At 36.6% G+C, this 144179-nt stretch overlaps 1 long non-coding RNA gene across 1 annotated transcript; it reads left to right on the top strand.

Annotated features, from left to right (window-relative positions):
* Positions 1 to 43969: 43969 nt before the first annotated feature.
* On the top strand, positions 43970 to 138267 carry LOC119088490. The gene is made up of 6 exons (XR_005092116.1): positions 43970 to 44092; positions 54793 to 54935; positions 85886 to 86023; positions 107213 to 107395; positions 107566 to 107699; positions 137257 to 138267. It is a non-coding gene; the product is annotated as an uncharacterized LOC119088490 (long non-coding RNA).
* Positions 138268 to 144179: the final 5912 nt, after the last annotated feature.

Raw genomic sequence — 144179 nt, 5'->3', positions numbered from 1 at the left:
AAACAAAAGATGGGGAATTGATAGAGCCTTATCTCCAATTTCTTGTAAATCCCACCTCAAACAGTATTTTATCTTATGTGTTTGGTTGTTTTGTCTTCATATACATACACACACATATGCTGCATGGATGCACATATATATGCATGTATATAATATATGCATATACATACACACATATGCTACATGGATGCAGTGCCCTTGGAGGTCAGAAGAGAGAATTAGAACCACTGGTATTGGAGTGTACAGATGACTGTAAACTGCCATATGGGGCATGGAAATGAATCAGTGTTCTCAGGAAGGAGAAAGGTACTCTTAACTATGGAATCACCTCTCCAGTCCTATAAACTCTCCTTTTAAAAATAATCTCTCATATCTCCTCTGAGTATGCCTGAAGATATCACTAAATTCCATTGAAATCTCTTATTTTTTCTTCAATGAATTTTACCTGAATTTAACATTTTTCCTTTTAAATTGAGTGTACACATAACTCAAAAGGCCATGCTGTGCATGATAGGATCCACTGTTCTAACATATGATATCACTTTATGTAATAGCATATTACTGTGGTACCTTCTGTGCATTTCTTCAACTTTAGCTTAAATAGATGCCAAACAAAATAGTCATATATTGTTAGATCTTAACATTATTAGTAGTCGACACTGTAACCTTTTCAGTTGGAAGTCTCTCTTTTACCAAAAACAAAATAAAACAAAACAAACAAAAAAAAACCATGATTGTTAAAAATGGCAGCATTATTTTTAATTTACTTCCTTAATTGATTTTCCTTATTATTTTGCTCAATTACTACCTACTTAATAAAAAATATATGGAAATATACTTGTCCTTCAATTTTCATTTGGAAATATAAAGTTCCAATAATGTTTATTTTATAAACATTCATAGAAAATAAGTACAATTTTCTAAAACTTTGCTTATGAGACACACATTTTCATTTGAGTCTTCATACTCAAGCTAAATAGTGGGCCCCAAGCATATCACTTCCCTCTTTAATCATAAAGAATGTAAATTTACAGAAGGCAATGTTCAACTCAGTACTTCTGGCTCATGGAGGTATTTTGTGTCTCCAAAATAAATATGAACTTCAAGCTTCATACAAGTATTGATTTTGCTCATAGACACATAGCAAAACAGATATGATTCAACTATTGGCCTGTGCATCCCATCTTCTCATCTGGCCTGGAGTGTTTTGGCTTAGGTCAACATTTTTGCAGAATTGTGGTCAGGCAAAGGGAAAAAAAAATTCTTTCTTTATTGAAGTGAAAAAGCAATAAATTAGTTTTTTTTTTAAAGGAAATGCTGTCCCATTCAGTCAATGCTCAAGTTTAAAAAGAAGGACCAGCTCTTCATTTCCTTGGTTATAATTTAAACCAGAGCCTGGAGGTTGCTGGTCCATGCTGACACGATCAAGACCACTGAGGATACAGGGAACTCACACTGCCACTAGGAGCTTTTGTTGGTGATTTTTAGTGTTTTATTTTAATGAGAAGATGCATGCAGGGCACTTTGCTTCTACAGAAGCACATTGTAGATAAGCATTTATTCTTGCTCAGACATTATCAGCTTTCAGCAGAACTAAATTTCCTACACAGTGCTTAGTAGCTAATTAGACAATTCATCAATCTATAGAATCAGAGAATAAATCAAGAACCTAAGGGTGAATGACCAGTATGCAAGACATTAAGTATTTGATATCATTTGAGATAACACTCTGTATTTGATATATAGTAATTGAAAATAATTATTCTCAAGACAGGAAATATCAATAGAGGAACATAGCAGCAAAGTATAGTAACTCATTAAAAATAAGAGAAGTATAATCTTCATAAAAAGGTTCGTGGTCAGAATCTTCCAAATATAGTCTTAAAGTCATCAAATGAGAATAATAATAGGAAATGTTTCTTAGTACTAAAAGAAAAAAATTACTACAGTTGCTATTGAATCATTTTTACCATTTATGCTGTATATAAAGAAAAAAATGCAGTGTTTCTTCAGCCTTTACGCTCACTGATTCTTTCAAGTATTAGGAAGAAGAGAACATAGGCATCAACAAAAGGGCCTAAAAAAAAGCTAACACACACATTGTTTCAGAGTAAGTATCCTAAACAATGTTTCCCTGCAAGAGCCACACAACTTCTGCACCATAAGAAGAAGAATGTGGCCAATAAAGAACATTTTACAAGGGAGACATGTCCTTATCAAATGGAGTGAACAAACCAATAAAGCAAACATATCTTTGAATATTAAAATGAATGTCAAGGGAATTTGAATTCTAGAAAATTTCTACATCCTTCAATAGTTGTGGTGTAATCAAAGAGGTAGAACCATATTTAGAGTGGATTAAGGTAAATTATAATCTTTACTGAAGATGGGTTTGTGTGGGAGGCCAGCTCCCACAATTTACAGGGTTCCTATGAGGAGAAGAGAGGAATAAGGAATTTGTAGATAGAAAGATAGCAGAGATGAGATAGACAGAAACAAAATAGCTTCAGGAGGACCTGGATCAAAATCCACTGGCAACTTCTGTCTCTTCAAAATGGCTTTTTATAACAATGCTAAAGCAAAATGCAGAGCAAAAGACCTCTCCCTTGCTAGATCAAATAATACTGGACAGCCAAGTGCAAACACCCGGTAATCATGCATGTGGTCAAGTTATTCACTTATGCAGCCCTCTTAGGTAAAGCAAGCTCAGATCTCACTAGGAAACCTCTGTGGGCTCCCACAGGCCCCCTTCTTAATATAATAAAGGACCCTTCAGGCCTTCCAGAGAGACTGTTTCTGCCTTAGGCCATCTTCTCCAGCTAGATAAACCTTTCCCATCTTCAAGATACATTTCCATGAAGAGTTCTCTGTCTTAGTATGGAAGCTAGCAAGAAGAACTTTGCCTGTTTCTGACTACCAGCCTCTGGTAGGAGAGGGTAGAGAGCTTAATTCATATCTGACTCAGGTCCTTACTATGAGCTTCCAAGTAGTTGGAACAACCATGGCGATCCCTAGGGCTGCCACACCTCCAAGTAAAGGAGTAGAGGATAATAAAGATAAAATGTTCTCTTTCAAATGGGTCTATAATGTCTTTAACAGCCTTAGCTGTCCCAAGCCCCTTTTTAAATAAAAAAACTCTTAATGCAAATGGATCAAATAAACTGCATCAAACTTAAAGATTCTCTTAGCTTCACCCAACCATGGTTCATTAATATAAACTAATTAACATAATTATAGTATTAATATTATTATACATATTTACAACTAGCATGAATATTACTATGCATATTTACAGTTCTTTCAAACTTCCATTCAAGAGCAAATTCTCTATAGGACTACTTTGCACACTTCAGTAAACATCTAAAAGATCTCTTAACAGAACTATTAACATTTTTTTCCAACAAGACAGAGAGTACATGAATCATGAGTCACCAAAGTTAAAACTTCAGGTGAACTCAAAACTGTTTCATTTCTGAAGCATATAGTTCACAGTTTTGATAACATCCTTAAAGTTCCACTAACAGTTTGAAATCAGAGCCTACTTCATCAGTGGCTTGAGAGTGTTTATATCCAACTTTCAGAATTTGGTGAGTGCCACTGCTAGGGGACTGTAACACCTAGGACAATGCCACCTTTCCTGCTGGGCCCTCACAGTCATTCCAGAACTGGCAGAAGTGCACCCAGCAGCAGATGGTAGCCAGCTGGGGGGCCATTCCTTTACTTAAACTCATTGCAGCTCCCCTGAGTGCCACAATTCAAACAGATGTTGCTGAAAACTTAACTCCCTGTTACTGCAGTACTTTATGACAGTCTTTTCTGAGAGCCTTGCTTCAGGGTGAAGATGGTCACCTGTAGATGTAACCAACTGTCTTATTAAATAAGAAACACAGAACCAATGTGTAGATGTATCCAACTGTCTTATTAAAATAAGAAACATAGAACCAATGTAAAAGAGAAAGCCAAGAGGTCAGAGCTCAGAGCTAAAACCTTACCTCCTGCAGTGCTCCTAGCTTTCCCGAGAGAGAGCTACTTACTGTTTGTCTGTCTTTAAATAGTCTTTCTGTTCTGCCTTCTCATTGGTTGTAAACCCAACCACATGACTGCCTCATCACTGCCTGTAAGTACCACCCTCCAGGTCTTAAAGGCGTATGTCTCCAATGCTGGCTGTATCCCTGAACACACAGAAATCTACCTAGCTCTTCTAACCACTACACTCTTGCTATGGCTCTAATAGCTCTGACCCCAGAGCAACTTTATTTATTAACATACAATTAAAGTCAAATTTCAGTACAAATAAAATACCACCATACCAATGCAAAGAAGAAAGCCAAGAGATCAGAGCTAAGAGTCTTACTGCCTGCTGCAGCTATCCTCTTAAGCCAAGAGACCTCTCCAAAAGGGGGCTACTTCCTGTCTGTTTGTCTTTATATAGACTTTCTGTTCTGCCTTCTCATTGGTTGTAAAACCAACCACATGACTGCCTTGTCACTGTCTGTTGTACAGCCCTCCAGGTCTTCTATGGTATTGAGATTAAAGGTGTATGTCTCCAATGCTGGCTGTATCCTTGAACACATAGAGATCTACCTAGCTCTGTCTACCAAGTGCTGGGATTGCTATGGCTCTAATAGCTCTGACCCCCAGGCAACTTTATTTATTAACATACAAATAAAATCACATTTCAGTACAAATAAAATACTACCATATTCACCATAGTAACTGAGCTGCCTCTCTGCTCAGCTAGTAGGACTCAAGAACTGCCTCTTAAGGGGCCACACATTAATTTGTTACTAGTAAACACAAGTGGTGTGACTCTGGGTTCCATTTCATTACTAAATGGCAACAACATCTCTGTCCCAAATTCTTTTTCAGCAATCTAGGGGCCTCCCTAGTCTCCTACTTTCCACTATCTTCAGGATCGGGCATCAATGTCAGGAACATTGTATCCATCAGCACCTACAGCTGACATTCCTCTGTTCCACACACTGCACCAAGTGCTCAGGCAACCATTGAGCTTCATTTGATGACCATGGGTACAATTCCTCCTCCTTAATTATTAAAGGGTGCATCTTAAGACTGCCATGAGCTCTTTCAAGAATGCTTTGTCTTTGATAAATTCCTATTAGCCCAATACATTCTTCTTTTGCATCTTTGGCACAACCCTGGTTCTTTATTTGCCCTTAAGTTTTTTCCATACCCAAAGCAACTTCTCAGTGTTCAGACTACTCTCCCTTACTTTCTAAAGGTTCTCAAAGAAGCTTGACAAGTGACATTAGAATTTTAATTGCCTTCTGACAGGCAAGCTTTGTTCATCTGTTTCTAGTTCCCAGGATGTAAGGCTAAGAAAGCTTGCAAAAAATGGAGATTTAGGGCTGAAAAAAGTGGCATTTTAGCTCCTTAAGTTGTTTAAAAGGAATTGGAACATGCATTCTCATGATATTTCCCTGCTGCTTTATTATGGGGAACATTTGAAAGCTTTGTCTAGACTCACCCTGGCCTAAAAGGGCTCCTTTTTCATGGTCTATATTGATACTGAAATCAAGATCGAGCTTTTGCTCTTTTGCCACAGGGGTTTCTGTCCTTCCTGAATTTGTCTTAGGATACCTGCGTTACTGTGTGACAGGTGTACCTGCCTAATCAAACTCCCCACCTGGCACTGTCCCCCGAGTGGGTCCTGCCCACCTGCACGCATGCACAGACTGGTACTTGACATCAGAAGCGAGAACCCCTCGGGCTCACCCCCCCTCCCCTGCCCACCTAACTGAGTCAGTGAAGAAACAAGAGTATTTGGAACAAGAGACTTTTCAGAGATTTCCTCCCAGATAGATCTCCTTTTCCATGCTTGATCCTCCCCCTCCCCCCCAGATGCAGAGTCCCTGATGCCACTACTGCTGCTCAGGTTCTCTGCTAGTCACTTTCTGTTCTGAGGGTAGGGAATTGAGTCTGCCGTGTTTGTACAGCCAAATATATCCCCAGCCTTTCCCATGCTGCCACTGCAGCTACTGCTATGGACTTAGACCCTGCTCTTTTCATTGAAGGGAGATATTTCAAGCCTCTGCTGCTCTCTCCATGCCAGGGTTCGCCTCACCACGAGTTTTGTCAGCTAGCAGCTTTCCCCAGTCCTGCACCACCTCTGCCATGGTTTTGCCTGTGAGGATGCTGCCTGGTGACCACAGGGAACCCAGTGTCCCCAAGCGCACTCAAACATGGAGGTACCTGCTCCCTGGCCCTCTATGAGTTGATTCCTGAATGCTGGCTTGAAGAGGAGACACAGCACTAACAGTGAGGGTTTGCCATATTCCAGAGGATTTTTGTGCTAGGGCAATTATGGGTAGCTTTTTCATTCTGATAGACTTTCCCTCAAGAGAGTCTAATTCTGCCCCTACAGAAGGAATATGAGACCCGAAGAGCTACCTGTTTTTGAGAAAAAGAAATTACTAAATTTTTTCAAGCCTTTCAGTTCTTCCCATGTCTCATCTCAGGACTTCTGTTCCCTAAACTCAGCTTCATGGCCAAGAGGAACTGACCCTGATTATACAGTGCTGTAAAAGTGTGGAGTGGAGGATTTTGTCTTGCCCTCCGTCTGCCTCAGGGAAAATCACTGCACACACACACACACACACACACACACACACACACACACACACACACACAGTGCTGCATGTCAGGGCTTGGATCTAAGCTGTCCACAAGCCAAAAGCTTCCAAAGAACATTTTTTCCAACCCATTTTCCTTAGTATTTTTGCATTTCAACTCGGATTCTCCCCCAGAAGTCTTTGTCCAGAGTCCCATAGCTGGAGAACCAAGGACACAGCCTCTCTGTACTTCTTGCTTTTCTACCTTACCCTAAGTTTTTCCTACACTATGTTTATATACATAGGCCCTATATTTTTACCTAATTTTAATGGATAGAAATTAAGAGAGTGATACATGCTCAACTATGTTCATAGCAGCACTATTCATAATAGCCAGGACTTGGAAACAACCTAGATGCACATCAACTGAAGAATGGATTAAGAAAATGTGGTACATGTACACAATGGAATACTACTCAGCAGAGAAAAACAATAACAGCATGAAATTTGCAGGCAAATGGATGGAATTAGAAAATATCATCCTGAGTGAGGTAGCCCAAACCCAGAAGGACAAACATAGTATATATACTCACTCATAAGTGAATACTAGATATAAAGCAAAGGATAACCAGACTGCAACCCACAGCTCCAGGGAGGCTATATAGCAGGGGGGACCCTAGGATGACTGTGGCTTATAATAAGTTTTGGTTTTACTCAATCATTGGAATTTGTACTGTATCAAGCTGATAATATAAAAAGAAAGAGAGAGAGAAAGAAAAAAAGAAAGAACGAAAGAAAGAAAGAAGTTAAGAAAGGGAGAAAGAAAAAATCTAGACAGAGAGAGATAGATACTCACTGCAGCCTAATCCTTTCTATATGCAATTTTTGCTCCTGAAGAATAAGTTCCACCACCTTTACTTTTACTATGAAACTGGACATGCCTAACCAGTTCTGTGAGATTCCCTACTCTCACTTATCTATCCTCTGCACTCAAGTAAATCCTTGTTTGGGTGCCATCTGTGGGAGGCAAACTTCCACCTTTTACAGGGTTCTGATGAGGAGGAGAGAGAAATAAGGAATTTGTAGATAGAAAGATAGTGGAGTTGAGACAGAAAGAAACACAGGATATCTTTGGGAGGACCTGGATCAAAATCCACTGGCCCCTGTGTCTCTTCAAAGGGGCTTTATATAACAATCCCAAGGGGTGGAGCAAAAAAACCTCTCCCTTGCTAGATCAAAGCACACTGCACAGCAAGTGCAGACCATTCCAAACACCTGGTAACCATGCACATGGTCAAGCCATCCCCTTAGGCAGCCCTGCTGGGTAAAGCAAGCTCAGATCTCACTAGGAAACCGCTGTGGGCTCCAAAGTATTTGTTGTTACAGATGAAAGAAGATGGACAAAGACCTGTATGTTCATTATGTCCATAACACCAGTGTACATTAGGTAGTGTTTATATTCTGATAGGAATAGACAACTGAGGAGATTTGAAGTGTTCCAGTGGAAGAAGGGTACAGCTGTGTTTTTAATTCTTAGAAGATTATAAAAGAATTTTATTTGTGTGTCACTGTTAGTTGAGAGAAAAGCAACTTAAGAAGATGTAATTAATCTTAGACAAAATTATAAAAAATTGTGGAATTGCAAATTTGACAACATATAAGTGACAGCATACCCTTGTTCCAGAATAGGTCTTCTGGCATGGAGTAATGACTGAGTTTGGCAAAGGACTTTCCTTACAAATGATAGTACTAGAATTTGACTCCAAGAACCCTTTTGAAATTTCTGGGGACTCCCTTTCCTTGCTATTATGAATAAAGAATCACTAAACATGGATGCGCAAGTATCTCTGTGATAGAACATCTGGAGTCCTGATGACCAACCTTGGTACAATTGGGTCTTGGGGAAGTTTTTAAGTTTTGAGATCCCCCAAACTGATTCCCATGACAGCTGCACTAATTTAAACTCCCATCAGCTGTGGGTACAGGTTAAAGGTTACTCTTTCTCTATATTCCTGCAAGCATTACTTGTTAGACTTCTTAACTACAGCCATTCTTACTAGGATGAAGTATTTTCAAAGATGTTTTAATTTGCATTTGCACAATTGGGATATTGGGCATTTTGAAATACTTATTGACCATTTTTTTTTTAATTTTTATTTTAAGAGTGGTGATTGTTAGCCAATTTATTGATTGGCAGGGTTGTCTGTGTGGAGAGGTCTTACCCTAATTCTGAGTGCTAGTCTCCTTTCTGCAGCACAGCTGGGGTTTTCCCCTCATTCTGTAGGTTTCCTCTTTGCTCTATTGAGATGGATAATGAAAATGTGAAACTAGATTTAATTGGATTGTATCCCACTATAATGAAAAATGAAAGTTTCAGAAAAATGACTGAATACAGAAAAAAATAAACAAATGACTCACACTCAGAAAGATAAAACAAAAGTTGTTATTTCTTAAAAGTGTATCTTACTTTCCTTGCAATGTATAAACATATTTATATAAAGGAGACCTAAAATAAAACTAGATGCACAGGGAAAAGGTAGAGCAGCAAAAAGATACATGTTACATGAAAGTCGGAAAAAAAAAAAAGCAGATCATGGTTATAAGAGGCAGGGATGACAGGTTGGGGAGCGAAATGTGAGATGAAGAGAATATTATAAAGCATGCTATGTTTAAAAATGTTATAATAGCATCTAATATTTTATGTACTCATTTCAAAAATAAAATAAAAAATACCTAATAATAATGATGATAAACAGTTTTAATAACTCATGGAGATCCAGGAAGTTCACTGACCAGGCATCCAAGTAAGTGTATTTGGAGAATTAGAGGCAAGTGAAAGACTCTGATTCAAAATTTTTAAAAATGTCCTTGAGGCCATTGCTTTCACATGAATGAATAAAAAGTTTATGCATGCCTGCATACAGACAGACATAGATACACACACACACACACACACACACACACACACACACAAATACAACCAGGCCTTCTATTCCGGTATCATTAAGGAAGAGAAATACACGGCAAATCGAGGTGGTGGCCTTGTAAATTATACCTTCTTGTTTGTTTTTATATAAGTAAATTATAAGTTTGCTTTTGAAGGGAAACTTGCCACAGTAGATAAAACTTCAATAACTGTTTGAGATAAGATTTTATTAGGTTACACCTTTGTTTCCCCCAAGGACCCATCTAAATCTGTTCAAGTATTTAGTGGCTAGCATAACTCCCATTTGGACTGAAGTTGAAAAATCAATTCTTGAAAGCATTCTGACTTCTTCATTTTATGCTCAGGTTTTGAAAAAAAGCTTAGAATCCATGTTCTAAGTGCTTGTGCACACTTTCAAGGACATTCGGTAAATGAGATATGTGGTGATAAACTGTCTTTAGGTTAAGAGGTGCTGCATCAAAGCCTTAGTAGTACCCTGCAAATAAGATGGTGTTTCAGAAAGGGGAATGTGGCACTTAGAGTGGATGAAAAAATTAGCCTGGTATATTAATACGTTTTGAAGGCTATGTAACATTCTTACATTAGTTTTAACTTCTACATTTAAATTATTTTCTGGTTAGACATGAGAAAAGTGAAAAAAATTACTGATACTGTGGTACTGAGGACAGACGGAGGTGCTGCAAGCAAGATGATCATAACCCACTTGTACCTGTAATAAGCCATCAAACGTCTGGACCCCATTAGTGTGGTTACCTGTGTTCCCTTAGAGCTATAATATTTCATATACCATTTTGGACTACATCATCAGGCTGTGCACTTGCAGAAATGCATCCATCCAGATTATGCTTTGTTTTTTTTTTCCTAGTGTGCAAAGGAATGCCTTAATGTGTAGAAACTCCCTGAGCAGAAACAATCCCTGCCTCACCAAGGGAACAACAGCTTCTTACATCACAGCTTATTTCTTTAAATTTGAGAGATTGTCACTTGTGGTGATATTGTGTTCCCCAAAATATTGTTCCCCAAAGATATGTGTTCCCCAAACCACAGAGGAGGCAAAAAAAAAAAAAAAAAAGTAAAAGAAAAATCTTCGTGGAACCATGACTACACCTAACAACGAGTTTGAAATATTCAAAAAGATGACAGGATCTCACAATGATGATTCGACATGGACTATGGTAAAGCCATTAAGCTGATTAGCACCACAGAAAGATCGGCTCTGGACTACGAACTGCTCAGGACAATTTCAAGATGGCTAGCTGAGATGATCCAGCCTGACAGACTACTCGAACAAGGACTTGAGACAAGCCCTGCACTTTTCTATTATGCAGAGACTGGACAAATGTTACAGGACTTGACAATTAACCCCCAAAATTTTTCTCTTCAGGATCCCCTAAAGATGTCTTTGCCCCCAGAAAGCAGGAAGCAATTTAAAGAAAACGATGCCCACATTCCCAAGAGGTGGGATGGGAGATTGTTTTTGTTGTTTTAGTGAGTTATAGATATTATCATTGTTTATTTTTTTATTTTATTTTATTTTTTTGTTTTTCGAGACAGGTTTTCTTTATGTAGCTTTTCGCCTTTCCTGGGACTCACTTGGTAGCCCAGGCTGGTCTCGAACTCACAGAGACCCACCTGGCTCTGCCTCCCGAGTGCTGAGATTAAAAGCGTGCACCACCACCACCCAGCATCATTGTTTATGATGATTGGTTACAAGTTGTTAATTGTTAATGGTCAGGAAAAAAGCCGAACAAGGAGATTAGATTCAGAGGTTTTTTTGAAAAAAAAATGAAAAAGAAAAAAGAGAATATAGATTTGAGGAAGATCATTGAATGTACACAGAGAAAAAAGATAAATAATAGGATAAATGGATAGATCATTGAATCTATTCTAAAACGAAAAAGGGGAAGATATAAAAATGACAAAAGGTAGATTATTGAATCTATTATGAAAAGAAAAAAGAGAGAACATGGATATGATAAGATCAAAAGGTCAGTTATTGAATCTACTTTTAAAAAGGAACTACTTGTTTTAAACACAATAAATAATGAAAAATTTTGTCTGAGTTTATCAAATGTTACATTGTTAATATATATATCCATACATATATATATAATGGAGATTTTTGTCTGAATCTGTCAAATGTTAATGGACAAGACATCATTAATGTAATTCTTGACTGTATATATTGTTTATACTTATTGGATATAGTTTTTCTTGTATTAGTTATAAGCTTTTTTAATTTTAGACAAAAAGGGGGAAATGTGGTGATATTGTGTTCCTCAAAATATTGTGCACCCTAATAAACTTACTTGGGGTCAGAGAACAGAACAGCCACTAGACAAAGAGGCCAGAAAATGGTGGCACACACGCCTTTAATCCTATCACTTGGGAGATAGAGATCCATCTGGATCTCTATGAGTTTAAAGCCACACTGAAAACAGCAAGGCATGGTGACACATGCCTCTAATCCCAGGAAGTGATGGCAGAAAGCAGAAAGTTATATAAGGCGTGAGGGCCAGGAACTGGAGCTGCTTAAGCTTTTTGGCTTTTAGCAGCAGTTCAGCTGAGATCCATTTTGATGAGAACTCAGAGGCTTCCAGTCTGAGGAAACAATCAGCTGAGGAATTGGCAAGGTGAGGAAGCTGTGGCTTGTTCTGCTTCTCTGATCTTCCAGTGTTGACCCCAGTACCTGGCTCCAGGTTTGTTTTTATTAATAAGAACTTTTAAGATTTCTGCTACAGTCACTCTGTTTGGTTATTGTATAGCTTTGCTATGATGAACTTAAATATATAACATACATATAAAATAAAAATATAGCTACATTAAAAACAGATAAAATACAATACAAATTAAAAATTAAATTTTATAGAGGTGAATGGATGTGATGGCTAGTTCTTTGTCAATTTGACACAAGCTAGACTCATTTTAAAGGAAGGAAACTCAATTAAGAAAATGTCTTCATCATACCTGGTTGTAGGCAAGCCTGTGGGGAATTTTTTAATTAGTGATTGATGGAGAAGAATCCAGCCCATTGTGGGTGGTGCCATTCATGAACTGGTGGTCCTGAGTTCTCTATGAAATCAGGATGAACAATCCACGAAGAGACAAAACAACATTCCTCTATGGCCTCTGTATTGGCTTCTGCCTCCAGATTCCTGTCCTGTTTGAGTTCCTATCCTGGCTTCCTTCAGTAATGGACTACTCTGTGGAAGAGTAAGCCAAATAAACACCTTCCTCTCCAATTTGCTTTTGTTCATGGTGTTTCATCACAGCAGTAGTAACCCTAACTAGGGCAGTGGATAATTTTAATGTATTTTAATTTGTAAGAAAAAAAGGGATTATGTTTCATAAATTACCTACTCGAATAAGGACACGAAAATGTACTCCATTTCATATAGAGATTAATACTCAAGCTACTTGAATGGAATACTGAAGTGAGTGGATGATACAGAATAAAAGGTGAAGCCTGTAACACCTTTGAGCAATGGTACGTGAGCAAGGTGTGAGTGCTAATGAAATAGACTCTCACTCATATATTTTCTTCAGAAATTATTTAACCAGGTCCTTAGCACCCAATGCCTCAGGTTGGAAGTACCCAGGGAAGTGATCTTCATGCTCCATCTTCTACTGCATTTTTTTTTTCATTACATCTGTGCATGGATGGTTATTTGAAATTACTCTCTAGAGTGCATTGAGGAGGAATTAATTATTTTTTCCTAGGATATGTGAGCTGATCTGCTAATCTTCCCAAGAAATTCCTGCATCAAATATGCTGAAATAAAGTACAGACACCAGGTTATTCCATATAACAATGGGTTCTTTAAATCTTTAAAGATCGAAGTGCTAGTTTAAGATCTCCTAAATATTCTAATTTTAAAATTGACTAATTTTAGCCTTTAGATATGTGTCTACATATCAAAAATGTATTTATTAAAAGTCAAAACAACAAATATACCTACAAGCAAGATATTAAAAAAAACCTGGTAGAAAAAACTGTATTATAAGTTTGAAGGTCCAAGAGGAGATTAGATATCAGATATTTTGAAATATCACATTCCTATGTCTTTCTATAACTGGCAAAATAATTATTCATGGTTATTCAATGCTGTATATTATTTATAATTCCATGAACAATATTTTTGGAAGAGTTAAATGTTATATGTGCAAAAATGTATGTAATAAGTTATAAGTTTATAAAGTAAAATACTCAGTATAGGATTGTACTAGTTTATTGATATTCAGTAAAAAAATACAACCATGAAATAAAGCTTTATCAATATGAGTTTTCACCTAAATGCCTTAGTAAAGCTTAGGATTTACTGGACTATTTTTAATTATAATGTTCATATGAATCACCCAGTGGCCATTTAGTGACTAATTAGATTGATTTGAAAAAATCTAATTTCATGCTGATAGTTTACATTCACTTACCCAAAGACAGATATTCTGCCAGTAAATATAGAATAAAACCCCAAATGAAGAATTTAAGAATCCATTTGTTTTTTAGCATGCTTCTATATTTGTGCATTATTTTCTAATTTAAAACCTGTAAAAATAATTTGTGAATATTGTTGGTGCTTTGTAAAAAATGTAACAAGTATTCATATTAAGCACTCATGCATATTCTGTGCAGTTTCTGGCTATATTAATTTTGTTGTGTTGAGAGATTAAAGCAATAAGAAATTATTATTGCTATACAGATAATAAAAAAGACATCAGGCCTCATCATAGTTTCCTTGAACAATTGCATATTTAGTCTCCATAAATACATACTGCCCTGCTGATATTCCATAAGCCAAATTATATAGCTCTATAAACTATGATCACTGACAGAAGTTTGTACTTATAACCCTGCCAACATAGGAAAAAATTCAGCTTATAAAACAAACATAAAAAACAATAATAATCAACAGTAAGAAAAAAAACCTCAGAAAATTAGGTGTTCACTGATCTGAAACTTAAAGATGGAAATTCTAAATCTAATGCAGTATTGTCTTTATGAATTTCTTAATTAAGTTTGCTAACGTTCAGGATGAGGACAGCAAAAAAAAATTCTACTTGCACAAAGCATATAAAGTGCTGTATATTTATTTTATTCAAATAGCATTATCAAATAAAACACAGACATGAACAAAGCTTTCAAGATTACTGTCCCCTCCCCCCATTTAACCCCTGCAATTCTAAGAATGAAAGTCAGACTGACTTTCTCCTGCATGATACAGGGCTTCATTAGCTGACATGCTGCAAACTCTGAAGAAGTCTCAGCACTGCAAACATGAAAAACATTTGCTACTTGCAAATACAGATGCTGCACCTATTTGCATATAAATATGCCATAATAATTAGTGCAAGGGTGGAAATGAATTTGCTCGAGAGGAGGTACAGGTATATGGGAGGGTAGGGAGTGAAAAAAGGGAAGGGAGAAGCTTTGCAATTCTATGATCAAGGCAAAAACAAATGGAAAAAGTTAGGAATAATTAGTGAACTAAATCTAAGATAAATGAGATTAGCATTAGTATGTTGTGGTTCCCTCTGGCAATCCCAGTACACAGGATTGTCATGAATTCAAGTTTAGTCTGAAGTACATGTTTTGTTCAAGGTCAGAATAATGCAGGTGGTGAGACTGTCTAGGATTCATGTCCAATGTCATGTTTTGTGGTTACTTCATCTCTTTCAAGTTAAAGAACCTAAGTCACTTGTACACACAAGCCAGTTGTTCTGTATACATGGTACAGTTGTAGACCAAATGGATTTACTCCTCCTGGTTCTTCTTTAACATTCAACAAATGTTATTTCATTTAATATTTAGCAAGCTCCACTCAGCAAGTAGAAATTGGGATATATTATTTTCTTGGTGATGCACAGTTTTCATGCATGTTAGCAGAAAAGAAAACACCAACCCAGCTAGCTACAAGCCTATACTCTGCAGTGGTGACCTCCCTGCAAGATACGTTGGTACCTAGAAGTACCAAACTTGTGGGGGTAGCTAACCAATATCTGATTGAGTTTAAGGCTCACTCTATGAGATGGAATCCATCCCTGATGCTGCACAAATGATTAAAAACCAGAGACTAGGCGTGGATCTAGAAAAAATCAAATGCTACTCTTCTGGTAAAGGAACATAGCAATGAAATGACTCCTAACAGTATTCTGTTACACTCTAAGACCAATGCTTTATTCAGTCATCATCTGAGAAGCTTCCTCCTGCAGTAGAGGGGAGCAAATACAGAGAGAGATCCACAAATGGGCAATGTGCAGAGAGTGAAAGATCTTTGAAGACTCAGTTTTAATTGGGATGTCTCCCTCCTGTTAGAACTCAGAAAACTCCAAGGAATAGGAAGCAGAAAAATTATATGAGCCATAGGGGATGGAAGACATAAAAGGTCAAGATCTTCTCGACACAATAGGAATTGTGCACATATGAACTTACAGAGCCTGTTGCATCATGTACAAGGCCTGAGTAGGTCAAAGCCAAGATCTGGGTCCCAGTGCTTAAGAGGGAAAGTGGAAACAAACTCCCACCCCTAACCCAGAAGCTTTCTCCAATTGAGAACTGCTCACAAAAGAAACATTAGTTATCTTGAACAGAGTCTCAGTGGAGATACAAACCACTCCTAAGAACTGGCCCCATGCCTCGCTGTAGATTATCAACCCAAATGAACTCATTGGTATTACTGGAGTTTCTGTCTCAGAGTGCTTTTTCTGGTCATTTGTTGTTTCACCTTAGATTGTTTGCTTGTGTATTGTGGTTTCCGATTTTGTTTGTTTGGGTTTTCTGTGTGTGAACACGCATGTCTCGGTGGCTTTATATATTTCTTTTGCTTCTGGGCTTTGTTTTTCTGTTTGATTGTTTCTTCCTATTCCATTTTTCATTTTATACTTGTTATTATTATTAATGCTTATTTGTATTCCAATGGAAGAGAGAAAGAAAGGGTGTGGATGAGGAAGAGAGGAGGATCTGATAGCAGTTGGGGGAAGGGAATCTATAATCAGAATATATAGTATAAAAATATATTTTCAAGGGGTTGGAGAGATGGCTCAGAGGTTAAGAGCACTGACTGCTCTTCCAGAGGTCCTGAGTTCAATTCCCAGCAACCACATGGTGGCTCACAACCATCTGTAATGAGATGTGGTGCCCTCTTCTGGCCTGCAGTCATACATGCTATATACATAAAAAAATAAATAAATCTTTAAAAAAAATATTTTTTTCAATAAAAATGGTAGTATCAATGTACACATGATTTGCAATTATATTTCCCATTGTTTTTGTTTATGTTAATATACAAAACTTACATTAACTACTTTAACTCTTCAGGTAGAGCCCCTGCTGAAGTGGAAATCACCATCTAGGCCCAATTAGCCAGAAACACCTGGAGATTTGTCTGTCCTATCTGTGCCTTCCAAGAACAGGGTACAGGTCTGTGCAGCTGCTACTGTGTTGTTGTGACCATCACTGTCATTATATCTTCCACTGTCTCCCTGCCCCCTCCTTCCTCTCAGCTGTGTTCTGGTAGATCAAGTTCCTGTCCTTACATTTGTTGAGCAAGCACTTTACCCACAGTGGCATTTCATCAAACCATAGTTGTGTCGGGGCTGCAGTAGTGCATGCCTTTAATCCCCACACTCATGAAGTAGAGCCAGGCATATGAACTCTGTGAGTTCGAGGCCAGCCTGATCTACAGACTGAGATCCAGGATAGGCACCAAAGCTACACAGAAAAACCCTGTCTTGAACAAAACAAAACAAAACAAAAAAAAAACAAACAACAACAAAAAACTACAGTTGCATATAATGATGGAACACAGAATGACTCTATTAAAAGCTGTGTATAAATGGAACAATTGGGTGATGGAAAATCTCTTTCATATCAAATGCTATCACATGTTTTACCTACCTAACTGCAACAAGCATACTGATAAATGGGCATTGTGGGCATTATTATGTAAGGATTTTTATAAGAGCTCACTTTATGCTTTCAGCAAAAAAATGAAACTGCAATTAATCTGACCATTCAGTATGTTATTTGAAAGACCAAAGTCCATTAGGAGACATAATTATGAGTATTATATAAATTACATCCTAATTATTTATAGTCTATTAGGAGATATGAAATAAATGCTTAAGACTTTTGCAGGCCTTTATAGTTGTTTCTGGTCATAAAGATTTGTGATTTTCTGCCCAGTTATAGAATTATTTTATGAATGTGACCTTCTTCCAACAAAATTAAGATATTAGAGAATAATTTCAGCATAGTGCAAAAATATGATATTCTGGTGGAAGCTTTTATTAGTGGAAAACACTAGCTGAATGTAGAAAACATCTTCTATGGAAAGGGTTTTCAATATGACACAAAGAGTACTGGTAGACATACCACACTAGTACAGCACACTCCTGTTCATGTGCTTGTCCACCTGTATATTGTCATACAGAAGCTACAATTGTGCCATTACCAAGCAATCAAAACTTCGGGTCTTTTCAAAGATTTGCCCTTAAGATTTACCTCATGGCTAGCCAAAAATGTTTATGAAATCACGTTCTTCATTGTTATTAAACTCTTATATTTTAATGGTTTGATTCCATTTAGGACATTTTTGGATGACTTGTTTCAACCTACTTCTCCAACAATCCCTAGGGATTTACTTGCTGTGGGTTTTCTTTCTGTGTGCTGTGAATGTGTGTGGCTCCCATTGGATAACAAATAAAGCTGTTTTGGCCTATGCAAGAAGGCTTACAGCCAGGTTGGAAATCCAACAGAGATACAGAGAGATGGGCAGAGTTAAGAGTGATGCCAGCTGCTGCCCAAGGAGCAACAAGATGCCAGCAGACCAGTATCACCACAGCCACAAGGCAACACAGATTAAGATGAATGGATTAAATCAAGATGAAAGAGCTAGCTACACAGTGTGTAATTAATATAATCCTCTGAGTGATTATTTTCTAAGCGACTGTGGGACCCAGGGGCCAGGTGGGATGAAGAAACATCCAGTTACATTTACTCTACTATTTTGCATAATGTAATGATGTCTAAGAATCCAGACATTACCTTAAACATTCATAATGTAAGTTTACAAAACAATAAGAGTTTAGAATAGCTGGAATGGGGAAATTCCAACAGGGTTAATGATAGTAATAGTATAGGAGAGAGTCAGAGAGAGAGAGAGAGAGAGAAACAGAGAGAGACAGAGACAGAGAGAGACAGAGAACAAGCTCTAGGAAGCACATATTTTGTATTTTGATTTTCAAGTAATTATTCTGGCATGTGCAAATGGTTATACCAATCAAAATACAGTACTTATCCTTAACAAAACATATTGACACAAAGAAATTTGGGTGCTGGATGACCTCAGTGAAATGCATTATTTTCTTAAAACATGTAAATAAAGCAAGGACAAGGAAACCATATCCTTTCAGTGTTATGATTAGCACATCAACCAACAAGCTCTAAGGCTTCAGACATTGTAATGCTTGATGTTTGGTTGTTTAAACTTGTTTGATAAATGTTAATTGCATGGCAGAAAAGATAATCTGTGGTTTCCTTGATCTGGAGCCCATGTCACTGTTTGTTTTGGCACAACAATCTTATTTTCTCTTTTAAATAAATGTTTTTTCTTTTTAAAACACAGTTATAGAAATGGTGCTATAATTAATTTCCCTTTGTATCAATAGGACCAATAAAATTTTCAAATGTTTAATTTATGTTTTCATGTGCTATATAAACTTTAGATAATCTGTGTTCATGTATATTATGATTTTTTTTCTATAAACAAAATCTAGAAGCATAGCTAAGATTAAGGACATTTATATAGATAGAATCCTTTATATTCCCAATGTTATGTTAATTGGGCATAAGCATAGTATTTATGAAGGCCATAGAACCGGTTAGACCATAATCCTGGAAATAAACAATACAGGAAGAAGAAAAATGACATTTGTGTAGGTTACTGCGAGTGGGCTTAGGGGTGGGCTTTCCAACAGAGTTCACTGGGGTCACTGTCTCCAGCTGTGGAGAACGTAGCTTAATTTCAGAGATTTGCAGCTAGCAAATCTGCTTTGCCTTAGAAAACATGCTACATTTTCTTGTCTGGCCTCTAACAATGCAGTCTCAGAAACGTTTCAGCTCCCGTATGTAGTGTTTTATTCTAATCACAGTGACAAAGCACCTGACAGCAGGAGCCTGAGGGAGCACAGATTTATTTTGGTGCAATGGTTAAGAGTACAGCCCACCATATCCGGAGGGCATGGCGGGGTTCATAGCAACCGTTCCACCCGACTGCTACTTTCCCAACTTTGCCGAGCAGGAAGGCATGCAGGAAGTGCTGGCTCTCACATGACATTTGTTCTCTTTTTCCATCCAGTCTGAGTTCTTAGTCTGTGGCATGCTGCTACTCACATTGAGGTGGCTCTTCCCTTCTTTTTTTTATCTTTTCTAGGAAAGCCCTCATAGGAACTCTTTTGGAAATTCTAAATACAATCAAATTGACAATGGTGATGTACTACCGTGTGTTATTATTTCCGACCCTGTCCTAGCCACTTCTGGAGTCACATGACTGCTCATATGCTGTCAGCAGTCAAGCAAAATGTTTAGTTACTTCAGGGCCTTATGTCCTATGTAATCCAGGTGCAGCTTGGTCATATAATCTATGCCCATGCATGGCATAGTTACATAAGCCCATATATACATGCTTGAGGTGACCCATAAATGCAGACTTCACCCGTTTCCCCTTTCTCCACATGTTTCTTTCCCATAGGCCTACTCACATCCATCTTCCTCCCTTTCTTAATAAAACTCTTATAGTGGGTTCTGTTGTTCCTTGTGTCTTCTTGTGCTTGGTAAATAATGTTGGTAAATGAATAACATCTGTGCTTTGCCAAAACACAGCTTCCGGAGCAGGTTGGTTGATCTAAATCTGCCCACTTTCCATCTGCCTGGCCACCAGATCACTTCTCACAACACCAGCTACTTCAGTTGATGAGTTTTCTCTTTATCAATCAGTGTAAACACTTTCCTGGACCCGTGGGAATGATCACTGATCATCCAGCATCCCACTGGTGTTCTTGGAAGTAGGAGTACCCCTGTCCACAGTCTTGAGTGGCTATGGTCAGCCCCCATCACTATCACTCCCCGGCCGTTCCCCACATCTGCCTGGTTTCATTCATTTCTCGTCTCTCCTACTCTCGTCCTTCAGGCTACCACCCCAGCCCTTGCTCTTTGCTCCACTGAACACTAGGCAACTTGTGCCATTCTTAATCAATCCTTGCTTAATCTCTAGGATGCCTGAGATATTAAAGCTATTGGATCTCGTTTATTTATTTATTTTTCTCTCTGTCACAGTCGTGGAAAACAGGCCCTCCAATCCCATAAGCCCTAGATCTCTTCTGGGAGGCCTTTTAGAAATCCTCAGTCTTCTCAGCTTAATGCCTTATTTACAGACATCTGAGCTTATCTACCTCTGGACTAAAAAAGGGCCTAAATATCCCTTAGATAGTAATAAAAAATGGCCACATAATGATTTGTTGGACCCCAATATTTTATGGGAGTTATCTGACTCTGTCAGAGAATGGGCAGATAGAAAGAGTTACATTATATCCAAGCCTTTTTCTATCTTAGCTCCAAAGCCTCTCTCCTTGATTCCTATCCATCTGCCCATGTGATCCTAGCCATGCAACGAGAGGAACCTCTCACTGCCACTGTAGACCCTGCTAATGAACCCCACCTTTCTGACTTCCCGCTCCTTCCTCTCTTGCAGAGACTTTGGTGCCTCTGGATCCTTCCTCCTCTCCAGTACCAGGACGTTCCAACTGCTGGACTCTGGCTCCTGCTTTTACTACCCTGTCATGCATTCTCCAGCTGCTAAGGAACCCCACCCCTGTCAAACCAACCCTTTGCGAGGGGTAGCCAGGGTGGATGGACTGGTAAATGTCCCTTTCTCACTGGTGGAACTCTCTCAGATAGAAAAGAAACTGGGTACTTACATGTCCAACCCTACCTCTTTTACTAAGGAATTCCAATATATCATCCAATCCTATAATCTCACCTTTTATGATATAAACAACCTACTCCCTGAGGAGTACAGATGAGTTTAGAAACAGGCTAGAATCCATGCAGATGAGATCCACCAGACTAACTCAGCATATCCTCCTGAAGCTGAGGCAATCCCTGATTGGTACCCACAATGGGATTATAACGCCACAGATGGCTCTCTAGCTAGGAATCATATTTGACCTGCTTTCTAACAGGTCTTTGTAAGGCTACCCTCAAACCAATAAACTATGAAAAGCTTCAAGACATAGTTCAGGACAGACAGGAAAATTCATCTCAATTCCTAGAACAACTTCCAAAAGGCCCTCTTATGATTTACTAATCCATATCCTGAGAGCCCAGAGGCCAAACAGCTCAATATGACCCATTTCTTTTCCCAGAGATTCCCTGACATTAGGAGCAAGCTTAAGTGTCTGGAGAGATGGCTTCTGTCCCCACAGGCATAAGCCTTAATGCTGGCCTTTAAGGTCATGGGAGAGATGAGAAAGCCTGTAAACAAAACTACCATATGCTGGCCAAGGCCACTTGACTGGCCATGGCAACTGACCAAGAGACCCCAGGTCCTTGTTTTAAATATGGTTGAGAAAGTCATTGGGCTTGTACTTGCTGTGCCCTGTGTGGGCCGCCTGGTCTGTGTCCCAAGGGGGACATTGGCCAGTTGACTGCCCCCATGCAACTCATGACATGGGAACATCAAATGCAGACACACCCTCCAGCCAACCTTCTAGACTGACTGGTTGTCAGTGCCATCCTGACAACTGTCCTTTCCCACAGGGAGCCTTGGGTAGCCATTACAGTGTCAGGGCTATCCATTTCCATCCTCATGAACACTGAGGCCACTTACTTAGTCCTGAGGGAGTTTGGGGGACCCACCTCTCCTTCTTGTCTCCCTAATGTTGGGGTAGGGAGACAGAAATACCTACCTCATCAGACCCATCACTCAACTGTATTTTCAGAGGTATCACTCTTATTCACACATTTTTGGTCATGCAAAATTGCCAACTTGCCCTGTGTCCCTAATGGGAAGAGATTTTTTTAGCCAAGGTAGGAACTTCCATTTAATTTGCTCCACCCATTTGCCTGACCTCAGACTCACCAGCAGCTCCTCTCCTCCTCTTCCTAGCCACCCACCGCACTACCTCTAACATATCATTTCTTTTGCCAGCCTCTCAGGTGGACACCCAAGTCAGAGACACCCAAAACTCTTCTGTTGCTAGGCACCAATCCCCCACTGTTAGCCAGTTACAGGACCCTACCCAGTACATTATGTGGTAATATTATGTTCCCCAAAATATTGTGCACCCTAATAAACCTATCTGGGGTCAGAGAACAGAACAGCCACTAGATATAGAGGTCAGAAAATGGTGGCACACACCTCTTTAATCCTAGTATTCCAAAGGCCCAGATCTATCTGGATCTTTGTGAGTTAAAAGTCACACTGGAAACAGCCAGGCGTAATAACAAGAGCCTTTAATCCCAGGAAGTGATGGCAGGAAGCAGAAAGGTATAAAAGGCATGAAAACCAGGAACTAGCTGGTTACATTTTTATGATTTTGAGCAGCAGTTCGGTGGAGATTCATTTGGATGAGGACTCAGAGGCTTCCAGTCTGAGGAAACAGGATCAGCTGAGAAATGGGCAAGGTGAGAAAGTTGTGGCTTGTTCTGCTGTTCTGATCTTCCAGCGTTCACTCCAATACCTGGCTCCAGGTTTGATTTTATTAATAAGACCTTTTAAGATTCGTGCTACAGCATTACCCAAGCTCAATACCCTCTCTCATTCCAGAGCCTTAGGGGACGTAAACCTATCATCTCTGATCTTCTAAGCAAAAAGCTACTTTGCCCCACCTCTTCTCCTTTTAACACCCCTATACTTGTAGCTAATACAACTTGAAGTCTAATGGAACCTGCCACCTAGTTCAAGACCTCCAACTCATTAATTCTGCAGTGGTTCCCCCTCTATCCTGTGGTCTCCTATCATTATACACTCCTCTCAAATATCCCCACAGCAATCTCTCATTTCTCAGTTTTGGATCTCAAGGATGCTTTCTTCTCTAGTCCTCTCAGTCCTCAGTCTCAAAATATCTTCTCTTTCACCTGGACTGACCCTGACAGTCACTTGTCCATGCAGCTGACCTTGACTGTCTTGCCACAGGGATTCAGAGACAGCCCACATCTATTTGATCAGACCCTAGCCTCTGACTTACTTTCTTTGTCTCCCCTGACCCTAAATGCATACAGTACGGAGATGACATTCTACTCTGCAGCCCACCATTGCAAGTTAGTCAAACTAACACCTCTGCTCTCCTAAATTTCTTGTCCAGCCAGGGTTATAGAGTCTTGTCTTCCAAGGTCCAGCTGTCCACTCTTGAGGTCATCTATTTGGGTCTAACCATTACCTCAACCCACATGACTATTACTTTAGTTAGAAAGCACCTAATCCAGTCTCTTGCAGTCCCCTCTACTAAGCAAGAGATTCTATTGTTTCTGAAAATAGCTGGCTCCTTATGGTCCTGGTCCTGAGTCCCACCTTTTTTTCCTCTTGCTTACCCCTTATATGAGGCAGCTCTTGGCTCCCCGTATGAACCCCTCCTTCACCCCATTACTAAACTCTTCCAGAAGCTCCAACAGGTTCTCCTCCAGGCCTCACTGCTCCATCTCCCAGACCTAACTCACTCCTTCTCCCTTTATGTAACAGAAAGAGGGATATATTCCTGGGTCCCTAGGGCACCAGCTAGGACCCTCCTTTGCACATGTAACATACCTGTCCAAAAAAAAAAAAAACAACCAAAAACTAGACCTCACCACTCAAGGATGGACACCTTGCATATGTGCTTTAGTGAACTCCCTTATTCATGAATCAAAGAAACTTAACTTTGGATCACCTGCCACTACCTTCTCCCACCACAACCTGTCCCATCTCTTAACTTATAAAGGCCTATGAACTTTACCTCCTTCTTGAGTTCTTTCTCTCCAAGTGGCACAAATGGAAGATGCCACACTTACTTTCCAATCTTGCCCAATGCTTAATATTTCAAACCTTCAACCTAATACTGACTATTCCCCATCTCATTTCTACATTGAAACCCTAGAGGAACTACTGCCCTATTCTTCACACACACATGAGGGCACATTGCCTCAGGCCACTTAAACATGGTACACAGACAGCAGTTCCTTTTTACATGAGGGCACCCGTAAAGTGGGCTCTGCCATAGTGTCAGCTACTGGGGTGGCTGAAGCACGGGCCCTACCTGCCCACAGCACTAACCAACAGGCTGAACTAATAGCTCTCACCCGTGCCTTCCAATTGGCCCAGGGACAATCCCTAAATGTTTTATACAGACTCCAAATATGCTTTCCATATCCTCCTGTCCCAAGCTGCCATCTGGAAAGAATGTGGGCTTCTTACAGCAAAGGGAGGATCCATATCTAACTCAGGCCCAATAACAGCCATGCTAAAAGCCTCCCATCTCCCCAAAGCTATAGGAATTACTCACTGCCAGTCTCTCCAGACTGATAGCTCCACCACCTTTAAGGGAAATAACTGAGCCAAGCTAGGACAGGCAACTAGGACAGCAACCCTCCAGCCATCCCACCCACCACAGGGAATCCATACACTGCAACCCACATCCTCACAGCCACCCCCTGACACTCGGTAAATTCTGTCCTATCTACACCAGCTCTTTCATCCTAGGAGCCAGGCTCTGTCTCATTTTGTCAAGGCTCACCACTCCTGAGGGCTTATAGTTCTTCAAAACTATTGCTGTCTCTTGTAAAACTTGTTAAAAGTCAGATCCTAATTCCAAATATCAGAGCCAAACTTTTCCCACACACCAGTCTGGGGGCTCCCTTCTAGGGACTGACTGGCAACTTGATTTTACCCATATGCCTACCATCAGACGGGTTCAATATCTCCTGGTCCTAGTGAATTCTTTCTTGAGCTGGGTAGAGGCTTTCTCAATTAGTAATAAATGGGCTCAGACAATCTCTTACCTTCTCCTCTTTGAGATTATCCCCCAATTTTGGATCCTTGCCTCTCCCCAGTCTAATAATGGCCTGAAGTTTACCTCCAAGATTTCCCAAAGCATGTCTAAAGCTCTTAATATTGCTTGGCATTTCCATATCCTGTACCATCCTCACTTCTCAGGAAAGGTATAACTGACTAACTGCTCCTTAAAAAATATTTTTATTAAGATGTCACAGGAACTTCACCTTCACTGGGTAAAATTATTGCCTTTGGTTCTTTTCAGACTAAGGGCTCTTCCTAAGCAACCTCTTTCAATCATGTCATTTGAACTCATGTATGCGAGGCCAGTTCTAACCCCCAGCCTTCCGTCCAAACCTTCACTCCTCCCGTGACCACCTGCTCACTCCTTTACTCTATCACTTCCATTCCCACCTATGGAATTTTGCTGACTGTTTCCTACCTCGGCCATGTGACAACCCCTGCCCATCTCCAATCAGTATTGGGGGTCAGGTCCTTCTTTCTATCCCAGGCCAGTGCCTGTCATCCCTTTTCCCTAAATGATAGGGACCCTTCAAGGTAATTCTTGTAACCTCCTCAGCTCCTAAGCTCGAGGGCTTCCCTCATTGGATTAATATATCTCACCAAAAACCTTTTACCCTACACCCACCCCAGGGTAATTCCCCCTCATATACAATGATACAAACAGGGACCTGCTCTCTTAAGTTCCAGAGAACATGGAGATCAACTACCTTGTCTCAATTCCAGAAGAATAAGGCTTCATTCAACAACTGTACTCAACCCCACTGGATTGGGAACCCCATGTTTTTTCCTCAGGATCCCCCTTCCACATTCTCCTGTCTCTACTGATCACATTCTGCTTCATCAGTTTCCTTCCTGTCTCTAATAACATATTCAAATTCATAATTTACTCAGCTGACTGTTACAGGACCACCATCAACCATAGAGCTGGAGGGGCAAGGACCATCAAATACATCCAGGCTGTAAGAAACAGTAACACTCCATAGGTATTCACACCCCCAGACTCAAAAGGGACTTGACTTTGCAAAACAGACTTTAACATAACAGCTTGTTATTGTTAAATGCCCTCAGCAATCAATCACTTGTGTCTCCTGGATGCTGAAGTGATACCACAATAATGAAAGGAAACAGGTGCTTTAAGATTTGTCTCAGGTGAAGATAGGAAGCCTAATTGGTAATCATAGAAGTTCCACATCTCTCTCTCTCTCTCTCTCTCTCTCTCTCTCTTTCTCTCTCACTCCATAACTTTAACACTAACCAATAAAATTCTGATAGCAGACTACTAAACACTATCATAGCTACAAGCTCAGGATTTTAAATAATTCCCCTTGGTTACTTCTTATCATGTCTAAAATTTGCCTTCTTCATAAACTTAAAATTTATTCTGAGCTCCAGGGAGTTGGTTTGAACCCACCCAGAAAGGTCAGAGCCACTTTAGATAAGTGTCATTCAATCTTTCTTGGTCCTAGGACCCACCTCCTGGGACCCCCCCGACCCCCGCCGTTCCCAAGTACAAGATCTAAGAAAATATGTTTTCTAAACTTCATCTTTTGCATTGCCAATATTCTGTCAGGTCCAAGCTGTCAGATCCAAGCTATCAGATCCAAGAGGTGCTGGATGACTTCACAGGGCTCAAAACTGCAATGAAGACAATCGGCTACCTCAGGATGACCAGCCACCTTGGAAAAAGCTCCCCTACCCTCCCCAAATTAACCAATACCCACCAAATCAGCTGGAAGCAGTTCTGAGAGACCCAGCACCCCCACTCCTGTTCATCTGCCACCCCTAACCCTTTACTTTTTATAATAACGCAAAGGGTGGGATGTTATTATTTTGGAATCCTCCTAGCTGCTTCTGGAGTCACATGACTGTGCAAGCACTGTCAGTAGTCAAGCAAAATACTTAGTTGCTCCAGGGCCTTATGTCCTGTGTAATCTGTGTGAAGTGTAGCCGTGTAATCTGCATGCAGCATGGTCACATAATCTATATGCATGCGTGGCATAACTATGTAAGCCCACATATGCATGCACCAGGTAACCTATAAAGTCAGACTCCACCTGCTTCCCCTCTCTCTCCACGTTTCTCTCCGGTAGGCCTACTCATGTCCATCTCTCTCCTTTTCCTAATAAAACTCTTACAGTGGGTTCTGTTGTACCTAGTGCTTTCTCACACCCGGTAAATAACGTCAGTAAATAAATAACATTGTGTAGTTATAAAGATTAAAATATTTGAGGATATGATATACTAAAATAAAACCAGCAAGTCACAGTGTACACAATTCCTGCAAGTTAAATCACGTAAAGATTCCAGGTTAGTCAATTATTTGTGTTGATATATCTAGAATATGCTCAAGTGTACACTGCTATACTTTTGTGCACAAGTCTAACCAAATTACCTTAAACAGATGTTATAGTTGGGAACTATTCCCTAGGACCTCATGTTTCTGAACACTCTATCCTGAGCTGATGCTTCTGTTTGGGAAGGTTGTGAGTCTTTTAGGAGGTGGGGCTTTGCTTCAGGTAGTGGGTATTTCAAGGCAAGCCCTGAAGTTCTGTAAGCCCTGCCTCACTTCCTGTTTGCACGCTGTATTTCTTCCTGTGTGCACCATGCCTCACTTCATGCTTCCGGACTGTATTTGTAGTATGTTCAGCATCTTTCAGTTCCTTCCACCACACCCTTCCTACTGTGATGGACCGCAGACCCTTAATCTCAGAGCCAAAAGTAAGAAATAAAAAACCCATCCACCCACCCCACTTGATTGTGGACAGTATTTTGACATGACCACAAGAAAAGTAACTTACAGTTACTATTACAACATTTTTTACATAAAGTTATCTCTGCAGTTTGAATTTATGCTTTTGCTGAAAGAGTAAAATTCTACCTGTGATCTTGAATAGTGCATTGATAGTCCCAGTGTTATCACAGAATCTCAGAGATACAGCAGCTCTGTTTGGTTAGCTTACACAGTTTTAGTCAATAATACTGGTTTTAAATATGTTATAAAGATTTCATTGTATTTCTGTTTTTCTTCATGTATTAAAAAGGTTCTTAATTCAGTTACTAAAGGTAGATAGTTGGGAAAAGATTAGACTGAGAATCAAAAAGAAGTTACACATATATTCTATAAGTTTTTAAGAAAACCAACAATTTTTAATTTTTATACATCATTTATATCTTGCTTGAGTTGGAATAGGTTAACCTACATTACTAACTTGTTATCTTACTAATCACTTGTCACAAGTTTTAAGTTTATAAACCTATAAGCATAGATCATGCATATGACTATTTCAATTGTTTAAATACCTAGAATAGCTGTTATTTTAAAATGAGTTATCATATAATATGATAAAATACATACTAAATCAAGGATGAAGCAGGCTCTAATTATAGTTATATAAAATAAATATGAGTCATTTTGGAGAAATATTTATGAGTTATGTTCTGTTTTAAATTTATTCTTTGAAAATTTCATACCTAAATACCTACAATGTGTTTTTATCACATCTACACCCTCCTTCCATTTCCTCTAGGAAGCTGCCCAATAAATTTCCTTCCCAATATCATATCCTCTTTAATCTTTCCTTTAAAACAATCCACTGAATTCTATATACGCTTCCCACATGTCATTCCACTACAGCCTGAGTCACCAACCATGGTCACATGTGAAAGAAAGAAAAGAGATTCACCCTCCCCACAGCAGCCATCATTTCAGCTAGCTATGGGTCCTCAGCCTCCTGCTTTCCTTATAGCTATTTTTTAAATAGTTTTGTCTTGTGCAGGTCTTATGCACATGACCACAGCTACTGTAAGTCTTCTGTCATGTCCAGAAGGTGACACTTTACAGCACCATCATCTGCCATGAACCTTGTGGGCAGGGATGATAAATAGGCTCCACCCATGGCTGAGTACTCACATGGCTTCTATCAGCACTGTGAAGAGTCACGAGTCTCTGTATTAAGCACTACCAACACCTATAAAAATCTTCTCTGACCAAGGTTATGAGTAGTACAGATCTCTATAAGTGATCAAAAGTATTTAGAAGGAAGTTGACAGTATGATAGCCAATCAAGAGTTTCTTCCAGCCAGGCAGTGGTGGCGCACGCCTTTTAATCCCAGCAATCGGGAGGCAGAGGCAGGTGGATCTCTGTGAGTATGAGGCCAGCCTGGGCTACCAAGTGAGTTTCAGGAAAGGCACAAAGCTACACAAAGAAACCCTGTCTCGAAAAACAAAAAAAACAAAAAAACAAAAAAAAAAAGAGTTTCTTCCCTTGGTTCTATGACTTCTCTAGCTACAACCACAAACAATTTAAAACACTTTATTGGGGAAATAGAAAAGTTAATTTTAAATATATTTCTCTTCAATTTATTCTTTAAAACAACTCTACAACCCACTTTGATTTCAACATCACCATAAATCACTTTGCTTGATGTATGATGACAGACATAATATTTTATCATCAGGCACATGCAAGTCTAAAGAATATTTTATTTTTATAAAAATAGCTGTAATATGTTAAATATTTCTTTCAACATTAGAGACAATTGTAGCAAATATTTAACCACATGTAAAAACTTACTGGTTCAATCAAATAAACCAGTGCAAATTTCAGTCTCCTGACTTCCTTGACACATGCTGGCACAGAGACTCCTGAAGAATATAAACAGTGATACTTCTTAGCTGGCTCCACAGATGATATTCTAAGATGTAGTAGAAGAAAAGTCTTTCTCATCTGTGACCTTAAACCTAAGCAAAGAAAAATGAAACTTTGCCAGATACATAAAAGCACAAACACCCAGGTGAAAGAGAAAGATATTGTACAGTTTTTGAAATGGCAAGGAAGTTATTTATTCATTTAAATTTGTACTTTAAAATTTATTGTTTGAGAAGATATGAATATTTTCTGATTAAATCAAATTAAATTTTATTTCTCAATGTATGTTGAGTTTGAAATGTGTAATGTCACCAGAAGGACATAATACCACTGTGACAATATTTTCCATTCATAATTAAATCTCTAATACATTAGTAATTTATTTACTAAAATATTTTATTCAATATTTGGGTTAAAAATCAATAAAAGGTAATAAAATTAAATTGGATACAGTTCTAGACTTTTATATGGATTTTTCTATGTCAGACAGGGATGTACTAAAACTTTCCCATTTTATATCCCCATAAGTATTAAAATTGGTTATTCATTACAACAAATAGTTGTGTGATTTCTTAAGGCATTTAGAGTTCCATGTTTACACAGAATGCACCGATTTTCAAAAAATATTCTATTATATTTTGTTGCATTTCATAAAATAGATTCTCTAGTTATTTTCCATGTTTTTGTCTATGGAACAAGCATAGGTAGATGCCCAAGTTTGAACAGTATCTTTTGAATAATGGAATTTATATAAATGTTTAAGCTATATGAAACTAATTTGAGCTATATGTGGCAGGTGATACAGGGAGGCTGATATTATCTTGAATCTATATCAGCAATATACAAGGAATATATCAAGCAGGAGGTTTGATTAGCAGTTTATAGATGGAAAAATCATTATTAGGGTCTAGAGAAATGACTCAGTGGTTATTAGCGCTTGTTGATTTTTCAGAGGATGTGGATTTAATTCACAGAACTCATTTAGTGCCCCACAATAGTCTTTAATTCCAGTTCCAAGGAATCTGTTGCCATTTTCTGGTTTTTTTGAGGCACCATACACACAGGGTTCACAAGACATACATGAAGGCAAAACATTCATATACATTATAAAATAAAATTATACATATATACATGTCCACATTATTTTTATTGTATGATTTATAAACTTAAAAAGTTGGAAGAGTAGATTCTTCCGGGCTTCAGATATTAACTGATGTCTATAGTTGCTTCTTGGATCTTTATGGTGTTGTTTGATATTGACAGGAATGCAATCTTTTTAAAATTTATTGTGGTTAATTATCCTCAGAATCTCATTTAAATTACATGGATGTGTCAATAACTGATTTTTTAAAAAACAATTATAACTATAATGATTTTAGTTCAGTTGAAACTAATGTATAAGTTGTGGTGAAACAGTCTTAAATTTACTTTCAAATAAAGCATGTATCTACTTTCTATTACATATTAATTGTCAGTAGTATGAATGTTGTTTATTTTGTAATTGAGATATATTTCAATAATAATACCACTTAGAAAAAATCTACAATTTGACAAGCTCTTAGTACACACACACTTATCAAACAGAATGCAAGCATGCATAAACACAACTTGCTGGTGTAAACTGCTGGATAGTGATCTTTTCTGGCAGGACAATTTCTACATCAGATGGGAGCTTTCTCCTTTCCTTATTACATGTCATCTGATCTATGACAGAATTTGCTGTCAACTCATATTATGAAGACCTAGATTCCAGAGAGCATGCTGCAGTTGAACAATTAGGACATGCATTAGATAAATCATATCACTTTTTGGTTTCTGTATTTACTAGTGATGCTGAAAGCTTGCTAAACTAATTCAATTAAAGGACTGTAGAATGGTGGAGATGGAGTAGACAATGGCTGCAACCATTTTCTTAAATTCCCCTTCTCTCACCCATGTTCCCTGGCCAAACGATACGCAGCAGTACCTTGGAACACATTTGAATGGTCATGTCACCAAAACACACACACACACACACACACACACACACACACACACACACACACACACACAAAAGACAAGGATTCGAATAAGAACATCATTGGCAATTCATTAGGGAAATGTACACTAAATAACATCAAGAAAGCAGATCTCACTACACACAGGAAACATCATAGCCTCTATCCAAAACCTGGTGAAGTATACAGAGATATAGGCCCTTTGCTCTATTGCTGATGCTACAAAGTAGAAAAGACAGTCTGGAAAATAATTTGGCAAATTTTGTAAGTCTCTACTCCTATTATACAATCTTAACTGCTGTATATTTGCCTAAATAACTTGAATAGTAATTTCCACACAAAAATCTACAGATGGATGTTGAAATTAAACTCATCTGTAATTCAAAAAACCTGAAAACCACTAAGTGAGTAGATAGTAGGTAATGAATGAACATTTTGATGCAAAGGAGTATTACTCAGCATTAATAACAAATAAGCAATTAAATCATAAATGGTGAGTAAGAATATTAAATACATATTACTACCACAAAGAATCCAGTGTTTATAGGCTATACCACATATTATTCAAACAGAACATTTGGCAAAAGGCAAAGCTGTGAAGACCTGTGGGAAAAAACATTAGGGGCTACAGTAAAGATGAAATGCAAGGGATTCTTAGATAATTGAAACTGCCCACTATAATTTTGTAAGTGTGGAAGTGTGTCATATATTTGTCCAAATAACTAGATAATCTAGTTTAATACCTAGATAATCTAGATAATCTAGTAAATACATTCAAATGTAAGCTACTTACTTGTGTGTAACAGTGACATTAATAATTAGTTAATTCTGTATAGTATATTTCCTGGGAGCAAGAATGCTGATAGCAAGAGTGAGCTGTGCAATGAGGGAGACCGGAAGTGTATAGGGAATTGGCTATTCCTACGCTTTTTTTTTCTGTGAACTGAAAACATAGCTAAAATTTGATATTTTAAAAATCCTTTGAATCATCTATGCCAGACATGTCAGAGAGAGAAAAATACTGACTGAGCAATGCTTTTCTTCCTGGTTCAACTTCTCTCAGAAACTGTTTTATTTCTTTTAAACCCCAAGACCTCAGAGAATCAGCTCTGCTTACTTCAAATGCATATTCAGGCTGGACTGAAGAACCCTTGAATAGAACACTTCGAGTATGTTCAACATGTTCATCTGTTTTCACTCACTATAAGCACTTTCAGTTGATCATTCAGACACGACTGGCAGAAATGTAGAACATAACAATCTTATCTACATGAAAATGATAATGCATTTTACTCACTATGTTGGTTGTTCTGTTAACTTATAAGTCAAAACAAATGCTTGACTGTAAATTCTAAATTGACTTCTAAAACTAATTGCTGATGTCATTCTCATTACTGTCCCTTAGAAGCTGTCAAAATAAGCTTTAATTTTATATAGAGAGAATACTGTATATGAATATCATTTATTAAAAACGTGGTTGTTTTAATTTTAAATACTCTCCATCGGTCTACAAATGAAATAGAACAATATCTCCAGAATTAACATCTCTCCACCTTCTATAAGCTGGAAGGCATAAAGTCAGTGAAAGAGGGCCTATTACAAAATCAATCAAAGCCATTCCCCACACAGGTTACCAGTTCATCTACATGAACATTTTAAATTATTTCACACATGAAATATCTTAAAAATACAAATTAAATAAGTTTAAAGTATGTTTAGTTTCAAATTGAAAATTACTCAACTTAATGATGTTCTTGATTTTTCTGAACAGACTTGAGGGGACCCTGCAAGTGGTCATGGTAGGCAGTGAAGGGAATGGCTAAGAGGTGAGAATATTGGTTCATATTGACTTTGTCAACCTGGATCAAACTTGGAGAGATTCTGATGCCAGAGGGTTTGTTGACAGCATATTTAAACACAGTAGAATTTATAAAGAATTTTCCTGGTATAATATAATCTCAGTGCACAAGAAAGCATAATTATCTTGAAACTCAATTCAAGATACATGTCTTTTTTTCCAAGAAGATGAGGACTAGAGATATGTTAACCTGTATTAGCTTAAAGGCCTAAGGAAGGTCTGGCCTGGCCTTGGTCATCAAGATAGCATAGAGGTCATTTGGGCTTCATTCAGCTCTGGTCCTGGTAGTGGGAGCTTGGTGGAGCCCCTGTCTATGCAGAGTGTAAGGGTCATTTAGACTATAAGGTTTCATCAGTCATGGTTGTAGGAGCTTGATATGGCCTGGTCCAACAGATAAAGCAGATCACCAGACTATTGATCACTTCCAATTCCCAACTTTCTGGGTGGAAAAGCAGGTTTTAACATCTTTCCCATTAGAAATACAATCCTATGTGCTTAACATTTCTGGTTTCTTTGAAGATCTGTGAATGCAAGGGCCTTTATTCTATGTCTCTCACACACCATTATTAATGCAAAACATTTGAATTTCTGATAATATATAATTTTTTGTTCAAAAATACTTTCCTGAAAAGTAAATTATAATTTTTTATTTAGCTTTTATTTGTGTTACTTAAATTTATCTAAAGTTCTTCTCTTAAATCATGTATCAAGATAATTCTTGATATACAACTGAGTCAGTAAAAATTCCAATTCCTATTATCCACTATGTGCATATGTATGTATATTATGGTATAGCCCATTTTGGGAAAACAAATGCCTTCAATACAGTTATAACATCAACACAAAGTTTTATTCAAAATTATTTCAGAATCAACATGATCTCAGAAAAATGACTATTACATGAAAACATTATTACCTAGAAATTTTAACTTTCTGTAGGTATCATCCACAATGACTTAGTGAACTTGAACATCTGTGTTTTAAAAATATTAGACTTGTAAATGTTGCTTTGATACAGCTTGGGTGCTGCTATAATATGTGAGACATCCTACTTTGTGAGAATGTGAACTTTCAGCCTCTCATTTTCAATAGAAATGTGAGCATGTTGTCATCTTTAAGTCAGAGTCTATAAAATGTATGCTGGCAAAAGGACCTCAAGTAGACACAGAACTTAATTCTAAACACTGAACTTAAGACAAAATGTAAAATTCCTATCACTCAGCTCTGTTTTATTTGCAAATTCTGCCAGTTGCCTCCGTGACTTAAAAAAAAAAAAAGTACACATTACTCAGAAGAAAATCTGGATTACTAATGTTCTATGTATATGCATATGTATGTGTTTGAAAATTAGTATTTGAAATTTTATGTCATAGCTTTCAGAAAATTTTGCAGTTGATATATACTGAGACAAGAATACACACACACAGACACGTGTTTGTATGTGTTTTGATCTGTAAAGAAATAATATCAAACTTTACATGTTTATGTCTAAATATACAGGAAATTAAAGATCAAATATAGAAACTAGTAATTTTATCCAGTCATTCATTTAAATGACATTAAGCTGAATATAATTTGTGCAATGATGCCTGTCTTGAATTTTCTAGGCAGAATCTTTAATTACAAGCTGTGTAATGAGAGCCCTTTCTTATAGTCTTCCACCGCAATACTTATCCAAATGATTTGCACTTATTGACTCGCCTAGCCTTCTTTACAATACTTTGCCTCTACAATATACAAATGAAAAAGAAAACGACTCAATCAGCCTTTGCATGCTGAGCTTAAAATGATAGAACATCTATATTAAATATACTAATTTATTTTTATGCAAAAGAAAGAATCTATTTGTGGCTGATAATGTGACATCAGTCAGTCTCAAATAAAATAGAATAGTTCAAAGCATGTATCTTTTAGGACTTGTCAATATAAACAACAAAAACAAAGAAGTTATTAAATGGAATACATAGAACAATGATTTAGACATTCTTTTACTGCATGTTTCTTCCCTTTACTGCATTTTAAAAAAAAATTTATTTAAGCAGTTCTCAAAATAATTTTCCTTCATTTCTAGGAAATATATGTGCTTAGATGCTAAGTGCAATTTCTTTTTAAACTCTTCATAGCAATTTGGGAGCGATATGGAAAGAAGAGCAATGTTAGAACGTTGACACTGAATATCACAGATTTTACTAATATTCTGATCATTGAAAAATAACACATGTGTTGATGAACAGGTCTTAATTATTCTGGCATATTTTTTCAGAAAGATGGAAAGTTTTAAAGTATCAAGTTATTTTCTTAGAAGCACATTACAAACACCCTTCTCTGAGACAATCCAGTATGCGGTTAACATCTCATGGAAAGGGCTTATGTTAAATGAGTTGTGATGTTTAGGGAACAGTTCTGGTTTAATTTTATTCTCTAACTTACTCTTTAAGGTATAAAAAGACAATACTTGTGTTGATTATCTACTTTTTTTGTAATTATAAGACACTTTCCTGTGAACAGTGTCTCTTAATCATAAGTAGCAGCAGGGACTGAGCAATTGATCTGCCACACATCTCACTCTGAGCAACATGCACAAAAGGAGCTACATGGAGTAAAACACTAATGAGTTTTAAAGTAAATGAGGGGGAGTTTTTTTTCCACTTGAATTAACAAGGATAGAAAACTTAATGGAAAGGCATTCTAAATTTATATATTCTAATTAATACAAGCTATTTTTTGTTGTGAGGTTGCTCTTTGTTGCTGATGATAATTGCCACTTTCAAACACTGTACCTTCAGAAATATAGTATATAAAGGAAAAGTGACTGTTCAACACAAAGGTCATTATACATTTTTTAGATGATATAACAATGAAAGATTTAATTTCTCTTAATTATACAGCTGTGAAAGTTGAATGGAGCCAATTTGAGAGGAAGCTGGACAGAAAAATGATGATGGGGGATTTGGGAAAGTAGTGGTGGGGTAGGATGAATAAAAATAATTGTTATTTATGAAAGTGTCAAAATGAAACCCCTTACTTTGTATGTTGACTTAAAAAAAGATTTAAAGAAAGAGAACTGTGTAACAACAGCTAGAAATGACTCATTTTTTTTTTCAATACAAAGCACAGCTTCTGACGAAGCCTAAAGAAATTTTTTAGGATGCTAGCACATTTCTCATGAGACAAACAAAAAAGAACGCAAATATTCCTCTCTTAAGATTTAAGTATTTAATTATGTAAAGGATCCATAATCGTTCCATTTACACAACATTCTGATATCTGTCACTTACTCCAATCCCAGCTCAGCTGTAGTGGGTAGCCATTCCAGCTTGTATCTGGAAGTTTCAACCCCCACTGAGACTCTGGCAACTGTCAAGCCTACTAGGCGAGGCCAGGGGAGGCGCCTGGAGAGCTGAGTGGGCGAGCGCTTGCTCTGTGCTGAGAACACCGCTGGACTGTGATACACCTTCCCCAGACCCTGCGACCTACCTTTCCCTTTTTGTAAGTTGCCCACTAAATAAATCTTCCTTTTAACTAAGTGGAGTGGCCTTAATAATTTCACCAATACTTGGCGTCAGATTAATGCAGCTGTGACACATCTCAGTGAGCTAACAGAGACAGTAGAGCACAAATATCAGCGGCTACTCCATATGTCTCCAGCAATATCATCTAAATATTTCAAGAGACAGGGAGTCAAAATTGAAGTGAAGCAACTGTAGATACGGAATTACCTTCATTTCATTTCAGTACTTGGGTAGCTGAAACAGGAAGTTCCTAAGTTTGACGTCAGTCTAATCTTCACTGAGGGACTCTGTGTCAAATTAAGAAGATGGACTTGCTTATGGCCCAAAGTCATCAAAGCCAAGAAATTATGAAGAAATGATCCTCATGCACTTTCACGAATCCCATGTATTCTAAGCTTGGTTCCCATATGCATCCTATTTGTGATCGTTGTTTCAAAATTGAGTTGCTGAAACAGAAGTTGGAAAATATAAGGAACTTGTAAGAGATAAAGAGATATTTTAAAAAGAGACACTTGTGTCCCTCACAGTGGACCCAAAGAAACTGGAACTCCCTGAAACTTTTATGTTGGGAGAAGAGAAAGTCTAAAGCCTTTTAGAAGGGAATTTCAACTTCTTAGAGCTTTTCAAAAAAAGAGGCAGTGATGGATTAATGGTGAGTTTGACCACACCTATATTGGGGACTACTCAACTCTAGCCTAATACTTAAGCCTTAATTTCATTCAAAACCCCCCAAAAAACCCTACTGAGGTTGGAAGAGGAATCATTCTGTCTGCTTGCCCCTCCTTCAAATGTGGCCACATTAAATAAATTTCCTTTTTCTATTTTTCAAACAGGAAAAAAAAAATAAGGAAAGAGAGTGAAGAACAAAGTGATTGGCTAGAAGAGACATAGAGAATATAAATAAGACAATTGTGTTCAGCAGCAGTTTTCTCTTTAAGAAATTAAGAAACTACATGAAATATGCTGTTTACCTCAGTTTACGGAAACATTCAAAGAAAAATTTAGATATTGTGATGATGAAGGTAATGAAGGTGATGAAGAGGAGGCATGCAGAAAAATCATGAGCATAGAGCAGAAAACAGTACAAGGAGTGGGTGAGTGCTCAGGGAGAGATTCATGCATGCTATAGGAGAGTTCAAATATATTTTACGTTAGTGCATATGAAAATTAAACTAAAAAATTAAATCTCATGAAACAAATAGTAAAGAATTGTTTTTCTAATACTTAGTAAGTTGTGACTTGTTCATATCAAAGGGGAAAAATCACTGGATAGAGTGAAATAAAGTTATTCCATTCTATTCCTTTTGTAACTAGGATTCACGCAGCTAGGTAGATTTCAGTAACCATTTCCTTCTATCCACAGTATGCTACAGTATGAATCCCTGGAAGAATCTTTATTACTCTGCTAGAGGTCAAGCTTTGTGTCATCACCTGTTTCTGGTCAGGGTAAAGAGGAAATTAGCTGCAGAGTACTCTGTGCTACCAGCTTCATCGATCAGTTGAGATGCATGTTTGAAGTTAAAGTATGGAGTCAGAAGAAAATTAAAGGCTAGGAAATGTCTGAAAAAAGTCATTAATTGAGTAAGTAGGGACACAGAAAAAAAAAAGTCTTATGATTAGCATCAGACCTGAAGCACAGAAAGAAGTCTCAGCAACCTTTTTTTCTCATAAAAGCCTTTGGCAAAGGAAAATGCTAACTTGCAATTTACCCTGATTATATGTAATGAGGCTTCTGAGTTAAAACTAACCAAATTATGTAACACAACTAATTATATATAAACTTAATTGTCTTAGGTCAGCTTTCCTAGAAGAAAAAAAAAAAAAAAAAAACCTGAGAGGCAGGATTGCAAGCAGAAAATTGACTGTAAGTTTAAAGGAGAGCTGACCAGAGCCTAGATCTGAGTAGCAGTGCAGAAGCCAATTTGATCAATCTGGTGGGCTGTGACCCTGGATGGCCCTTCTGACTTTGTCTGCCTTCAGGTGGAGCATTCAGCCTTTGGATGGGAGTTGTTCCAAGGAGAGAGTATGAAGTGATATTAAGATTCTCTGATTTTTTTTTTTCAAGACAGGGTTTCTCTGTGTAGCTTTGCGCCTTTCCTGGAACTTGCTTTGTAGACCAAGCTGGCCTCGAACTCACAGAGATCCGCCTGCCTCTGCCTCCCGAGTGCTGGGATTAAAGGTGTACGCCACCACCGCCCGGCCTGATTCTCTGAAATTTAATTCTTTTCTCAGGTCTCTGCTGAGGTCTCAACTCTAAATATTGCAAACATCTGAACTGGGAGCTCTAGACTTCAAGAGTGAATCTTATCCCAGAAATGTGGCAGGAAGTTTCCCACCCTTGGTCTTGCTTTACCCTGTGGTTCTTATGTCATGGGCAGTTCTGGGAAGAGCTCCTACAGCACTGCTGTCCTTCTTTTGGGAAACCTCCAGGAAGGAAGTTTAACAGAAGCAAATCTAGAGGCCCTAAGAGATCCTTATTGACGATCTTCTAGAAGCCTTCAAGGTTTCCGTCATCATCCAGCCTGACTGATGTAGAGACTAGAACCTTCCACCAGAAGCGATCTAGTGTTCTGATTGTCCCCACCTTCAGGGCTCTGAGTGCTGCACAAGGCTGTTTAGCAATAAAATTGAGCAAAGTATCCTTGCACTTGCCTGTAAATCAGGCAGACTCCAAAGCTTCTCTTCAAATTTTGTTCTATTCTACAGTTTACCTTTGTTCTTTCTTTCCCTGTTACTATGGTAGCAATGATTCTCCTGGTATAAAATTTAAACAGACTTTTATGTGTTTTTATGTGAACAAAAATCAGCTAAAGTCCCAAGTACAAAGGCAGGTTTCTTCAATTTCATCATCACAAATTATGGAAAGTTTATAACTTTTGAAGTCCAACTTTCTGCTTTGCCCTCCCCTTAGCCTCTGGAAACCACCACTGTATACTCTACTCCTGTTCGATGACTTTGGATCTCATTTAAGTGGACTCACTCAGGACTTATATCTCAGTCCTGAGTATTTTCCCCTATTTAATATAGTTGCTATGACAAATAGAAAATAGGATGGTGCTCTTAAAAATGGTTCTTCAAAAAAGACTTAACTGCAGGTGATAAAGAAATTCCACTTTTGGATATTGTTCTCAAGGAAATGAAATAAGGGTTTTTAAACTATGTCTCCATTTTATCTACTGCAGTGCCATGTAAGCAGTGAAACGAGGAAGCAACTTCAGTGTAGAGTGAGCTTATAAATGGTGAGAATGCCTTTCTATCTGGCTTTATCAATGAAAGGAATCTTGATATATACAGATTTGTGAAGCTTGGGAATAGTGTACCAAATAAATAAAATTGTGCCAAATTACACACACACACACACACACACACACACACACACACACACACCCCACACACACACCACACACACACACACACACACACCCCACACACACACACCACACACACACACACACACACACACACACACACACACACCACACACACACAATCCCATTTTGAACACCTTTTTCCCTTGATATCATTGTGGTCAATTATAACTACTATATGTCAGACTCCTTCCATTGTCAACTGGTATAAAACAATGAACCAAAGTTGCTAAATGACAGTCTTAGTTTTGCATTAATTTTACTCTTTCTGAGTTCTCTTATTCAGATGAATGTCTATTCTTTAATTCAGGGCCTTGATTTTAGAGCCTAGACCTACGTAAAAAGAAAGCACTCAACAGAGAGCTAATTGTACTGCATGACAAATGCGTGGCCTTGTTAGTTTATGCATTTTTAACTGGGTAGGAGTTAATTTAGTCTTTCTGGTTCTCCTGTAGCTTTTGGTCTAGACTACATATCTGATAAGCCATATTAAATGAAATTATTGTATTTGTTCATTTGGTTTTGTTGGAGTAGCAGCAGGAGACATTGGTGAACATACAGGCCATTATTTTTCATCCACCTCCCACGGAGGCTTCCTACCTCAGCACCTGCTCTTGTCACAGTGTATTCTGTGCCTGATAATTTGGGGTTGAGTTCAGCCTCCTGATTACTCACATTGATTACTTTCCTTTGCACAGTTAAGGCTGCAACAGTGGCTATGACCCTCTCGTAGTCCATCAGTTGAGCACATCAGGATTTTGTTATCTACTCTGTACTCCCACTTTTGTGTCATCTTTTTGGTTAAGACTGCAAAATATTAAAACTTCTCAAAGTCACCTGAAGTCCATCACTCATCACCATGCTTTCTTCCACTAGTATCTTATCTATGCCCAGCTTTATCACAAGGAAAAGAATAATCATGATGCTTGTAGGGTAAGATACGTCATAGCTCCAAGCCCACTAACCACATTCTCATCATCAATAATGCCATTACTGTCAGCTCCTCAGTGGTTCCAGTGGCTAACTCACTACTAAAACTCAACTAAATTGGATTCTCAGTTCAAGTCAGGCCCCAGCCCTCACTGGGTTTCTAGAAGGACCAAAGGTGAGACTAACATTTACCTAAGTGAAGTTCTTGAGATTTATTATAGAAATGTCACAAAAGATGGTTGGTGAGGTGTGCCTATTAACTACCATGTAGTCTCAGTTAAGTCCTTAGTCAATTTCTCAACACACTGTAAGCAAAAATGGTCATTTAGATTTGCATTTCAAATAAGGGCAAGGGGATGGAATTTCAAACACTGCACTCTTAACCAGAAAAACTTTTCTCCAAGCAAGCTGTTAGGGGCAAAGAACGGCAGATGAGACCTCAGTGGATGTCATATAATTGGTTTAAATACTGATTTTGTCACGATACATATCCCTTCTCTTCTTTCCTCATGAACACTGTCTCTAACAGAAAAGCAGTACAAAGACAAGTCGACAGCACTTTGACAGTAACTTAAACACATGCTCCTCCTTTAATTTTGTTTTTGTTTCTTCGGAAGGGGAATGATAAAATAGAACACAAGAAACCTAGTGCTGGTTTCTAAGGGAGTTGAAAAAAGTATAGACGTTATACAAGGGGTTAAACAGGGAAAAATTATTAGATCCATATTTATTTGAATAAACCTTCAAGCCTCTCAACCATGAATTTTGGTAGGAATATTTTAGAGATTTAAAGAGATTTAAAATTTTTATTTATTTATTTGAGGTTTTTTTTTGTTTTGTTTTGTTTTTTTGAGACAGGGTTTCTCAGTGAAGTTTTGGCACCTGTCCTGGATCTCACTCTGTAGACCAGGCTGGCCTCGAATTTACAGAGATCCGCCTGGCTTTGCCTCCTAAGTTCTGGAATTAAAGGTGTGCACCACCATCACCCGGCTTATTTGAGATTTTGATACTAAATGTTTGTCTTTTCCTCCAATAAAAAATAATCTTATTTAAATAAAGTTATTCAAAAATGTGTATACTTATACACAACATGTAACTTGTATATAGCATTAATAGTTTTCTGGTGACGACTATATGGTCTTAGAGGGATAGAAATGAACAAAACAGTTTTTGTTTTATATAAATATTAAATAGATGTCTTTTTAAAATATTCAGAATTATATAGACTATCTTAACTATTAAATTGAAAGATTTAACTTTTTATTTTTAATTAAATTTAGAATGTCTAAATACAGATATTAAATAGTATATCATGCATTTAATATGATTTTCATCTGAGATGTTATTTACTATAAACTTATGGGATCAATTGTATGGATAATTTGTATGTGTATGTGTGTATGTATGTTTGCATGTATGTCTCTCTCTGTGTGTATGTACATATGTATTATGTATGTGTGTGAGTCTGTGTGTCTGTGTATGTATGTTTGTGTGTGTCTGTGTATGTCTGTGTATATATGTCTATGTTTGTGTGTGTGTGTCTGTGTGTATGCATGTGTGTGCCTCTGGGTGTATGTGTGTACGTGTGTCTATGTATGTGTGTCTGTGTGTTTCTCTTTGTGTGTCTGTGTATGTCTTTGTGTATATGTTTGTGCCTCTGTGTGTGTGTATGAGTATGTATGTGTGTCTGCATATGTTTATCTGTGTCTGTTTGTCGGTATATGTCTGTGTATATGCCTCAGTATGACTGCCTGTATGCATGTATCACTATAATTACCACCGAAGACATGGTTTAATTTTACACATGAAATTAAATTTTATACTACAACAATTTATTTATTTTAAAGATGTTTTTCAGAATTTTTCTGTCTTTCTATATTTTTTTTCATATATTTTTACTTGCAAATACATTATTTTGTTTCTTTTAATTAAATATAACTTCCAGGGAAGATGCCATCTTATTAATGAGGATAGAGAAAAACATACTTTTTTTTTTTTTTGCCAGGAAAAATCTCGGTAATTTCCTGTGAGGGCTGACATGTGAAAATATTTACCGTGTGTTCCTATGTCCTAGGCAGAAGTAGAAATGACTTTTGTACTGTTTTGAAACACCACTGCTGCTCAGCATGCCAGGGAAATAATGCTGTCACCTACCAGCAGTGTTCCTACGGAGTCACTTCTGGAGTCCTGAAAAATAAAAGAGCAGTTCATTTGTAAGTACTGAAAAATACACATTTCAGACTGGAAACTTCAGTTTCTTTTCTACTTACTTTCTCATTTCAAAAATACATACTCTCCAAAACAATTCTAATATTTTATCTTTATATGAAGTAAATATCCTTGTCCATAACAAAAATTCATTCAGAAGCTAGGTTTCACACCAAGGTCTAAAATGTAATTTCTTATGGTGGTTGTATTAGCATGATTACTCTCTAATATGTCATGTTTCGTGTTGCGTCATTAGGTAGGTAATAACTAAACGTATACGTAACTAAAATATACGTCAACAAGACAGGAAAGCAAACCTACAATGTGATTTCAGAAACTCACCATGTGACATATAAAAAGGAGGGGATATAGTATGCTTTAGCTTTGTGTCACTCAAACTATTTTCAACTTCATAGTTTTGTTTTATATAAATTATAATGTGGGCATATATAATGAGAAATAGATTTCTTTAGAAAATAATTCTTACTCAAATATAGAAAATATTACAGATAGGAAGCTACATAAAATGATAATATATTTATATGGTCTTGTGAAAAAAACACAATGTACACAACATTAATCTTGTAAGTACTTTAAAAAAAATAAAAAGCTTATAAATACTGGAGGGCATGCTTTGGGAATCAACAAGAAGCAAGAAATATGAGTGGAATTTTAAAAGGTAATATACTCTATATAAGTGAGTTCTGTAAGTCATTATCTGGGATGAAATTGAAAAGGCCTTTAGCAAAGTGTATATCTTCATTTGAGAGGCAAATAGCAATTGGTACTGAATTGCTAAAAGAGTTAACAATAAGACATAAAAGGCAGGAAAACTGCTGTTGTAGGCATCCTTGAGCATTCACCTAAACTGCTATATTGTTGTGTCTAGTACTGGCCATTCTAAAATTAGAATAATTCAATTTTAATAGCTTCTTTGTGGACAACTAAAAGCAATGTCTGGATTTCATTACTCTGTAAGGAAACTGCTAAGTATATGTAGCCAAGAGGATAGAGGATAAAAGAGACAAAGTATATTTCGCAAGGATATATTTATCTATTTTATTGAAAATTAACTATTGTAATACAAACTTTGCTTCTCTCTCTTTTTCTTATTTTCTCTCTGAACTCTCAGTTTCTTTCTGTGTGTGCTATGTCATATTGGAACAGTTGTAGATGTCAGCCAAGGTGAGCACTAGGGAATCTCGAGCAAAGTATCACATCTGGACTATATTGTGGCCTTGCTTGTCACCAGATGTAACAGGAAGCAACTGCTAATTTCCTATTAAATTAACAAATATTAGGTAAATTTCAAAATAAATATAGTAAGAAAACATCCTTTGAATAGTTGATATTATATTCCCTGCTTGACCATAAGAGCTTCAAAAAGTATTGGCATTCAGCCCTAACAGATGTCTTAGCCTGTGGGGAACTTAAGGGCCTTAAAAATCTACAGTGGTTGCTGGAAAACTTAAGACACTCCACAGTGCTAACTTAATTCTTTTTTGTTGTTGTTTTGTATTCTTTAAAATTTTGAGATGTAGTTTCACTCTGTAGCCTAATATGGCCATGAAGCTATTGCACAACCCAGGCTGGCCTTGTAACAGTGATACTCTTGCCTCAGCCTACCAACTATAGAGATTACAGATGCGAGTCAGCATGTCTGCCTTTTTCTTTTATTTTACTAATATATTCTTGAATCCTTTCAAACACAACAGGTGAGACCGAAACATTACATAACGGCGAAAATAGATTGGTAGATAAATAAGGGGTGATTGAAAGGTTGGCAGAGAGATGATAGCTGGACAGCTAGCTCATACCCCGTCTCCATCTCACAAACTAACAACACATAGAAACAAATATTCATTTTCAGTTATCTCAAAAGTTTCTTTAATTATGCTGGAGTTCAAGTTGCTGAAGTTTAAAAAAAGAGTTTGAAATGATGTACTTTTTACTTGTCTGTGAGTGACTTACATATACTAGGAAATGTAAGTGTTCAAAATTAAAAGCAAAAAAAAAAAACCCACAGAGATAACCGAGATAAGAGCAAATAAAAGAACTAAAAGAAGAAAGGGAATATCTCAAATAGTGGTATCATAGCTGTTTAGCAAAAGGACCCTATAAGAACACTGATCAATCAGCACAGTAGGGTGGTTTTTTTGTTGTTGTTTTTGTTTTGATTTTTTTTGTAAACCACTAGCCAAGTTAGACAATTGTGAGTTATCATTGCACAATAAAGAAGCACTTTGCACATAAATAATCACAAATATGCAGATTACTACACAAGTCTGAATTGACTTTTTTTTTTTTTTTTGCTAGAATGAGATCTCATTTTAACATATTTCTATAGTTGCTACTTATATGTCCAGGCAAAGTATATTCTTACTTGAATCAATAAATCTCCTACACTAATACACTGAAGGTACAGTTAAGCACAAAACCCCATTTTAGAGCTTAGTATAAAAATATGAGGTTTGTACAGAGACTATTTTTAATTAATAATTTTATTGCCAGAAGAGATCTTTGGTACATAAGGATTCCATTGTTTGTATACTGGTATAGAAGAGATTGTTATATGTTTATTTATGTTTCAATTATTGTACCATTTTATAACAAAATGATTAATGAAAATAAAACACACAGTACAATGAAAGATTTTTTAATATACAATGCAACTTTTACACTTAGTTAAAAATTATAACATTAATTATGTAGTAGAATATATTTCTTGTTTAATTTTTAAAATTAAAAGGAACAGAAACCTTAATTCTTGTATGCCTGAGCTTCATGAACACTGAAGCAAATACTTTAGAAATGTTATCAACAAAGAGGTGTTTTATTTTTTAACTAAAGGATTTAATAAATGAACACAGACTGTTTATATCATTCCTACTCTCATCTCCCCCATCCCCCTCTTCCTGTCACTCCTGCTTACCCTGTTCCAAGTTTGTGACCTCATCTTCTAAAGCTAATTATCTTTCATACTCACATACCAGTGGGGGGGGGGGTAGGGGAGGGGGACGGGGAGCACAGAGAGAGAAAGAGTGTTAGGATTTCAGAAAAAAATAAAAATAAAAACAAAAGTGTATGCTCCTCCACAGTAGCCATTGCCTAAAGGTCTTCATTTATGGTGGGGTCTTGGGAAATGTCCCTTCATTCACATTGACCTGTCAATTATTGTGGTCTTTGAGTTTGTGCAGGCAAGCATATCACTTGAGAGTTCATGGGAGCAATACCTTGGCCCTGTCCACAAGGAACTGTTATGCAACAGTGTTCCATTCTTTGGGCTCTTGCAAATGTTTTGCCCCACCTCAATGCTCCTCAGCCTTAGGTGTATGGATTGTGACAGAGAGATGTTCAGAATATAAAACTAGAGGCTATGCACAAAGATTACAGAGATGGATTTGTCAGTTAACAGAATGTAGATGACATTTCAAATCAGTCACTCCAGAAAGATGTATTACAAATATAGAGAAGTGTACTATTTGATGACAGATGGAAATTGTAACTATTCTGTGGTGAGCACCCCCACCATTTAGAGATCCTGTTAAAAACTAGCAAAATATAGCCAGAACTTAACCAAATCATCAATAGTCCTCTAAGACAAAGACCTCAAGAGACTTTCCCTAACTCCAGACTCCACCTTCCAAATACCCAGATTATTTGTTGGAAAACTTAAAATCATTCCCTTTCCTTTAAGTTGAACCTATTTCTTAAAAGCTTCTTGGCAATTTTACAGCCAAAAAATGCCTTTGTCCAGGACCTGTGAACCTTTCCTTTGGGATGTCAAGGCACTCTCAACGTAGAAGGCAGCTCCCTTTGTCAATCTCTGAGGGAGGATGAACCGCTGCCACCCCCCACCCCAACCCCCCACGGCAGGTACTTTTTCGGCTGACTCCTGAACTCCTTCTATGAAGATGATCTGAGAAGGCACAGTTCCCTTTTTCGAAGGTATAATTGGCAAACACTTGTTCTCTGAGGAAACAGGTCAGAAGGCCCAAACTCTTGTCCTGGGTCTTTTCATAGAATTTAAACACTGTTAAGTACTATTGAGGTTGTTAATTTCATCTTCTGTCTTTTTTCTTAAGCACTATTTGAAGTTTTCTGTGAGCAAAGCAGTCAGGAGCAGGCCACCCCGCCCATTGATTGAAGGCTGACAGTCCTTCTGTCATGCCCAGTTGTTTGATGAGAAACTGTCAACTTAGCAGGCCTTTTGACGATAGCTAGACTTTCTCAAATCAGCCCTAAGCTTTGAATCCTTCATGACTGTTGTGAGGAAGTGCTACTTTGTAGAGATCACTGGAGTTGGGATAATAGGTGTATCCATGACTGGTGCCCAAAGCATCTTGGCTGCAACCACAGCTCTTCCTGACAGACTACACTGTGTAGTGGGAATTCAATCCACCCATAACCTCGGGCTATCTGGCCTGATAGAGGCAGTGCTTCTTATCTGCCTAGATGACCTGTGACTGCTTAAAAGGGAGGAGAAAAGGGGTCGCACTTGCTTGGGTGGTAAAGACCCAATCAGGATGAGTGAAGCGACGTATGATTGGTCTCCAGCTTTCCAAGGACTCTGCAACTGGATTTACCTTATCTTGTATCAGTGAGTCTGTTTTTCCCCATAGAATCCCTTAATACATTGACACAATTATATATATAGAATTGAGGCTCTTGTTACAGCACTGTATAGAGGCGAGTTTACTGCACTGATAGACAACAACCTCATCTACAGTCACCTGTATCTTAAAATATCAGTCCTCTTCAACATTGGAGAGGAAGGAGGGCACCTGATCATGTGATTTAGTATAGTTTGGAGTTGACAGAGAGGACACGGCATCCCCTCGAGGCTTGTGAGTGGTACATAGGTGAGGCTGTGGTCTGTGGATCTCCATGAACATGCCTGTGATTGCTAGTATTAGAACCTCAGTGTAAGTAGGTCACACCTCTCTGATAGCTTGGTAAGTAGGCTATTTTGACTATTTTATTGTCAGGGCAGATCCACAGCTTTCTTTCTAGTGCACTATCCACTCAAATATTGTGCTGTGATATCTGACCTGACAATGGCCTTCCCTGGTTAGTATTTTTTTCTCTAACCATTGTCCTTAGCATGGCTAGAGAAATCTGAGCCAGTAACCCTAGACTTTCAGCTCCAGAAAGCCCACAGTAAATGGTGTTTCCAAACACTTGAAAATCTAGGGGATGCTAGCCCATTCCTCACTTAAAAAAAAAAAAAAAGAGGGGTAGCAGGGCATGGTGGTGCAAGCCTCTTCTTGCAACTCCATTTAGGAGCTGGAAGGATGGTTCAGAAGTTAAGAGCAGTTGAATCCTGAGTTGGACCCAGGTTCTGTTTTTTAGAATTCACATGGTTGCTCGCAACCATCTATAACTCAAGTTCCAGGAGATCTGACACCTTCTGATCTTCCTAGGCACCAGGCATTCATGAGATTGTGCACATACATACATGCAGGCAAGGCACTCATACACATTGTGAGACCCTTATTCTATTCTCTCAAAAAAAGGGGGCTTAGACAAAGATATCTCAATATAGATAGAACCAGGCTAGTTTCAAGTCCCCAGAAATGACAGCGCCAGCCCGAGGAACTCAAAACTACAAAGTCAGGATGTTTGAAGAGCCATCTGGTAGCAACTAATTAACCATAGAATGCCCCAAATGCCAGAGACGGTCAAAGTACAAAGTCAGGCCATCTGGTGGTGAGTGATTAACCACGAGATGTCCCAACCCCGGAGATAGCATGTCTCAACTCCAGAGATGGGCTGTAAAAGGTCTGACAAAGCAAATGGACAAAACTAAAAATAAGATAACACAGAGGCCTGGGGAGATTGTGCCAATTAGAACTGTACCCATACTAACTCCCCCACAACCTAGAGGGACTTGTGGCTTTTGCTTCTAAAAAGCTAGCCTCACAAAAAAAGAGGAACTCCTCCCTGCCTTGCTGTGACGAGTGATTGAGGAGGCTTGTACTGTGCACCTGCAATAAATCTTGTTGTGCATTCTGGACATCCCTGGTTTTGGGGGTCTCTCTGGGAGTGATCTGGGCATAACACACATAAAATAAAATAAATAAATAAATCTAAAAATATTTAAAACTCTTATGCTCTTAGGGTTCTCAATGGCAAACAGTTCAAGCTAGCTCATTATGAGAATAAGGAAATAGAGGAGTCTGAGTTGAGAAATAATCAGTTCTCTATGCAAGCCAGAGGGAATGAATTAAGGGATATTAGTATCACTGTACAGAAGCTTTATGTCCTTTTTGAATGTATGTTCAGATGTTTCAAGTCACAGCCAACAGCCTGAATCAGGTGAAAAAAAAAAATGGCCTTGGCATCTAGAACAGGAATTCACTGGTAGTCATAAAAAGGATGGCATCATTTATTGAGAAACACAAGAGGGGCAATTGTGTTAGCAAAGCTTTTAGAGCTGCCTTATTTCATCGATATGAAAAGTGAGAACATTGAAGAGTTAAAACTGAGCAGGAGCTAAAAAGCTAAAAACACACTTTTCTTTTTGCTTTTTTTTTTTTTTTTTTTTTTTTTTTTGGTTTTTTGAGACAGGGTTTCTCCTTGTAGCTTTGGTGCCTTTCCTGGATCTCGCTCTGTGGACCAGGTTGGCTTCAAACTCACAGAGATCTGCCTGGCTCTGCCTCCTGAGTGCTGGGATTAAAGGCTTGTGCCACTGTGGCCAGGCTCAAAACCAAAAACGCACTTGTCTTCATGATGTGTGATTATACTTTGGTTTTACAAAATCACAAATAAAGTTCACTTTTAGGTATAATTTGTATATCATATTTAATTTGTAAACTGTAAAATGAAATTTTTGAAAATAATAGATTTCCTCTAGTTTCTAAATAATAATTCTGAGAATATAATACAAAATATTTTCCTAAGAAGAATGCAAGTGTTTTCTACTGTCAAAAAGTGGAATAAACAAATAATAATATAAAATTAATCCACATATTAATTCTAAAACTAGTTACTGTGAGGTTTATTGATTATTAATATTTGATGCATAGTAGTAGCTATATAAAATACGTAATTGCGGATTTTTGTGCATTGGAATAGTTTACTAAATTCACATGGCTCTATTCAAAATAAAAATAATTTATAAAATCTTTTATATGCATATACCTTTTAATATTAATCAATTTTAATTTAGAAGTTAGAAATTTTTCTAGTTCAAGCTTACCATGAGATAAATGATTGACTTAGATATTGTGATAATTAATTGGATAAATAATGTACAATTGGACATTTTAAATATGTTTTTAAAGTTTTATTTTTTAACTCTCAGAAGAACATATATGTGATACTATGAAATCATAATATACAATCTATTTTGAAAACCAACTGCCTTCATGGCTGTTAACAGCATCAACCACAATACAAATATGGAAGCCGAGATGAACCCACTAGGGCAGTAGAAGCGTGAGTACTACGTGATAACCATCCCGTTAGCCTCAGAATAGACTGGAACCTTGCTCCACAGGATGGAAACGTTTATTTGTGGGAGTTCACGGCTGCCATGGCTGCCTATCACAATAAGTAGAATAGAGAAAATTGCAAAAAGGAGGGGAAGCCCTTTAGGAAGTTCAAAGCTGTCAAGGGTATCTCTCTGGAGGCAGAGCTAAACGGAATCAGGGAGCCCCTTGCTGGTTAAAAGAGAGTTGAGGAGCTGTGGGAGGGAGGTGTGTGACCTAGAAGTGCCCAGAAGTTAGAGTAGAGGTTCAAGAGTTTTATAGTCTGGAAGAACCAGAAGGCTGGCACTGGGGCTTTGATATGTTACATGTATGTTCTAATTTGGAACTAGATGCCCTATTTGTTGGAGGTAGAGGGAGATAAGGAAATTAGACAAACAGAAACCTATTTCACAAGTTTCTGAGGACGTTGGTTTTAGACGTTTGTCTATCCTCCAGCAATGCTTCTGTTTGCCCGATCTGAGTCCAGCTTGAGATGAGACCAGACTACCATTTTGTGGTTGAGACCTAGTAACCCTAAATAGAACAGTTTTCCCAGGTTCTCTTAGATTTAGAGAACATCCCAGAAGAGGAGGAAGAAAGGCTGTAAAAGCCAGATGATAGGGAGAAGTTTTTAATATGTTACTGTTATGCTCAGACCACAATACCCCCAAGCAAGACCGTCAGAGAGCCAATATCCTATTCAAGCACAGAGGCTTTTAAATAACAAAACAAGCAAGCCTGGGACTTGGTCAGTGCATCCAACATCCCAACACATCTGGTGGAGGAGGATGGCACCCGAGTACTCACTTGAAGGGGTTTATATAGGAAAGGTTTACATGCAGCTTGGGATTGGATGAGGGGGCTAAGGGTGAGGTAGTTCTTTGAAGTTACTGGATGAACTAAAAGCATGAGGTTACTGATGGCTAACAGGATTCAGGGTATCTACAAAGTCATAAATTTTTACTCCCTGTGTCCTGCTTTTGTTGAACCCAGGATATATACATTCAGATTTATTGTTCCAGTCCTACTCTGCTCTGAGGTCAACTTCTGGTCAGTTAAACCCATTACTACCCACATCTTGATTTTGCCAAGTCTAGAATGCATAGATTTATTGTCTCAGCCTTATAAGTTCAACCTCCGGTCACTTCTAAAACTGCTGGTCAGCAAATACCTTTGGAGGAGGGGAGGGGGAAGCATCTCTCAAGATGGCGTCTGATTTTTCCTTTTTATTACTTCTAGTCATGGTGAGAGACCAGGAGTTAGACAGAGTCCCTGGTATGGAGACAGATAGGGAGAGGGGCCATGGCTAGGTAATAAAGGTGACAAATTTCTGAGTGGCCAGATTCTTCCTCAACCTCCGACTTGAAATGATAGCCTGGAAGCTTTTATCTCTCACCAACAGGTACATGCTGAAGGACCTGCTCAGTGAGTTCAAAGTAGGATCAGGACATGTCACACAGGAGTTCTGGACCCTTCCGCATCCTATCTGTCTTCAAACTGAACAACCCTTAAGTAGAAAAAGGAAACTCATCAGAGGCTTTCAAACATCCAGCCTCAAGAAAAGACTGGGCAACGGGCTTACCGAATGTCCCCTCTGCCCAGCAGAGGGATTTTTCCTGTGTGTCTGCTGCATGTGTGTGTGTGTTTCCTCAATGGTATAACCCCTTTGTTCAGCTGCTGATTCTCTCTTCTATGCTTGAGATTTCTCTGCTGCTGCCTGTGGCACTTCACGCTTTCCCTGCCCTTTCATCCTTTAACTGGCAGAGGCGAAGTCTCTGATCCGCGCCGCTGGACCCTATCAGTGACACAGCCCTTACAATCACGGACTCAGGACAGCTGTGGCTGTCTGCACCAGGCCTATACAAACCGGGGCTGCCAGCATTCCGTGGTGGACGCAAGAAGGGTTCATGGTACCCTAACCCTTCCTGGGGAAAGACTGACTATCGGTTCTTGGCAAGCGGGACTATTGTCTGTAGTTTTTTTTTTTTGTTTGTTTGTTTGTTTGTTTGTTTTTTTGCCCCTACTGGGAGGCCAACCAGGTTAATATGCTAATTCAAGGGGGTCAAAACAAAAATGCTCAGCAACTGTGGCTGCCACATTGAGTTTGCATGAGGACACACAAATTAACAGCCAGAGAAGGTAAGAAGAGTGAGGGCATCCCTGCAGGTATCATACAGAGAAGCCAATTGTGTGAAGAAATAAGAATGAAAACCAGTGCAGATTCCCTTTGGGGACTCTAATGAACAGTAGTTAATTGTCAGCATATTTAAAACAGTACAATTTGGGAAAAGGTTTCCAGGCAGCAATCCGTCTAATCAGTCCAATTCTAGGTGCACAATAAAGCTGAAGGTGTGACTACATAGGAACTCCTTTGCAAAGTACATGTGACCATGAGGGTGGGATCTACAGTTAAAAGGCCTAGAATCTAGTGTGGTCTCTGATGGATAGCATAGAGGTCATTAGGATATAAAGTACATGTGACATCTTCCCTGAAGATAGCTAATGGTCTATGAAGGGAAGAATCTGGAATAATCATTTTGGGGAGTTAGGTTGAGATCTGTCACTACCGATAGCAAAAAGGTGACCAATTCACTAAGAACATCCACTCTTAGCTTTCTGGATAGAATTCGGGTATTAGATTTGTATCTCCTCCATTAAGGATACAACCCTGTGTGATTAAAATTTCTGGTTTTCTTAGTGCTTCTCTGTGAACCAAGGACATCTGTGCCCCCAACAGAAGAGGGTTTTAGGGTGCCCTACCCTTCACTACTGAACTATGTCTTAAGGATAGATTCAGAAATAGGTGGGCATAATGTCTTAAGTTATACATTCACTGGTAACCCACCAGATTTCAATTGATAGTCCCAATTTAAAGGACATGCGCGTGACTGTAACTTAACTAAATGATTCACAAGATAGTAACTACAGGCAAAGAAAAAAATTTTAAAAAGTAGACGTTGGAAAAATGTAAGTAAAATGAGGCAGAAAAGCAGTCAGACCATGTTATCAGGTTGTGATTGGTTTATTAGAAGAGGGAGGGGCCCTGAGCTTTCCATGTAATGAAGCTTGAGTGCAGTGAGAGGGGCTGGAGGCCATGCGTGTACATGGTTGGTACCAGGAAGTTAAGCTTTTTGTGGGCATGCAGCTTGAGTAGGAGCAAGGTGATTGGAAATACTGTTTCTGCAGGTGGGGCTGAAAGGTCAGGCTGGGATTAATCAATTCTTTATGTCTAGGGGCTATTGTCAAGTACAGCCTGAAGCAATTCCTCCTGACCTGAGCCTATTGCTGGACAAAAAAAGGACTTGTGGGAAGCAAAGACAGATGAAGGAGTGAGAGGGAGAAAGAGGAGAGTGGAAAAGGCAGAATGCGTTTACAGGTGAATGATTCTATCAATGCTTAAGTTGAATAAGCTTAATTAATAAAATCTCTCATGATTATAAATAAAGGAGAAATATATTTAATTTAAAATATAATTCAAGTGTTATATTACCCTTACTTTTTTAAGTTTTAAGAACAAAGCAAAACTTTGATATTTTGTAAGGTAAATGGGTCTTATATTATTATATAGTTGCCTGTTATATGCATCTTAATGATTTTCATTTATTAAAGTACCTTATAAGTTTTATTAATTGGTGGCTAGAAAAAATTCAGCTGAAATGTTATCAAGAGTCTACACACTTACTTCAATAGATAAATGCTGCTCATATGTAAAATGTCAAGGTTTGATTTCTTCTGTTGACATTAATGAGTGTTGTGAGCATATTTTTCTAGGTGGAAAGTCATTCATTAAAATGACTTCCAATGGCAGATCCCATTTTGTATCAAAGAAGACTTTGAAAGGTAACATTCTATGAACAACTTAGATATAATTGGATTTCTGATGTGCTTGAAGGGCTTAAAAAGTGTCTCAAGGAATCATTAACTCTGATATTTGTTAACATCAACAATCAGTTATAAATAATTGGACTCAAAACTATTCAAATTGAAAGTTTAGAAATTAGTCTTTCTGACAAATTATTTTCAACAGAGAATATTTTGAAGTATTTTTGCATACTAACTGAAGTATACTTTGAGTGAAATCCATGTATTGAAGTTTTGTTTGTGTGTGTGGTATGACTGAATGTGCACATATCTATGTACATATGATTCATCCTTTGTCCAACATGCTTAATTTTGTATTGTATGAATCACATTTTATCAAATCATGAGCTAGCCCCTTCCAAATTTTATCACAAAAATATTTTGAAAATAAAAGATACAAATAATATGCTTTATGTTAATTTACTAAGAAAAATATGCAAAAATTTGTTTTAATGAAAACAAATATAAAGCTATATGAATTCAAATGAAACAGCAGCTGTGAATTCAAACACCCAGGCTAATTTATAATGGGTGCCCACTATGTCTACTATTTTACTACATGCAGATACATAAAAAAATAAATTTTAGTACTCTGAAAGTTTAGTATTTGTATTAGTCAGGGTTCTCTAGAGTAACAGAACTTACAGAAACGTATACATGTAGAAAGGGCACTTATTAGAATGACTTAGTGACTGAGATCAGCTGATTCAATAATGGCCAACTGTGAATGGAAGGAACAAGAACCCAGTACTTGCTCAGTTCAAGAAGTTGGATGTCTCAGGTGGTCCACAGTATACACTGGAATCCCAAACAAGTAGAGAGCTAATGCCAGTGAAGGAATGGACTTGTTAACAGGCAAAGACTAAATGCTTTCTTCTTCCATGTCCATACTATCTATATATGTATATATGTACACACACATGTATATATACACACACACACATATATATATACATACTATATATATGTATATATGTGTGTTTACATGTATTATATTATCACACTCACATATATACATACATATATGTGTATACATACATATCCATACTATATATACACATATACATATATGTATGTGTATGTATGTATATATACATACATACATACATATGTATTATGTATGTATGTATATATGAGTGTGGTAATATACATACATATAAACACACACACACACACACACACAGACTTCCAGCTAAAGGTGTGGTCCAGATTAGTCATAGGTTTTACCAGCTCAAATGGCTGGGAGTTAAAGGCATGTCTTTGACCAGCTCGTAAGATCTGGATTAAAGACATGACTTCCTACCTCAATGATCTAGATTAGAAGTGGCTCTTCCTACTTCAAGCAAATATCCCTCACAGATGTGCCATCCATTTTGGGGTATTAGTTAATTCAAGATGTAGTAAAGAAGACAACCAAGAAAAGGCATCACAAAATTAAAAACTGCTTTATTAACTTTATGGGTTCAAAATTAATTAAAAAAATCACTCAAACAATTTACTAGGATACTGACATTTATTCTATAGTGAAATGTAGAATAGGATCCTTAAACTTTCTCAGTAATTTCTGTTCTATGATCTATCACCATTAAGTATGATATTCACCATTGTATAGCATCATTGCAAAAAAAATATTGTTTCAAAAAAAAGCTGGCAAGACAATGAAATACTCTATGATTCATTCTGCTATGTAATTTATAGTAATTTAGTCTCATCATTACATTAAAACACATATTAAACATTACATTTACATCTTTATTGAATTTTGAAAAAAAATTAATTACAAAGACTTACTAAGCTTGACACATTTTAGAAATTATTGAGAGATTAATGCTTTTAAATTTTTTAGATTTATGATGCAATTTTGAAAACTGCTTATCTTAATAATTCTTTTTCCTTCACTCTTCATGTAGTCGTGGATTTAAAAATATTTTAGACATTGTTATAGAAATTTTATGTGGACAATTTGTCAATAATCTAACTGTATCTTTTATTTGGTTTTAGATAAAATTAATAAATTATCTATATATTCTCTAAATCAAATTAATTGATATATTACTTGAAGTTATGCCATTTTTTTCAAATGTAAGGTACAGGTGAAAAATAGGTTAATCAAACATTATGTTACCCAAGAATCCTATCTAGGTTTCTTGAGAAGTAGCTTAAGAACATCTTACGAAGTTATTTGTTTCCCTAGGGGGCCCTGTTTCTAATAATATAAAGTCCAGCCAATTTTGTCTGCTAAGAATCCACCTTCCTGATACCAAGAGAGCAGAAGTTCCCCTCTTCATTTTCAGGGGAATTTTGTTGGGTTGGTACAATGTATATTTATTCAGTCTGGGAGACAGTGCAGGAGAGTCATTTTCATTGCTCGTCTTGCTGCAGTCTACACTTAAATGGGGATGGCTAATTTCATCCGAGTGTTTATCTGTTGGCAATAAACTCGATACTCTACTAAAAAAAATTAAGGAAAGACAAAAATATTGAAAACTAAACCATCTTTTGAAAGTGAATAGCTTTGATACAAGGCGTGGTCTTAAACTTCATAGTTCTTATTAATGTCAAAAGAATCATCCTGTTAGTATGAGTGTAAAAAAAAAAACATTATTTTAACATTTTCATTGTAAGAGGTTTAACTACACTTCTATTTATAAATAGGCACATACCTAAATTAGATTATAATTTCATATTGATGTTAGCATCAAAATAAAGGAAATCACAACTACATATTCTAATATATCACAAATTAACAGAAGAATATGTAAATAAAAGAACAATAATTACTAAAACACAATAAAAGAGTAAGAAAAGGTCTTTATGTCCATGTTTGTGTAACACTGCAGAAATATGATAAAAAGAAATCTACCAGAAAGTATATTTGTAGGTTCTTGATGTAATCTTGCCTGTTTTACAAGAAATAATTTTAATTAAAAAATGGTGTGTGAATGGGAGTGTGTGTGTGTGTGTGTGTGTGTGTGTGTGTGTGTGCATGTATGATTACGTGTGTGTATACACATGTACATAAGTACCATTATGCCTGTGTAGAAGTTAGAAGGACAATCTTTGGAAACGTGTTATCTCTTTCTACCATGTGTTCTGAAGCTTCACCTCTGGTCATCAAACTTTCCTGCTGAGCCATATTCCTTGCTCAAGACTAATTTAAAAATGAGTGCTATTTTTCTGTGTGGTTGTCTCAGTCGATGCCTAAAACCCCAGCATTTGGGAGGTTGAGGTATGTGGACCATGGGTCTGACTCAGCTTCAGCTAAATGTTTCACAAAGCAATGAAAAAAAAATAACTCAAACCAAAACAAACAACAAACAAGACCAAAACCAAAAAGCAAAAATGTTTTTCTATGAGTCTTTAAATCAAGATTTGAGGGTTCTCATAAGATTTTAGGTAAAGTTTCAAGAAAGTATTTTTGTGTCTTTAAATGGAAAAGTGGCATATGATAAGTATGTATAGTTAAATAGTATTCACCCTAACTAAGGAAAACCTGATATTTGTGATAATTTGGATAGAGATGGGGAATACTGTCTTAAATGAAATCTGTGAGACACAAGATGATAAAGCCTGCATGATCACATTTTAGAATAGAGCCATCAGCTCACGGGAACATAGTAGAAAGATGATTATCATTAGGAGAGGGAAGCAGACAACCTGAGGTGTCAGTCTAAAGGTCTACAATTATACAATGAACATGTTCTGGAGAATGACAAGGAGGCATAACAGTTATATTTAAGGACAAGCTGAGTACTTCAAGGTCTCTGGGGATGTGAACTCATCACCAGAGAGGGGGCACAGGATAATAACAACACCATTTGTGTAAGCAACACGTGCTTTATTACTTGGTGATGTTGTATTTTTACAATGTGGATATGTGTTTCAAAACTGTTAGCCAGCCAGTGGTGGTGTACACCTTTAATCCCAGCACTTGGGAGGCAGAGGCAGAAGACTTCTCTGAGTTTGAAGCCAGCCTGATCTACAGAGTTAATTCTAGGACCGTCAGGTCTACACAGAGAAGCCCTGTGTTGAAAAACAAACCAAAACAAACAAACAAACAAAAAGCTTCTGTTATGCACTCGAATATGTGCTATATAGTTTGCTCATGGTAACTGTATTTCAAAAAAGAAACAAGGAAAACATGATTCAAATCTGCATGGGACAGTACAATCCTGTTCTTATTCATCTTATGAGTCTAAAAGGGCACTTTAGAAATCTATTTACATCATCCCTCTGAAATTTATTTTATTAATTTGCAATATTTTATAACATTGCATTCTTTGTCTACAATTGCTGTTTAAAGGAACTTAGTTTGCTTTAAAATATTTGGGTGTTGTGGTCATGCTGCAGCATATGTCATCAATGTCAAGCGAATATCCTTTGAGAAGTACAAACCTCAAATGAACTAAGCAAAAAACTGATACTTCAAAACATTGATTCAAGTCAAACTGTCCTCTGTCCTCTAATCACCTTTGCTGTATGCATTTGTCAATTACATGAGGGTGATTCTCCAGTTCTTATAGTGTTGGTAAGGAGTTTGAATATCTTTTAGGACAAATGAATGTAACATACTTTGAAAAATTTACTTATTTGTTTTTATGAAATGGTTCTTTATAACTGTTATGTGATGTTTTCAAGTTGTTCATCTATTCTTAAAAAATGTATTTTCTTTTAAATTATGTACATACATGTGTGTGTATATATTTGTGCATGTTGAGTGCAACTTCCCATGGAGGTCACAGAGAGTTTCAGAATCCCAGAGCTGGAGTTAGTGCTGATTGCAAACTTCCCTCCATGTGTACTGGCAGCTGAACTGAGTTCCTCTGAAGGGAATATACAGGCTCTTAGAAAGTGAGCTATTCATTTGTTCTTCATGAGTATTAAGAAATCAAAGCAAATTAAGTGTTCCTTTGTTGTACTTGTTTGAAATTTATGTTTAATTTCTCACGTGAATATTAAATCATTTACTAATATGTCATTTATTGGAGAAATTATTTTGGCCACTCCACGTAGTTAAAAGGAGCAACAGTCATTCACTTTATTTCTTTTCAATTTGGTAATATTTTCAAGTAATCTTTGAGACTATCTGTTGTTAGACTTGAGATAATGCATTTATGTATTACATAAAGTAATAGAAATTAGTGTATCAGCCGGGCGGTGGTGGCGCATGCCTTTAATCCCAGCACTCGGGAGGCAGAGCCAGGCGGATCTCTGTGAGTTCGAGGCCAGCCTGGGCTACCAAGTGAGCTCCGGGAAAGGCGCAAGCTACGCAGAGAAACCCTGTCTCAAAAAACAAAAAAAAAAAAAAACAAAAAAACAAAACAAACAAACTAACAAACAAAAAACAAAACAAAACAAAAAAAACCCAAGAAATTAGTGTATCATCCTTTGGACAAAGGTAATTTGTATATCAATGTATGTTAATTCACTGAAAATAATTTTGAAATTTATCCATAAAACATATACCCAATACTGATATTCTGCTTAATGAGCACAGTAATAAAACATCTCTTTAATTTTTATCTTTAAGCTTCTTGATTGATGGCTCTCTCATCTCTCATCAGAAAATCTTTTTGCCAGAGATGACAATCAATACAGAGCACTACAAATGATCCACGTGCAGAAAATAGGAGATTGTGGATTGCCTAGCAATAATATGATATTTATAGCACATCCCTCAATCTAATGCTCTGGCATCATTGCAGAACTGAAGTTGGAAAGAGTTTAAGCCAGATATAGTAGCTGTTTGCAGCAAAACTTATTTGCTAGACATGGCATAGCTGTTATCATCATGAACTCATAGGTGCTGTGACTGCACATGCAATATCTGTAAAATATCAAGCCAGGCAAAGTCCTAGAATGAAAGAAGTAGATCATGAAATTCCAACCATAACTGAGAAGCTGTTGACAATTCACAGGTGTCCCATGAGCATGCCACAGAGTGAGCCTAACTGATAATGGCTGTGTCATGCTCATGATATACATGTAGGAAATTCTCAGCAAAAGTGGCAAAAAATCAAATGTAACATTTTTAATTGTCTCTGACTTCTCTTTCACATACCCTCTCCATATATATGTTTAGTTTATGAATATGTATATATACTTATGTATGTTTATGAATATGTATATAGTTTATGATTATATATATACAGATACTTGCCCATCTCTGTGTATGGATGTAAAATATATAAGTAGAATAGGAAAAGGTATCCTATATTCTGTTGTTTTCCTTAAAAGTTAAAATATGTGCAGTGGTTCCTTTGTTAAGAACCATTACTTTACTGCATATTTATCCATAAAATTAACATTTTCAAAACATCTAATATTCTCCGAGTTTCTTATAAGAACTGAATAATAAAGAGAAATTGGTTCCTAAAACTTTCATACTACTTTTTCAAATAATTATAATATTAAATAAATCTAGAATATTTTATTTTTTGATTACATTTGCTATGTGACAACTTCATTCATATATATATATATATGTATACATATAATGTATTCAGACTATTATTCCACACTCCTAACAACTTTTATTTTCTCATCATCCCAATCACCTTCCCTTCTCTCTACTAGTCCTTTTCCCAGATTTATAATTTAGTTTGTTTTTTTTTTTTTTTTTTTTTTTTTTTTTTTTTTTTTTTTTTTTTTTTTTTTCTGATCCATTCAGTTCAGCTAAGGCTATTTGGGTTACTACTGTAGAATCCCGTACCCTGGGAAACTTAGCAGTGGTTGCATAATTGAAGACAATTACTCTGCCTCTCCCTGAATCTATTGAAAGCAAATAGTTCATTAGTAAGGCCTATGTTCCCTTGAACTCCTGCATCATCCTTGACAGATTATTGATAGGTTCATTCTTAAGCTGACCCAGTGGAGGCAGCAACAATCGCTGAAGTTTGTGATAGCAGCGGTTGTGAAGGTGGCATTATGTAATCCTTTTATCTTCTGTCACCTACATTATTTCTTGACCCTCTTTCAAATTATTACCTGAGTCTTAGAGGGCATAGTATATGTGTCTTATTTCATGCATCACTTATTCTTGGCACCTTGAGCATTCACCATTGTTCACTGAAAAAAAGATTCGCTGTCTAAGACTGAGAGTAACATACAATGATGGTCATAAACATAAGTATTTTAACTTGCATTCTGATTCTGTGTCAATTTGGTTTTTAAAAAGGTGTTCATTTCCCACTTAGAGCCTTTGATATCACTCACCAGAGTTTGTTGACCTATTTTACAGTACCAGACATAGGTTTTCTTCCAATCACTTCAGAGCATTCTAATACCTAAATTTGTCCTCAAAACTATGGCAAAACCTTCTTTTGCACTTTAGGTACCATATATTACCTGTTATATTTTGTATACTGTTTTCATATAAATCACAAACTTATACTTAATATCCTTGTTTTCTAATTCACATCATTACTGATCTTACGCCTAGATTTCAAGGATTATTTTCTTAATAGTGCATTCACATTTTATTCTAATATGCATCCAGTTTTCTCTAGATAACTAAATAATGCTATAAAATAGTATATATACATATTATAATTAAGAGTTTTAAAATACCATTTGGCTTCAGTTATTAATTAGTTACTCAAAATTTTCTATCACATTTTCTGCCATTGGTGATGTATGCACTATAAGAACTGCATTGAATTGCCTATATGGTAACTTTCTTTTTATCATATCAAATTTAACTTATTTATGCAATTGATCTCTCTACAAATTTATTTTCTTTCACAAACAACTAACTGATTTACTCTGTGTCTGTGAGCACATGTCTATATGCTGTGGGATGGTCTGTATGTCAAATTACTCTGATTGGTCAATAAATAAAACATTGATTGGCCAGTGGCCAGGCAGGAAGTATAGGCGGGACTAATAGAGAGGAGAAAAGAAAGAACAGGAAGGCAGAAAGAGTTACTGCCAGCCACCGCCATGACAAACAGCATGTGAAGATGCTGCTAAGCCACAAGCCACATGGCAAGGTATAGATATATGGAAATAGATTAATTTAAGCTATAAGAACAGTTAGCAAGAAGCCTGGCACAGCCATACAGTTTGTAAACAATATAAGTCTCTGTATCTACTTGGTTGGGTCTGAGCGGCTGTTGGGACTGGCGGATGACAGAGAATTGTCCTGACTGTGTGCAAGGCAGGAAAACTCTAGTTACATCTATATGACATAACTCATGTGTGAAGTTAAAGATAATTTTAGTGATTCAATTCTCTTTTCACTGTGGGAACCAAAGAATCAAACTCAGATTATCAACATTAGTGGTAAGGACCTATACTTGAATAAATAATCCACCAATTTATGTAATATGCCATACAAATGCAACAAAACATGTATGTTTATACAGGAATGTACTATATTTTAGTTGAATACAAATTCTATTATTGTAGATTAGGTTTTTATGTAAGACAAAAGAGTTGTACTTTAAATAATAAGATAATGAATGCTGAAACCTAAACAATAGCAAAATCATCAACAATTAAGTGAGATTTCTCTAGAAGAGACAAAAGATTCTAAGGTACACATAAAGGAACAAACCTTACAACAGAAATAATACATGTTTTGGAGATTTCAAAACAATATTTGAATATCCCCTCCAAATTTTTAAGTGGGCATTGGCCCAATAACTTAATATTCTGATAATATTCTCTACAAACGAAGGGAAAAATTGTCAGGCAGAAGCTATATTTTCTGCTTTAAACCCTCTCTACTTTAGTTAGAGCATTATAGTTCTTAAATAGATGCTAGAGGCACTTTTTGCATAGTCAGGGGAACTCCTAAAGAGGATGAAAGTGGATTTCAACAAGCACACAGACCAAGATGTAATTCCTGGATCTGAAGGCAAAGGGAATTCCAGTACTTGATCTCAAGATTATTAATTAAAATAATAATCACAATTTACTGAACACATTCTTTGTATCAAATGATACACTGGCTACAATAACTTATTTAACCCTCAAAGCCATATTGCCAGGCAAAAAAGATTTTAATAATCTGCATGTTATAGATAATGAGGCTTATTTTATTAGCTTTGTTCTGATATGTTCCCAGGGTTATCATTTTTCTCTGCTTTCATATTTATGTTTAATTGCATCACATTTATTTTAAGATATACTACATATTATTTCAATAATATCATGTTTAAGTGTTTAAAATACTAGTACAATGTATGGAAAATAAATGCATGAGCAAATTTTGAAGAATATCCTAGTTATTTATGATGTAAAAATGTTTAAACTTGATAAAACAAACAAACAAAAAGGACATAAGATAGAGTGGGTAGGAAATGGGGTGTGGAGGACCTTAGAGGAATTGTGGGGGTATTAATACATATTATTACATAATAATGCATATTGTGTAAAATTCTTAAAGAATTTATTTTTTAAAGAAAATATAAAAAGAATATATCACTGCTAGGTACTGAACTCTTCACCTGTAAAGAGTAATACTCACATTTATATTACACAAAGGGCAGGTTTATACACCAAGTCACTTAAATATATTTTATAAACTGATTTGGAAGAAAGTCTCAGTGAAAAATGTTTTTTTTTTTTTAAGATAATTGACCAAATTTTGTATAAGACTTGCTGTAGGATGTTCTGTATGTTAAATGTGTTGCTCTGATTGGTTAGTAAATAAAACACTGATTGGCCAGTAGCCAGGCAGGAAGTATAGGTGGGACAAGGAGAGAGGAGAATTCTGGAAAGTGGAAGGCTGAGTCAGAGAGACACTGCCAGCTGCCGTCACGACAAGCAAGATGGAAGGTACCAGTAAGCCATGAGCCATATGGCAACTTATAGATTAATAGAAATGGGTTAATTTAAGATAGATGAACTAGATAGCAAGAAGCCTACCATGGCCATACAGTTTATAAGTAATATAAGTCTCTGTGTGTTTACTTAGTTGGGTGTGAGCAGCTGTGGGACTGGCGGGTGAGAGAGATTTCTTCTGACTTTGGGCCAGGCAGGACCAGGTAAATGCTAACTACAAATGGCGCCCAACTGTATGTTAAATGTGTTGCTCTGATTGGTTAATAAATAAAACACTGATTGGCCAGTAGCCAGGAGGAAGTATAGGTAGGACAAGGAGAGAGGAGAATTCTGGAAAGTGGAAGACTGAGGCAGAGAGACTCTGCGAGTCACTGCCATGAGAAGATGTTAAGATACCGGTAAGCCACAAGCCATGTGACAACTTACAGATGAATAGAAATGGGTTAAATTAAGATAAAAAGAACTACATAACAAGAAGCCTGCCACGGCCATACAGTTTATAAGTAATATAAGTCTCTGTGTGTTTACTTGTTGGGGTGTGAGCAGCTGCAGGACTGGTGGGTTAGAGAGATCTGTCCTGACTGTGGGCCAGACAGGACCAGGTAAATGTAACTACAAAGACTCTATAATTTCTTTTTCTCTTCTCCCTATTTGTTAACTCCAAGACAAAGGAGACAAAAATTCAGTAAGATTAAAGTCATGTGGTTGGCAAATTTTGCTTTAAGTCAATATTATTTTTCTTTAGGAGGTGGGGTTCTGGGACAGATGAAATCTCTTGACTCCTTTGAGGCTTGACCCAATTCAAGTCACCTTGATGTTGATGTTAGCCATTGTATAATAAAAAATATTTTTGTTATAAAAGAGTACAAGCACCTTCCAGGAGACACAGGCTTCTGAGGAATCATTAAAATTAAATTTGGACCATCCTTCATGACTCATTAGCAGTTCTCCCAAGACTGTTGACCCAGAGGACCCCATACATCCACAGTGGCTTCCTGTCCCCTGTCTCTGTCTGTTTACTCTCTTTCCACTACCAGCCATACAGTATAGATGCTTCTAAGCAGGTTCATTAACATATGGGTAGAGTGATAACTACGTAGTTATGTGTACATTGTAGCAGGAATCTTAAAAGTTCTTATTAATAAAATCAAACCCGAGGCAAGTTATTGGGGTCCATGCTGGTAGATCAGAGAGACAGAACAAACCACAGCTATCACCTCGCCGGATCCTCATCTGGTCTTGTCTCCTCAGACTGGAGGCCTCTGAGTCCTCATCCGGAATGGATCTCAGCTGAATTGCTGCTCAAAAGCCTGAATGCTTAACCAGACAAAATCTTAACCAGCCAAATGCCTCTAGTTTCTGGTCCTCACGCCTTATATATCTTTCTGTTTTCTACCACCACTCCCTGGGATTAAAGGCTGGCTTTCTGGGATTAAAGGCGTGTGTCACCTTGCTTGGCTATTTCCAAAGTGGCCTTGAACTCACAGAGATCCAGAGGGATTTCTATCTCTGGAATGCTAGGATTAAAGGTGTGAGTGCCACCATTTTCTAGCCTTTGTATCTAGTGGCTGTCTGTTCTCTGACCCCAGATAAATTTATTAGAGTACACAATATTTTGGTGAACACAATACCACCACAGCACATTGTCTTTACAAAGTGTACCCAGAGCCCTGACACCCAGCACTAAGATTCTAGCCTTAAAAACCACATAAACTGAGCTTGGTCATGCAATTACTCAAATTTAGGATGGTGGGAAAGGAGGATCAGAAACAGAAGTTCAAGGGCTGGCTAGATGGGTAAAGATATCTGTCACTAAACAAGATGACTTAAGTTATATTTACTCCATGGTGAAGGAGATAACTAACTCCCATGAGCTGTCCTCCAGAAACCTTGTCACAGCAGTGTAACCAAGCATACAAATAAATAAAAGTAATACAAATATAATTGTTAGATTATTATGTAGAGAAAGAACAATAGGTAATAGAAGGGATATTTTCCATTATCCTAGAGACAGTAACTCTGAGGTCTTTTGCAGTGTGTAGATAATCAGGGTGGGAAATTCTCCTATTCAAATTTATACCTATATAAAGGCCTAAAATGACATTTGCTTCAATTTTTCTGCTAGAAATAAAAGGGCACAAGGTGGTTTGTACCAACCCACACACCCTAAATTCATTTTTCAGTGGGGAGGATGTATAGCCAATCTGTGCTCCCAAGTTATTATACATTTGAATTTTATTGCTACTATATAAATTCCAAGAGTCATTATATTTATTTACTACATAAATTCTGTTTTTAAAATACAGAAATCCCATTTACCCTTAGGCAATGTCTTAAAAACAAAAATCTGCTTCAGCTATTGATTTTAGGGGCGGTTCTCTTCAGATGAAATTGCTTTGCTGAGGTCAGTATAACTAATTGTTTTAAATATGAAAGAGTAAAAAATAAGAAATTGGGAAGTACAGTGTTCTTAACAACAGTGTGACATAAAATACCAAGCATAATAAAGAAAGAAATATTCTCTAAAATCACTCTGCATTTTCAAAGGCTAAGAAATTATTCTGTTATATTTGATTTTATATTCTGGGCAAAGTGATATGGTGTGTGGCCAGCAAGTGTCCTTCCAAAGGTGTCATTGTCAGAGCAAATTAATTCATAGCTCACACTCTGCAGTGTCAGCATCTATTGTTATCCTTTTTTCTTTCTCCCTGTCATTCAGATTAATAACATAAGTGGTGCTGTGTGCTTACAGCTTCCTTCTCCTTGTCATTTGAGTCAGAATCTCCTTTGCACAAGTGATTTTTCTTCAGCAAATTTAAATGCATTGCCATATATCTCTGTTCAGTTGGAAGTGCTTCACAATCATTCTCTTTAGACTACCCTTATTAAACTAATTTAGTAGACCTCTTTATGTTATTGGATTTTATATCCTAAAAACTTCATTTCAGACAGAATCTGAGGTCTTGCGTCTATTTTTGGCCAAGGCCTGGAAGCAAAATTATTATAACATTGTATCTTTTAGTATGAGGTTTTTACTTGAAATATTAATTTGCTTACACACAATTCATTTGTTTTTCTTAGAACTCATGTTTGTGAAATTCTTTACATCTGTTCATGGAAACCACTCACAGAATATGTATCTATACACAGCATAGTATGAGCGGTAAATTATTCTATATTCTATCGTAAGATAAATCACAATTTACAAATCTTGACTGTGTAGATGTTTGTTTGATTCAACAGGAATTCTGATCTGTTGATCTGAAGGAGGGAAAGATCACAAACATTCACTTTCTCTAACAAACAAATAGGTGGCAAACAAGACAAAATTTATAGCAGATGCAGGCTATACTTGCATGTTCAGATGCCCAGACAAGTTTTTATGCAGAGAAAAAAAAACTGCTTTCTCAAGCATGTTATTTGCTCTAAGACCAACATTTGAAGCCAGGGTTCTGTCATTTGGGCTCAGATTCATTCAAATGTGGCTATATCTTCAAACTAGAAGTAAACAGTCAGCTCTTGTCAGAGCAGAGTCTAGGAAACTGTATAGATACCTTTGTGTTCTTATAGCTGTTCAGGCCCTCATAAGGACTGCTCTTATAAATGGAAATGTAGACCCTATTCTATCAAGTAACAGCCTCCAGTGGAGCCTGAGGAAGAATAGAGTCCAACTTCTCTGAGTTACAAACTTTATGCAGAATCATTTCCTAGGTAAAATTATATCATGGTAGAGAATATTCTGGGGATCTCCCCTTGGGTCCTGTAGCCTCATAAACTGGTAAAAGTAGAGGCCAAGTTGTCAGACTTCCAAAAGCCAGAGGAGAATTAGTACTGTGTTAACATACAGGTTGATCACACACCCTATATGAACAGTGACCTCATGACAGACATAGGGCGAGAGTCCTTTGTCTAATAAGACATGCTCATCAACTTAATAGTTCTGTATCTCATCTAATTGCCTTCCTCATATTCATGTGAAGATTCTTTGTTCAAATAAGAAACTGAGAATTCGAGCTTCCCAGACCTTTCACAATGATCCTTGAGAGAAAGAGATAAGATATTTAGTATTTTAAATTGAGTGTTATACACCTAGAAGCTCAAAGAGTTCTGCTATCTTCTATCTTCACAGTAAGGGAAAAACTACAGACAAGACAATCATTCCCAAATCCTCCTCTACACCACCTCATTGTGGTAAAAAGATCTGGAGCCTGCTGTAAATGAAAAATGAGGGCATAGCCAATCATAACTATTGTTGAGAAGAAGGATTTTATTTTGGATATGAGGGAGAGAACAGCCAGAGGCATTTGAAAGAGTCCAAGGCACAGGGAGAGAAAGTAGCAAACTAAATGTGACCAGTACATTGAACTGGGCTGTAGAGTGAGTCTAAGGGCCAAATACTTTAGCATGCTAATAAGCACCACAGTTAGCCCCCTGTCCTGAGTTTCTTTGGGACCTTATGTGTCAATCTCCCTTTTCACTGTCAAATCTTGCTTATTGTTGCAAGAACTATGAATTGCTTTTGATCATTAGAAAAGAGCAGAGGAGTGAATCTGTGATCCCATTACATTATAGAGAATTACATCTTATGAATCAGTTTGCTCTATGTTCACTTCCTAGTTTCTTCTCTCTGCTAACCATGAAAAAAGTCACTGCTATGAATTAAACAAAATGGTGAATTCTGCCAATAACCTGAATGAGCTGGAAGTGGGTAGAACCTTTCCCAGCCAAGCTTTTGAATGAAAATGCCATGCTAACTGACCCTTGACTATAGTCTTGCAGAGGACTCAGCTAAACCACCACAGATTGCTGACCCATCAGATCTGTAAGATAATGGATGTGTGCTGCATTAAAATCCCCAGTGTGTGCTGATTTCATATATGATAATCTAGAAGTAATAAATTATGATATGAAGAATTGCAAATATAATAGAAAAGGGTAATTCAGAGAAGTTATAAGAGATCCAATAATCATGTCACAGAGATAAATTATTATTCAATATCAAGCCCATGTCATTATGGAAGTCTCTCCCTTTATCTTCTATCTGGTTCTTTTCTCAGGCCAAGTGAGGGGTCAAATACTTGGACAAGCTTGCAAAGAATATATCATACTCTAAACCTACAGAAAGAAACCTTGCTGAATATTATGACCAGATACTTGCTTCTAACATGAGTGATTTAAATATTAAATTTGTATAATTTAATTAATGTAATAGCCCCTTCAATGAAGAATAAAATAAAAAAGTGAATTAAGGAATTGCCAGAAATGGTAGTATACACATATAATTCTAGCATTCCAAAGCTGGTGCAGTAAGATCACAAGATTGAGCCTAGCTTGTATTAGATAGTAAGACCCTGTTTCAAAACAAACTATAAAATAATATGAAATATGTATGTAATAAAAAGTACAAATGCATTAATAAATACCATATGTTGAAACTATATTACATCTACATTCATTCTCAAGAACAATTTAAATTGAAAGAAACATGCCTCTTTAACCAATAAAGTATGATGAGGTTAAAGAAATGTATCCACTGTCTTTCCAAAGATTTCTCAATTGGTACTTGGCAATGTTTCCTTTCTGAAGCTGATCACATACATCACAATAGACTATATCTTTGCTAAGGTAATGTGGGACCATATATTTCTCCTAAGCCTTCTGTAGTTCTGGATATTTCTACACAGTGAAGCAATAATACTTAGGAAAATATTGTATAATGTATTTTCCATGTTTTCTAAATAAAATGAATTAAAACATAATCTGTGTCAAAACACATACTTTTATAAACATATGATGCCATAATATGACTATTATAGATCATATGTAAGGTATAATATAACCAAGGCAGACCTTTAAAGATCATGTAAACTCCCTTTAAATTATGATAACAAGAGAGTATATAAATACAATTTATGTAATATGATAAACAGAACCTAATTAAGAACTTAAATGATAATATACTCAATTATATTTACATTCTGCATGCTCAAGTACTTTACTAAGTAACAGCATTTTGTAATGCTTCATTTTCTTATTTACTGTGACATAATAAAATTTTGCCTCCAAGCCAGTGTTATTAATTTTTGGATTTTCTGCTGTTAAGCATCTAAGATATTTGTTCTCAATTCATTCTTTTATTGTATTATGATAGCATGTAGTTTCATGACTGAGGAAAACTTCTGGTACACATGTATTCACTAATTTCAATTGTTTTCAATGAAATGTTTTGTCATTTGTTATCAAAATTATTGTTGGTTTTAAATAGTTTTAATGCCTTACTTATATCAGCCTTTACTGTATATCAAGAAAGAACATATTGTGAAATCTAGTATATCAAACACATTTGAATAGACTCTTTTATGTCTTATTAAATAAGAAACACAGAACCAATGTAAAAGAGAAAGCCAAGAGGTCAGAGCTGAGAGCTAAAATCTTACCCTTCCTCCTGCGGTGGTCCTACCTCTCCGAAAGAAACCTACTTCCTGTGTGCTTGTCTTTAGAGAGTCTTTCTGTTCTGCCTTCTCATTGGTTGTAAACCCAAACATGTGACTGCTTCGTCACTGCCTGTAAGTACAGCCCTCCAGGTCTTAAAGGCATATGTCTCCAATGCTGGCTGTATTCCTGAACACACAGAGACTTACCTAGCTCCACCTACCAAGTGCTGGGATTAAAGGCATGCGCCACCACCGCCACGCTCTTGCTATGGCTCTAATAGCTCTGACCCCCAGGCAACTTTATTTATTAACATACAATTAAAATCACATTCAGTACAAATAAAATACCACCATAATCTAGTATCTCAAACATATTTGAATAGGCTCTTTTGACCACAAAATATTTGCTACATGGAACTAGAGAAGGATAATGCAATTCTGATGAAACTTTTCCAGATCTCTATTAGGCAAATATATATATATATTAAAAAACAGTTGGAGAAAATACTTGTTTTTTATGCTACGCAGCATCCTTTGTGTGTATACCTCCACATAAATAGATGACATAAATATAAATCACCTTCATTCATGCTGATAGAATCTGTATATAAAGCTAGATGATGATAGCACATGTGTGTGTGTGTGTGTGTGTGTGTGTGTGTGTGTGTGTGTGAGAGAGAGAGAGAGAGAGAGAGAGAGAGAGAGAGAGAGAGAGAGAGAGAGAGAGAGAGAGAGAGAGTAATGTTACAATGTGGTTGATTAATATTAAATATTCCATCATGTTTTTAAGAAAATATTTTATGTATGAATAAACCAGCAAAGCACTGTGTGTCCACAATACATAACTACAGATAAATCAAAATATATGTTCATTATAATGTCCCAGCTCATGCTAAAGTTGAGACACATAAACTTTTCAGTTCTATGCATTATTTGCATCTTATTTTTCACTGTGTACTTGTCAATCAATTATTTTTAAGCATTTGGACATTGATGTCTATAGACACTGTTAATGAATTTCTGTTTAGTCTGTTTAAGTTGTTTGTTAGTTACCAATTCCCAAATACTCTTTTCACTGAAGTTAGGGAACAAACAGAAAATTTTCTTCTTTTTCTTTTTAATAACCTTATAAATATTTATGGTTATCTATAGATCTACTTGAATGAATGTACTGTGTATCTCAAAATCTGGAGCTTTGTCATGGTAGCCTCAGTGAGGCAGCTTGAGCAGGCTGAGTCATTGTGTTTTATTGCAATTTTACATTCTAGTTATTGACGATAATGATCTACAAAAAGACAAAACAGAAGATTTTCAAGATGCATGTTATTATTGGGAATTTAAATGTACCATGGTATGTAGATGATATCAGGTTGGATAAGAACACTGATCTGTATTGATGTGAGCTTGTCCATTTTATACAAAATATCCATCTGACAATTTTCTGACATACTTCTGAAGTTGTTAATTGTATTCAACCCTGATACTACTCTTTGGCTGTATGTAAGAAAGTTCAACTAAACAAAGCATGCTTATGGATTATTTCAGCAGTTCAGACTCCCGTGGTATGCTGTGCTGTCACCTTCCATGTGGAAAGCAGTTTAAAGCAATAACAAGTGTCCTCAAGTTCGGCAAAGGGGCTGGCCCAATTTGGCAATAAGCATGTGTTTTCTATAGCAAGTATAAACCTAACAAAGAAGTGAAATAAAAGCACCATGAAATTACCTTTTGATATCTCACTTCATCTAGTTATTTAGTAAATTTCATTTGTAAACCTTGCTATGGTGTCCTAGTTAGCTACCAAATTGGATGTGATATTATTGTTTAATATCCTAATCTAATATTTGCTTGAAAAAATTAAATGCTTTGGAAATACATTGAACAAAGATACTTAGGACAGAAAATTAAACACATTTCCATAAAAAGCATTCTGAGGATTGAGTTAGTGGGAGTCTGACACAGTGAACTTTAAAGTTTTGAAGTGAATGCTTTCTCAGTATGCTTGGCTCTTACCTCAGCATGGTCATTATAAAAAAAAATAGGTATTTTGGTTACAGCACTGGAGAGGAGATAGAAAAGATCCAATTGACATTCCAAGAAAATATTTTCATTGTTACCATAAACCTGACAAACATCTAAGAGAGAAAGCAATTTCCATGACATATCTAAGCCTTCTGTCTTTGTTTAATGACTAGAAAGAATTCTTTATTGTACATTAATTTGCTAATTTCCATTTATTTTGATACTCATAGCCCGGTAATTCCCTATTCTATTGAAATGGCAGATCAGCCTAGGTGGCTCAAGGCTGGCTAGTGCTGAGTTCAATGCTCACATTAAATTTGATTCCTAGGAATGTAAGTAGTCAGACCTGATGCATATACTTCCCATTGGCCCACTCAATAAAAGGTTCTAAAGAGAATCAACTTATCTCTGCTCTTAACTTGGAAATCAATTCCGTCATCCTTTCTGTGTGATAGTGAAGAGTGAGACGAGACTACTATAAAGCAGAATCCTTGATTGATGATCAATATAGTGAATCTTCTGAGTTTTAGCTATTAACCTCATGATGCTTTTCAGAATCTACATACATTGCAGTTCAGGAATTGTTACAGGACATGGATAAATAGGATGTCTTTAAAAATTTATCATTACTCCCTCATACTTCATCTGTAGATCCATATAAGATAATGCATGGAAAACATCAGAAGGGTGATGGCTTAGAAGTGTAAAAGAAAAGATTAACAGTTGCATGTTCTACTTGATCAATGTCCGTCACTGTCACAGTTGAACTAAATTTAATTGAAATTGAATTTTATTTGCTAAAATGAAATAACAAATCAGACTGTTTCAGTATGTAAATGTTTGTTGCTGTTTCTTGAAAAACAAGATTTCTTTCTTACATAATCTAACTTACTTATCTCCTTCTTGACTAGTATATAAATAAAATCTGATCTCACATTGTGATCTCAGGCAAATGGCCACTTTAATTGGCTCTGGTACACAGAAACTGTGTTGTTTCCACTTAATTCCCTGATCTTCAGTTCAGCCATCTGCAGACTGGAATAAAAATAGTACCTACTAGTGGCATTGATGTAATGATTACATAAAATGAGAAAACACATGTAAGGTGCTGAGCTCGGGACTCACAAAAAGGCTCTATTAGACCTGCCTCCTAGGTGGACAATTGGTTTGCTTTCTACACTCAGCCAGTATCCATCCTCTCCTTTTGCCTTATTTTTACTCCATAGTAGTGTCACTTTCTAACAGCCTAATGATGCTTATTCTAATTGGACCGGTGGCTAGGTCGTCTCCTCACCATATTACAAGACTATGCGAGATCTTCAGGATGAGGTGTGTGCACTGGGATAGCGGCACTGTTACTAGTGTCAAGGTTGGAGTGAGACATGAGCGATAGTTAAGAAAGCGTTCTTGGGGGGTGACAGCCAAGACAATTTTTGGTTTTCTGAAAGTGACAGATAATCTCATTTGTTTTTGTGCAGATAGCAATTGTTGAACTGTAGAATAGATTATAATATATGGATATAGACATTATCAATTACTTGTTATACTTGATATTGCTTCATATTGATAAGAATATTTTATGTAACTATGTGATTGACTTTTATTAAAAACCCTTACAAATTTTCATCAGTGTAGGACAAACCTAAACATGTCTATCTGTGCATACATAGGGAATATTGTCAATATAATCTTTAAGATTATAAAAGTGGGGAGGATTATTATAATGGTAAAGATAATGAGGATCTTAATAAAATTTTTCACCTATAATTTTTTGGTGAAATAAACAGAATGGCTATATCTGACATGTTTGAAATATTTCACAAAAGGGACTTAAGAATATAATATTGCACATGATCATAATTTGGAGAAAAAATATAAAGAATTACATGTGAAGTATATACACACATTCAGTAATCTGTAGACAAAAAACAGTTATAATTGTGTCTGGAGGATTAGCAAATAAACGTGTTGAGATAATAATAAGTTAGTGTAATGAACATTAGAACTTAATAAGGAAAAGGAAAGTAAAAACAAAACAGAGACCTTAGGAATTGGAGAACCAATTGACAGACATCAAGGTGGGAACATAGGACTTTTGAGGAAGTGCTAATTTAGAAAAAGATCTGGATCCCAAGGAATGAGATTATTGTAGTTGAATCAGTGACAATGCATTGTTTTAATTTGATGTCTAAAGTTGCGTATATAATCAATATTTACCATGAATAGTCTAAGAAATTAAGAAACGTCTTTGGTATAAGCTAATAAAAGGAAGTTGAAACTCTAAGAAAAAAATAGACAATAACACTATGTACTATAGGGTTCAAAGAGAAAGCTCAGCAGGCAGGTGTGGTGGTAATCTAATTGTACTGAAATGTGATTTTGATTGTATGCTAATAAATAAAGTTGCCTGAGGGTCAGAGCTATTAGAGCCATAGCAAGAGTGTGGCGGTGGTGGCACATGCCTTTAATCCCATAGATCTCTGTGTGTTCAGGAATACAGCCAGCATTGGAGACATATGCCTTTAAGACCTAGGGGGCTATATATTCAGACAGTGACGAGGCAGTCATGTGTTTGGGTTTACAACCAATGAGGAGGCAGAACAAAATACTATAAAAAGATGAACAGACAGGATATAGCTCTCTTTCGGGAAGCTGGGACACCGCAGGAGGAAGGGTGAGATTTTAGCTCTGAGCTCTGACCTCTTGGCTTTCTCTTTTACATTGTTTCTGTATTTCTTATTTAATAAGATTTTTGGTTACATCTACAGGTAGGGACTGTTGCCACTAAGCCTGACAACCTGAATTGGATCCCTAAAACCAACTGGGTGGAAGGAGAGAACAGATTCTAAGAAGTTTACCTTTGACCTTCATACATGTGCCTTTGTGTGCATACAAATACATAATAGTTAATATGTAAAAGAAAATAAAAAGTACCATGAAATGTTCTACTGATTTAGGGAAACATAACTAATCTAGGTTTCTGTAAGTCATTCACATATCCTTATGAGTTTTTTTTTGTCTTTCTTTATCATGCAAGTACTTATTAGCTGCACAAGGCTTGATGATTTTCAAAAGAATATTTTTGTTGACTGGTGTTTAATTTTATAACACTTGTACTTAGAAAATAGAGAGTACATATAATCTTTCATTTGTTTTTATTTATATTTATTATTTTGAGCAGGGTCTCAGGTAGTCCAAGTTTGCCTCAAACTTACTATCAAGGCAAGGATGACATTGAATTCTTAATTTTCCTGACTCTACCTTTCAATTTCTGGTTTGCAGGTATGTGATATTAAAATATCATATTTTATTTATACTAGTCTGTTTTCATGGAAGTTCATATGTTTTCAATTTGGCATTAAATAAGTTATTATTAAGCCTCCTGTGCATAATAAACTCATTTCTGCTGCCTTCTTTGCATCTATCTCTAACTGCATGTGTTCCAAATCTTTAACAGTAACTGTTCTATGATCCTTGCAAAAATTAGGACATTAGACAGCATGTCACATCTAGGTTGTGGATAAGAACCATAAGAAAAATTGTCTTCCTTTTCATTCACAGTTCAATAATTATATTTCACTTGTCCCTTTGTTACAAATTTAGCACATTTAAAATTTTCCATTTCCTAACTTTATGTTCAAAATCAGATTAAAATACATGTGTAGATTAGTAAATTGGTTTTGGTGCTACTATTTAAGGCTAGGCCAAAATGTGTATTTTATAATTTTATAATCATTTTCCATGTTTTTATAGCTTACACCAGTCCATTTACTTTTCAGATATCTGTATGAAGTACTTAAATGTAATTTATGGGTGTGCTGATACGTTTTTTCATCAATTTGACAAAAGCTAGAGTCCTCCAGGAAGAGGGAACCTCAGCTGAGAAAATGTCTCCATCAGATTGCCCTGTAGGCAAGTATGTGGGAGTATTTTCTTGGTTAATGGTTGGTGTGAGATGATCCAGACTTTTGTGGATGGTGCCACACTGAGCAGTCATCATAGATGATATAAAATATCAAGCTCAGTGAGCCACAGAGAGCAGGGCTTTAAGCAATATCTACGTATGGCTCCTAAATCAGTTCTGGCCACCAGGTTCCTGCGTGAGTCCTGACATTTCTTCATGGCTGTAAGATGAGCTATCCTTCATCATACTGTCTTTATCTTAGTGACAGAAAGCAAACCAATGCAACGGGCCCTCTGCACGTGAGCAACTTGAAATTTGGAATGTCTTTGATCCTCTTTTCAATCTGATGCCATTCATGCAAATTTTGTTCACAAATTGTCCTTTTTTGATTAGTTTAAGGTTGGGTAGGCTATCAATTAGAGGTCCAACAATATCTTCATATGTGTCACCTTAAAGCTTATAATTTCTTTTCATTGTAATTCTTTCTTACTTTTATGTAAATCTACTCTACTTATATTCCAAATCTGTGCTTAAAAAGCATCCTTCGAGAAAAGCCTCATTTATGCCATATTTAAGGATTTCTTATAGATTTCAGTATCTATTGAACCATAAACATGCAGGAAGCAAAGAGAAATGTTCACTAATGTAATTACTACTCAGATAAATGGTATTATCAAGTATCTATATATATTAACTTGGAAGAGGAAAGAACCATATAAATTATAGAAACATGTAATAAGCATTTAATATGTTATTTGGGGATAATATCAACAACACTCAGATTTCTACTTACTTTATTTGAGAGGATGCTATATCCTTAGCTGGCCTAGTCCATACAGAAATGCCTTTGAACCCAACTCTCTGGACACTTACTCTAACATTCTTGCTTCAGCCACACCAGTGCCTGGTTACACATATGCACTGGCCTATGCATAGGAACTCTTACCTTTTACAATATGCAAATTTTGTTTAAAATGGGTAATCTTTTCTGAATCTCTACAAAGATATAAAATCACAAAATAATTATAGAAATAATTGTGTTTTTCTTTTATTGATAATAAATTTTATATAATATATGCTGATTACAGTTTTCTCTCCCACAGGAGTCCATAGTTAGGCCCACAGTTGAGAGGCTTAAGCCTTTAAGAAAGAAAGGGGGAAATTGGATTTTAAAAGCAGTAATACTGAATATTTTTAAAGAGACAACTTTAAAGTATTTGAATTTGTAAGGCTAAGAGGCTTTTTAAGTTTTTTTAATGTGTTTTATATTGTGATGTCTTTATTAATGTGTAATCTTGGGGATGAACAAGGAAGGATAGGTTGTGGCCTAACAGTGATGATTTTGTGTGTCAAGTGGACAAGGAGTCTGCAGTCCTGGCTAGTTATGTCAACTTGACCCAAGCTAGAGTCATAAAAGAGGAGGGAATACCAAATGAGAAAATGTCTCCTAAAATAGATCTGTAGGTGCTGTGTGGTGGTGGCACACGCCTTTAATTCCAGCTCTTGGGAGGCAGAGGCAGGCAGATCTCTGTGAGTTCAAGGCCAGCCTGGACTACAGAGTGAATTCCAGGAAAGGCACAAAACTACAAGGAGAAACCCTGTCTCGACAACAAAAACAAAAACAAACAATCAAACCAAAGATAGACCTGTAGGCAAGCCTATAGGGCATTTTCTTAACTACTGATAGATGTGGGAGAGCCCAGCCAATTTCAGTTGGGCCATTCTTGGGCTGGTGGTTCTGGGTTCTAGAGGAAAGCAGGCTGAGCAAGACATGAGGAACAAGTCAGTAATCAGCTCCCCTCCATGGCCTCTGCATCAGCTCCTACCTCCAGGTTTCAGTTCGCTTTTCATTCCTGTCCTGGTTTCCTTCAATGATGAAGGAAAATGCAGAAGTGTAAGCTAAACAAACCTCTTCCTCCCTAAGTTGCTTTTGGTCATGGTATTTCATTGGATCCAATAGAAACCCTAACTAAGACAGTCCTATATTATAACATTGGGCCTATAGTTAACAAAAAGTTACTGTGAGGTTTACAAAGAAAACCAACCAAATAAAACCAAAAACAAACAAACCATCCAATCAAACAAATTAACAAAAGACAAAACAGAATTTAAATTTCCTTGATGGAATAACAAATGCTTCACATGGTAGATATGCTTACTGCCAGGAACGCAGGTTATTTTTCATGTATGTAGCAAAACATTACTTAACCATTACTATACATGACTTCTGTGATTTTAATGAGTAGTTAGTTCAACTGTGAACATCTTAAAATAAAATATTAAACAGCTGTATCAATTCATAATGTGATAATCTATATTTTTGTCATTTTCTAATTCTTCTCTGTTAAATATTCAATTTTACCTACTTTTCACCCAACTTAAAAGAATATTAAATGTTGACCTTTTTTTATTTAATTTAGAATATTTATAATTCTGGAGATCTCTCTATGCTCGATAACTATTCATATTTCTTTTACAGTGAATTATCTTACTGATTACAATATTTCCACTCTTCTAAATGTTGCAGCATTCTATAAGATAAGTGAATCTCAAATTTGCACCCCTAGAAGTCATTTCCTACAATATACTATAAGAAAAATCATCATCAGAACACACACACACACACACACACACACACGCGTGTGTGTGTGTGTGTGTGTGTGTGTGTGTGTGTGTGTGTGTGACCTCAAGGGCAAGGATGAAGCTTTTCACTTTCTTCCAAGGACTAAACATCACATTAAAGGAGAGATCTATTATTTCAAAAACTTCTACTAAATTGAAAATAGATATTTCAATTTCTCATTTCAACAATGCTAGTTTTGTTCTTTGAAGTGTCACACAATAAATCTAAACTCATTTTCTTTATGAGCACTTTAATTATGTTAAGAAATAGCATGCTTCTCTATGCAGAACTCTCTTTTTCCCCATTATACATCATCAACACTTCCAACTTCTATTCAGCTTTCTTGTTTTAGAGACATCTCATTATTCAGATTTCTTTTTTAAAAATCTTAATTTAAAAAGCTATTTGATCTCCAAGAAAATTTGAAGTTTTAAAAGATAAAATAAATATATTTTGTATTTCATACATTTGTAATAAATGTATGAAAATTTTTTACGAATGCTAGAATAATGTTTGCTTTTCAACACATGTGCCATTTATTTTGGGCATAACTAGTTTAAACACATTCACCAGCAATAAGAAAATGACAGCTTCAATTTCCAATCAAATAGGACAACTCTGTCACAGACAGCAAGAAAATGATGATGATACAAAATTATCAGTGCAAAAAATTATTTTTCCTATGCAAGTAAGCATTTTGTAAAGTAGAGTGTGATATACATAGTATTTTCTTGTAAGGGACATTGACTGTAAAAATTAAGGGTACGTTCAAATTATTACATTTTAAAAATCTCTTTCATTTATGTCTGAAGTGTAGACAATTATAAAATGTGCTCAGCAAGATTATTGTGAGCACAACTCAATGGTTTTTGAAAAAAATAACAAATTGCTTTTGAGTAATTCAATCATTGTAATAATTGTTACATAACAATAGTATAACTAGAATTAATATTTATGTAGAAAGTTTCCATATTGTGCAAGTTCACTAAATTATATTTTATGTAAGCTACAAAACAAGATTTCAGCAATATATGAAATTAAAATAATAATTTACAAATGAATTTAAATGTTGTACATATATATGAGAATAAATAACTATTTGTTGGTAACTAGGTATAACATCAGTGTGTGAGTGTTAGAATATAATACTTTCTGATTGGTTCTCTGACTCTTGTGCTTTTTAGAAGGACTTTTCTTCTGTTGGCTTATTTTGTCACATTTTGATGTGATAGTTTTTTGCTTTTTCTCAGTATATTTTATCTTGTAGTATTTTAAAAAAAATGAATGAATGGATAGATAGATGGATGGATGATTGTAGCTGGAGAGTTTTCTCTCCAGGTCCTGCCAAACCCCAGCCATCTGACAGCCCACTTATAAAATAAACACACAAACGTTTATATTATTTAAACTGTTTGGCCTAATAGCTCAGGCTTTTAGCTATCTAGTTCTTACATCTTAAATTAATCCATTTCTATAAATCTATACCTTGCCACTTGGCTCGTGGCTTACCAGCGTCTTCACATGCTGCTTGCCATGATGGTGGCTGGCAGTGTCTCCCTCACTCATCCTTCCACTTCCCAGAATTCTCCTCTCTCCTTGTTCCCCTTACTTCCTGCCTGGCCACTGGCCAATCAGTGTTTTATTTATTGACCAATCAGAGCAATTCAACACAGAGACCATCCCACAGCAGTTGACGGTAAACCTAGCCACTAGAGTAAAGTTCAAAAAAAGGAACTGTCGTTTATACCTTCTGGGAGAGAAAAGTCAACTGTCCACAATGGAGTGAGACTGGGTAGATCAACCACTGCAGGACAGGCCTCATGTGCAAGAGTAGCTGACCAACAAAAAAAAAAAAAAATAGACTCCACAGTGTTTTGGTGTGCTATTTGGATACAGTTTGGTATTTCTGTTTTTTTTTTTTTTTTGTTGTTGTTGTTGTTGTTTGTTTGTTTGTTTTATTTTGCTTTTTTTTGTTGTTCTGTTCTGTTTTGTTTTTGGGTGTTGTATTTTGTTTTCTAGATTTTGTTGTTCTATACGATTTTTTATTTGTTTTTTTGAGAAAGAACTAAAAGTCTGGTAGGTAGAGAGGAGGAAAGGATGTGGACAAACTTGGGGGAGGGGAAGAATATGATCAAAATATATTTAAATTTAAAAAATGTTTTAAACTAAAAAAAGAAACAAACAAAACCAAAGAAACAAGCAAACAAAAAAGATACAATAATTTGCAAAATATTTTATTGAAAGGTTAATACTGCTGTCTTTTGGGATTTAAACATGTCTCAGTATTCCACATTGTCTTAGTTTAACTGATCATTTTCTAATTGTTATGTATATATGTTCATTAAAAACCCACTTAAGCCATGCATACGGTGGTGGCTCACATCTTTAATGCTAGCACTTGGGAGGTATAGCCAGGCAGATCTTTGTAAGTTCAAGGCCAGCCTGGTCTACAGAGTGAGATCTGGGACAGGCACCAAAACTACACAGAGAAATCCTGTCTCAAAAAAAAAAAAAAAGAAAGAAAGAAAGAAAGAAGAGATAAAGAATAGAGAAAAAAAGAAAACCTACTTAAATTACTAATTTTTATTTTTTTTATTTTTTTTGGTGGTGGCGCACGCCTTTAATCCCAGCACTCGGGAGGCAGAGCCAGGCGAATCTCTGTGAGTTCGAGGCCAGCCTGGGCTACCAAGTGAGCTCCAGGAAAGGCGCAAAGCTACGCAGAGAAACCCTGTCTCGAAAAACCAAAAAAAAAAAAAAAAAAAAAAAAAAATTACTAATTTTTAAAGTTTCTCCTATAATTTTCTTTCTTTACCAGAAAGGACTATACTTGTATTTTTACTCAGTCCTTTCCTCCTGAATATTTAAATAGTTTAACTCTTAATATTTCTACAAACTTTGATTTATATTTCTAAATGATGGCATCAGTCACCAAATTCTAGTTGAAAACAGATGGCTTAGTATGAAAATCAGGCACACTTATTACCAAAATTATCAGTAGCAACAGTTCCTCTAACTCAGGGTTCAGACTTCCTAATATTGTGATTTTATTCTCCAAGTAAAGTTGTGTTCCTTTCTCATCTAGGCAACACTTGCACACAGTGATAAATCTCAGTAGTGTTCTCTTATAAAAGTATACCACTTATCACTCCTGGGCTTAAGAGCTGAAAAACAGATTTATAATATTCACCAATCCAGGGAAGCATGGTGGCATGCAGGCAGACATGGGGCTGGAGTGGTAGCTGAGAATTCTACATCTGGATCTTCAGGCAACAGGAAGGAATAGTGAGCCAGTGGGCCTAGACTGAGTTTCTGAGACCTCAAAGCCCAACCCCCACTGGCACACTTTCTCCAAGGCCACGCCTACTTAAACAATGACAAGACTCCTAATTGTATTGGGTAGTCATTCCAGGTTTGATCTGGAAGTTCCAACCCCCACTGAGACTCTGGCAACTGTCCTGCCTATGAGGCGGGGACAAGGGAAGTGCCTGGAGACCCGAGATCTGGATGGGCGATCGCTCTCTCTGTTCCAGCACCCTGAACAGTAGAGGTTGACCAAGCAGAGCTCCAGAGAACACTGCTGGATTGCCATACACCTTCCCCAGACCCCACAACCTACCTATCCCTTAATTTGTAAGTTACGCCATTAAATAAATCTCCTTTTAACTATGTGGAGTGGCCTTAATAATTTCACCAATACCTAATGGTGCCTTTCCCTTTGAGCCTATATTAGCCATTTTCATTCAAACCACTGCAGTCACACAAACTAGTTCTAATTAATAAAATACAAGTTATATATATATATATATATATATATATATATATATGTGTGTGTGTGTGTGTGTGTGTGTGTGTGTGTGTGTGTGTGTGTGTGTGTGTGTACACATGGGAATGCCTGTAAGAAGCCTTTCTGGACTTAAAACATATAGAGTTCAGGAAACTAAGTGATTTCCCATCTAATGTTAGATAATTTGCATAATCTCCAAGTTTAAAAATGATGTTGTTCCTGTAATCATGAGCAGAAACCAAGAGAAGTCAGTGAGCCTGATAGGGGCACAGTACTTCAAAACAGCTTTTTGGTTTTTTTTTGTTGTTGTTGTTGTTTGTTTTTTTGTTTTATCTTGCCATTTGTATTTAGTTCTAATTGGCCCTATGAAACAGAGATTAAATAAGAAATTCCTTAATCTAGTATAAGTTATTCTTTTTTTCAAACGCTCTAATAATTACCAAATATTGGGAGAAAAGACAATAATTTTACTGCTATTCAATGTTGATCCCAAGTCTTCATCAGTAAAATAAATTATAGACAGATAATAGAGAGGGAGATATATAGATGACAGAGTGATAAAGGAGAGATATAAGATGAATAGAATATAGATGGATATATGTGATAAAGACATACGTGATAGATATACTTAAATGGTAGATAGATGTAAATGAGAGAAAGAATAAATAAATGCCATTAGAAAAACAAAAGGCAGAATCATGATCTTGAGTATTTACTCTCTCAGTTTTCTAAATGTCAAAAATGATGGAATAAAAAAAAAATCAAGAGGGATCTGTGGTTGGTATGTAAAATGAATAAAAATTTCTTAATAAAGAAAAAAAGAATATATTGGCAAGGGCATGAGAAAAGATTCTTTATATGCTGAAGATAATAAAAAAGACACAGACATTCTGATTAATATCGAAGTTCCTTATGAAATAAAAATAATGATAGCGTATGAGATAGCAATCACAAGCTTGGTTATTTATCTGCAGGTTGTCGCTTCAGTTCTGTAAAGGATACAATCATGCTCACACTGACATGAAAAACAATAGAAAAGATACACATAAACTTAGTGCTCATATATGCTCAAGTAAGTTGATACTAGGAAAGCATATTATATATATATATAATTCAAAACAAAGAAGTTCAAGCCAAACAAGATATTCTATTATTTGTAACAAGATCAGTGACTCTAAAGGGCACACTGTTACATGAAATAAGCCAGGCATAGAGAGACAGAAACCTTTTGACGTGGCTTATATGTAGAATCTGCAAAGCTGAGACTGGTAAACCAAGACAGCAGAAGGGTAGTGAGAGGAGCCAAAGCAGAGATGGCTGGTGTGTGTGGCTACACTTACATGGGAGGCCTGTGAGCCAATGTGTAATGCACAGAAATGACAGCTGAAATCATGAAATAGACTTTCAAACTAGCTAAACGGGAAAATTTGAAATATACTCCCCACAAATAATTACATACCTGAAATGATGGGCATAATAGTTATTTTCACTTTGTAATGTGACAATTTATATTTGTATTGAAATATTTCAAACCTAAAAATATGCATAATTACAAACACAATTTTAAAAGACACATTAATGCCAAGAACAAATTGCAATGGCGTCTAGCATGTAACCACATTTTAAATCAATTATCAGGTATTTACATACTTCTTGGAAATGGTTATGATTTTCATATTTGTTATAATAAGCTTATAATGATACTAATGTATATTCTTCTGGCTTTTGCCATTTTCATATTGAGCTGTTAGAAAGGAAAGCAGATTCCGGAGGTCAGCCTTCCACTTCTAGACTCTGTTACCACAAGTATTTTGGGAATTTGAGTCCTACCTGCTTTGGCACTTCAAATATTTTTACTGTCTAAATATATGTAGCTTCTTTTATTTGAAACATATTTCCTTTCTCTAATTAGATGCAGTCACATGCAAGAGAAAACCAAGAAGTTCACTGGGAGCCATGGTCTGTGGAACTTTCTTTATTCTAAACAGATATAGAATTACTCTCCACTTGTCTGGTACCAATTACTTTTCATATACTGGAATCCCTGAAGGTAACTTCCATCATAAGTTTATGATACCAGATAACTGTTGAATTGTTGAAAGAAATGTAAGCCAAATCTAAGTGTATGTGATGTGTGAACTTTTTCACAGCTTTTTAGATTTTGATATTTATCTCAAATCTTATTTTGTTTCTCAATTAAATGGTTTTTAACTGTGGCAAGAAGAAAAAAAATCATTGAGGTGGTTATTTGAGATGATTGTCAAGTTGACAAGATTTCTGATATCATTGTCTACAAGCCTCAGATCATATTGTGAGGGATTATATTTATTGGGTTAATTGGGAAGAGAAAGGTCACACTCAAAGGAGGCATAACCATGTTCTAGGCTGTGTTCATGGACTACATAAAAAGGTGAAAGCTAGCTATCCCCAGCAATCACAGTTCTCTGCTTCCTTGTGGATATCCATGGGCTGGTGCCTCACACCCCTGCTGTCAGAATGTCTCCACTATGACGGGCAGTCCCCTCTAACTGTGAGCCACAGCAAACTCCCGGTTAAATAGCTTTTGTTCGAAATTTAACCATGACAGTAGGGAACATGACAGAGTCAATCTAAACGCTCTTGCCAGACCTTTCTTTGTCCTTGTTTTCTTACAATTCTTGGTCAGAATGGGCAAAAACGGCACCATCAGGGAATAAGGATGAACTTGCTGTAAATTTTGACCTAATTACTTTCAAATTGGATTTGTTGTAACTCTTAAAGTAATTGAAATATCTTTTTCTGAGGCTGTCAGTCCTGTTTTCAAATTTGTGAGGTAAGGACATATGTAAAAAGACCGTGTTTCCCTGCATTTTGCTTGAGGATGGATACTAGCTCAGCATAGATGTTATGCTTCTTGCCTATCTATAAGCAATATATTTCCTTTGCACAGTTGGTCTATTTTGTGTCACTGTAGTAGACTTAAAAATGTAAGTGCTGGATCTCTGACTGGCTAGAGAACAAATAAGTTTACTTTAGGTACTGCCATTCAAAAAAATCTTTGCCAAACTCAGACAGCTGAGTTTATGAAAAGCCCCTGCAGACTTCTGGAACTGCATGCTTTAGTGACTTGTTACAGGCTTCTCAAGACTATTAGCAGTACACAATGATTGCTTTTGAAGGATAGATAACTTGCATGGTATTTATGCATAATAAGGCCACTAAAATGGGATTGAAATATTAAGCTATTTTCTGCATAAAGGGGACTAAATAAATACTGTAGTGGAAATAATCACTGAAATAGCAGTAATCATGATTTAAAAATTCCTTCTGAAGAAGTGATGTTCATTCAGGTGAAACCTTGGTAAATTTGTTATTGAGATTTGTGCAAAAATATGCTGTTACATACTGAGCCAAGGAACTAGAGGCAGGAGAATTGCCTAAATCCCTTGGAAGAGATGAAAGACAGTATAAAATAATGAGAAGCTGATCACACATTGCTCAGAATCATCATTAAGACATGAATATCAATTTGTAAGAGATTTCTTATTTCTTAAGCAAAAGGTGAACACCTTAGACATATGTATGAATCTACTGAGAAAAAGATGAAAAGATAACTTCAGAAATAAGAAAGTACTAGCATAGGAATTACAGAAAATGGAAGAAGGTACCAAGAACTTGGGAAAGCATTCTTAGGAAATAAATGAACAGTCTTTAGGAAGTGCTACATCATCAACAACATCATCAACAACTTTAGTATATCTATGCATTATACTGTGAGAAAATAAATGTTATTGATATCAATAATTACAAAATAATTTAGAAAACAAAGACCAAAAATTGTAAAAATTCCATCACCTTTCAATTATCTACAAGATTTCTGTTTAAGATCTGACAAAATATATGTAAACAGTTAAAACATCTAATGTAGAAAAACATTCCCCTGTTTCAAACACTCCCTTGACAGAGCTTACTGTTATAGTTCTGAGAAATGCATGCACCATGTAACGTCACCCATGGTTTTGCTTTTAGCAGGTTAGGTTCACTGTGTTAAATTTCAGACTACAAATATCAGACTGTTGCTGGAGGGCTTCTCTCCAGGTTCCACCAAGCCCCACAGTCCCACAATCCACATATAAAATAATCACTCAGACGCTTATATTACTTATAAACTGTATGGCCGTGGCAGGCTTCTTGCTAACTGTTCTTTTATCTTAAATTAACCCATTTCTATAAATCTATATCTTGCCACGTTGCTTGTGGCTTACCAGCATCTTTACATGTTGCTTGTCCTGGCGGTAGCTGCAGTGTCTCTCCCTCCTTCTTCCTGTTTCCCCAATTCTCTCTCCTTGTCCCGCCTATACTTCCTGTCTGATCACTGGCCATTAGTGTTTTATTTATATAGAGCAATATCCACAGCATCAGACTAAAGCAATAGAAGTAAACAACTCATGTTTGAAAATTACTGAAATTTGATAAAATGCTGTTCCATCCGACTTTCCTGAAAGAACCTGAGCCATTTCTTTATTCAGTATACATGCCTGTGAACACTGCTTCCCAATTGCCATGTGTGTGTGCTGCCTATGGGTTCAGGAAACCCATGTTACTGTTGGAAAGTATCTCAATAGATGAGAGGAAAGTACTTAACTACTGAAATGCATATGAGCTTTATGTCCCCAAAGATCTGTTTGTTCATTTCTCACTGGAGAAACATGTGGTTTTTACAGAGTGGTATGAGATTATCAATAATTATGTTTATTTTTGTTCTCTATTTGATAGTTATATAATATTTGATATCAATATCAAATATTCATACATTCTTCTCAAATTACCAAAATATTCAATTATTTTGATATAAAGTAAATATTGTTTATTTGTTCTGTTAGGTTAAATAATTTAATGTGGGTGTTGAATTCAAATCAGAATTAATATATGTTTATATTGTTATATAATACATACATGCATACATTTTTGCACATGAAAACCCTATAAATTCAGATTGAGCAATTCACATTATCAGTAACTTCATGTTGTACTTTATGTTGAATAGAATCATTTTTGGTAAATTTATGATTATCAGTTTTTTTTTAATATGTGATCATACCAGTGGTATTTTTTGAAATTCATGCATTTCCCAGGGTGCACATATTTTCTCCTATAATCAAATTTGAAGAAGCATAATATTTAGTTTATTCATTTAATCATCCTCTTTTCCATTGAAGAAAGTGAATATCTTATTTATTGAATATATATATATATATATATATATATATATATATATATAATGGAGTGGTAATCAATGAGAAAATAATCATTATCTAAGTTATATAAATTACACCTCACTTTTACTTATAAGTGCTCTTATAATTAATCAAATACCTGTTTTGTTCTAGACAACATATATTTAAACATAAACAACAGAGTTTACCTTCAAACGCTCCATAAAATTGTCAGTGGAGGTGGTATATGAAATATTTAAATTAGTCCAGTGTGTACACTTAGCACATTTTTATTTTTCCCTGGCGAAGTTTGCTACCACAGCTTACAAGAGGCAAATGACTGTGTCTTGTGTATGTTGGTTCATGTCTGATATTTCTTCAGCTGCACAAATGCTGTTCAGCATAGATGTGTTTTGGACACCCTAACTTATAATGTGCTCTATCTAACTTATGAGTAACTTCCATGCCCACAGAAATTAGCCCTTGTCTTTGTCCCCAAATGCCTAGAGATCATGTTGGAATATATCACATAGCAGCTTTATTCGACTTTGGAAGTTAAAACTGAATTAAGGAATTATTTTCTAAGGATTTCTCTATATAAATGAATATCAAAGTTCTGACAGCTAATACAATGAGAAATATGAGATATTTACATAAAAATAAAATAGCTTTCTTATACTAATGTAAGAAAGCAAATGGAGTAAATTTTCATTGACTATTATTCAATTTTTGTCATCTGGAGATATATGTATTTATGATCTAAGTGACCTTTCTTGTGTGGCTTTTAAGCATTTGTATTCTTTGGAAATCATTTGGATTCCAAATTCTGACATATCATAAAAATAATGAACTCAGTTATATTCTATAGCAAGACATTTTTTATATTTCTGTTTAAAAGTAAATAGAAATTTTTACACTTCAATTAGACTAATAATAATATTCTGGGGTACATATTTTTCCATTTATCTATTTTTTAAAAAGTCAAAAAATTGCTCATTATATTAAATGCAACTGCATTTCCTAATTCATTTTAATTTTAAAGTATGTATAAACTTATAAAAGCATTTTAAAAATGCATCCAATTTTCTGATTTATTTCTGGTATATCATAAAAAGTCAGTGCTAACTGGGACACTTAATAGTCTACTTACCTTGTATTAAAATGAGATCATTCTAGTCCAATAATCAGTTCAACTCAGAAATTACATATACCCATGAGGATCATACATGTATAAAATGATGGGATAAAATATTACTCCTTCAATATTTCTTAGTTGTTTGGATTTTGCTTTTTCTGTACATAAATTCTCTCAGTTTTCTTTTTTTAATGATTTCTCATTCTTCTATAAATTTATATATTTCCATTTTGATATTTATATCTTGACATTCAGCAGTTAGTCCATCTTTGCATGGTCTTTGGTTACACAGGCTGGAATTCCCAATTTTCTGCACCAAATTTTGTAAGTATAACATGGAGAAATTATTTCAATACTATAAAAATCATACTTACTGCAAAGGTAGAATAGTTATAGATTATAACTCATGGTGGCTTGAAGAAAAATCAGAGAAATAATATATGTATATATATTTACATGTGTATGTGTGTTACACACATACACATATAAATATACACATATATAAATAAATACATACAAATGTTACATTCTATGTACACACATATTAATATATTACTTTGCATTGAATATGTTATTATTAAATATATGTAACATGTAGGAATTGCAGTGTGCTACATTGTCCCTTTGTCAACTTATATGATATCAAAATTAGCTCCACTGATGGTATCCAATTTATACTACCTTGTACGATATTGTAACAGCATTCATTTCTAATTTAATCTTTCTAAGTTCCTCTTTAAATAAATTTATGAATATCATTTCATAGGAAAATTTCACAGATTTCCCTTTACTCCTTTGTTATTATATACTAATGCTGATTAGAAAAATCTGTGTATTTTCCTTTTGATTTTTTTTTATTATTAAGGAATTTTTTTTATTCATTTTACATACCAACCACAGATTCCCCTATCTTCCCTTCTTCTGCCCCTCCAGCCTCCTCTACAACTCATCCCCCATTCCCTCCACCAGCAACATATGGCCTCCCATGAGGAGTCAGCAGAGCCTGGTACATTCAGTAGAGGAAGGTAGTCATTACTAAGTCAGACTTGTGTTCTTAATACCACAAAGTCTTATCAAAGCTGAACTATCAACCCAAACTCTGCTCTAAACCTGGTATTTGATGGTCAGAAGGAGGCAGCTTGCCCGAAGAGCAGCACTGAGTGATGAAAAAGGCCTTGTCTGTGATGGCCTTGCCACACGCCCAGCGCTCAAACTCACCCTTCATTGTATCCCATTTCCGTCGCCATATCCGTCCCTGAAGCCCATTGCAAGCACTGATATTTTCTAAAGCAATGTCTTGATCTCACTTGGCACATGCTGCCTGTCCTACCCATGTCTCTTTCTTTAACTTCTCACTACAACTTTTAGAAACTGGAATTAAAGGAACCTGCAGTGGATCATGTATAAATGACAGTTGGGTACTCTTACTAGTTCCAGCTTTCAAAGTAGACAGAAACCTACAGGTTTCAAATGCATAAATTACTGTTGGTGGTGACACCTGTTCACATATGTTTGTGTAGTATTTATCAACTAAATAGCAGTGGAAATATCTAACTACTTTAGTACCGTGCCCTTAAATCTGTCACTACATCTCCACCATTTGAAATGCAGTAGGACACTGCCTAATATGCAAAGGGCCAACATAAATGCCATTTCTTGTTAAAGATGTCTGTAGAGTGGTAGTTAATGCTTAAGTTTGTCAAATAGCCCTTCCAAACTTATTCTTGTAAAATATACACAAAATAAATGGATCTACATAAACAAAAAAATCTAAGTGTAAAATCCCCATGTTATGTACTGAAATGCCATAATGACATCCATTATTATGAATAACTAGCATACACTAATAAAAATGGATAAATACTTAAAAGTTGAAAGAGGTGATGTTATTTAGAAATAGTGTGGTGTTTTGATTTATTATTGAACTGTACAACAGTGTGAAAATGAGTAAATGTGATGTATGCAGTGTGTTCTGAGATTCTGCTGAATGTAGGTTTTAATTCTATTTCAAATAATACAAAGACAGTGAATGTCTGTAAATAAAAGAAATCCAAGTGCAAGTCCCACGTTATGTACTAAGATGCCACAATGAAGTGGGTGTATTGCTAAAAGCATATTTACATATCTTATCTATGGACTAAAGTAGTTCTTTACTGTTTTACTATGTTGACTTGAGAAAGCATTAAGGGCAATAACCTAGACAAAGACTCACTGCATAAGTAGCATAAAAACTGTAAATTTGTGAAGGAAGATACACACCAAAGTCAAATTGTTTTCAATGGAAGAGGAGCATTTAAAATTATATAGATCTTTATTCTGAACTCTATAAAAACCCACACTCCCATGCATATACCCACAAAGACATATCACACCTGTGCATAATTAAAACTATGAAAGGAAAAGGCTTAAAATAAGTTGCAAGGTCTTTTTTAACATTGCAATTTATTTTTAAGGCATCAAAGAAAGAAGAAATACACAGAGAATGTTGTATAAAATTTGTTGCAACTGTATAGTGAATGATTAATGAAAGACAGGCAGAACAGTGAACAGAAGTAGCAAAATCTACGTCGCTACACCCAAAATGGTATTCATAACAGCCATGAGCTAGGCAGTGAATAAATACAAGATTGCTAGATAGAAAACAAATGCTAGAGAGGTAACATTTGATAGTAAAATGGAAGCTATATGGTGAAGTATGGACAGCTAATATGTGATAGATAATGGGTAGATGACAGATAAGCAAGTTGACAGATAGATGACAGAAGATTGATAAAGCTGTCAGTAGCAGGTGGCATATCACCATAATTACAAAAGTATCATTTTCTTCTGTAAACAACTTATAAAATCTTAGCCTTGTACAACCTATTGTTTAATGTATTTCCATTTGCAATTCCTTCTTTAGGGATTTATGTGTGTTTTCAAAGTTTTGATCTCATATGAGTTCACAGAAATACCTTCTAGTTTGCTTTTTGTCCTTTTAAATTTCCATGAACAACTTTTATTCTTCACACAGCATGCTTAATCTCTACCAAGATCACTTTAATTTACACATCTACAAAGAGAAGAGTCATTCACTCTTCAACAGTTCCCAATGTGAACATGAACCCTTTACTAACTATCCAAATACAAGATGATCACTAAGTGAACTTCTAATGAAGAGTTTCTTAAGTGCAATGACAGTAATGAGATGGACAATGAAGATCATTGTTTTCTCTAATTCTGCACACAGAAGAATCACCAGGAGAGCTTGTTAAAGCAAAGATTCCTAGACCCAGTGGCCCACAATTGTAACTCAGCTGCGCTATTACATTTTTAACAAGTTCCCAGATGATGTTTGTAGACAGCAAACCCTTCTCTGTATATTCATGAGAGAGGTGCAAATCAGTGCCTTCTATAGGATTCTCTTGCTTCGCATCATTCACTGGCATTAAATTGGAAAGGACCCAATGATTCTGAGTTGAAAGGTGATTTATGCGTTTCATCCCATAGTACACTAAAAATCTTAAGATCAACCCTTTTCCTGAGAGTCATGACTATCTTGTGATATATGTATATATATATATGTGTGTGTGTGTGTGTGTGTGTGTGTGTATGTGTGTGTGTGCATGTGATATGTATATATAATATATATGTGTATAAGTATATATGTGTATATATAAAGTTATTTACTTTCAAAATAAATATGGAAATAATTTATAAAGAGTTTGCATACATTTTAAAAATTCATATATTTAATAACAGATATAATATTTTCTACATTACATGTTCTTAGCTATTTATTTATAGTGTTACTCAATTTTGCATAGTAGTTACTCAAGTATACAATATTTAATCTCCATACTGATATTGTAATACAAGTTAATAGTTTTTGTTTTTTTTTTGCAAAACCAGAAACAATTTTTTAGAATGTTTCAAACTCCTATGACATTGACGAAACATTGAATTTGCCCTTTCAGTCTTCACAACTGGAAAAACAAGTTTTCATTGCTTTTGGTCCTTGTTGCTAATTAGATGACATGGTTCTACAGAAGCAGCAGAAGCTGCTCACTGGGGCCTGTGCCCCTGACCATGTCGGCACTGAAGCGAGGCTGCTCAGTAAACAGGGGCCTGTGCCATTGATTATGTCGGCACTGAATCGAGGCTGCCCAGTAACAGGGGCCTGTGCCCCTGACCATGTCGGCACTGAAGCGAGGCTGCCCAATAGTACTTTCTGGAATTTCTGCTATGAATGTATGCAAAATAGAACTGTAGTTTCAAACTCCCAAATTATGAGTGCTGCCTTTGTAATAACAGATACAGCAGAAATTATGAATCACCGAAGTCCATACATCACATGGAAAAGAGGTTGGAATGAGAGAGTAAACCAGTTTTAGAAGGAACATTAGATACTGTTGGTAAAGACCTGCATGTCCACGATAAAAGCACTGATAGTTGGGAAAAATGCATAGAGTAACAAAATACTTTATTGAAACATTGAAGATGATTAATAGGGAATCCAGACGATAAGTATACAGGTATTCCACTAGACTCTTCTCAAAGACAACAGAGTTCCTTTTGTGTGGTAGTGATACATGTATCTGATAGAATCCTTTAGAGGAGTTAGTTCCAGAAGGTACACTTCATCCATTATGCCCCCCTGCGATCCAGGTACAGGGCGGGGGAATGTTCAGCCAGAAGAGATAGTTTGTAGGAGTGTGAATAAAAGAGGACTCTTCACTATGTGACTGACAAGAAGCAGAGAAGAACCCAGGGAGGAACCAGGTACAATATATTGAGACCTACATCCTTCAGCTCAAAAACTTGAAGCATCCAGACCTACCCCATGTAGTGCTACCAACTGAGAACCAATCTTCAACACATTTGAAGGTTTAAGAGGTACTTCATATCAAAGTATAATGAGGTTATAAGGCTATATGTTCAACTATTAAGCATCATTTTGGGAAAACATGTTTTTAGGCATCTTGGCAAGAAATAAATAACACTTAGTCAAATACTATAATCAGAACATAAAGATTTAGCCTAAAGGCAAAGAAGTTGAGAATGGTCCAAAATCTTGTGTTGAATGTAGGGGTTGAAGACTGTATCACAGAACATCTCAGAGATATAATCGTAAATGTGAAGACCAGCTCTTTCAAGCAATAAACCTCCTGAAAGTCTTAAACAGGTCATGTCCTCATAGATTTTTAAGGGGTTCTAAGGTATAAAAGAGCTTTTAAAAAATCAATTGGGTTTGATTTTGTCTTGTGGAGTACATTGTAATTTGATATAAGAGGCTGCCAGACTTTTAAAGAAATTATATTAAATTGTGTGGAAAAAAATGTCAAAACCTGTTTTTGTTAAAGAGGCTTTTGTACCCATCACAAGCTACAGATAGGATGGTAAGATGCACACTGGGTGAGAAAAGAAGGGAGGATATAGAGGATGAAATAAAGAAAGAACACAGGTCACTGGGCTAGATCTGCAGTAAATCATCCCTGGGCAATGAAGCTAGGCTAATGAGGGAACTGTCACCATATTCTGGGCAGGAATGCCAAGCTGCTGGGCACAGAGGACACAGGCAACTTTCTTTCTCCTTTCTGGAGACCGTGTGCTTCTTGACTTCAACTGGGTGTTTTGTTTCCAAATCTTACAATGTACGACTTCTTATGAGCTTCTCCTATGATTGTTGTTGTTGTTTATCAATTAAAAATGCTGTTTTTCAGAGTAGTTCAGTTATTCACAACTTTCATGTAGTTGTGTTTTTTATTAGTAGAAAATAATGGAAGCAGATGCAAAGATCCACAGCCAAGCACCAGGCTAAGCTCCAAGAGTCCAGTCAAAGAGAGAGAGGAAGGATTCTATGAGCAAGGGGCATCAAGATCATGATGGGGAAACCTACAGAGACAGCCAAACCAAACTAGTAGGAACTCATAAACTTTAGACCAACAGCTGTGGAGCTTCCATGGGACTGGACTAGGCCCTCTGCATGAGTGAGACAGTTGTGTAGCTTGATCTGCTTAAGGGGCCCCTGGCAGTGGGATCAAGATTCATGTCTGGTGCATGAGCCGGCTTTTTGGAGCCCACTGACTAAGGTGGGACAACTTACAAAGCCTTTTCGAAGTGGGAGGGGCTTGGACCTGCCTCAACTGAATGTACCAGGCTCTGCTGACTCCCCATGGGAGGCCTTGCCTTGGAGGAAGTAGGAGTCAGGGGTGGGTTACAGGGAAGGCTGAGGGGTGAGAGGAGGAAGGGGAGGGAGATCTGAGATTGGTATGTAAAATGAATAGAAAACTTCTTAATACTAAAAAAAAATTAAAATAAATAATTAATCAAAAATGTAAAAAAAAGTGAAAAAAAATACAAATATTTTTAAACTTGTAATTGGTAAAGAATCTTCTTGTTGAAATTCACCAGTTTTGCCATTGTTGATATGGGGAGCGTAGGACGCAATGTCAAGTGCGCTGTCCCTTGAAAATGAAGTTTCTCTGTAGTATGTTTGTATGACTTAATTTAGAGTTAGGTAAATTTACCTAAATGTGCAGCTTTACAATTTACTTTTCATACTTTATTAGTGTTTATTCTTAAAACTGATAAATTATTTGCAAGAAATCAATTAAAATTAAAATCAATCAAGAGTTATGCATTAAAGAAATCATGTCTCAACACAATTTTAGTTTTCTAGAAAGCTAGTTTCAACACACTCAGAACCATGAAGAGCACACTTCCAGAAGCTTTATCTCCTTTAAATAAATAATCTCACAGTATTTTATACACCTACTTACAGATAATTCTCAGAAACACAAATATATAATTTTTGAGTATATACACATAAAAGCGATTTATTAAATTTGAAGTGTCTATTCCCTTTGTATTTAGAAATGTATTCCTCATGTAAGGTGGGTGAACATAGAGTTACATAAGTAAATGTTATGATTTATCAGGTACTCTCACTACAAGAATCTAAGCTCATGTTAATGAGAATATCACTCTGTCATATCTAATCCTGTAAAGAACTGAGACTTCAGTCTGAGACAAAATGACACACAGAACACAAAGACTTGGAAAACACACACACACATGAACATGTAGACACACATGCACCCCATGATAGACACAGACACACACGTGTACAAATATCTTTAGACATTTGATTTAACAAATGCATTAAGAACCTTACAAACGTTACTGATAATTTAAAAATACTATTATATGCTGACTCATTAATATGCATATTTACTCTAATAAAAGTGTAACTAAATAATTCAAAACATTTTGTTCACTTAAAAGTGACAAAATTAAATTCATTACATACTAACATAAAAATATTTTTAGCAAAAACAACCACATTTTCCAAAAGGAAAACACAAGGCAAGCAGAGAGGTAAAATCGCACTCCATTTTTTACAGGTTATTTAAACATAAGTTAAAGTTAATTACGACTACATATATCTACTGTAAATGGTATCTGTGAGCATTAATTTTACTTGATGTATATGAGAAAGGGAAGAGTGTCATAATAATCTCCAAGTAGTTTCAGATATTATTTTCGGCACAACACCAAAAACGAACTGGAAGTAGTTTCTAAAGGTGTAATTATAATGAATCTAAAAATATAATGAGTTTTTATGCTTTCAATTTAAGCTTTCTGTTTAATTTCAAGTGCTCCTTATGCTTTTCTATAATCAGGTGTCTGTTATTTTCAATATATTGCTTGGTAGAGTTATATTTTAAAATTTTCACATTCATTATATAATATGAAATATTTTTAGTATCAGTACATTCCTAAAAAATGGACTAAAAATGAAATAATGAAAGTAATTCCATTGTAAGTGTCAATATAAATTATAAAAGTTAGTACAAGACAATGTCATAAATCCTTTAAAAACTGAATTGAGCACAAATTAATGAAAAGATGTACCAGGTTTTTAAAATTTAAAATGTGTCATTATGGGGCTACTGATGGCTCAGCAGTTAAGAGCTGCTTTTCCAGCAGACCACGGTTTGACCACAGTGAAATATAATATTTCTTCTGCATGGTTTATACCACAGAATGATTGGTCAGAAAAGAACATCTTCCCTGGTTTGGGACTTTTTTCTTTCTTTCTTTCTTTCTTTCTTTCTTTCTTTCTTTTTTTTTTTTTTTTTTTTTTTTTTTTTTTTTACTTTTAACACACATGACATGAATACCAAATGGGGAAGGACAGCCTCTTCCATATATGTTACTGGGAAAATGGAATTTCCCAACACACACACACACACCAAGAAAAAGAAGACCCTACACCCTTACAGCACACCTGAATTGAAATGTGTTACAAATACCATGGAAAGCCCAGAACAATCAAGTTACCCAAAGAAAATGCAGGAGAAGTTGCTGTAACACAAGTAACATGAATGGTAGTTGGGGATTAAGTACCAAAATATAATCAAACAAAGAAAACTAGATAAATAATCATACAGAATAATTCACAACAGCAAAGAAATGAAGAAAAGAAATTAAATACAGAATGGAAACATATTATTTATAATTTGATAAATTTTAATCAACTTATTAGCAAAACCACAAACTGATGAAAATATATACTCTGATTTCTCAAAAAGCAGTAAAAAAGATAAACCAATATATAAAATTATGCTTAACATTACAGATTTTTTTATCTAAATGCAAATCGAAACCGTAATGAAACATCACATTACTACTTAATAGAAATGGCCAATATGAAAAAGACAAATAATTGCAATTATCATTGAGGATGTGGAGAACAGAGGCATGTACACACATTACATCTGTTAGTGAAAACCTACATAATACAGATCTTAAGAAAAACTTTGCAATATTTTGCCAAAAATATAAAAAATGAACTAATATATGATTCAGCAATCCAACTTCTGGGCATGGGACCAATGATATAAAACCAACAGGGCAAGGGGATCCCCAAGTCTGTTCCCGAATGAATTACATTTACAATTGCCAGACTAAGAAATAAGTCTGTATGGAAGAGCTGTCCCCACTACTCATCAGTCTTATGGCAGCATGAGCAGGGAGGGATGGCCCCTCTCCGCACACATGAACGCCTGAGACAGGTGCAAGAGCTGACCCTGAGGTCATAAGAGCAGGGGAGCTGACCTGGCCCCTCATCTGCTGCAGCACTCAGTACAGTGGCCCCTACATCTCACCGGGGTAATACGGTAGAGCTGGCCTTGAAGGTGTATGTGTGGGAGAACTGTCCCTCAGGACATGAAAGCAGAACTGGCCCTGCAGCAGCAATGCTCATCTATGCAAGGGGTGCACTAGCCAGGGAAAAGCTGAAGAGCTCACTCTGGTGGTGAAGAAGGGGAAGCTGATGGGCTGACCAACAACGCAACTACTCAGACCCAGAACCAGGGTTGTATGTTGGCCTCCCCAACATCCAACCCATCTGAGATCTACTGGAGCACGGTGTGTGTGTGTGTGTGTGTGTGTGTGTGTGTGTGTGTGTGTGTGTGTGTGTGTGTGTGTGTGTGTGTGTGTGTCCTGCGGACCCAGGGATGCAAGATCTCCATGACACAGGCAACAAACAGGATGTTCAGAAAGAGGCCCACTGAAGGCCCAGCATTGACCATTGACAGTGTAGCAGAGACTGGGGCCTCAAATCAGACCAATGACTCTGCGATGAATGTCTGCACGTAAAAATGTATGGATAAAAAGTTTTACTGCGTGACTCATTGTGTTACACCACTACAGCATCCAGGATCAGATTATCTCTTTCTTCCTTTTGTCCTCTTTTTTTTTTTTTTATACTTTTTATTTTATTTTATTTTATTTTATAATACTATTCAGTTCTACATAGCAGCCACAGATTCCCTTGTTCTCCCCCTTCCTGCCCCCTCCCCTTCCCCCAGCCCACCCTCCATTCCAACCACCTCCAGATCAAGGCCTCCCCCGAGGACTGGGATCGACCTGATAGACTCAGTCCAGGCAGATCCTGTCCCCTCCTCCCAGATTGAGCCAAGCGTCCCTGTATAAGTCCCAGGTTTCAAACAGCTAACTCATGCAAGGAGCCAAGGACCTGGTACCACTGCCTAGATGCCTCCCAAACAGATCAAGCCAATCAACTGTCTCACCTATTCAGAGGGCCTGATCCAGTTGGGGGCCCCTCAGCCTTTGGTTCATAGTTCATGTGTTTCCATTCCTTTGCTTTGGCCCTGTGCTTTATCCAACCTTGCTTTCAACAATTCTCGCTCATATAAACCCTCCTCTTTCTCGCTAATTAGACTCCCGGCGCTCCACCCGGGGCCTAGCCGTGGATGTCTGCATCCAGATTCCTCAGTCCTTGGATGGGGTTTCTGGCACAACTATTAGGGTGTTTGGCCATCCCATCACCAGAGTAGGTCAGTCCTGGCTTTCTCTCGGCCTTTGCCAGCAGTCTATTGTGGGGGTATCTTTGTGGATTTCTGTGGGCCTCTTTAGCTCTTTGTTTCTTCCTTTTCTCATGTGGTCTTCATTTACCATGGTCTCCTATTCCTTGTTCTCCCTCCCTGTTCTTGATCTAGCTGGGATCTCCTGCTCTCTTTCCCTCGACCCACGTCCTTCATTGCTCCCACTCATGTCCAGGCTGTTCACGTAGATCTCATCCATTTCTCCGTCATTGGGTGATCCCCGTGTCTTTCTTGGGGTCCTGTTTTCCAGGTAGCCTTACTGGTGATGTGAGTAGCAGTCCAGTCATCCTTGTTCTACATCTAGTATTCTCCTATGAGTGAGTACATACCATATTTGTCTTTCTGAGTCTGGGTTACCTCACTCAGGATAATTTTTTTCTAGATCCATCAATTTGCCTGCAAACCTCATGATGTCATTGTTTTTCTCTGCTGAGTAGTATTCCATTGTGTATATGTGCCACAATTTATTTATCCATTCTTCAGTTGAAGGGCATCTAGGTTGTTTCCAGGTTTTGGCTATTACAAACAATGCTGATATGAACATAGCTGAGCAAGTGCTCTTGTGGTATGATTGAGCATTTCTTGGGTATATGCCCAGGAGTGGTATAGCTGGATCTTGGGGGAGATTGATTTCCAATTTTCTAAGAAAGCGCCATATTGATTTCCAAAGTGGTTGTACAAGCTTGCATTCCCACCAGCAGTGGAGGAGAGTTCCCCTAGTTCCACATCCTCTCCAACATAAAATGTCTTCAGTGTTTTTGATCTTAGCCATTCTGACAGGCATAAGGTGGTATCTCAGAGTTGTTTTGATTTGCATTTCCCTGATGATTAGGGATGTTGAGCAATTCCTTAAAAGTCTTTCAGCCATTTGAGTTTCCTCTGTTGAGAATTCTCTGTTTAGTTCTATAGCCCATTTCTTAATTGGATTGTTGGTTGTTTTGATGTCTAATTTCTTGAGCTCCTTATATAATCTGGATATCAGTCCTCTGTTAGATGTGGGGTTGGTGAAAATCTTTTCCCATTCTGTAGGCTGTCCCTTTTGTCCTCTTTTATCTCTAACATTTTCTTTTGTTTTATTTGGGTTGGGGGATGAAGAGAGATGGGTGGGATTGGGAGGCATGATGTGAAAGACACAAAGAATAAACAAAAAGAAAGTTGAAAAGAAGAAATCAGGTTATGCCTATGTGTCAGTCAGTGGAGGAACAATGAAACCAAAGGCAGTCTGCAAACACAGGAAGGTTAATGTTGGGAATTATATAGTATCTAAATCACATTAATCTTAGCCTTTAAGAAGATCTAAAAATGATTGTCTTTTTTCATTTTTAAATAAATATTTTTATTTTGTAATTAATTTAATTTTACATGTTAGCTACAGATTCCTCTGTCCTTCCTCCTCCCACCCTCCAGCCTCCATCCCCCCCAACCCACCCCCCATTCCCACCTCCTCCAAGGCAAGGTCTACCCTGAGGATTCAGCTCAGCCTGGTAGATTCAGTTGAGGCAGGTCCAGTCTCCTCCTCCCTGCACCAAAGCTGAGCAAAGTGTCTCAGCATAGGCCTTAGGTTCCAAAAAGCCAGCTCATGCACCAGGACAGGTCCTGGTCCCACTGCCTGGGGGCCTCCTAAACAGTTCAAGCTAATCAACTGTCTCACTTATCCAGAGGGCCTGGTCCAGTTCCACGGGGCTCCTCAGTTATTGGTTCACAGTTCATGTGTTTTCACTAGTTTGGCTATTTGTCCCTGTGCTTTTTCCAATTATGGTCTCAATATCTCTTGCTCATATACTCACTTCTCTCTCTCTCGCCGATTGGACTCCTCTAGCTCCACCTGGGGTTTGGACGTGGATCTCTGCATCTGTTTCCACCAGTCACTGGATGAAAGTTCTATCATGACAGTTAGGGTGTTAGGCCATCCGACCACCAGTGTAGGTCAGTTCAGGCACTCTCTCCACTATAGACCATTGCCACTAGTCTATAGTGGAGGTATCTTTGTGGATTTTTGGGGCCCTCTCCAGCACTCAGCTTCTTTCTATTCCCCTGAGGTCTTCTCAAAGGATAACCAGACTGCAACTCACAACTCCAGTGAGGCTACTTAGTAAAGGGGACCATAAGAAAGACACAGGGATTGCCCAGTGACAGAGAAATGGATGAGATCTACATGAGCAAACTGGAGGTGAAGCGGGGTAATGAAGGGCAAGATTTGGGGGGGAAAGTGAGCTTAGGGGAGTGGGTCATCCTAGCTGGATCAGCAACAGAGTGGTAGAACAAGGAAAGATTGATGTCTTACAATCAAATGTCTTGATTGTAAGAAGATCCAGTTACCTGTGGACAGGTTCATTCTCTAATTATCACAGATTGTACACATAGGAGAAAGTGAAATGAGTCTGCATTCCTGATGAATGCAGCATAATGTTGCATCAAGCTCTTGCCGAAATGCAGAATGCCTTCAACTATGAGCTACAATGAAATCTTACTCACTTAAGTTGTTTTTATCATCGTAACAGAAAGAGAAACTCAGACAACACACAATTGTGGTGGTATTGTGTTCCCCAAAATATTGTGTACCCTAATAAATTTATCTGGGGTCAGAGAACAGACAGCCACTAGATACAAAGGCTAGAAAATGGTGGCACTCACACCTTTAATCCTAGCATTCCAGAGATAGAAATCCCTCTGGATCTCTGTGAGTTCAAGGCCACATTGGAAATAGTCAAGCATGGTGACACACGCCTTTAATCCCATAAGATCTCTGTGTGTTCAGGGTCAGAGCTATTAGAGCCATAGCAAGAGTGTGGCGGTGGTGGCACACGCCTTTAATCCCATAAGATCTCTGTGTGTTCAGGGATACAGTCAGCATTGGAGACATATACCTTTAAGACCTAGGGGGCTGTACATTCAGACAGTGACGAGGCAGTCATGTGTTTGGGTTTACAACCAATGAGAAGGCAGAACGACATACTATAAAAAAAACAAACCGACAGGAAGTAGGGCTCTTTTCGCGAAGCTGGGACAGCAGAAGGAAGGGTGAGATTTAGCTCTGAGCTCTGACCTCTCGGCTTTCTCTTTTACATTGTTTCTGTGTTTCTTATTTAATAAGACGGTTGGTTACATCTACACACAATGGAATTTAGTTATGAAAATTAGGAAACTGAGTCATTGTGCCAACATGGATTATCTTGCATACAGTGTCTTAGATAAACTTAGCAAGGTAAGAATTACAAATACAGCTTTAATTGTCATACACATACAATCTAAAAATAGAGAGAGAGAGATTTGTAGATGGGGAAAGTGGAAAGGTGGTTCCCAGAAGCTGAAGTTAACTTTGGGAGGTGTTAGGAAAATTATCCTAAGTCAAGGTCTGTTACACAGTACGATAAGAATAAAAATTATATATCATAACATTGAGAAATGCTCAGATGTTCAATATATGGTCTACAGTTAACAACACAGTGCAGTTTGAAAAGAACTGAGTGTATGTTATTTTCAACAACATAAGTGATAATGATCAAGGTAAAAATTAGCCAAATGTCATTTTAATTATTCATATTATACAAGATAAATATATGAAATTTAATTTTTAAGCACATATTAAGCCAGCAAGTGATGGATTATAGTTTTAAAAATCTAGCTAGTATAATATCTAATTATAACATGTTTTATACATACATTATCACGTTTTGATGGAACAAATTACCAGCCATGTTTCAATTATATTCACACCTTAAAATAAAATGGCAAGTCTATCAAGGGACCAGCAAGATGGCTCAGTATGAAGAGGTTTGTTTAAGCCTGAAGACCTGAGTGCACTTCCTGGTGCACAGTTGTGGGAAGGGGAGAACAAAGTCCTGTGGAAGTCCTTTGACATCCCCACACAGGTTCTGGTATATGAACAACCACATAAGCTATATAAATACATATAGAAATCTTAAAAACAGTCAAAACTGTCATACATATCAACTGTGGTTAAAAATTACTAATCTTATAACATGTTTAGCTAAAAGATACTGGATCTATTTGAACATTTTCAACAAAATAATTGAAAATATAATATTTGACATTAAAATATAAATTAAATAAATAAAAATGTGTTTTATTATTCTCATTTTCCACATTTATTTGTCTTGACTACTGAAGTTCTTTTTTTCTAATTAAGCAGCATGTAAATAAACATGTATTATACTTTTAAAGTAGTATATATTGTATTTGGAATATTGTTAACAACAGTCTACAGCCATTATTAGAACTAAAAGTTTCTCATGACTTGAAATATAAAATTTATTTCTATCCCACTAATACCAAATTGAGTATAAAATGTGCCAGACGGTGGTGGCACATGCCTTTAATCCCAGCACTCAGGAGGCAGAGGCAGGTGGATCTCTGTGAGTTCAAGGCCAGCCTGATCTACAGAGCAAGATCCAGGAAAGGTGCAAAGCTACACAAAGAAACCTTGTCTCAAAAAACCAAAAAAAAAAAAAAAAAAAAAAAAGTGTATAAGAATGCTAAAAGAATTAAGAATATATAAATGCTAAATTTTGTTCTATCTTTCTCTTATGACAAATATATTATTGATATCAGGAACTTTGGTTTTTGGATATCTGTATATGTGTACACATGTGTATGTATGTGTGGTTTATGTCTACACGCATGTATATATGGTTGTGTGTGTGTGTGTGTGCGCGCATGCATGCGCGCATGCATGTGGAAGAAGAGATACTGAGTCTTCATCACTACTGATCTTATCTCTTGAATTTCATCATTTATTGATTGGCTAGACTAGATGAGCCAGGATTTCTCAGGATCTGCTTGTCTCTCCACACAGCTCTACTCCCCAGTCCTAGGGCCTAGGTGATATATGCCACCACGCCAGGTCCTCCCTCACATTGAATAGCAGGTACTTTGTTGAATAATCCATCTCCTCACACCAAGAAATACATAAATTCAAAGAAGCTCTTATTCCAAGATGAATTTACAAATACTGAGCTAATTTTTATTCAATTTACCAAAAATGACAAAGAAGTGAATGTAGATGAAATTCTGAACAGTCTTAGTAAATAAGAAACACAGAGCCAAATACAAAGTTAATAGCCAAAGAGATCAGAGCAGTAGCCATGACTAGCTTTAGGTTACCACCAGCAGTAGCTTCCCCAGAGAGTTTCTTCATGTGCAACTTGTGTTTTTATTGCTTTTCTGTTCTGCCTTCTCATTGGCTCTAAGCCCAGCCACATGACTTCCTCATCACTGCTTATCTATACAGACCTCCAGGTCTCTATGATTGATACTGGGATTAAAGGTTCGTGTCACCACGCTTGGCTGTGTCCTTGACCACACAGAGACTCTGCCTGCCATGTGGTCAGATTAAGCGCATGCGTTGGCTCTGTTTATGGCTCACTTTGACCACTATTCTCCGGGCAACTTTATTTGTTAACATACAAATAAAATCACATTTCAGCACAAATAAAATATCACCATAAGTGAACAAAAATAATATTCCAAAGTATGAATATAAAATTCAAAATATTTTAAAATTAACTTTGCAATCTAGTTATAGTTGAATTTACTAGACAACAGGAGAAATTTCTTCAGTCAAAATGTAGTGGCTTTAGCCTTTATGTCTCCTAAGAGAGAAGAAAGCCAGTTGATAAAACTTATATTATCTTTATAAGTATCAAGAAACTTTCAACAAAGTATGCTCCTTTACTAAGGTCTCAAAAAAAAAAAAAAAAAAAAAGATACACACGGGCAAAAAATCCTGCAACTGCAACAACAACAACAAAAAAGATTACAAATTTTATTTGTTTATTTTTAAAATGTCTGTTTTCTTCTTTTTAAAATTTATTCTTCTCTCATACAATACACCCCAATTACAATCTTCTTCCCTCCCTCTACTCCTCCAATTTCCCTTCACCTCCTCTCTCCCCCAGATCCACTTCTCCTCTGCTTGCCTCCAAAAAAGAACAGGTCTCCGTGGGAGATCAACCAAACACACAGCATAACAAGTTACAATTCAACTAAACACAAATCTTCATATGAAGGCTAGATGAGGCAACCGAGTAGGCGGGAGAGGGTCCCAAGAGCAGGCAGATGAGTCAGAGACACCCCACTAGGAGTTCCACAAAACACAACAAGCTAACAACCATAACATATATGCAGAGGACCTGGAACAGACCAAGGTGGCCTCCGTAGTTGCTGGCTCTGCTCCCTATGAGCCCCTACTAGCCCTGCTTAGTTGATTCTGTGGGCTATGTTCTCCTGTGTTCTCAACCCCTCTGGCTCCCACAATTCTTCCTACCTTCTCTCCTTTGGGTTCTCAAGCTCCGAAGGGAGGGAACAAATAGAGATCTCCAAATTAGTCTCTCTTTCAGGCTAATGTTTGCCTGTGGGTCTCCGCATCTACTTCCAAGAGAGGAAGCCTCTGATGCTAATTAGACTAGGTGCCGATATATGAGTGTAGCAGAATCATTATAGTTAAGAGTACAGTTAGGAATCATTCCACTGATTTTTTTTTTTTTCTACCATAGGTCTCTGGACTATCCAGTGTCCAGTTCCTAGTAATCCAGGCAGTGTCTGGCATGGGCTCCCTGTCCTGGAGTTGACTCCAAATTAGTCATTAGTCGGCCACTCCCACAAATCTTTGTTTTCTTAAGAGTGAGAGAACGGAGTGGAGCTGGAAAGCTGGTGAACTGGAGAGGATCCAGGAGGAGGTGAGGTAGAGGAAACCGTGATCAGAATATGTTGTATGAAAAAAAAATAAACTTATAAAAATAAAACAATGGAAATATAAATATTGGGGTAGGGGGACTAGAATGTGTGATGCAGCAGAGAGAACAAAGTTAGCTGCGTGAGTAAGCAACGTAATTTTTCTTTTGACCAGCCCAATTTGAAGCGACACACAATTCAGCTACTGCATTACCTAACAAGAACAACAAAAGAGGAAGATCTGTGGTGCCATGGGTGTGCCCCGGGATGAAAGGTGTGACATGTCCCGAGTTCACTGCCGTTATCCATGTAAGTAATGAGGATGTGCAGAGAGAAAAGTCTGTGGGGATTCAAGGGACCCCGGGGAAAGGATAAAGAAAGAATGGACATGGATCATCATCCCTTAAAACTTTCTCCTTAACACAAAGGAATTATGTAAGAAAACTCTGTACTGGAGAGATACTAATACTGCATGTGTCCTTTAGCTTAACATTTCATTCAGCGCCGAAAGCTGAAGGGGGGAGGGGGGCTCATGGTAACTGAAAATAAAACCATAAAATTCTGACTCAAAGTCAGCAGTAGAAAGCAGTTTTAAATTCAAGAAACAATTACAGATGAACTTGCACTTGGCTTTAAGACTATACTCAAATACATTGATAATCCCATAATTATATATAGTATATGTAGATTTTAGCTAAGCAAACTGAGATACACTTGATGCATTTTCTTTGCAATGAAAAGTATTTTTTGAATATTGAAAGACTAAGTAAAATAATTTTATGGCATTTCAAAAAACCAAATGCTTTCAAGTAATAACATAAAATGCTGGTGTTATATGTGTTGCCCTTAATCACTGTGTCTGAAGCTCCCAATCACCTTTTAAAGATGAATCCCAGTGAACAACACTTAGCAATAACATAGCACAGTGGAATAATAAGTCTGTTAAACAGGAATAACAAAGAACACCTGTATTCAGATTTCAGTTTTGAAATTAGGTAGTTTTTGAGGGTTTTTGTTTTTTATTTTTACCTAAATTGAAAAAGACTCAGATCAATTTGCCTTTCTCTAAAGTGAAGATAACAGCATTTATTAAAATAACAAACGATCTCAAGAGAAAAAAAAAACTTGATTTTACATCAAGTAACTCGATAACTTTAAAGAAATAGATGAATAACCAAAAGAATACATCCAATCTGACTAACTCAGAAAGACACATCAAATTTGAACAGATCTACAATTAATAAACAGATTGGCTCTATAAGCAAAACCTCCCAAGTGAGAAAATCCTCTAGATACTATGTTTCACTGATGAATTCTACTCCATATTAAAAGAAAATTAATTTCAATTTTTTGAAAGTCATCCAAAAAAAGATATGCAGAAATATGTATGTACAGCAATTTTATGGCATAAATATATTCCAATTTAAACTAAAAAAAAGACACTACCAGAAAAGAAATATTCTGTGTCATAATCATGGTTCGTACAGTTCTAACAATCTTAAATAAAAATGAGCCATAAAAATCCAACACGTTATAAGGATCAAATGTCCATGATTCACTGAAATACATCCTTGTCATCATAGCATGCAATTGTATGTCAGTGTGTCGAAAGCGATTAACAGAGACTGAGTATGGCCGCTCAAACAGGGAGTCCCAGCACTGGAGAGGAAGAAGCCAAGAAGATCTTGAGATCAAGCAAAGTCAGAGCGATATAGTGAGAATCTGCCTCAGTACTTCCAACAAATAAATAAATAAAATGAAGACTACAGATTGTATGCTTATTTCAATAGATAGAAACTATTTAGACAAATTAGTAAGCTTTAATAATGGAAGACTGAGACAAACTAGGATTAGAGAGAAATCATTTGGATAGAAACTTATGTGAAAAGCTAGTAGCACTCAATGATGAAAGTATGAAGGCTCACCAAGTCTATTTCATAGCACCAAAGTTCTATCCAGTACATTACAAAAGAAAAAAATGAAGTAAAACAGGATATCCAAAGACAAATTAGTTGTTTGGAAAATGCTCTTAATCTTGATAACCCTGGATTACATACAGAGTATTATTAGAACTAATAAATTAAATAAAATTATAGGATCAAAATCCTAATACATGAAATAAATTTTAATTCTAAATAACATAATATCAAATATAAATTAAAAAAGAATAGCACTTATAAGAGAAAAATGGGAGTTAGATTAAGAATATATTGCCTGAAATTTTTGATGAAAAACAAAGGAAAAGACAAGATGAAGAATAAATTAAATTAAGCAATTAAAAATATTTTGCACTGGAACTTAACAGTTGAAAAACAAGAGAAAAAATGCAAAGATATTCATAGTGCTGGGTTAGAAGACTTATGACTGCTAAATGTCCATACTGCCAAGGACTATGTTCGTATTTAGTGTAAATCCTACTCAAATAGATTTTATGGACATAGAAATTAAAAACCACATAAAATTCACATGTAACCACAACAGACCTCAGACATCCAAAACAATTTTAAGAATGATAAACAAAATTGGGACTGTCACAATTCTTCATTTCAAAACATATTCCCAAACTACCAGAGCAGCCTGAACTTGGCATACAGAACAACATATATGCCACTGAGACAGAAGAGAGTGCTCAGAAATCAATCCAGGAATATATAATCAACTGCAACCAGGTAAGACTGCCAAGAATGCACAGTGAGGAGTAGATTATCAAACGGCATTGAGAAAGCCTGGTGTGAACATATAAAACAGACACACTCAACCATTGTCTTGTGCCGTGCTTTTAATTCAACTGAAACTGAAGACTAAAGCTGAAGACCCAAACCTGAAAATCCCCTAAAAATAATCATAAAATCCTTTATGGCATTGGCCTTGGAAATGATTTCTTGGATATGACACAAAATTCACAGGAAATAAACACAAAAATAAGTGAGAGTATATCATAGATTGTTCATAGCAAAGGTAGCAACTGACAGGCATAACAGCCTGTGGAGCCAAAAAAAAAAGTATTTGTAGATCATCCTCTTCTATGGTGTTAAATTCTTATAAATGTATGGGTATGTTATGTATATTTTATCACTTGATTTTATTGTTACTAATGATAATGCAAAGTAAAAAACAGAGGGGAAATTGGAATTATTTTTCCTGTTTGATGGTTACTAGATTGTGAAAGACTATTCTTGAAACAGAAAGCATTCAATATTTTTGTAAATGTGGTTTTATTTTTTAAATTAAAATATAGTTCCACCATTTCCCTCTCTCCTTTCCTTCCTCCAACCTTCCCACACATCCCATGTTTTGGCATCTTTTTCTTTTATAGTTGTTACATGTGCGTATATAAACACAAATGCACATAAATACACATATATATGTATGCTTATTTATTCCTAAATATATAAATACAACACATTCAGTCTGTATACTGTTACTTGTGTGTATTTGATTTCAGATATGACCACTCACTCAGTATTAGATAGCTATTTAGGGGTTCTTCCCTGGTCAAGACTACTTCTACTCTGAGCATTCTGCAGTTGTAGCATTTGTAGCTCTTGGTGTAGTGTTGAAATTTGATGACCTATCCTCCATTCCATGTAGGCATCTTTATTTGGGTCATCCTTGTCCAGGTCTTATTTACGCTATCATATTTGTAAGACTTTGTTACTGTAGCCTTTCTGATTATTCTGGGCTGTGAAATCTCACAGCAAACTTCTTAGTCTTCTGGCTGTTACCATCTCTCTATCTCCTTTTCCACTACGATGTCTGAACATGTGTTTGGAGGCTGTTTGGTAGATATATCAATATGCACTGGGAATTAGTGTCGTCTCTCTACATTTTGATTGGTTACAGTTTTCTGTAATTGTCTTGGTTCTGTTGCAAGGAGATGTTTCTTTGATGATGGGTTAGACTTATCTGCAGTTATGATGCTAAATACTGGCATGACACAATATACCTGATGATGCTCTGTTGGCAGGTACACCTTGATGGTAACCACTAGCTATCTAACTGAACTAACGCCTGGTCAACAAGAAAGAAAACACTCCTGATACTGGAAACCTCGCCAGCTACTAGGAGCGATTGAAATCTTTGCTCTTGGAGGAAAAGTAACAACTAACCCTTTACTAGACCACCATAATTCCTAACCACATTCTAAATATTTATCCATTCTATTTTTTTAAATCTCTGTGTCTGAAAGACTGCTTGAGAATAGGAAGTATCTGAAAACACGTTTGTTGAAATTATTTATGAAATTAAGCTCAACTTCTATATTATAAGGATATTAGAACTAAACAAACAAACCAACACAAGCAACCCCAAGTTCTATAAAACTTTAAAATAAAACAAACATTAAAACGGACATGATCAGAGCAGCATTGCATAGTAATTCCTGCCTATAAATTCCTGCTAGAGACCTTTGCATCTTACTGGGAAACTGGTTAAGATTCAAGAATGCTCCTTAAAAGTCAGAAAGAAAACAACGCAAAAGTTCAATGAACTCCCTAAAATTGACTAAATGTGCTAGTTTCCTCTCTGTGTAAGGTTATATAAGTAGTCAAGATAAAAAAAAAATAATAATCTTACCCTAAACTGCATGGAAGAGTATTAACCAGTTGCCAAACCAGCTCAAATATCTGGAGAAGGCACAGACCAGCAGAGCTGCCTAGGAGACACACTATCCAACTTATTGAGCTGTCTTTCCCAAACTACTTCTGAAAATGTGTATCTAAATACAAATCATGCTGCAAGTAATAATGTACACCAAAGAGTCAGTTAAATCTATGTTATCAGTATTCAGTATTTAATTGGAGTATAAGAACAGCTAATATATTTTAAAATTTTGTATAAAAACATAGTATCTTTATGAATTTTAAGATAATTTTGCATTTTTTGTTTAATTGAAAATTATTTTTCTCCCACAATCTCTTGATTATCTCCCTCTCTTTGCACTTCTCCCAGCTCCTCCTCACCCCCTCTACCATCTGGGTGCTCTCCCTTTCCTTCTCTCATTAGAAAACAGGCAGACTTCTAAGGGATAGAGATAAAATCAAATATAATAAACAAAACCAAAAAAACCTAACACAATGCAACTGGAAAAAACACACAGAAGGAAAAAGGTCCAAAAGGAGACACATGAAACAAGACCCACTTGTTTGTACACTCAGAAATTCCAATAAAAACACTAAAGAGGAAGTTATAATATATATACAGAGAAACATGTTCAGACCCGTGTAGGCCCTGTGCATGTTGCCTCAGTCTCTGTGAGTTTGTATGAGATTTGATCATGTTGTTTAGGGGCCTTGTTTTCTTGGTGTCTTCCATACCCCTTGGCTCTTACACTATTTGTGCCTCTTCTTCCACAGGGATTCTTAACCCCTGAGGGAAGATATTTGGTCAAGATATCCACTTTAAGTGTTCCAAGGTCTCTCTTTTCTGCATAATTTCTGACTGTGAGTCTCTTTATTTATTTCCACCTACTGCAATACAATGCTTTTTGGGTGATGGATGAGCAAGGCACCACCACTCAAGCAGTGTCAGGGATGGGTTTTATCTCATAAAGTGGACCTTGAGTCAAATCAGATATTGGTTGGTTACCCCAAGCTTTGTGCACCTGTTACAATAGCATATCTTGCAGGCAGGGTATCATTGATGATCCAAGGGCTCGTGGCTGAATTGGCGTCATGTTTCTTTTTTAGTAGCAGGCAGGGTACCTTCCTGTGCCACAGATGTTACGATGTGAGGATGAAAGCTCTATGGAGGCATCAGCTTGACTTATCCACATTAGATGAGTTGTGCAGCTGTTGTCTTCACCAAAGGGGCCTTCACATCATGTGTGGAGATCAACCCATATGCAGTGACATCCTGGGTTATTTGGGAGTTTCCATGGGACCCCTTTGGCTAAAAACTCAGTTAGGGGTAACCCATTCCTGGAATTGGAAACTTCATTTCTTGACAAGAGATGGCCAACTGAGCCTCTGCCTCTCCCAATTGTTTGGCAATTTGTGGAGTTGCCTTCATATATAAATGAAGCCTATATATAGGAAGCATCCACTATACTAGGGTTCCAAACTAGCCCTCACATGACACTTACTTTGAGCTGTCTCTCCCTGTATTTCCTCCCCTGTCCCACCCTTCCCTCCCAATCCCCACTGGATTCCCCCATTTCTTTTTTTTTCTTTTTTTTTTGGTTTTTCAAGACAGGGTTTCTCTGTGTAGCTTTGCGCCTTTCCTGGAGCTCACTTGGTAGCCCAGGCTGGCCTTGAACTCACAGAGATCCGCCTGGCTCTGCCTCCCGAGTGCTGGGATTAAAGGTGTGCGCCACCAACGCCCGGCTAAGGATTCCCCCATTTCAACCACTCCAGCCATCCCTAGTATTCTATTTCCCTTACCTCTCAAGATTAATCAGCAGCCCTCCCTGAAGAGTCTATTTCTATATTCCTAACACAACCGCTGTGCTTCTGCAGCTTCATCCTCACTGGCTTGACAGCTCATATCTACATATAAACATATACATGTCATATTTCTCTTGCGATATCTTAAATTTCATATTTATCTAAGTTACCCTATTTGTTGAGATTGTAACAGTTGGAAATACCTTCTGTCTTCCAATCTTACTGTTGCCAATAATTACAAAGCCAACTTTCCACTCAAAGATGAAAGATTGATTTGGGTAGTGTAACTAGGAGAATTTGGATAATAATAATAATGTAAATCAAAATAAGTTCATTATTCACATACAATACTTTTACCACATGCAAAGAATATTCTTACCTAATTTTAAATAATCTACGTGTGAAATTTTCATGTTTTCCTATTCCTAGGTATTTTAAACAGGACATGGAACTTATTCTTTCTTTTCTCTCTACTTCATCTCTCCTGCCCCAGACATGCCCTTCCCCTTCCACTTTTGCCTTCACGTCCTATTCTGCCTATTATTCATCCCTCTTACTCTCCAATTAAATCCCTGAACTCATGTGTGCCTTCAACCTGAGCCTCCTTAGTTGCTAGGATTACAAGCATATGTTTTCAATGCAATACCAATCATTAAAACAAAATATCTATTAACAGCATGAAATTTTTAAATCCAAAATGGGATTATCTAATAAATAAATGATATTAATTTCTAGGCAAGCAATTTATAACCTATGGGAAAAATAATTTTCAATATCTTAAAATAAATTCAGTACCATATTTTGTTTATAAATTATTGGCACCATGACATATAAAGCAATATATTTTTATATGTCATATGTGCACAGATAAAGCATAATTTAATAATAGCATACTGACTTAGAGAGCTGTCATTACTTGAGACCATTAGAATTATCACAAAATTCTGTAATGTTTTACCTTTATTTATATGTACCATAAATGCATGGGAAAAAGTATTAAATACTGGATATTTTAATGAAACATTCTTTAACTTATTATTCCTGAGTGATACCAGACTTAAATGAAACTTCTGTTTCTAAAGATTTGCAAAATGTCCACATATATTACATAATTTTCATATTGTAAATGACCAGAGCATTCTGTGCATATTTCCATTCTCTATCTACACTATGATGTAGTATCCTAATAAATCATTCCTGGGACAGCAATATGATGATATCGCACACTAATGCATCATCCAAACTACTGTGATAAAAACCACCTTTGCAATGATACATTGGTCCAACTTATAATTATACATCTGGGGTATTATTACTCCAAAATTAAGATTAAAACTAAAGAACTAATTGAAGAGACACTGGAGAAAAGAAGATATAATTCATCTACAACCACTTATGTAAACAAAGACAGAATTGAACTAAAACTGTATGAAGAGTTATTGAAAAACAATTCTATTTATTTTTTTTCTTTCATTTTGCTGAAAACGGAGAATACAAAAAACATGGTCACTGAGAATATATCTGAATGATGCAAAATTTCTGGTACCTAAGAAAATATTTTCTGTCAGAAAAAGTTGATGGGTTGATTTTGTTCTTCTATTACTCTTGAAGATTTACTAAGTAGTTTTTCAATGTCAGGCTCATATGGGAAGTGATCTAAGGATTGGCATTGCCACTCCCTAAAAACCTTCTTCAGGAAGGTCCACAATTTGCTCCCTGCAGAGTGCTGGATCAAGGTGCTACTTGGAAGGTGTTTGTGAAAAACCTCAGCTTACTAGAACCACTTTAATATCAGCTAAGACTTTCTTTCTTTTTTTTTTTTTTTAACAATGCAAGAGATCACATTAATAATTTACTGGATTTCTTTAGTACTGAAAAGAAGAAACAGATCCTTGCTGTTCTTTCTGCTCTAGGAATCCCAGCTGTACTAGAGTGAACTTCCCAGTGCATTGAGGGGTTTATGTATGTCTACCTTGACACAAGTGTTTATGCTTTTAAACAACTTAGTATGTATTTTTTTAAATGAACTCTTTATTTATTTATTTATTTATTTATTTATTTATTTATTTATTTATTTATTTATTATGTACACAGTGTTCTGCCTGCATGTATGTCAGCAGGCCAGAAGAGGGCACCAGATCTCATTGTAGATGGTTGTGAGCCACCATGTGGTCGCTGGGAACTGAACTCAGGACCTCTGGAAGAACAGCCAGTGCTCTTATCCTCTGAGCCATCTCTCCAGCCCCTAAATGAACTCTTATAGTTGCATAAACTTGAAGTCTGAAAAAGCTGAACTTTGTCCTGTTCTTGGTCCAATTACCCCTTTAACTGCATTCTAAGAAGGATCTCCTTGGTAGCCTAACTAAGAAGATACCAACTGGCATTTATAAACCTCCTATGACTACATCGTTCTCTTTTCTTGTTATAATCATGTATATAAATCATATATGAATCTACTTTTTGAAAGTGAAGTTATTGAACATCAAGATTAAAAAATACTTATTAGAAACCATGGTTGAAATTATTCAGTAATAAATAAAGAAAAATCTTTCCTAGTCTATGAAGTCTATATGGAAAATGAATATGAATAAGGTCTATAATTTTGTTTTCAATTAAATTTCATAATCTAAACCATGCTATATTCAACATGATAAAACATCAGATTTCAGATGCAATAGAGCATTTTTTCATTGCAGTTCAAGTGATGATAAATTGTGTCTTTCTATTTTACCAATTACTTCAAAACTACATTATTATAGAAAGAAATTATTTCATATTATGTAAATGTTATATAAAATGATTCTATATTATATAATAATTATATATCTATTTAAATGTTATAGAAAGAAATTATGTTCTTTCAGTAATTGGTGATATTGTCAGGTCTGAAGGAAACTCCAAGTTCTCCAAACTCCAAAAGGCTGTCCAAACATCCAGAAATGAGCTTAGCCTGGACTACAGGAGGATTTCTGGCAGTTAGATAAAAGCCAGAATTCTGCAGGAACTTTGAGGATGGTTGCCCTCTACCACAAGGAGTTATTTCCCTTCCCTCTGGCAGAAGTGACTTATGGTTACCCCTTAGTAGCCTCTTAGCGAATTAAAACTCATACTGGCCTCCAGGCTCCCTCAGTATCACAAATACCTGCTATGCATTTCAAAGCCCATTATAGCATCCTAGCCCTTCACAATTCTTCATCTACCCTCAACTCCCTCCAGCTCACAGGCTCCCCCACCCCAGGTACTCATTCTCCTTAAAACCTTGCTATTATTGCTACATTTTCTCCTTACTCTGCCCCTGCTTCTCTTATTATCTATCAGTGTCTTCCCCCTGCTATCCCCTCACTCTGTTGCAGATAACTCTAGCCTTCCAGTCAGTAAGCTATGATCAGTATTGTTTCTGTTTCTGTACTCTGCTTCCAGATGCCTCTGGCTATTCTTTCTTTCACATCTACAATAAAAAGTTTCCTCTTGCCCACACCATGGAGTGCTCATGTCATCAATTTATGTATATAGAATGCTTGTCCTTAGTTATTTGGACTTACATGGTCACGTTCATCAGCTGCAATTACCTAGAACTCTTCAGAAAAGCACAGATATTAAGCCTTCCAAAGAACACTAGCTGGAGGGAAGGGTTTCATTCAGTGGCAATACATTTAATGTTTGCTTTTAATTAAACTCCATGCCATTTGGTACTTGTAACATAAAAAAGTGACACAGTAAATTTAAATCAATAAAAATTAATATTTTAAAACCTTTTATAGGTTACTGAAAGGTAAATAAGATACAAACTATAAATAAATCTCAAAATGCATATTTCTTCTTAATTTACAAGTAGTATCTTTGATCTATGAGGAGAGAAATTTTAATCACTGTGTTCTGTTTTCTTAAACAAATACTTATTTTAGATTGTGACACTAGGTTACAGAAACTAATGGTCAAAGTTTTATATAACTTTGTGGTGGTATTTAGCTGTGTACTGTTCTTCTGAATGAAATACCAACCATGGCAAAATACATAGCATTGACTAAGTTAAAACTCACATTGAGAATATTATTCTGAACTTTTTGTTTTGCTGTTTTACCTTTTTTATGTTATGTTGTATTTTCTGACAAGTTTAAAATTTACTGTATAGTGTGATTTTGAAATGCCCACCAAAATTAATGTTTTGAATGCTGGGTACCCTGATTTAGAATTGATTTTTATGGTGATATTTTATTTGTACTGAAATGTGATTTTATTTGTATGTTAATAAATAAAGTTGCCTGGGGGTCTGCAAGCCATAGCAGAAGCTGGACAGTGGTGGTGTACACCTTTAATCGTGATCACATGACAGGCAGATCTCTGTGTGTTCAAGGATACATCCAGCATGGAGGCATACACCTTTAATCTCAATACCAACCATAGAGACCTGGAGGTCTGTATAGACAGGCAGTGACAAAGAGGTCATGTGGTTGGGTTTACAGCCAATAAGAAGGCAGAACAGAAAGTCAATGAAAGGACAGACACACAGGAAGTAGGTCTCTTTCTGAGGGGAAGGACAACAGTGGCAGCCAAGGGTAAGAAAGGTTTTTTAGTATCAGCTCTTAGCTATTGCTGTAACCTCTTGGGCTTTTAACTTTGCATTTGGCTCTGTGTTTCTTACTTAATAAGACTGTTACATCTAAAGATTTTGTTTGTTTTGTTTATTTATTGAGATTGTGATTTATTTATTTATTTTTTGTCCCTTCCCTTTAATCCCTCCCTCCAAACTCTTCCATATACCCTTTTTTATATTCATTCAAATTCATAGCCTCTTTTTATTAATTGTTATTGCATGCATATATTTAGTCATATAAACACATATATTACTGAATAGAATCATTTGAAGGTCATCGAGTCTCTAGAAAGCGGACCTTGACTGGAAGTAGATGATCCCTAATAAACCTTTGAAGGCTATACCCATGCCTGATTCTTCTGTTTTCTCTGTTTCTTTTCTGTCTGATTTTCCTGCCACTATCATCTCTACCCATTCCTTCCCATCATTGTGGCTTTTAATCCCTTTGACATCGTAAGCCAAAAACTCTACATTAAAGTGAATATGCCAAAACCACATGATTGTGAAAACAGCTGCAATTAGGCAAGCCTGCCACCAACACCTGTGTCTTTCTTCTTTCTGAGTCCTAGCTAGGATGCACAAATGGCTCCTCTATCCACAGGGCTGCACACAAACCCTCTAAACTTCATGCTATACCCAGCAGTGGTCATTCATGACAAAATGTTTATTAACCAAAGTTTTTATTTTTGTTTTTTGTATTCATGATTCTATTTAAATCACTAGATCTTCATCCCTAGTCAGGTTCAGCAACACATTCCACACCCATATATTTCCATATACAGCAATACGTACACACCCAGGAGAGTAGACTGAAGCAAGGTCAAAACATGTTGTCATATATTTCCTAAAATGTCATCTCATTTCCCACATCTGATTAATCCTAGCATTGTTTATTCTTCCTATGAATGAAAGAAAAACTTTGCATCTTAGTCTTAGGAAACTTCTGGGCTATATTTAGGAAGTTTTCTCTATTGCAAATTTTTTCTTGCCTATATCCAGATAGGTATTTTTTTCCCGACACTTCATAACATTTTAACATGAAAGAGTGTTTTATAAGTGATAAATAGGAACTCCTTATACTTTGCTTTCCTTAAGTCTCCTGAAAATAGAAAAGTTACACTAACTAGGGAATATTTGCTCAGGTTATAATTTCAATTGTTGTGGAATGTTACTTTAACTGGGCAAAGATGTGTTACATTTGCTTATGCTGCATTTATTTAATTATGTAAAGATATGTTGCTGTTTTACCTCACCTGCCTAAGGCACTTGATTAGTCTAATAAAAAGATGAACGAGCAATAGCTAGACAGTAGAGGGATAGCCGGGGCTGGTAGGCAGAGAGAATAAGTAGGAGGAGAAATCTAGGCTTGAGAGGACACGAGACAGAAAAGAATGAGGGAGAAAGAAGAGGACATGCCAGGGGCCAGAAACTAGGCAGCTGCCATTCAGACAGACATGAGAAGCACAAAAGCAGGATTTACAAAAAGAAAGAAAGGTAAAAAGCCCCAAGGCAAATCACAGATAAGGAGAATGAGAAACAGATTAAAATAAGAGCTAAGATAAGTCCAAGCATTCATAACTAATAATTAGTCTCCGTGTCATGATTTGAAAGTTGGTTGGTGGCCCAAAAGACAGCCCATTACATTTAATCTTTCAGATTTGACATTTTAATAGATTACAAAAAGAATTTCAAATGTGTAGTCACAAGATGCCACATACACTTTGTATGAACTTATAGTGAACTGTGATATTATTGCTATGCTACCTTTTTCTTTTTTCTCAACATAATATAAAACAGGTTTAGTACTAAAATTGAGGTATAGGTATATATAAACAAACAAAGCCAACAACAACAAGAGCCACCAAAAGAGGCAGATAAAGATAAATGGGTAATAGCTTCCTAAGAGGACACTTCTTTTCTCATGAGAATAATGATGGGATGAAGAAGACCTGCTGAGGGACAACCATGTTTGAAATGATGAGACAAATGAGAGGACACAAGGGGCTTTATAAAATGCCTATCCTTACAGTACTCCATATTCTCCTAACTCCACCTCCCCCTCCCATCCTGCATTCTGTTCTTTGTTTGCCTCCAATTTAAGTCTTTTGTCTTCCTAGACAGGCAACTGTTTCTTACAATGGACTGAATTTGCCTAACACCAGGATCTCCTCTTATAGAATATCCTAGCCCTCATTGACTCAGTTTGTGAGTTTCAGATAACAGACTTACATGATAATAGGAATTAGACAGCAATCTTATTGTTTCAGAGGGAGAGATTTTTGAAATATTTAATATAGGAAGGGTTGGGGCAAATGCCTCTGAAAGTCAGTATGTATAGTATGCCTTAGGTACTTCCCAAAGATACTGCAATAAACACAGAGTTGGTGGATACTCAACTTAAGTTCCTGTAAGTATTTAAGAAGAGGAAACTCAGAAAACGATGCTGGCAGAAGAGAAAGTACCTCTTTCTTAAATTTATAAATTATGTAAAATCTTATTTTTTGACTGTAGTTTAATATATGCTACTTAAATATAGCAATAATTGAATAACCTAACATTCTCTGGGGTAACAAAACCTATAGGAACAGGACAAAGGTTTATCCATCAAACATATTTAAAACCTGGATTTCTAAACTTTTATCCAAGATTAAATTTAAAATCAAGGGTTTGGAACACTTAAAAATGACAGAAAAACGAATTATTCCAGAAGTAATTTTTAACCATACAAATGTAATATTAAGTTCCATTGAAAAGAAGAATTGGAGTGAAACATTTTTGTGTGTTTCTAAGAGTTGAAAGCTGAATAAAGTAACGTGGAACTATTAAATGAAATGACCTGACCTGCTAAAAGCAATTTAAATTGCTAAGGGAAATGCAGCACTTTTCACATGTAGACAGAAAGAGTCATCCTGCAAAGGGTCACTAATGTTAGAAAGACGAAAACATATAGGCGAGTTGCAGAAAATTGTCCTTTGGATGCTCAATGAAGAGCATTAGAAATGACCTTCTGCCTAGCAAACCCAGTCTGAAAAGATTAGGTCAGACTGCACTAGCAAGAATAACACACTGCTAAAATGTTGGCATCTAGTTATTTTAAGCTTTATTTTTTTCTTGTAGAATAGGCATTTTTGGATCTTAGTTTGATTTGTGGTTGCAGAATGTGTAGATGTTTTGCATCCCAAACCAAAACAATATTTGCCATGAATAAATATGTATTTATATAAATGAAAAATATATAATCACTACTCCAGAAATAAATGTGTTACAAAATTATTTTTCAACTTAGTCAAATAGTATATAGATAATCTACATTTTAGATTAACTGAAGGAAAGTAATATTCATTCAAATTAATTTGCTATTTAAGTGGATAAAAATCATGTGGCATGTATGGTTATAAAACACATGGTGCATCTATTTAAAAAAAAGGATCAGAACCAAATGTAATAGTCTTAGAAATGAAGATTTTCCCTGACAAATGCCTATCTCATAGTGCATTCCAGCACAGATAATTCTGAATTAGTTCTATCTAAATGAAAATAGCAAGTATTCTCCCTATCCCCATCATGTCTCCCCCTATCATGGTATCTTTTTTATTGCTCTCCCATTCTGTCCCTGTTCCAGCTTGACCATTCCATTCCCTTATGTTCTCATCTCCCATCCCCTACCCTCCATTGCCTACCCCTCATCCCCAGCTTACTCATGGAGATCTCATCTATTTTCCCTTCCCAGGGTGATTCAGGCATCCCTCCTTTTTAGTTAGCTTCTCTGGAGCTGTAGGTTGTAGTCTGGTTTTCCTTTGTTTTATATCTAATATCCACTTTTGAGTAAGTACAAACCATGTTTGTCTTTCTGAGTCTGGGTTACCTCACTCAGGATGATATTTTCTAGTCCCATCCATTTGCCTGCAAATTTCATGATGTCATTGTTTTTTACTGCTGAGTAATACTCCATTGTGTATATGTTCCACATTTTCTTAATGCATTCTTTGGTCGAGGGGCATATAGGTTGTTTCTAGGTTCAGTCTATTACAAATAATGCTGGTATGAACATAGTTGATTGAGCATTCCTTGGGTGTATGTCCAAGAGTGGTATAGCTGGGTCTTGAGGAATACTGATTTCCAATTTTCTGAGAAACTGCCATACTGATTTCCAAAGTGGCTGTGGGAGAAACTGAGTGTAAGAGAAGTTCCCAGAAATCGCCAAGGATGACCCCAGCTTAGACTACTAGCAATGTGGAGAGGGTGCTTGAACTGACTTACTCCAGTAATCAGATTGGTGAATACCCTAAATGTCATCATAAAGCCTTTCTCCAGTCACTGATGGAAGCAGATGCAGAGATCCACAGCCAAACACCAGGCAGGGCTCCAGGAGTCCAGACAAAGTGAGAGAAGAGGGATTCTATGAGCAAGGGACATCAAGATCCTGATGGGGAAACCTATAGAAACAACCAAACCAAACTAGTGGGAGCTCATGAAATTTAGATCATCAGCTGTGGAGCCTACATGGGACTGGACTAGGCCCTCTTCATAGCTAGACAGTTGTGTAGCTTAATCTGCTTGGGAGGGCCCTGGCAGTAGGATCAGAGTCCATTCCTGGTGCATAAGCAGGCTATTTGGAGTCCAATACCTATGATGGGACACCTCGCACAACCTTGAGACAGGGGGAGGGGCTTGGACCTGCCTCTACTAAATGTACCAGGCTCTGCTGACTCCCCTTCTTCTATGAAGTAATGGGGGGTGGGTTGGGAAGAATACTGGAGTGGTGGGAAGAGGAAAGAGGGGGATCTTTGATTGGTATGTAAAAATGACTAAAAAAATTCTTAATAAAAAAAACAAAACAGAAATAATAAAAATTGGAATATCAAAAAAGAAAATAGCAAGTATTACATTCTAATATCAAGTATTTGGATTCTCTTATTTTACATAATTTGGCATGAGATGTAATTTGAGATACTCTTACCCAGGCAAGGTGGTTTAGTGGATAAAGGCATTACTGTCAAGTCTGATGGCAGGACCCAAAGGGAAAAGAAAACCAACCATAAGCTATGCTCTGATCTGTAGCACAAATCTTAAAAGGTCTTATTAATAAGAACAAACTCAGAGCCAGATATTGGAGTGAATGCTGGAAGATCAGAGAAGCAGAATAATCCACAGCCACCTCACCTTGCCAATTCCTCAGCTGATCCTGTTTCCTCAGACTGAAAGCTTCTGAGTCCTCATACAAATGGATCTCAACTGAACTGTGCTGCTCAAAGCCTGAAAGCTTAACCAGCCTCTAGTTCCTGGTCCTCACGCCTTATATACCTTTCTGTTTTCTGCCATCACTTCCAGAATTAAAGGCATGAGTCGCCATGCCTGGCTGTTGCCAGTGTGGCTTTAAACTCAGAGATCCAGAGGGATTTCTGCCTCTGGAATGCTAGGATTAAAGGTGTGTGTGCCACCATTTTATGGCCTCTGTATCTAGTGGCTGTTCTCTTCTCTGACCCCAGATAAGTTTATTAGGGTGCACAATATTTTGGGGAGCACAATATCACAACACTGACCTCTATTTGAGCACTGGGGTATTTATTTACACACACACACACACACACACACACACACACACAGATGAAACAGACTTACCAGGGTGAAAGCTATATTTTTTTCCTTTCTTTCTCCTTTTTTTTCTAATTTGCTTACTTGCTTGCTTTTAATTGTGTTTTACATTTGTAATTTGAAAAGCATTTACTATGTAGAACTCACACAGGTAATATTTTAAGATGAATACAGCTTTCTTTTTAGTAATGCAATATAAATTCTTCAGTGGATAAAAATTCTTGCCAATTTTCATGAGACCTGGGGTATATGGGGGTGGGTTGGGAGGTAGGTTTAGTGTGACCCTTCACAGATTACTACACATAGCTAGGTACATGAAAAGGTACTTACAGGTAGGTAGAAAAGGGCAACAGGAACTGAAAATTCTCAAACAGACTCTCTCAGAAAGTTCAAGAAAGATCCATGGGGTTGATAATCCCATTTGTGATGACCTCATCTATCCTGAACATGGGACAACATGGAAATCAGGGTCCCCAAAAGATTTAGTTTTGGGGAAAATGACATTTAGTAGGAAAAACCTTAGGAGGACATGTTGGTTTTAGTAAAACTGGTACAAAAAAACAAGATCAGTCCCTTATCAATCCAAGAGGACACGTTTTCCAGAACATTGTGACTCCCTTTTCCAGATTGGACTGGTCTGTGTTCACATATTAACAAAGAATAAATAACAAATATTATAATTTCGAGAACTGGAAAAATTCTCTGAAGACTCAGATAAGGGATAAAGAAGTTATGTTAACCTATAATTTAAGGCACAATCCATTCTGGAAGGAAGACAAAGGTACCAGGGACTTGAGCAACAAATGCATCCCAATACTCAGCTTGCTTTCTCTCTATAATAACAGTCAAGGATACTGCCAAATGAATAGCCCTGTCCACAGTCAAGCTGAATCTTCCACATCAATTAGTGATGTTGAGGCAACCAAAACGCTTAGCCTGGTTTTGAGTCCTACTCCACAAAATGGAATCCACTCCTGATGCTGTAAACCTGGTTTAAAAACCACACTTAAGAAGCATCAGGGGTAAAGACCATTGATTTTAGATAAACTGACACAGCATCAAGCTGCCTTTTTTTTTTTTGAGACAGGGTTTCTCTGTGTAGCTTTGCGCCTTTCCTATAACTCACTCTGTAAATCAGGCTGACCTCGAACTCACAGAGATCCGCCTGGCTCTGCATCCCGAGTGCTGGGATTAAAGGCATGTGCCACCACTGCCCGGCAAGCTGCCCTCTAAATATCTATTTAAGTGTCCATAGACCAATGCTGTTTGCAGCCTTCATCATAGAAACTTGTTTATAATAAAAAGTGGCAAAAACTGAGACCCATGGCCAGCTTTGTAGACTAGACTGGCCTTGAACTCACAGAAATCTGCCTGCCTCTGCCTTCTGAGTGCTGGGATTAAAGGTATGTGCCATTGCCACCCAGCCTATCACACTTCTTAAACACACACACACACACACACACACACACACACACACACACACACACACACAGAGCATATGGGTTTAATTGCTAAGAATAAAAATAGGAGAAATCTTCATAAAATGGTAGCTTTATTTTTCTGTGAAACATACACATTAAACAATTAATTATAGTGGTAGAAATTGTATGAAGAACAAAGAAAAATTGTCATCCTGAGAAAAGAGGCATCTAAACAAACATTTAACTAGATTCTTAGTTTTGATGCAATCATCATGAATTTTTTTTTCTGAGGTAATGTGTTTCATCCCTCAATCATCATTGGAAGTGTATCTTCCAAATTTAACAAAACCATAACTAAAGCAAAAATATCATTCACACACATTGTTGAGAATAACACTTCACACAGACATTTAAATATCACTTAATAGGAATTATTAAGGAAAAATATCCCCACAAACTCAAAGACAAGATTTAGTAGTTCCTCATAAGAAGGCCTTTGGCTTTTAAAATGTGTTTCTGGCTTCCAGTTTATGAGACCAGCTGACATAATATACACCTGATAAAATCCAATAAGTGACCAAATTTATTCAATAATTGACTCATTTGTATAGTTGATGCAAAAGAGACTTCACCTCAGAGGGTGTAATAGTTTATGTTTGAGCCAAATATGAGTGACCACAGTACCTTAAAACAAATTCAGGCTGCCTTAGTAGCATTCTCTGTTATAAAAGCCACTTTTATTAGTAATAGATCAAATGGAATACATAAATTAACATATTTGCCCGTTGTAGTCATAACGATTTCAAGTAAGTAGGCTACAAAAAGTAAGCAAAACTTTGTTGAAAGTTTAATATGTAATCTGATGACGTTCATAATTTTGGTGTTGGTAGATAGCAGTGGTCTATTCAAAGGGTTCACCTAAGAGTAAAAAAGACAGTCGGCTAAGCATAGGTTGAGCTGTGAATGGCTGTTAATTTGGTTGCATAGTTTGGTTGTATATCTACAACTTATCAACTTTCCAGAAACATTAGATTCTAACTATTCATTCAGCACTGTAGATTCTTCAAAATCTATGTGAATTTTTCTTCCTTTTGGGAACTTCAAATTACTTAAATGTGTGCCATTAATTTCATATTCTATTTAAAATAGAATTTTTAAATCTTTTTTTTTTTTGGTTTTTTGAGACAGGGTTTCTCTGTGTAGCTTTGCGCCTTTCCTGGAACTCACTTGGTAGCCCAGGCTGGCCTCGAACTCACAGAGATCCACGTGCCTCTGCCTCCCGAGTGAGTGCTGGGATTAAAGGGGTGCGCCACCACTGCCCGGCAATCTTTGTTTTTTTTAACTCTAATATTTTCAACTTCTCAAATATTTTTATGTTTACTCAATTCATACTAGTAGAAAAACACACAATTTCTTCTCTTTTTTTCTGTAAATCATTAACTTGACCCTCTGAAATTGGCTGTTCAGTTGTTTATGACTATGTTCATAGTTTAACTCCGTGATAACTATGTAAAGACTTTAATAACAAAACACTGAATTAATAGTTCTTGAATCCATTTATCTAGTTAATTAGAAATGTAGCCAATACTTCATCATATGGATTTATTTCAGTCATTAAGAATTCCAGCTCACTAGCATGAATAAAAATGAATTAGTATTTGGATATGTTGTGAGTCGAATTGTTTGGTTTTACTTGCATTTCATTTAAGCATTTTAATGTAAAGTACCACTAGTAAAGATACTTTGTATATAAAATAATTTACATGTTATTATTTTCAGCATAAATAAGGAGAGATATAAAATTTTTCTTATATAATTACAAAGTCATAGGAAATGGATTATTTTGTTTAATGGAGTTTATGATTGAAAAAGAGTATTAGAAAATATAACAGTTGAGCATGAAAACGAGAATAGCTGAAAAGGTATTTTCATCTGTCTGGAGGAAAATGTGTTCATGTTCTTAGCAATTGCTATAATTCAGATTTCTCCCACAGTTTATTACATGATTAAATATGCACTCATGAAAAATATTCTATTAAGCAAGCACTCCCTTAATTGGATGAAATAGTCTTAAAAGGAGAAATAGGCCATTTGTCATTTTCTCCAGACTATTTTGTATGAGGGATAGAGGCTATCTCATAAGGACTAGAGAGTTACAAAGTTTTTAGGGACTATTTCATAAAAATTGGAGCATTACAAAGTTCTTAAGGGCTGTCTCATAAGGATTAGAGAGTTACAAAGTTTTTAAGGGATGTCTCATAAGGACTGGAGAGTTACAAAGTTCTTTTGGTGAATAAGATGCAGGACACAGAGAACTCTCTGGTGAAGTGGTATTAAGCTAATTCGAGATCATCAGATTCAGTCACTTCTGCATACTGAGACAGATGTTTTTCATTCATACAATTCAACATATGGGCTGGATGATCTATATTCTGACCTATGAGAGTCACAGCCATCTCTATCAAACTCCTCCTTCAAGGCTCCAGCATCTATGTGTAAGAAGGCCAGGAAGATTTGTAAGAGCTGGAAGATTTAAATGACTTTAAGGAATCAGCATTTGCCAGACACAATAGGCCAGATGTGCATGTGAACTCTCAGAGACCATGTCAGTATGTACAGACAAGCAGAAGCTCAACCTCCAGCTCAGAGAAAAGCAGTGAGCACACAGTAGTCCCACACCTCACTAAAGAGATGCTGGCAATGGGTAGCTTCTGGGAGAGGAAAAGTCAGCTAATTTCAAATTGGTAACACCGACTATGTCAACCCCACTCCAGGGAAATTCCCACATGCAGAAGGAGATGAGTAACAAAGACTGGACTCTGTAGTTTTGTTGTTTTGATTTGATTTGAATTGAATTTTTTTTCTTATAACAGGAGATAGGGAAGTTGAGTGAACAGGGAGGAGGTAGAGGGTTTGTAATGAGTTGGGGAAGGGGGAAGGGATGGATATTACTAAACTACATTATATGGAACTCTGAAAGATTAAAATATCTGCGGATGGGGGTTTTGTTTAGATCTTGATTCAAAATAACCCTAAAATAAGATGTAGGATAAAATTAATTCATATCCAGAAAATATGATAAGGAGAGAATTCTAGAGGCATAGAATAAGGTTCAGGAAAATTTCTATTTAATAAATTAATTCTCTCCAATTCTTTACTTCATGCAAGTAATTATGATGGCTATACTTATTTACATAAAAAACAGAACAGGAAATTCTTGAATTTCCATGGATCTTCTGGTTGGCAAAGCAAAGCCAAACTTTTGAAATACTAATTCTATAAGAGTAAGATCTGTAGAGATGTATACTATTACCAAAGTGCCATGCACAAAGGAAACATCTATTTTCAAACATCAAGTATCTCTAAGGCCCCATTGAATTGCTCCCATAAAGTGTTCTTAATGTGATATTTGTAGAGATGAATGAAAAGTACTGAGACAACTTAATGATGCTTTAAACATCATCCTGAAAAGCCTAACAATAAGAAGTAAGAGATGGAAAAGAGAGATCACATTAGGTTACTTGAATACATGATCAAGTCACTGAGAATTTCTGATGTCTTTACTATCTGCAAGTAGCCCAGCTTCTATCAAAGACATGACCCTCTATCCAGAGGCATGTCATCGTTAAGACTCCCTGGAAGTACTCATAGTATTTAGCTGTTTTTTTCTTCAATGTGTTTATGCTGTTTAATGATGTAACCTCCTATTGCATTTGGTTACATGCTCCATTTTATCTTATAAAAATATTCATGAAACTATCAATTCAATATTCAAAGGTATAAGGGAGAAAGAAGGAGAAGGAATGGAAAAGTATAACAGAAAAGCATGAAGAAGAGAAATAAAGTATTAAAGGCACTATTAGAAAATCAATTCAGGTAAAAATTGTAAATAAGTTTTTAATGTTATATACTTATCTTAGTTTTTAAGTTCAGTAAATTAAAAGTTGTTTTGAGAGTTATTTCAGTAAAAGGAAGCAAACAACATTGTAAAGTGTTTAAAATTAAAAATTTAAGAAAAATGTTATTTTTCAGTTTTTTAAAAATAGTTCACTAATAATCGGGCTTTTCTATTTTTGAAATGGGAAATTAACATGTGGCACTAAGAAACTTCGCATTCTTTAGGCTGAGAATAAATGAACTCAACAAAGAAGTAACAAAAAGGACAATGTGTGTCATGTTTCTTTTTTGCCCTCACCACCATAGTGTACAACTGATCTTACTGTTTTAATTCAATGTAATTTATTCAGCAGTTTCTTTCTGGTTTATTTCATTTGAATTAAGTTCTAGGTAACTTTTCATGATCAAAAATACCTCTCAAAAGAGTCTGTTTTTTAAAATTCTACCCATATGAATCAATTGCTTCTTAGATAAACACCAAGTCTAAAAATAAAAAAAAAAAAAAAATGGAGAAAAAAATTGCTCGATCAATGTATTCCTCAGAGAAGTTCACAGTGCCAAAACAGATTTTCCAAACAGGTATTTCAGACTTTTACAAATGAAACTTCAATAGCCTTTATTTCATTGAAGGCAGAAATCAATAAAATATGTTTAATCTGAAGGACAGTACTCTTTGATTTTGCTATTTCAAAAGATGTTGAAATTATGCAGGTGAAACAGTTTCATGCATCTTAAAAATATTTTCAGAAGAATCAGTGCTTTGGGATTATCTGGTTTTTTTATCAGAATATTTGGACTATTGACTAAAAATATTCATTTACATTTATCTTTCATCTATGTATCATTACACCATAACATACAGTGAAGCACCTGCTCCAGGCACCACACCTTTCTAGTTTAGAGCCACCTAAGGATTAGTTGAGACATGACAACCACAGGTTTTTTTTTTTTTTTTTACAATACAAAAAATCTAATCCTTGTGATGAATGTGTGCATTCCTTTAAAATGTTTATCCAATTATTTACCAATAAAATTAAATCATGTGGGGACATTTATAAGTCTTTCATTTGCTATGATTGTGCTATCTTGTTCTTCACAATATATGTTGTATAATAATTCAAAGGATCTGGATATGTGAACAATGAAATTATATGGGAGTTAAGTATCAGGTTTTTTAGTGAAAGGTACAGTTTATCTAACCACCACAAAATCCATCACAACATAATTGAATTACACACAAACTCACTGAAAAATAAAACCAGGGAAATAAACATAAGTGTTGCAATAAATTTCACTAAAATTTTCACAAATCCAAGGGTCAATGCATTTAAACAATAAGGAAACAATTATGGAAATGAGCAGAATTAATCAAGCATCATACCCAAGGTGAACACGAGATGTCTATACAAATATTATCTTGGATAACTTGCCAGTAAAATTCATATCCACCTGTTATTTTAAAGATCTGCAGAGTTTACATTATAGACTACTCTTCAGTTCATCTCATTCCTAGATCAGTGGCTTCTCTACTCAAATGTCATATCAGGTAGCAAGACAGTCATCAAAATCATTCAAAAATGTATTAACAGAAATGTAAGTTTATCTCACAGGAACCATCATGTAGAAAGCTCCAGTGTGGATATACAAACTCAGATAATACTCACAGAACCAGAGACACACTATTTCTTCATTCTAAAATCTTCAATATTTGATGATTTGCCCTGCTGTTTTCTGATCCCATGCGAGCAGCCATAACTAAAGGTACATTAACCTTTGATCATACTCAAAACACAGGCAAATGGAAATAAGCATTAGAAGTTGATGCTTCTAATAATACTTAAACTCTCAAAAAATGTTGTACTGAGCACATCGTAGTCACACAGGCACACTGGACATAAAGAAATCTGGAACTATGAGCACAGTGATTTTACTTTAACTAGGCAAAATAGATCACAGCATATTTTTTTGATCCAATATTTAGGGGCTAGGAGCAAGATTAGAGTTTTGTTGCCAAAAGGAGAGACTATCTGGAATGTTCCCAAAGCAAATATATTTCCTTAGAGAAAACATTCATTTTAGTATTTGATACTTATGTTTCCTTATATCCTTTAAACCAACATTTAACATGAGTCAAAATACTGCAATAGTTAAATTTTTTAGAACTTCGATATACTGTGTGAGAAATATCCTACAAAATCGTTGTGTAATACTCTCACAGATTTACCTTTGAGATAATAACAATGCAGGCTATAAGCATTTTATTAAAGAAAGTGAAGGTCATTTATCTCCACTCACAATTTTAGAGCTAATATGAGAATAATCATTACATGTTTCATATAAAATTATCAAAATAATTGAAATAACAGAGAGCATTTACACATAAATAAACTAAGGGTTAGAAGTGATTAGTAGCTCATGGAGTAGCTTAGTAGGTAAAAGCACATGTGGGCTATGGCGCACACTTGCCTGCACACAAACGCATGGAAACAAATGAAAGAGTCAAAAATGTAGTATTCTTTATAATGTTAATATATATTGTATTTATATTTTATCATGTTACTATAAGAAGGAAGAAGAAGAAAAAGGAGAGAGAGAGAGAGAGAGAGAGAGAGAGAGAGAGAGAGAGAGAGAGAGATAGCCATCTCTGGTTTTGCTATGAATTGTGGCTACTTACATAACATGACTGTGTGCGATTTTTCATATGGAAGTGTAAATCTGTATAACAGTGGTTGATGCCATAGATATATAATCTAGGCAAATTATGTGCTCTTCAGAAATGATAATAAGTGGTGCTCATAAGATACAATAAAAATTATCGGGCTTGATAACAAATCAATAGTAATAGGCCTATGCTTTTCAATAGGTATACAGGATCTAGCACAGTGGGTAAATACTTGGTTATATCCAAGGATATGTAGTATTGTAGAACTAAGTCCCATTATTTTTGAATATTAGATAGGGCATCCTTGTTATATAGTGGGATATGGGCTCATGATTAAAATGAATGTTGTCATGGAGACCAGTTATTGAACATTAGATGTGATTTAATGAATTGAGATACGAAAATCAAAATATTTGAGAAATAGAAGTATGGTTAGATTTTGTCAGAGAAGAGTTTCCAGATTATTGGGTTATCCAGATAGCTCTGTGCAGTTCATCTATAGTTATTATCACCTAAAATTATATGCTGTATTTGCATTCAGAACTTCATGTGCACAGATTTTATTGTTCTTTCTCTTGCCCTAGATCAATAGTTCTGATGAGGCCTTTGTGCTTTCATGCTGAGCCTTCCATAGTCATTTGTTACTGCGAATTTCTGAGCAGCTGAGTCTGGGAACGTTTCTGCTCCCTCTTTCACTCTAACATTCCTGTAGAGCAAGTGTTTAGCAAGGCTGGTTACCAGATGTTTCCACCCATGCAGTACATTCAGTATATAAGCATACTGTTTCCTTAATTCAATGTACTAGGTTAAGCCCTGATTTTTTTTCTTAAAATACATTTGACTGTTGAGTGTATATTTCAGGATTAGTGATCTTCTCCTTTAGCACTTGAGCTCTAGATAGTTCAGTGAAACCTATAAGGATATTGGCTTCCTAACTTTTAGCAGGAACTTGACATGACAAAGTTTGGTAATATATAGTACAGGGACTGTACTCTATGCTATTTTAATGAGGTGCATTTAAAGAACTTCAGTATGCCATGTCCCAATTCCTTTTCTGTTTTCCTGATGGGATGCTGTTATAATATATGAAAGCTGGCCGGGCGGTGGTGGCGCACGCCTTTAATCCCAGCACTCGGGAGGCAGAGGCAGGCAGATCTCTGTGAGTTCGAGGCCAGCCTGGGCTACCAAGTGAGTTCCAGGAAAGGCGCAAAGCTACACAGAGAAACCCTGTCTCGAAAAACCAAAAAAATATATATATATGAAATCTGGTATTAAAGTATTTTTTTATTTTTAATTGTAACCTTTTACATACTATATAATCTTATTGTGTCTTCTAGTAATATCAGGAGCTACTCCCATAAAGTCTCAACAACATAATCTTAAAATGATGACACCAGAGGATGTGCCACAGTGGACAGGAAATAGCCTATGAAGCCTCAGTCCTACTTGAAGAACTATAGTTAGCTGAGGAAAGGTGGGATTGGACTAGATGTCTTCCCCACAGAAGAGCAGCCCAAGTAGTTGTCCAGTGCCAAATGGTCAGCCTTGAAGACATACTTACAATAAACATTAAAAAGACTGAAAAGGTTATATTTAGGAATATACATTTATTGACATACATATATAAACATGAAATAACAGTTAATGAAAAAATAAAGACCATGAGTTTGAAGGAAGCAGGGAGAGTTAAATGGGGGGGGGGTTTGGAGCAAGGAAGGGGAAAGGAGAAATGTTGTAATTATACTATAATCTCAAATAAACCTTATGTTATACTAATGGTCACATTTCTTTTTTAAGTTCTCTAGGACATTTGTAGTTTTTCCTTGTAGTGTATACTTTGGAACCTGTAAAGTACCTCAATCCTTTCTTTCCTCTTTATATATAAACAAATAAGCACTTTCCTCAACAAATAAGTACCAGAGGACACACAATTTCAGTATTTGGGAAATGGAGTCAGGAGTGCTAAAAATCTAAGATCAGATGCAGCTACATAATGAATTCAAAGCCAACATGGTCCACACGAGAAACTATCTCAAAGAAAGAAAAAAAAAGGTGAAGAAAAGAAAATAGAAAAAAGAAATGTAAAACAAAAGAGATGAAAAAAATGTCTGTAAGTCCATGATCGCGGTGTCCTACTGCCAAATTAACTTCTCTGCAGCAAAGAGTATCCTCTGGTGACACTCAACAGAAAGTCAACACAAATTAGCCCAGATTCAATGTGAGCTTTATTGGTCCATGTATCCAGGAAGGACAAGGGTGAATCTGAGGTTGAGTGGAACCAGGAAATTGAATGTCTTCAGAATACTTTGTATGTCCGTCTCTTCTTGTATTCTTCCTAGATGGATTCACTTATATTTTAGTGCAGCAAGGCTAGTTGGGAGTTAGGCGGTTGACAATTCTGTATTTGTGCTGACAGTGTCATGGACTAGCAGGTAATACGTCCCAAACAGCTACTGTCTGCATCAAAGAGGAGAGTGAAAGAGGTGTTTTATTTTTCCCATGGTTGGAGTCTTCATTCTTTTATTGAGTCTTCTATTGTCTATGTTATGCAATATGAAATATTTTAAATAAAAATTAAGATATGGAGTAATGCTAGACAAAACAAACATCCACACATGTGCACAACATGTATGTGTAGAAGTGCCAGTTTATGGTTGTGTTTGTGGCCTCTGTAAGAGCTTCTCTAGAGATACCTCCTCTTACAAGTCTCATTTTGCTCTCTGAATAGTACTCCATTGTGTATATGTACCACATTTTATTTATCCATTCTTCAGTTGAAGGGAATCTAGGCTGTTTCCAGGTTCTGGCTATTACAAATAATGCTGTTATGAACATAGTTGAGCATGTGTCCTTGTGGTATGATTGAGCATTCCTTGGGGATATGCCCAAGAGTGGTGTAGCTGGGTCTTGAAGGAGGTTGATTCCCAATTTTCTAAGAAAGTGCCATATTGATTTCCAAAGTGTCTGTACAAGTTTGCATTCCCACCAACAGTATAGGAGTGTTCCCCTTGCTCCACATCCTCTCCGACATAAGCTGTCTTCAGTATTTTTGATGTTAGCCATTCTGATTCAGCAGAGAAAAACAATGACATCATGAGGTTTGCAGGCAAATGGATGGAACTAGAAAATATCATCCTGAGTGAGGTAACCAAGACTCAGAAAGACAAGAATGGTATGTACTCACTCATAAGTGGATACTAGATGTAAAGCAATGGATAACTAGACTGCAACTCATAACTACAGGGAGGCTACCTAATAAAGAGGACCCTAAGAAAGACACAGGGATCACCCAATGACAGAGAAATGGATGAGATCTACATGAGTAAGTTGGGGGTGAGAGGGTAATGGAGGGCAAGGGTGGGGGAAAGAGAGCTTAGAGGAGTCAGAGGTCCCAGCTGGATCAAGAACAGAGAGGGAGAACAAGAAAAGAGATACCATGATAAATGAAGACCCCATGGGAATAGGAAGAAGCAGAGTGCTAGAGAGGTCCCCAGAAATCCACAAAGATACCTCCACAATAGACTACTGGCAATGGTCTAGAGAGTGCCTGAGCTGACCTACTCCCATGACTGGATTGCCGAACACCCTAACTGTCATGACAGAACTTTCATCCAGTGACTGATGGAAGCAGATGCAGAGTTTTACAGCCAAGCCCCAGGTGGAGCTCCAGGAGTCCAGTTGGCGAGAGAGAGGAGGGATTATATGAGCAAGAGATATTGAGACCATGATTGGAAAAAGCACAGGGACAAATAGCCATAGCAGAAACACATGAATTGTGAACCAATAGCTGAGGAGCCCCCATGGAACTGGACCAGGCCCTCTAGATAAGTGAGATAGTTGATTAGCTTGAACTGTTTAGGAGGCCCCCAGGCAGTGGGACCAGGACCTGTCCTTGATGCATGAGCTGGCTTTTTGGATCTTAGGGCCTATGCTGAGACACTTTGCTCAGCCTTGGTGCAGGGAGGAGACTTGACCTACCTCAACTGAATCTACCAGGGTGAGCTGACTCCCCAGGGGAGACCTTGCCTTGGAGGAGGTGGGAATAGGGGGTATATTGAGGGGGAAGGCTGAGGGATGGGAGGAGAGTGGACAGGGGAATCTGTGGCTGATATGTAAAATTAAATTAATTATAAAATAAAAATATTTTAAAAAAGAAGATATCATGAGTTTACAACAACAAGAACAAAAACAAGTCTCATTTTGCACCTTATACTTTCTGAACTATGAGTGGTGTACAGGAGATTTAGTTTGCTTTTAGTAAAATGTAGCTTTTAAGAATACTGTCAATCTTTCCATGAACTTATATTTCCCATTTATTTTGGGTTTTTTGCTATTTCAATGCACAAGGAAATATGGTTTTTCCCTTCATTCTTACAGATACTTAAGTCAAGACACATTGTATGCTGAATTTTCTATTTGTAGAAGTACCACATGAAGCTCTGCACTGTTTACATGACATGATCCTAAGATCACTTAACTTGAACTGTGAAGTAACAGGGTTCCAGAGGTCAAATATCTTTAAGTGTTTCATCATTTTTCCTAAATTTGTTAGATATGAACATTGTAATTTGTTCCAACAAATTATAATCTTTTATAAATTTATTTTTTATTCATTTTACATACCAACCACAATTCCCCACATCCTCCTGCTCTCTCTACCTCCCCCAACCCACCCCCATGCACTCCTCAGAAAGAATAAGGCCTCCTATTTGGAGTCAATAAGGCCTGGCACATTCAGTTGAGGCCAAGCCGGATCCTCCCCACCAAAAAAATTATTTCAAATCCATAATATATATTTTTTCAAAGAAAGTAACATTGAAAATATCAATGAATAAAAGTATTTTCTCAATTTCCTCATTTTTCTATGATCAAAACACTAATTCATATTATATGCAAATTCTAAGGCTAAAACTGTTTCACCTTTTCTATGACTGAGTATTCCTCGACTCCCATAACATTCAACTTAAGAATTGGCTGTTGTAAGTTCGGTGCTTGTTTGCTTGTCTATACTGGCAGCCCAATTGCTTTTCTCTGCTACTTTATAATCAGGAAATAACTCGGAGAACGCATCTCCCAAACACTGCTCCTCTCATTTCTGTCATTTTCTTACTTAGAAGTTAAGTTAGCTTCTAGTAACTAGGAAGAGCTAGTGAATAATTATAGTATATGATTTTCTATCAAATATCCAGATTAGGACCTCCAACATAATGGATCATTATAAAGACCCTGACTTCAGAATTAGAATTTACTTGGTGTTACTTTGAAGAGATTCATCTCTCCAAATATATCCACAAACTTCTCTTGTGTTTTCCAGGTTAATAGTTCCTGTTGGTGCACAATACAACAAATCCCTTCTGCGATCTAAGTTTCCAAACTGGAAGTTCAAATGCTCTCTGCTTTCTGCTTAGCATCTCCTAAGCCTGAAATCAAGGTGAGTTAGGCAGCACTCCCATCTGAAGTGCAGATGCTCTTCAAAGCTCCAACAATGCTGGACTGACTCAATTTCAGCAAGACTCCTTGGAGGTCCCTGTATCCTCTCCTGCTGCCAAGAGAGAATGTTCCACCCTCACAGAAGCCTCTGTATTCTGTGCTTTATATCTTGAAACCAGCAGGAGAGACTGTGTCTTGCATCACATCCTGTTCAGATGTTAAGGACTCTTCCAAACAGAAGCAGCTGTGTCTCTTTTTGAGAACTATGTCCATGGAGAATAATGATTGTAACTTAAACAAACAAACAAACAAACAAACAAAAAAAACAATTATTTGGGGCTTTAGTTATATTTGCAAATTGCTTTCACAGCACCATCAGTAAGCATTTAGTGCCAACTGTGACAGGTATGTGAAACACAAATTGCTGAGAATCTTGGAAACTGTAACAAAATGCAGCCTATCACATCAGAGGAAGATTTCATTCACAACTTGCACTGATCCCCTGAATGAAGAGTGAATCCATGGTATTTCTATCTGCAGAATTTACCACTAACTGGATATAAATCTTAAACAAATGTATTAATACTTTACATGGTATACAAAAATATACAACAAATCTATATATACATGATCATAAGGCTAATTTATTGAATTCACTAATCCAAGGTTCAAATGAATTAATTTATTAATATTCCTGTGTCTAATACATGGTGATATAGAAATCTTTTCCTTATCTCTTTTTCTTTCTTGAGATCAGTGCTTAAAACTATATTACAACATTTTTAACATATGTGGATTGACCATAAACAGATCAAAATAGAGCCAGCAAGATGGTTCTGAATGTGATGATGCATACTTGTCACCAAGCCTGACAATCTGAGTTCAGTGCCCAGGTCTCACAAGCACGCACACAGCACACACATCTACACACACACACACACACACACACACAAAGACAGAGAGACAGACAGAGACAGAAAGACAATATATTATATAATATTTATAAATAAATATAATAAAAATGAAAAGAGTTTGGATTTGAATTGGAATTTGAATACATAAAATTTTTTATTGTGTTGTTCAACTCTATCAGAAATAATGCTTTAAATCCTGTATGGAGTGGATGGTTATTCATTATTTTAAGTTTATTTCTATCAGGGTGGATCATGTCCCATGTTTGAAAAATAAAGCTGGTTTCCAAAATTTCGATAAATATAATGACATATAATCCTTTGTACACTTTTACTTTGTATACTTATACAGTATACTTTTCCAACCAAATATGTTGGCATTTTTTCTAAACTACAGATTTTAATTTTGACACTCTATATGTATTATCTTTGAATTTTATAAGACAATAACTGTGACTGTCAGAAAGAAAATATTTTTGTATTCTTCCAATATAGCTATAATAATAATTTAATTAGCAATTTTAATTCAGTATTTTAATATGTTTAGGTATTTATTATGTAATGATAAAGTGCTATACATTTTGCATAGATGTTACATATTTATTGATTTTACAGTATTAAATCTTGCACTATGTCATTTTTTGAAAATTTTAACAGACACATCAGCAGTTTAAACCCAACAATTGTAATTCCAGTCTCTCAATTTCATCCTAATGGGTAGAGGCACATTGATCTTTAGATATTTCCCACTGACATCCCGCGGTCTTCTTCTTCCTTCTCTCTTCCCCCAACCCCTCCTCCTTCAGCACCTTCCCACCTCCTCTTTCCTTATAGTTGTTTAACTTTCCCTAAACTTTCATTTTCCTTCACCTGACTTGTGTTTTAGTAATGAGTAGTTGCCAGTAGTTTCCTGGGGAAAGACTCACAGCAGATAAATGTTTTGCGAATATTTAAGCAACAGTTTTTGGGCCCTAATATTGAATTCACAGATTAGCTTATAAGAATATTATAGAGGTTGGTTTGGAGGAGACTTGGACAAATTGTTAGGCAGATCAAGTTTCAATATGGCCCAGTATTGACTAATACTGTTGCATGGCTGTTAGTAATCACTCTTCTGCTGTTCTGTAATGCAAAAAGGGCAAATGTGGTAGGAAGAAATAAAAAAAAAATGTACAGTTTGGAGAGAAAAGGACACTGGCAATCTTACTAATACTGCCCAGGCTTTTTCTAGAAGAGAGGCTGGAATGATTAAGTATATGAACTGACGATATGATAACTCCATGTTATGATTAAATGGAATATTTTTATTGTAGATGAGAGAGAGAGAGAGAGAGAGAGAGAGAGAGAGAGAGAACAGCCAGAAGCATCTGGAGAGTCCAAAGCAAAGAGGTAAAATAGCAGAGTGTGAGGAGCCAAAGCAGAGAAGAAGCAGAGCTGAGACAGCAGGGTCATAAGTTGAATGAGAAGCTGTGACATGGGGAAGCCCATGAGCTGGAGAAGTTTAAGGTCGGGGAGGAGGTGAGAAGGGCAAGATGCTAGCGTGGACTCTGAAGTGTGTTTACATTTACAAGTTACACTTACAGGCACTTGTAATACTGAGGGAACCTGGAAGCCAGCTAATTTGTCCCTTCTGTCTTTTGGAATTTAGGGAAATGGCATTTCCTTTGGGCCTGACATTAATGAGATTGGCACTATTAAGGAGAAGCCTGATCTATATGTTGTGTACCCTAATACAATTTGCCTGAAGATCAGAGAATAGAACAAGTCACTAGATTAAACATAGAGGCCAGGCGGTTGTGGCACACACCTTTAACCCCAGCACTAAAAAGGAAGTGATATGGTGGGTGGAGAAAGGTATATAAGGTGTGAGAAGACAGGAACTAAAGCCTTTTTGTCTGAGGAACCCCCTTTTGACTAGAAGCCTCTCAACTAGAAAGCTTTTTCAGGCTGAGGAGTTGGTGAGATAAGAGGTGGTAGCTGTGGCTTGCTCTGCCTCTCTGATCTTTTAGCTTTCCCCCTGATATCTGGTTCTGGGTTTTTCATTAAGACCATTTAAGATTTATGTTACATCACCCTACTCAACTAAGCTTCCAACTTTTGAAAAAGAACATAAAGCATTTTCTGTGATTAGAGTGGACATACAATGAAAACCTGCTCTAACTGTGTTTCAAATGTCCCAGGGACAATGCCAAGCTCAAATCCAATTTTATTGTGTCCTTTACGTGATGCTAGGTTTAGAGTCACAAAGCATAAGGGAGTAAGGGGATCAGGGATTCCTCCTCCATGTTTTCAGAGAGATGCTGAGACCAGGCAATCCATGTCATGGTAATCCCATATGAAGGCCCTGAGAAGGCAAGAGGGCCTGAGAGAATATTATGTGAAGAAGTGGAAGTGAAGCCTGAGTTGTGTTAGAACCCCCAAGAAATGGAGAAGGCAGAATGGTGAATAACTTCCAAGGAGAGCTGCACATAGGAGTTGGAACCAGCCTAAGAAAGGGGTGTAAGTTCCCAGCAACCTACACCTTAAAGAAAAGAAGTCTAGGTCCATTCTCATGACAATACAGAATTTTGTGTGTGCTCTGATGAGTTCTGATATTCCTCTGGTCCAGTAAGTCCTCTCCATGACCCCGTTGTTACCTCCCTGAATGATAATGTATATCCTGTGCCATTATAAGATGGAGGTTCATAATTTGACTTTTAATTTTATAAGGCATTACAGCTCATAGATTGCCTTGAATCTCAGGAAAGACTTTAGACTTTTAAGCAATGTTGAGCTCATGAAAAAAATCTATAGACACCTTTAAAGTTGGGAATAAATGCATTTGTACTATATGGATGTGGTGGTTTGAATGAAAATGGCCTTCATAAGCTCATGGGGAGTGACATTTGAAACGATTAGGATGTGTAGTCTTCTCGGAGTAGATGCGGCCTTATTTGAGGAGGTGTCACCTTGTTGGAGAAAGTGTGGCACTGAGAGCGGTCTCCGAGGTTTCAGAAGCCCAACTCAGTCCCAGTGGCTCACTTGTTCTTCTTTCAGCCTGCCAATCCCAATGTAGAATTTCTGGCTCCTTCTCTAGTGCCTTGTCTGGCTGTGTGCCCCCATGCTTCCCAGTGTGATGACAATGAACTAAGCCTCTGAAACATAAGCCAGCCTCAACTCATACTTCATTTCTAAGAATTGCCTTGGTCATCATGTCTCTTCACAGCAACAGAAAACCTAACTAAGATAAGGGACAGAAGACTGTAGTGACGGTGGAGGGGGTGGCACGTGGTGACTGGTAGGAATGGATAGTGGAATGTAGTTGTTCAGATGAGAAATGAGAATTGGGCATGGAAGCACTTGGTTGTCTGTTTATGGCATTGTTTGTGAATGCTTAGGACATGTGACCTTGCTGCTGGGTAGGGCTTTGTAAAAACCTCTCCCTACTCCCAGCTTACTCTCCGCTGTGTGCTTCAGGTTTCACAGATGACTTCTCAGCATCCAATTTCTGTAGGCATGCCTAATGCTTGCTGTCACACTTCCTTGCTATCATTAGTCTTACCTCCCTAGAATCATAAGCCCAAATGAAGGCTTCCTTCTATAAGTGCTTAGATTGTGGTGTTTTATCACAGCAAGGAGGAAAGTAGCTAACAGAACTATATTTTATGCGAAGCATGTTTAAACAAAATGATGGTTTAAAATGTTCAAACTAAAGAGGAGCAAAAGAAATGAAAAAGCTACATGAAAAACTATTTCCAATGACTGTGAAATTTCATGACTGGAATCACACAAACACTATGAAACTGGTGGTTGTTAAGTACCCATCATTATATAGTTGTTTTTTTTTTTTTTTCTCAAGAAAATTGATGACTGACAACCTTGTTTCCATCTGGAAACATCTAACATCTGTGGTTGTAAACATCAAAACACAGCTGCTGCGTGTCTGAGTAAGCACTCCAATTTATTTATTTTTGACTTTAAAAAATCTTCAGTTTTCATCAAACATCACATTTGTTAAACAAAGTTCTTATAGCAGGAGAGAAACAATGAAGAGGAATCACTATGTCAAACAGTGAAAAACAATACTGTCATCCAAGAATTTTGTTACATGGGATACAATCTTACTTCAATTAAAAAATATTATGGTGTGACTGCTTGGCTTTTAAGAAATGACATAATTTCTCCCTATTCTTATGGTGCCTTCATTTATCATGGTATCTCTTTCCTTGTTCTCCCACTCTGTTCCTGATCCAGCTTGAACCTCCTGCTCCCCTAAGTTCTCATTCCCTCCATTACCTCCCTTTACCCCCAGTTTGCTCATGTAGATCTCATCCATTTCTCCATCGCTGGGTGATCCATGCATCTTTTCTAGGGTCCTCCTTACTAGCTAGCCTCCCTGGAGCTGTGGATTACAGTCTGGTTATCCTTTGCATTAGGGACTTTCCCAGGAATTCACAAGGATGACTCCACCATAACTATTGCAGTGCTCGAGAGGGTGCCTGAGCTGACCTACTCTGGTGAGTGGATGGTCTAACACCCTAACTGTCATGATCTCATCCAATGACTGATGGAAGAAGATGCAGAGATTCACAGCCAAACCCCAGGAGTCCAATCAATGAGAGAGAAGGAGGGATTATATGAGCAAGAGATTCGAGACCATGATTGGAAAAAGTACAGAGACAACTAGCCAAACTAGTAGAAACACATGAACTGTGAACCAATAGCTGAGGAACACCTATGGAATTGGACCACGCCCTCTTGATAAGGAAGATAGTCGATTAGCTTGAACTATTTAGGAGGCCCCCAGGCAGTGGGACCGGGACTTGTCCTTAGTGCATGAACCAGCTTTTTGGAGCTTAGTGCCTATGGTGAGACACTTTGTGAAGCATTGGTGCAGGCAGGAGGTGCTTGGACCTGCCTCAACTGAATCTACCAGGCTCTGCTGACTTTTCATGGAAGACATTGCCTTGGAGGAGGTAGGAATGGGGGGCGGGTTGGGGGGCAAGGCTGGGAGGTGGGAGGAGGGAGGACAGGGAGAATCTGTGGTTGATATGTAAAATGAATAGAAAATCTCTTAATTAAAAAATTGAGAAACTACATAATCTAAAGCTATGAGGATGATTCATATTCTAGACTTCATTTTATAGAAAAATATAATTTATAAAAATTAAAAAAAATTCAAGGAATAAATTGAACTATTCAAAGTCAAGATAAAGTCATTTTTCTACTCTTTCAAATGTGCTGTTAGACATCAATTGTAATTTGACTTCCTACTCTAAAAGTACATCTTAGATGATATTAAATTTTAATTGTAGTTGATCTAAACAAATATTTCATATAAAACATGTCAAAATAAATTCACATAGTATAAATATCATTGACTCTATGTCAAACCATTAATTATTTTCCCAATTATTCATCATAGTTCTAATTAGTTACAATTAGTTTAGCTTACTTAAATTTACTTCTTCCCATCTAAATCCAGGATAATATAGAGGAAAGAAATCATCCTTCCAAGTTTTCTAAGGATGCTCACCACATTTATTTATTACTGTTATTGTGTATGGTGTGGTAAATTCTCTAGTGGCTTCTGCCATTCTGAATTTGTATGTGCCTGCATGTATAAGCATGTGTGTGTAAACTGAGATGTTAATGTTGACTGTCTTCCTCTGTTTATTTTCCACCTTATTATATGAGACAGAGTCTCTCAATGAACCTGGTACTCATCTATTTGGTAAGACTAACTGGCCAGAAAGCTCCTGGGATACTCTTGTTTCCATGTCTCCATGGCTAAGATTATAATCATGCAGTCCCATTCCTGAATTTATTCTTCCCATGTAGTTTTATGCAACAATTTCCCCTGAGACAAAACCATCATTCTTGGAGGGAAGCTCCTGAAGACAAGGGATTTTCTAAC

This window comes from Peromyscus leucopus, chromosome 9 (assembly GCF_004664715.2).
Source record: "Peromyscus leucopus breed LL Stock chromosome 9, UCI_PerLeu_2.1, whole genome shotgun sequence".
In the NCBI taxonomy this organism is placed as follows: Eukaryota; Metazoa; Chordata; class Mammalia; order Rodentia; family Cricetidae; genus Peromyscus; species Peromyscus leucopus.
Note: the sequence above shows the minus strand (reverse complement) of the source record. Positions and strands in the feature narration are given on the sequence as shown.